This window comes from Hippoglossus stenolepis, chromosome 21 (assembly GCF_022539355.2).
Source record: "Hippoglossus stenolepis isolate QCI-W04-F060 chromosome 21, HSTE1.2, whole genome shotgun sequence".
In the NCBI taxonomy this organism is placed as follows: domain Eukaryota; kingdom Metazoa; phylum Chordata; class Actinopteri; order Pleuronectiformes; family Pleuronectidae; genus Hippoglossus; species Hippoglossus stenolepis.
This window is the reverse complement of record NC_061503.1, coordinates 7,891,758-8,008,534: the sequence shown is the minus strand read 5'-3', so window position 1 is coordinate 8,008,534 and position 116,777 is coordinate 7,891,758. Positions and strand designations below refer to the sequence as shown.

General features: G+C 43.0%; 6 protein-coding genes across 11 annotated transcripts; 4 read left to right on the top strand and 2 right to left on the bottom strand.

Annotated features, from left to right (window-relative positions):
- The first annotated feature begins 7,261 nt into the window (after positions 1-7,261).
- Positions 7,262-57,566, top strand: fam20cb (FAM20C golgi associated secretory pathway kinase b). Its single transcript, XM_035146409.2, has 11 exons — positions 7,262-8,664; positions 8,902-9,077; positions 12,755-12,833; positions 49,350-49,442; positions 52,913-53,028; positions 54,016-54,196; positions 54,802-54,911; positions 55,091-55,172; positions 55,638-55,697; positions 55,861-56,011; positions 57,260-57,566. Exons 1-11 carry the CDS (start codon positions 8,156-8,158, stop codon positions 57,374-57,376), a joined length of 1,674 nt encoding a protein of 557 aa, XP_035002300.1. The 5' UTR covers positions 7,262-8,155; the 3' UTR covers positions 57,377-57,566.
- A 6,806-nt stretch (positions 57,567-64,372) lies between these two features.
- On the top strand, positions 64,373-67,095 carry foxl3 (forkhead box L3). Its single transcript, XM_035146244.2, has 3 exons — positions 64,373-64,545; positions 65,767-65,935; positions 66,195-67,095. Exons 1-3 carry the CDS (start codon positions 64,439-64,441, stop codon positions 66,666-66,668), a joined length of 750 nt encoding a protein of 249 aa, XP_035002135.1. The 5' UTR covers positions 64,373-64,438; the 3' UTR covers positions 66,669-67,095.
- Positions 67,096-71,674: 4,579 nt separating this feature from the next.
- Positions 71,675-85,559, bottom strand: tom1l2 (target of myb1 like 2 membrane trafficking protein). Of its 6 annotated transcripts, XM_035145589.2 has the most exons (16): positions 85,435-85,559; positions 84,901-84,985; positions 84,116-84,194; positions 83,631-83,780; positions 82,415-82,549; positions 82,142-82,288; positions 81,826-81,942; positions 81,532-81,665; positions 81,311-81,362; positions 79,707-79,715; positions 78,849-79,017; positions 77,498-77,624; positions 77,036-77,114; positions 75,851-75,910; positions 74,202-74,247; positions 71,675-74,093 (listed from the first exon to the last, which is right to left on the bottom strand). In XM_035145589.2, exons 1-16 carry the CDS (start codon positions 85,484-85,486, stop codon positions 73,945-73,947), a joined length of 1,590 nt encoding a protein of 529 aa, XP_035001480.1. In that variant the 5' UTR covers positions 85,487-85,559; the 3' UTR covers positions 71,675-73,944. The 6 variants fall into 6 exon arrangements, 5 of the variants coding, with proteins under 5 accessions (XP_035001480.1, XP_035001479.1, XP_035001481.1 ...); XM_035145588.2 differs by lacking the exon at positions 79,707-79,715 and having other exon boundaries at positions 78,849-79,053; XM_035145590.2 differs by lacking the exon at positions 79,707-79,715.
- A 334-nt stretch (positions 85,560-85,893) lies between these two features.
- Positions 85,894-90,358, bottom strand: atpaf2 (ATP synthase mitochondrial F1 complex assembly factor 2). Its single transcript, XM_035145864.2, has 8 exons — positions 90,053-90,358; positions 89,914-89,958; positions 89,633-89,781; positions 88,571-88,668; positions 88,180-88,260; positions 87,939-88,051; positions 87,534-87,649; positions 85,894-86,895 (listed from the first exon to the last, which is right to left on the bottom strand). Exons 1-8 carry the CDS (start codon positions 90,150-90,152, stop codon positions 86,758-86,760), a joined length of 840 nt encoding a protein of 279 aa, XP_035001755.1. The 5' UTR covers positions 90,153-90,358; the 3' UTR covers positions 85,894-86,757.
- A 91-nt stretch (positions 90,359-90,449) lies between these two features.
- LOC118100583 (glucose-induced degradation protein 4 homolog) lies at positions 90,450-95,754 on the top strand. The gene is made up of 6 exons (XM_035145863.2): positions 90,450-90,998; positions 91,454-91,513; positions 92,697-92,804; positions 92,892-92,993; positions 93,090-93,220; positions 94,253-95,754. The coding sequence occupies exons 1-6, from the start codon at positions 90,609-90,611 to the stop codon at positions 94,314-94,316; spliced, it is 855 nt and encodes a 284-aa protein (XP_035001754.1). The 5' UTR covers positions 90,450-90,608; the 3' UTR covers positions 94,317-95,754.
- An 11,322-nt stretch (positions 95,755-107,076) lies between these two features.
- Positions 107,077-110,314, top strand: LOC118100730 (NADPH oxidase organizer 1). The gene is made up of 8 exons (XM_035146089.2): positions 107,077-107,180; positions 107,286-107,366; positions 107,462-107,534; positions 107,829-108,012; positions 108,121-108,323; positions 108,423-108,539; positions 108,812-108,929; positions 109,137-110,314. Exons 1-8 carry the CDS (start codon positions 107,106-107,108, stop codon positions 109,795-109,797), a joined length of 1,512 nt encoding a protein of 503 aa, XP_035001980.1. The 5' UTR covers positions 107,077-107,105; the 3' UTR covers positions 109,798-110,314.
- Positions 110,315-116,777: the final 6,463 nt, after the last annotated feature.

Genomic DNA, 116,777 nt, shown 5'->3' with positions numbered 1-116,777 from the left:
TGACCCTGGGGACTCTGTATCTCCACTTAGTAGAGTGCTGATTCAAGGAGGAACATGTGTCCTCTCTTTCCTTTCCTTCCCTGTAGATATTCTGTTGCCAGTTTAAGCGCACACAACCTCCTTCTCGTTCGGTTAATTCTTTATGGTCATTCAGTCATTTCGTTCCCTTTGGGGTTAGATAAGTAGATAAGTAATGGTTTGGTCTGCAGGACTGGAAAGCCAACTCTGAGCAACTGTTTTCCACCATTTGACTGTTTGTGTATTGTTTTCAGCTACGCTAGCAGCACGGCTCCGGGGATCGCAGTTGACTTTGGTCAGTCCACGGTCCACCAATTTGGTCCAGACTGAAAAATCTCAAAAACTATCCAATGGATTGCCGTGTTTTTATTTTCTTGGGACATTTGTGGTTCCCAGAAAATGAATCACACAGACTTTGTTGATACCCTTTTCTTTTACCCTAATGCCACCAACAATGTTTTTTCCCTGCTTGACAGATTGGCGCAAACATTTTCATTAAGATAGTCATGGTTCCAAGATGCTGAACCATATATTATAGCCATACCCGGATTTTTCCTAATTTGTGACTTTTTTTGTGGAATGTCTCAACAACTATTGAACGGAGTTCTATATTTCCATGGAATTTGATACAGATATCCATGGTCCCCAGAGGATAAACCCTGATGACTTTGGTGGCACCATGAGTTGATGGCTCCGCTAGAAACGTCTGAATCGATTGCTATTAAATCTGATAAAAATGTTCTCATCCCGCTGAAGAGGAATTCTCATAAATCCCTTAACTTTTCATCTGGTGCCATCTTTGGTGTAATTTTGGATATTCACTGGCAACCTGTCGTGGGTGAACCCCGCCTCTCGCCCAATGTCAGCTGGGATTGGTTACCTGTGACCTTCAAAAGGATAAGCAGTATAGAAAAGGGATGGATTAACTTTGGTTTTCATAAAATCATCAAACTAGCATAAAATATGGATGATGGATATTTTTAATAATCAACCCACTGTGATTTTTCCTAATGAGAAAAAAACCCCAGCCCATTTAATTCACAGTTTGTCACATTTTGTAGATAAACTAATAATAACTTAGAACCACTAATCTGTTAAGAGATGAAAAGATGTTTTTTTTTAAGCCTCCAGGCATTATCACACACAACAATGAACTCTGTGTGAATATTGCGTTTTATCTAAATGAGATGGCAATTATTTTTATAAACAACTTCCATCCCTCTGCAAGTGGAAACAAAGTGCAGATCACAAAGAAAACATGCATCTCTCTCACGCACCCCGAAAATGCAATCAAATAGAATGTCAGCGTTGCTTTGTGCCGGCACCCTCAAGTGATAATTGTGCAAACAAAAATCGCATCATTCATTCAAATATTATAGGAAAATAGATGAGAAGGGACGAACAAAGGGGGATGACAAAAGAATGCAAACAGTATTAAGAACAACAAAAGCAGAACAGCTTTGTGTGCGAGCGATTCAGTGGGAAGTCTGGGGATTCGAAAATGCCACTTGGTCTCCCGCAACTGTGGAATATTTTTACACAAGTGATTTTCACGGCAGTATAAATATGTTGGGCTCCCTGAACTGAGCAACCGTCGATGGGTGGCGAGGAGGGGCTGAAAGAGGAGGAGGAGGAGGAGGGTCAAGGAGATGGAGGAGCAGTGAGTGCGGCGTGAGGCTTATTGGGGCCAACAGAGGGCATTGTTATCTGTAATATCCATTCAAATGTGCCGTATCAGATGCAGCGAGTGTGGCGCTGCTCAGGGATGGAAATTAGTCTTGTTCCCCACTCGGCCCTGGTCACGCCAAGGGCAAATTCAGACAAACGAATTTACTCAGACAATACATATGGAGCGCTGACAATACAGAGGGATGTATGAACTGCGGAGAGAGCGGGGGGATGTGAAGCAGAGAGGTCCACGCCTCAGTTCAACTTCCGACCTGCTCTAGCTCTTTCCTTTTTCTTGAAATGCTAAACAACTGTCAGCATTTTATTTCTGTGCAGCTTCAGGGTGACTTTCACATTTTAACATGGTACATTTCTAAAGCCGTTTAGGCTTTGCCCACTGCTGCCATGGTTACAACTGATGCTAAAATCATAGCTGAATCTCACATGATAATGATTGTTGATCTGTGTATTGTTATTGTCGTATATTTTCCTCCTACTTCTAATGGAGCTTGATGCAGTCCTACTTGAGACTGGAAGTTAGAGAGAAGTTGCTGTCAGACGTGAACTCCAGATATTCTCCTGAAATGATCAAGAGGGGCTGTCTGCACGCAAACGTCTGAGTCAGTTGTTTTGGACATTCTCTGTATTTTCTGATAATTATCAGACGTCACCCCTTCCCGAACGCTGAGATTTTTCTGCTGTTGTAAACGCGCCTCACCAAAACACTCTCCTTTTGCATTCTTTGTATGTGAAGCTCAAAGTTCAATGACCTTTTCAAAAGAGTTCACAAGCTTGCACTGAGCTGTCATATCTTCTTGATTCTTCGAAAAGTGAAAAAGCTCAGCCGGTAAAAAAAAGCAAGCAAACCTGTTTGGCCTTTCCTGGTATTAAAAAATGATAGGTACAAGAAGAGATAATGGTGTTTTGTTGTAGAAACATAAGGGAATGACTGTCCGACACTTATTCTCATCACAGAGTAGAGTGTGCTATGATGTAAAATATCATGTAACAAAAATGAAATTTGTCTTTTGTTGTTTTCATTCCAACTCAAATCACATGTGGCTCTGAGACTTTGAACAGTTGCCGACCTCACCTGTCACAGTGTGAGTGCAGATAGGAACACGGATATGGTGCTATCTTACTATCGCCCTGTGATATCTCACCGGGAGACACAGTGAAGTGTAGAGGACATAAATCTTATGTATTTATGACCTGTGCTGGTGCCCTGCCCCCCTCCATCTTCTGATCTTGTCTGTGCAAGGTGCTTTGAACGCTGTTGTCAGGTGGGATATCGGCGGATGGTGTTTCTCAATCAGTCGGTTATGTCACTCTTTTGAAAAAAAAAAACATGGTCATGGAGGATATGCACGCTGCAGACAAAGGGCGAAATTTGACACAGGAAATCCCTGAGACGGATCCTTTTTGTCTGTGGCCCCTTTTGTTTTCTCATGCTGTGCGTTGTCATGATGGCCCTTGTTTTTCCTGCCCAGTAACAGAATGAGATTATTAATTTGGAGTCGCAAATTGTCATCTCACAACAGTCCGCTTCTGTTAGTACATCTGAAATGCTGATGTCATTTGACAGCAAGAGAGAGAGAGAGAGAGAGAGAGAGAGAGAGAGAGAGAGAGAAAGGAGAGAGAGAGAGAGAGAGAGAGAGAGAGAGAGAGAGAAACAATCGAGCAGCCCGAGAAATTCCTCCTGAAAGGCTCAGCTACAATTGCACAAGACAGGCCTTGTGAGGAGCCATTGACCCATCGACTGCTGTGATCCATGTCTGACTGACATCAATACACATTCATCTCTGCTTGTTTCACCTCAGGCTAGTAGGCCACAGGGTACGGTGGCTGGCATGAGATCTGGACAGGCAACAAGCATCACTTTGTCTTCCACACTCGCACTATCACTGACATCTAACACCAGAGGAGGCAACCCCATGGACATTTTGCTTTGTTGGGAATTAGTCACTGTTAAAAGGCCCCCGAAATGTCAATGGTCAGTGTATCTTCTGTGGGTAAACCCTCCATTACGCAGTGATTCAGAGGGGAAAAGGTTGTGGGTGGGGCGGGTACTTCCTCCAGTAGAAATACAACAATCCTTTCTTGTATGTGTGACACACAAAAGACCAAGTTTGACACCTGATGCTTCTTTCTGGAATGAGCCGCTCACTTCCCGCTCACTGTACCGACACACACTTGTTAGAGCCTGAGATTAGCCAAGATCTCCACATTCTCAACTGATGTTTTGTTCCAGTTGGTTAATCTGCCGGTGAAAAAGGTTTATTTTACAGATACGGTATTAACTCTTGAATGTTGAATGAGCATCTTTAAATGTAGAAATAAACTTGTTTGTCTCAGTTCGTGCTGTGATGTGATGCTCTGCTCGTATTTCCATTTAAAGGACAGGCTGGGCTGTTTCTGCTGCCCTCTCTCTCTCCCCCCTCTCCTCCGCCACAAGCGCAATGCATGATGGTAGATACTGCTCGGTTAGTGACCATCGATTGTGCACTATTTTTTCATAATACTTTACGGGAAACAATGAGTGCACTATATAGGGTATAATGTATATATGTGTCTCAATGTGACAGCACCTAAACTAACTAACCTTAATATTTAATACATGATTACCAGTCATGATAAACAGAGCACTGACCCACTTGACATGTGAATTAAGAAGTGTGGTTTCCCAAGCACTGGCAATACAACAAGAAAACCGAAGCAAAGTAAAAAAAAGACAGTTATTGAAAAAATTGAATTTGAATCAAACTGGAAGGCATACGCATGCTGGTTGCAAGAAGAACATTTGAGGGACAGAATCCACAAACTAGAAGCTGATCTGGACGACCACAACCACAGCCAGCACCATCATCATCATCTGCCCAAAAGGCGCAGCCAGATTCACCTCAGCTCCATCCGAAGCTTAGCAGCATGAAAGGAGAGGCATGAGGGATCAAGCAGGAAAGCAGACCCCCACTGTTCGTCACCTCTGATGCTACAGCAGCAAGACCACCAGGAACATGGCACCATCTTCAGGCAGGATACAGCTACACTTATCCTAGCTGCTGAACATCTTCCATATATCCTTATCAGTGGAGAATTCCAAACATTGCTCTCAACTCTGATAACAACACCCTCACACAAGAAGCTAAGCACAAATTGAACAAATTGGTTTAAATTTTGTGAAGAACCAGGGCTGATATGAATAAAAGCTTTTCCTACTGTGTTGATAAAATTGAGAGCAATGGTAAAAACAAAACACAAGTGGTTTTAAAGCCTCTCATACTGCACTTGTCAGAAAGCTCGACATCAGAAAAGACAACATCCCACAGTAACTTAGTGTGAAGATGAAATTGTGTTGTTGAAACCCTGTCCTCTTCTACCGCAGCTTTCGGCAAGGCTGTCTTAACCGGAGAGCTGTAGAGAAGAGGATTCGCACTTTGGAATCAGGTGACTATTGTGGTAAAAGACCTTAGGAGAAAGAACTGAAGAGCATGCAGGTGGGAAGGATCATTTCAGATACTGTTAACCATAGAAACGGCAGTGTAGCAACTACGTGGATTCATGCCAACAATCACAATGGGTTCCCAGACCATTAAACGTCATCTCACCAGAGAGGCACCAATGACTAAGCGTTCAACACACAATTAGAGACACTGAACTTCCACCTGAGGGCGGGAGAGAGGTGACCTCATTGTGAGAATGGCAGAAGACGATTTGAGGAGACATCCACGGCACCCCCTCAGACACCAGGTAGCACACGGAGAGAAACCTGCTCTGCTCCTGCTTGCTGTCATCATTATCCTAACTCTTCTATTGTATATGAGACATATCTTGCAACACCCTAAACATCAGCAACACCCCTGGGCCCAAAACCAGAACAACAAGAGAACTATTTTATGCTCAGCCTGAAGCCCTGACCTAAAGACGACACCCAGCTGTGCTGTCAGTGGTGAGGAAAGAGACCAGTGTGAGCTGTTGTGTTTGTACACAGCTCCCCCGTGGAGTTGGCACCGCGCTGCCCCGCGAGGTCAAGCCCACTGACTGTCTCGGGAGAACTGAGGGGCCCGTCATGACAGCAAATCTCACAAGGCAAACTGGGACTGTTTATTTCACCATGCACATATATAAGCCCCATGAGCAATCGTTTCGCCGCCCCAAGAAGGAATCTGCCACATCATCTACAAACTGCACACTCCGGAAATTCCAGATGACATGACTGGTTAACCTGCTTTCTCCCGCCTAATGATCTGCTGCACAAAGACAAAAGCTAGGAGTCTCCAACTCCCAAGGGACGGGGTGTGTGGAGCCTGTTGACAGCATGTGGGTGGAAATTGGCCAGTCTGTGCAACAGCCAGAGAAAAACACCTGCCCACCAGAGGAATGGTCCCCACTGTGGTGTGAGGAAATCAACGTTTGAGTTGATTATTTTTGTTTAACTGTAATCAGGTGAAATTGTGATGGTTTTTCATTAAAACAATACTTCTAATGACAGTGATAATAATAATGTGTGATGATGATATATTATTTTCCTGAGTATGCTAGCTTTTGATAAGTTTTACCTATGTTTTAATTACGCTACTACGTAGTAAAGGAGTATAATATATAGTAATGAAAGGTTTTTATGAGCATTGAATGTGTACTGGGGATTTCTAGATCCTATGTATCCGGCTGTATCACAGGGACCAGACTTTCCACTACTTTATGCAGATATCAAGTTCCTATAAAACATCAGTCAATGTCCAAAGATAGGACAAGATGACCTGGAAGACACGTCTCACTGTGAAGAGGGCATGCAACTCAGCATTTGGTACCATGTGATCCAAACCAGCAGGTATAAAACACCTGATATGTCCTGTTCCTTGTGCTCATTTGTGCATCTCGACCGGCGTTGACTGGAAACTGCCCCCACTGTAAACACAGACAGGATGACAATCACTCATGCATGTCCTATATGCTATGAAACATAAGAAGTTTATTCCCTGTATCTGCTGCCTATTAACATCCACTAAGAAGCGTGGCTGCAGGCATGATGCTGTGCCAATTAGCAGTCAAAAAGAAGCCTCCCTCCCCTGGCTGCATGTTGGAGATGGCTGTGTTTGGCTTTCATGGTAATCTGTGTGCTTGCATGAGCTCCATATAGGTTAGAGGTCAGCTGGAGAGCAGCATGAAAGGTCAGCTTATTTCCCTGCTACACGAAGAGCTCGGTGCTGAAAGGCGCTTTGTGGTTTTCATTTCATGCAGCCCTTTAAACATTATTGAAGATGTAATTGCTGCTGAGTGGCAGCGGCGCAGGATGGAACTGGATCCTCAGACTGATGAGCGCTCTAATAGGCCTGTCTAATGTATCATCGATGGATCGACTGTCGTCCCGGAGGAGACGTTTCAGAGGGATTCCAGCAGATGAAGGAAAGAAAAAAACCCACCACACGGCGTTGATGCTGCGTGTGAGCCAGACTGAAAAATGTTGGCCGGTGAAAAGACGCCCTCTTCTTGCGCGGCCGGGATGTGCAGGGGAGGATTTCAGTCCGAGATGAGCACAGACGAGCGGTTATGCGCTTCACATGGTCGCAGTGTCTCTCTCTCTCCCTCTCCCCCCCTCAGCCAATGTGCGCACGGTGACGCTGCGCAAAGGCAGGATCTAGTCCCGACTGCGCCGTCGTATTTAACACACCCACCCAGATCCACACATGCTACAAGAGGTGCTGTTCTCTCACACCGCTGCACTCCTGGAGGCTACCTGGCCCCGCGGGGAGGATTCCTGTCTCCTGTTACCCGATGTGCGCTTTCTCATCCCGCTGGCTCGCGTCGGGTGATTAGCTGCGGCCAGATGTGACAGAATTACGCATCCCGCCGAGGATCGCCGAGGTGGATGAGAGCGCACACGTCGGCTACTTTGCGGGGACTTTCCCTAAAAAACAGTTTATTGCGAAGAGCTGCACTCCCCGTACATTTCTATCCCACGTCCCAGCTGGTGCGCTGCTGCTGCCGCCGCGCTCCCCCTCTCGGGATCGGGGCTGGACGGTGAGACCTCTGCGCGCAGTCGGACCTCCCGGACACACGCGTTTAATGGATCCATTTCCTCAGCTGGTTTCGGACCGTACTCACTTGTTCTGCACAATATCCGGTGGTCGACGGGAGCGGCTGTTTGAGAAGAATGTGGTTTGCGCCAATCCAGCGCTGGTGTGAACCCACTCGACCTGCTCTACCTGGACACTCGCGGGTGGTTTTTGCGCTCCTGAACCAGCGCCCGGACACGCGCGCGCACTGAGCACAACTCGGATGTTGAAGATCCAAAGGCTGAACACTGAATCCTCCACTCAAGACGGCAAGTGAAGATGGCTCCTACGTGTTTAATGTATATTTCATTAGATTGGCGTCCAGTCTAATCAACATCATCAGCGATGTAGTCAGCCTGTTCATCTGCGTGCTGATCATTTGCAGTAAGTACTCACATCTGCTCAAACGGGAGACCATGAAGATGATCCTCCTGCGCAAATTCCGGGTTCTGATCCTCATGGTGTTCCTCATCGCATGCTCCATGCACATAATGATAGACTTGCTACCAAAGCTGGAGAGGCACGGCAACAGCGGCTGCTCCTGCTCCCACACGCCGAGCGAGGAGCCCCAGAGCTGGGGGAAGCAGCAGGGCTGGCCCAACAAGCACACCCTGCGGATCCTCCAGGACTTCAGCAACGAGCCCAGCTCCAACGTGTCCTCCCACTCCCTGGAGAAGATCCCGGTCACGGGCGACAAAACGCAGGCTCTCCGGCGGCTGGAGCTCCACGGGCTGCGCGGTGACAGGAAGAGACAGTTCATCCAGGACGCGGCCAAGAACATGCCGGTGAAGGGTTCAAGGTTGCTGGCTCTCTATGAGCACCCCTTATATAAAAGAGCCCTGCCGCCTCTGACAGACGAGGACACGCTGTTCAACGTCAACACGGACATCAGATTTGACCCCAAAGCAGCAGAGGATCAGGCATGGTAAAAAACCTGAAGCATTTCCCAGCCAGCCTCTCACCCACGATTAAACATTTTATAATTTGTCTAAAAAGCCAAACATCACATGAGAGGGCTTACAGCTCTGCCCAATCACATTAGTCTGTGTTTATGTGCTGACAACACCTGTCACTCTTTACACAAAAACCTGAAAATCCTCTCTTTCTTTTTCTCTCCCCCCCCCCCATTCTTTCTTATCTCACTCCTCCTCTTCTCATCCAGGAATACTGAAGGCAACGTAGATGAGTTTAGCCCCACAGGGGAGCTGACAGCAGAGTCCTACCCTAACTGGCTCCGCTTCCACATTGGGATTAATCGATACGAGCTGTACTCCAGACACAACCCGGTCATCGATGCCCTCCTGAAGGACCTGGTCACCCAGAGAATCACCAGTGTGGGTGAGTCATGAGCAAAAGAACAAAAACAACAGATGGGGTGACTCAATGGCAGCAGCAGCAGCCGCCAACAGGAGAGTTTGGGTGCACAGATGGAGGGTCAAACTTACACACGTCTTTTGGTCACACTCAAATCAAACCTAACCCCAAGGTGTGTTGAGCTTTAAAGATGATCGTAGATACTTTGCAATGACACTCGGACAGATCACTTGCCTGCAGACGCACGCAGACATTAGTTTTGCTCACGGATTGAACCTGGGCCATATTGGCTGTACAGTCATTAGGGGACAGAAGAGAGGTCAAAGTACGAGAAAGGACGTCAACAAAGTTGCCAGATTTGACTTGATGCCAAGTTGCCCAATCGGATCTCAGAGTAGAACAATCTTAAATATTTCTATAGAAAAAAAGACTTTCAACTTCATGTTTTTAAACGTCTCAAGTGGGTCACAAATATCTGTTTTTAGACTTCAATAAACAGACTTTATTAGGTTTGTTCGGTGGTGCTAAAAAAGGCATTTAGTCCTTCACACCCTCCATGTTACAGCGTGAGGCTGAATAGAAGTAACCAAAACCACGGTTACAGGAATAAAATAGTGTCTTAAATGTAAAATGGTCATCATTTGCGAGAGCAGGCATGAGACTTTTAAAAGGTTTCTGTTACACAGCAACGATTTAGTAATCGAATGACTATGTAAAAAGGAATTGAAGCTATTTAACTAAGTGCCCTGTTAGCCTCAGTGGTAATACCTGGAGAGGAGAAGGAGCCTGCTCATTCGAATAAGACGCAGCCCAGGTCGGTGGAAAACAGTCCAATTTGGCAGCACTGAGCGTCAGTTTAAGAGTAAGCCAAAGAGGAATATTTGCACGTAACATGCAGGAACACAGTCTACGAGTCCAGAGGGACAGGAAAGCCTGCTCAGTGATGGACAAGTGTGTTCCTCTCCGCCACAGACACAGATGATATAAACACTCGCCTAACCACAACACGCAAGAATGCACGAAGATGGAAGTCAGCTGCAGGCTATCGTACGACAGCGCTGACTCTGATCAGCCTGCACACTCCTGCCGAACGAGTCTGCAGGAATAAGAGGTGCCGCTGCAGAATGCATCAAGCTGTAGATAACACCTTGTTCTCAATGCAAATCACACAGCTACTGTACATTGGGGTTTGATTCATATCAAATTCGGGGACTTTTATTTGAATTGACAAGCGCACAGCAAATCTAGCTTTCGACAGAAAACGCCACAAAGCCTTTGCTGCAAGTGCAGGTGGATACCTGACGACGGCAATAATCCACCCTGGGGCGTTTATATGGAATCTATTTCTGCTTTTTTTTCTCTCTCTGGGGAGATTGTCTTCCTTTTTGGCTCCGTCCAGCTCCCACATTCCAAGAGTGCTTGTCGACTCAAGGTCTCGCATCTGGCACTCTCTGTAAAAAGTGATTGCAGATTTCAGATTTATCTGCCAATGACAAAACTGTTACTGGCCCGTAGCAAAGATTAAATACTTATCGGGGGGAGCAGGATTAACTGTTTGTAGAACTACCTGGGCTGCCTTGGTCACTTCGACAAAGACTTTCTCCCTTTCTTTTTCTGTCCTTTCTGCTCAAGAAGTTCTCTGTTTTTCCCAGATTTGCTCCCTCGTCTGTCGGCCTCAGTGGGTAGAGGAAGCAGCTCTGCAGCGTCTCTAGCCAGCTAAATACATGGTGGCTCAGTAATTACAGAGCCTTAACACAGGCCTGGGGCAGAATACCAATAGAAGCCAACAGCAGTCAGTTATTATCTAAACTTAAGGATAGGACTGCTTGGATGTATTTTGTACTAAAACCTCTTTTGACCAATGTTCATCAATGGAGACATAGTGTGCAGCAGCCGCGGCAACAGATATGATAGGCACGTAAGATTTGAACAAATGTTTTGCTTACTGTGAGTGGAGGTTAAAATGATACATTAATTTTCATGATCTTTGAACTGCCGCTCCACATGCATGAGTTCCTATCGAGTAAATTTAAATGACCCTTTTATTTGAAACGTCTCTAAACCTCCCCGTGAACACAGTCCCCAGCAGGTGAGGGCAGGCGGACATTGATCCTTTCCTCTTGTAATTTTTTTCTCTGTAAACATTTGGCTTGTCCCCGTGATTCCCATATGTAGAAAATAAATGAGAGAATTGATCGAGAGGGTCGTTCTTTGGCAAAAGGCCACCGAAACGCCGTTTCCAATCGATCAGTTGAAGAAATAACAGGCGCAGATTGTTTTAGCTCTGTGTAGTCCTCGCCCCGGCACCGAGCCCATGCAGTCCCGCGAGTGCCTTTAGACGGCATTAGTATGTTCAAAAAGGGACGCAACATGAAGGACAGAGGGATGATTAGAAACACAAAAAGACAGAGAGCGAGAGAGAGCGAGAGAGAGCGAGAGAGAGCGAGACATCGGCGCCCCAGAGAATTCACACAGAGAGAGTAAACAGCGGAGGAACAGAGAGCGACGGTCGAGCACTCGCTGTCCTTCACCCTCTCTGTTTCCCTTCCCATCAAACAAACACCGTGACATCAGTACTCGGTCTTTTCAGACTGCAAGCACACACAAATACAGACATATGGACAAACACGCATCTATGCACACACACACACAAGCTCACATTCACAACAGTGCGCTTCATTTAACTGGGCAAAGGGAAATCGATTGTCTAGGCATCAGGTGTGCCTTGACATGTCAGTGTCAGTCAATATTTCATTCAACGAAACTATGGAAGCCTGCGAGCAGATTAGTGTTAGCCGGCTCACGGTGTTTGTTTTGCTTTGATTCCAGCTTAAGTGGGTATTTTTCTAGAAATAGATGGAGCCACGCTAATAATGAATCATTAAGTCGTAATGAAAGGAATCGATGGGGGGTCGCTGCATACCCTGCGTGCGCATTGTTTATACTATGAACACACATTCTATATTTGCCCTGCCACACTTTCATAATGATACTTTTTTTTTAACACTAACCTTGCATTTTGAGCCGTTGATTCATTTCAGAGCTGCTGTACATTGGTCTTTGTTGCTCACTCGCTCTCTCACACACAAACACATTGACATTACAGTCAGACTGACCAGTAGCAGCACTGGGAGAAATCGCGCACCCGCATCGGTGGCCCGTCTCGGCTTGCTGGTTAGAATCAACACACAACTTCAGAACACATTCACATTGGGTTTAGAGAATTTGTGAAGGTTACATTTTTATTGTTTTCTGATATTGTATAGCTATTCATTTCCGTGTCATTTCTGTGTATCTTGTTAATTTGTTTTAGAGTGAAGTTGCGTTAGATTTTTTGTGTTGGACAGAGCTACAGTTCCAGATTAACTAAACTCCAAACCTGAGCGGGCAAACAAATCACTGGTAGAAAAAAGGGACGGCCGCTGCTTGTTTTATTTATTAATTTATTGATATAATTCAGGAAGTGTTTTTTAATTACTGAGATAAAATGTCGTATGATTGTTATGAATGTCAAAGGTCAGATTGGCTAACCAGCTACTAGGTAATACCTAGCGTCCAAACCTTTGTGAAACTAAAACTCATCTCCAGTGGAACCATTTTTATCAGTCACTGTTAGTTTACGAGCTATGTGAAGTTTTGCACTAACAGTAAATGCATTGTATATATTGTTAATAACAGCCTTATCTGTTTGACTCCGACAGCGATGAAGTCTGGAGGCACTCAGCTGAAGCTCATCATGACCTTCCAGAACTACGGCCAGGCTCTGTTCAAACCTATGAAGTAAGTTATTTTGCTCTTCAGCAAAAAATGCATTTTATGCTTCACATGTGTTAAGTGATAGTTTCCTCGAGCAGCGTTTTCCTCGGGTTAAACTGCCCTCACTTCTCGCCTGCTCCACCAGGCAGGGTGCCTGTGTCGGGTTCGCCCTCTTTAAACAAAAGGCAATCTCTTTTGCATCGCGTTAAACCTTGTGTGCCATTTCAGCATAAAACTCCAACCATGCAGCCTTCGACTGACTTCCTTTCTCGCATCCCACCAACTACTCATTCTCCTCACAACATCAATCTCATTTCCTCATTCTCCTCTCTGGCTATATCAAATTGCTTTCATTTCAGCACAATCATGATATCAGACTGACGGCCTGACACCGTTCTGCTGTGTCAGAGCCAAACGTTAAACAGGCATTTCACCTCGCGGTGCTTTCAGGTGACACATCACATCCTTCAGTCGCCCCGTTGGAGGTCGCCGGCCCTCGGGCTCCGGCGACTTTCCTTTTATGACTGATTCATCTGATCAATTTTCAGTGTTTTGAGGTTAAAACTTCTTGTCAGCTAAATGTCACAGCCTTGTAGTCAGCACCTGATTTGGCTGATCCTACAGCCTGTGATGCTCTTAACACAAATCACAATGAGTTTGTGGTTCTGAATTGAACTTTCATTGGATGGATTACCTCCAAATGTTGTTGCTACAGGCATCTAGCTCTTTATAATTGTGATATAAGAACATCCAACCAGTGAACTAAAGCATATCATGAATGTCTCACATAAAGAGGTGAAGAGCGGTGAAAACAACACGTTCCTGTTCTACCTAAGCCTACCCCTGCACACCTTGTAATACATATTGGCTTAACTGGTAGAGGAGATAAGTCCCCCCAGTGGTAAAAATACCCCAGTAGATACTGTGAAATATTTGATTAATTCACTTGTTCTTTATCCACGCTGTCATATTTAGAAGATAAGACATCCCAAGAGGAGTGCTCTTTGCTTCTAATCCCTTCTCGATTGGTGGATTTAAATGTCACCCGTCCTTTGTTATGGTGATTGTAATTTAATTGTGGGTTAATGGTTTTCTACACAGGCTGTTGTCTGGCCCCTGCATGTAGGCATGGAGAGCGGGGTTAAGCCTGTGGATGATAGGTAGTGAGGTTTTCAGTGGGAGGAAAGGCTATTTAGAGACTGGTGTAATTACCGCTTCAATCGTACCACACTAAGTCAGGCCAGACGCAACAAGCCTGAAATCATGCTGACAGGCCGAGGAAGAGGAGAGATGAGAACGAGGTGAGAGGAGGGTTAAAGATTGGAAAGAAGGGAGGTCTGCAGTGCGAGGGAGGAGGGAGGAGAGGTGAGAGGCCAAGGACCGGAGGAGATGGCGAGGGGGAAGGAAGAGAGACAGACGAGGAGACTCAGGCGGAGAGTGTTGTCAATACACGCACAGAGTCAAAATCCACAGATTATCTCGGTGCACTGCCTCGAATTTGAACCCAGACGGAAATGCGAAATGACATTTTCTGAGAAAAGCATGGGGTGATGGGTTTGGATGTAAATCTGTTGCTTGACAGTTGTGGTTGTCAGAGCCGCCGTGATGTTTGATAATCCCAAAAAACAGCAAGAGCGAGTGGGGGGGCTTTCTCATTCCCTGTTGCTTGAATGCACTTGACTTTAACAAAGTAGGGCAACCCATGCTGCTGTGTGTGTGTGTGTGTGTGTGTGTGTGTGTGTGTGTGTGTGTGTGTGTGTGTGTGTGTGTGTGTGTGTGTGTGTGTGTGTGTGTGTGTGTGTGTGTGTGTGTGTGTGTGTGTGTGTGTGTGTGTGTGTGTGTGTGCTCATTTGGACTCTTATCAAGGTCTTGACAGATTTGCACATTCATTGTCATTCCAGCTATATACATCATTGCAGAGATCACACACACCTGTACGCATGCACCCGCGCACGCACACACACACACACACGCACACATGCACACACGCACACACGCACACACACACACACACACACACACACACGCACACACACACACACGCGCACACACTTAACACCCAACATCATCCCCTCGTTGCCAAATCTGCTGGTGTGTTTCTGCATGGTGCATCAAAGAGACAGAGGCTGAGAGATCAAAGACTTCTCCGGCTGTGCTCTTCTGCTCGGCTCCTCTCAACTCTAATGCAAATGTGTGCCAGGCAATCAGGCAGCGAGGGGGAGGCAGGCAGGGAGGCATGCATGCGGTGTCTGGCTAACCATCGACCCTCCAACCTTCCATATCTGTGGAAACCTGGACTCTCGCTCCTCCGCTCTACCTGGTTATCGGCCCCGCTGTCTCTTTCACGTTCTTAGTACTCTCCATCATTCAACCTCGCTCTCTGCAACTCTGTCTGTTTGTTTTTCTCTCGCGCAAGGTCTTTACTGAACAGCACAGATGAAGAAATCCATTAACAGGCTTGCCCTATCGATTCTTCAGGTATTCTCTCTTCTTTCTTTTCCTCTACCTCTCAGAGAGAGAGAGAAGAAGAGAGAGTGATACTCAGATACTACAGTCAGTGATGTTGTTTAGTGATGGCGTGGTTCCTCTTTATGTGTCTGCAAAGCCTCACACACCTTAGCATGATGTATAGGAGATTTAATCAGCTTCTGCTCTATTGAGACACCACAAAATGGCTCACAATACCTGTCCACTATGATGTAACATAGATGAATCAGCCCATTGAACTGCTGTCTGCGGTTCACTTTTCCAGACATGGAATAAACACAGTCTTAACAGGTCTAATCTAACTCAAGGCCTGTTGGGCAACGTTTCTGAAGACTACAGTCCTTGTGAGATCAGAGAGACTTACTGGGATGGACCCAAAAATCCCAGTTGAGTCCCAGCCCTGTGTTGCATAAGCAGACAGTTGAAAAACATTATATCCTGAATAATACCCAGTTTGATGACTAAGCACAATTATCATCTTCGTCATCCTCTGCATCCTGTTATGCTTATGGCCGGGACTGAATTGCAGCATTTCCATAATTTATTCTTTTATTCCCATTAACAAACGCTTTGCACTGTCAAGTTTGGGGCATTTTCTAAACATGTGTGTGTGTTAAAAACATGGTCTTCAAATATACGCCTGTGGAAGTCAAGGTACAGGGGCTCAGCTTGTGAAGATGCGGCTTTCTGTTCTGAATCAGCGTGTAATGAAATGACCACGTCATCTGCGTGCATTTGGATATGAACAGGCAGAAGATAGATTATCTCTTTAAACACTGAACTAGAATTAGTGCCTCATGATTATTTGTATGCATGTCTCCACCAATCAGTTAAGTCGCAGTTTAAATCCATGTCTGTCCAAGCTCATATTATATCTGTAGTGAAGCCTTAAAAGGAAGGAAAGTTCTTAAGTCACATGCACCCAAATGGGATTCATGAGGTCACAGGGACCTTGACCTTGGACCACCAAAATCGAATCAGTTCATCTGTCAGGCCAAGAGAATGTTTGTGCCAAACATTAAGATATTACCTCAAGAGAATGGGACAAATGGACGTATGAACGGGCAACTTAAACGCGTGATGCTTCCGGCCACAGCTCTCGCCGACTCTGAGGCATAAAACAGGAATAAGTAGTCAAGAAATACTTGTGTTGTTCTTGTAAATGTTGTTCAGTGTGAGCCGAGTAGTGCCCCTAGTTGTTCCTGTCTGGTTATGTTTGAGATAGAGATAAGGCAGAATCCAGTGTTGCCTGAAAGGTGAAACTCTAAAGCCTTGTGTGCTGCTAATGAAGCTTAACACTACTGCCAGTGCACAATGTTTGATCTTGGATTGACTGAAAGTCCCCCTCAGTTTTAACTCACATTGGCTAACTGGATGCTATGTAGCAAAAAAGGGTCACAACTGTGGCCATCACCAATTAAAAAAGAAGCACTACAAGGTGGAGTGGTAGCCCATAGCAGCGCTCTGTAGCCCTGAAGAAAGAAAGTGTTCCCTTTGAAAAGGTACAGTCCCTCTGGGAGGACCACTCCAGCAACAAGACATTTTGTACCTTCAAAAGCTTACCCTCAAGTTCAAATAATACCACATATATATATATATATAGTGCACCTATTGCTGTCAGAAATGTCCATGTTCCTTTTAGTGCAAATAAAGAGGTGCACATATAAAAACTTAAGGACAACTAGGGACCTTTGTTACAATCACCTGCAGATATAAAGCCGCTGTACGGTATGTTTGAGTCCCAGCTGTAGTATTGTACTTGCTGAGCACTTTGAACCTGAGTGTCTTGGTTGTGAAAACAATCTTTTATTTTTTCCGTCCGTCTTTGTCTCTTCCTGCCGTTATGGCTTTGTGCTGCTCTGAGCTGGAGAAGCATGATTGTAACATTTGCAGTGAAATTAGTCTCCGAGCACACAAAGCCCATTAGCTGACGAGCGCGGATGATCGACGAAGGGAAGGCGCGATGATTGATATAATGATGGTCTTCCGTTTCTTCTTGCTTCTGCTTAATTGTATCGCTTGTCAATCAGACGACTCTTGGTTCAGTCACATGGGAGCGTTTCGCAAATTAGATATCTGCTCTTTCCGCTGCCCCTCCCCTCCGAGCGATCCATATCGGTGCCGCGTCGGGTCCCTGAGTAATTTTTGATTGACACATCGGGGAGACAAGAGACGGGAGGCACATAATGTCACATCGTTTGTGTCAATACCATATTGACGGGAGCGCAAATAACAGCCTGGAGAAAATGTCTGTATTAAATGTGAAATATGAGTGGGAAATTGGCTGCATATAAGTGTTGATGCCGTTTCATTAAGCGGCTTCAGCTGTGGGAGGTGAAAGAATAAGATTGAGGGAGCTTTGTGTGAAGCCAGGGTGGGCATGTCTTAACAAAAAGCCTTATTATCCTTGTCTAAATTTGCCTTTGAACGAGGCAAACAATAAACACTGGGAGACTGATGAGAAAAGGACAATCCAGCCCTTGTTCCTGTATGTTGCCAGGCAAAATGGACGTCAAAAATACTAACCTCTCTGTGGACGGGGCCTCTGTTTTCCCCGTCATTCTTTATATATATATTTTGCTGGGTTGGTATGTCGGTTGTCAGCTTGTCTGCATTCTGTGCTTGTTTACTGTGTGATGTTGTATTCACAAGGTCTTCTGTGCCTGTGCTGCGACTTTGAGTCAGAAAATAAAGGGATGAACCGCCTCAGGACAAGTCATTCAGAGCGCAGATGATGAGTGTGTCTCTGTTTGGAAAATACAGGACATTCACAACAGCACAGTGGCAGAGCTGAGGGCCACGGCACCACGTTAACCCTCACGCTGCCGGCCCACGTACCTGGAAATAATGCAACACACATCAGCGGCCGCAGTGAACCGTGGCATAAAGCATTATAACACTATCACGTGGACATGTGCAGTTCGTATAGTAATTACAATCTATACTGTACACGCTTGCGGCATTAAAGTAGGTAGCACATCAGTGAAATCCACAGTCAATGCATTTGCATGGATTACATGCTTTTAATTCAAGGAAAGTTCACATCTAATATAAGCTGTTTTTATGCGTGCTCACATTACACCCCTATGTGCACAAATTAACGTAATATTCAGAATGTATTGAAAAAGAACTGGGACACGTCAACTCTCGGCAATCCTCCAACTATCACAGTCCAGTTTCTCTTAATCAAAAGGCGTGTTTACGTTGACTGCATAATACAACGCAGCGTGCACGTGCTCCGCTTCTTAAACCCAGGAACTGTGAATAATAGCCGAATATTATTATCGCTTGTAAAAAGCATTTACTGACCTCAGGAAACGTCTCTGTTCGGTTCTTTTCTGCACCACCACCTGGCTCCTGCTCGCTGGAAAAACCAGTTGAATAATTAATCTAAAATTACAGCCACTGTGAGACGTGTGATTTAGCAGCGTAGCTCTCTGCTTAATGTTCTGGCTGTTTCCCCTGCGCTATAATTGTTTCACCGGGGTATTATTGTCTGCCCTACAGTTTGTGCCGACGCAGAAATTAAAGTGTTTACGGCATATTTGTGTTCAAGTGCTCAGTTTAAAAGAACTGCTCACACAAGCGCATGAGTGCAAGCGGGTACATGCACACACACATCAGTCATCACATGTAGTAAAGATGAGATTTGCAATAGCTGAACATATATTTCCGTGTGCAGCAGAGTGAAACATATAATCAAATGGAGCCCTCAGGCCTGGTAATCTGACCCCCTTACTGTCTTCTCTGCAGAGACTGTGACACACTGCTGGTGCACCAGGGATCATGTAGAGCACATCTGCACTGTTTTCACCCAATACAGCGTGTGCTGGCCTGGCTGTTCCCAGCATGTACAGAGAGAGATGAAGATTTAAAAAAAAAAGTGGTGAAATCCACCCACATGCTACCGAACCTCCATCATATAATACTATCAGCACTTTTGACTGAGGCTGGATACCAAGCTAAGAACACCTCTATTCATCGCGGATAAATAGGTGAAAAGAAGAGAGGTGTGCACTTGCAGAGCACTGTTGCTAGGGGATGCTGAAATGACAGCCGTGTCAGGGAAACCTTGGAGAAGTAGACAGATTTAAATTGGGCTGGACTCACATTATGGAACATTGTTAAACCTGCACATTTTGATTCTCTCGAGATGATCTATATTGGAAAAGGTTGTCCGCTACCAAAAAGGTCAGGGCCCTGAACGTGGACTTATACAGTTCCTATGAAAAGCGTTTGCATTTGCATTGAACTGCTAGTTCACAGCAATGGTTATTGTATTTCCATAAACAGATTATGCATGTGAATACGCAGACTCAGGAGGCGGGGGACAAGGGCTTCCTGGTTTGCGTTTCTAGTTCGACCAATCACGTCTGAGCAAGCGTTGGTTGTCTGCACGTAAACAGTCCATGTGGAGAGCACGGTGGAAACACATTGACCGAAATGCATCAGCTTTTCAGTTTAACTGCGTTCATATGCAGATAGCTGTTAATAGAAATTCGCCAAAAATGTCGTCTGGACCTAAAACTCCTATAAAAAGTATGACTGTTTCTTGTGCGGCAAACTCAAGTCTTTTCCCAGATAATCCACTAAGCCCCAAAATATTGGCCATTGCCCCCAGAGGCTAATTCAGATGATTGCTGATGGGCTCGTACATCGCTACATAACAAAACTCTTATAGATGAAAAACATAATTCTCTCAATCCATGGTTTTACAGGACAAAAATATCTCCCGTTAGCTTCCTGTATTTTTCTTACTGCAGATGGACTATTTAGTAATTGAAAATAAAGGCTAAACTGACTCACCCTGATTATAATCTCTTAATATGGGGTCTGAAGTTGTCGTGGTAATGGACAGCAAGCAGTGCAGACCTATGGCGCACTATGCTATAGGAAAAACATGCTATGAGCACTTAGTGACAGAAGCTTATGCAACTAATCTATGGTCCAGTGGGAATAGAAAAGAAAACAAAGCTCCACATAAGGAAGGAGCTCACTGTAATAATCTGTTAATGTATTGTTGGCGTTCTGCCATCCCCAGTAATCAGCCATCATGATTTATGTAGAATGTAGATATTAGTAAGCCAGTGATGTTTTCCCCAGGAATGTATTCTAACGCTCGGTGCCATTTTTAATCAGTGTAGTTGATTAGCATAATCATTAAGTTTGACATGTCTGTAAGATGCCGGCATCGACTTCTCTCCTTTCTACTTCCTTGAGACTTTTTTCTGCTTTTAAAAAAAAAAACCTCCACATCAGCATCCATTCATCTCAGGACTTCCCAGCGCTGCACTGCTGTCGCTGCAAGTGAGATCTCAGCGTGCATGTGTGTGCGAGTGTGCGAGCAACCTCTCACGACTTTCGACACGCGGCACTCCAAACTGTCACGGCATTCATACTGCAGTTGCCTAGGAGACAGAAAGTGGTGATATTTTTTGTTTTTGCATGCTGATCTATGTGTATTTGTGTGTGTGTGTGTGTGTGTGAGTGTGTACGTGTGTTTGTGCTCATGTGCCCGTGCATATGATACTGCTCGCTCGGGCCTTTCCAGGAGCAGAAATGTCTTGACGATACTATCAGTCAACTGCCCCCTTCAGGTAAATGTTATCAGCTCTAATGTTGTGTTGGAGGAACGATAACACAGTGTTGCAGCCAGCAGAAATGACAGAGCCAGAATCCAATCTGCATATCAAAGCCTCGGCTAAATTCCTCTGCCATCTGTGTGTGTGTGTGTGTGTGTGTGTGCACGCTTGTGTGTATGCGCCCGAGCCAATGCCAGAGCTTCACACACACTTGCACACACATGCGTGCAATTCAGATGCGTGCAGTCTCACAGGCAAGTCGTTCCCGGGTCGTCATAGATAGACTCCTTCATTGTTTCTCAGAAATAATAAAAAAAAGAAGCTTAATTACTCGCCCGTCAACATTTCAGAAAAACCTGATCCAGCTCCGTGTTTCTTTGGGAACGTGGGCTTTGATACCATCTGTCATCTTGTCTCTTTGCCTCGGAGGAGCCGTCAGTCAAAGGCACGCTCTAGTCTCTGCCTGGACACAGTGCACCTCGACAGATGATGTGACAATCACCGCAGACATTGAATCATCGGGGCTGCCGTCCTCATTGAGGAGAGACGAGGCGCGGAGGGTGTTTCATAACTGGAAATGAGCCTTTTATGTCTTCTCAGCGTCAATGAACAAAGGGAAAGTGGGACGGTGTCACGTGTCCCCGTGTTTATTATCACCCACTCCAGTTAAGTGGAATCACCAGCTGCTTTACATGCAAAATATCCACGAGGCCCAAAATGAGCATTACGGGAAATATATGAAGCTTTTCACACATTTCGCTGCGTGATCACACCGCGCGCCGTCTTTTTTTTGGCAGCTTCATTACATTCTTACTTGTCGGTCATTCACTCTCACGATGCATAACACAAACAAACCAGGTCTTGTGAACAAAACTCACACTGACTCACAATGCTCCGGTTTGCTGGACGGCGTTTTGGAAACCTGTCATCTTACGAGGTTAGACATTTTTGGCAGCAGGGCGAATCTAAATAAATCCAACCGCAGCCCCTTTAACATTTGGCCAAAAAGCATGGACCCATTTACTTGCTGAGCTGTTTATACCAGTTTAGGAGCATGTGAAGAAATAACAGAGCCCCGACGGCTGTTTGTTTTGCTCAGCTGCCGGCTATCAGATGTCAACATCCGTCTTCGTGTACCATTCAAACCTCGCGTTTTCTGGGTTGCTCCCTGCAGCTGGCCTACATTTTCACTTTTCACTTCTTAAAAACAGCCCAGCACTTCTCTTGGAAGAAACATTTTCACTGGTCTACGTCTGGTTATTTGAGTCTTAAAGTTCAGGCCAAAAATATTGCTCCAAACAGGTTCGGGGTGAAGGTCCCACTATTTTCAATAATCCGGAGCTGTTTTCAGACATGAACTCAACAGAAAATATACAGAGATTTGAGTCCAAACACATATGAACAACGCAGCAGGAGATGGGTCAGGGTCAGACACGGGGACAGGGACATTTCCAGTACTTTCAGGACGCCAGGGTAGATTGTGTATTTGTTGTTGTTGTAGGTTTTTCTCTTTTACTGAAGATTGACACCAACATCAGCCTTTATCGTCAAAACTTGTCAAGCCTTGTTGTCTTTCTAAGTTGACATCCTTGCCAGCGTCTTCTACTGGTATGGCACCGCTTTTTCATCTTGAAATATTTGTTATTCCTCCAGTTTTGCATCCGTCATTTGTTTGAAACTTCATCAACACGCTGCTTTATTCTCTCGTGGGCTCTCGCTAACATTTTCCTGACATTTTGCTCAGGGGCCTGTGTGAAAAGCTCCGGAAAATTTGCATTCTCATATGCAGTCGCTCTAGAAAATTTCAGGAAAATGTCGAGAGTTCAGTGGGACAATGTGATTTGATTTAGCAGTGAAGCAGGAGTGCACTGCATGGTGCAAACATATACCTTCAAGAAGTCAGTGCTTTTTCAAGTAAGAGCGAAGTCCTGGGGAAACAGCTGTGCTCTGTGGTTCATGTAAAAGACACTGAATTTGTTTCGCTGCCACGAAGAGACGCCGCTTTAGTTTTACTGAAGTATCAAGTGCTTTTATAGTTCGGTGGAGCTTCGGGTCTGGTCTGCAGAGCTGAAGTTTCCTCCCGTGATCATCCTCCTTTCTTTCTGTCTTTACCTTCACTCGCCATTAAAGCTCCCGCTCTCTTCTCAACTGTCCCCACGGCAGAAAGTGATCCCTTTTATAAGCTGCAGTTAGTGTCAGGGAAAACACCTTGGGGGGATCATTAGACTGTAATGAAGCAGGAGGTAAAACACCATGTTCACCCGTCCCTCTCCAACATTCCTGATTGTCAGGTTTAATTATAGCACTGCGAGGTCTTTGGGCGTTTCTTTACTGCATTTATCTCATTTCTTCAACTCACCCTCCACCTCTCCCTTTCCAACAGACGGACACTTGGTCTAATTAGGCTCCCTCTTCCCCCCCAAAGAGTCGGCCCGCTCAGGGAGGCATTCCGGAACGTGGCATTATGAGGGCATGTTGTGATATGTAATTAGCAAACAGCAGAGAGGCGACTGGGGTTACGGAGGGAAAGAGGTTGTGTGAACCACAGCTGTCAGCACTCTGGTTATGGTATAGATGCGGATTAAACAGCATCTGTTCCACACTGGACGAATGCTTCATGAGCTTGATTAAAGTAGAAAGCTCTGCTCTTACAATCCCCCGAGCCTGACCAGTGACGTCCTCCTCGCTGGAAAAAGAGGATGTTGGATAGTCAAAACAACTGAGGCAACCAACCTCAGATGGGGAGATTAAAAAGCCACCCATAACGGCCAAGTCTCAACATGAACTGCTGCCTCACATGAGTGGAAAAAGGTTGGGATGTGCTGCACCAGAGTGAGGCTCTGCACTCAAACAGCACCGGTTGTCTTAGAAATTCACATAATTTTTAAACGATGACAGCATGTAATTTGTTTCACTGGGGTTGTGCTGCTTAAGTGGCACAATAATATACTCAGACTGCGTTGGCTATTTCTTATTGCAGCATTTTAATGTGCTCTATTGGCACGGAATGCAAATGTACTCACTGCTGAAACAAAAACATTAAGTAACAGATTATAATTGACTTAAAGAGCAACTGTTATGCGGTGTGACAGAAATGACATCAAACACAGCGATGCTGTGTTTTATTCTCACTGTAACAAAATAGATTACTCAAGAGTGTAAAATAAACATATTCTTTCATTGTGAATCACTTATTTTTTTGACATTGTCGCAATTAAGATATTTTTCATGTGTGCAAACACTTATTAAAGTTGTTTCCACTGATGTTTGGCCACTGGGGGGCAGCACGACAATCTGTAAACTGCAGGCTGTATATAAAGATGGACGACATGACAGCTCCCCAAAAGTGAAGCCTGAAGCTTCTCGAGCACCCCCTGCTGGCAGACCGCAGTATAGGTCCCACCTCATCCATGTTAGTGGATGGGACGTGGGCCGTGCTAAAAAGTATGCGTCAAATCTCTGTACTACTTTTAAGTTTGGTTTACTTGCAACTGGTCGAGCGCATGTATCGTTGGGACCACGCTACCACAGCTCCATCACCTGATCGCTACTGCAGAGACTCTGGCTCCAAATGAGAAAGTTAGCAGCGTCTTTTTTTGGTCCCCATACCAACACATGAGACAAATATGTTAGATAATAATTATGGGTTTGTAACAGCAAGCGAGACCTTTCTAATCATTATTTATGAAATTATTAGTAAAATATCTAAATAGATTAGTGCAGCTTTGAATGTTGCGCAATGAATCATCTAGGACAATACAGTATAATATAGATTTCCTCATTATTTTTACAAAGATATTGTCACATAAACTTGCAAAACACTCAACATCAACATCAGAGCCAGTTGCAGCTTTAAAAAAAAACTTACAAAGTGACACCAATATTATTTGAATGCTTTTTGTGTGTGTGTTTGGCCGTCATATAGCATCTCCCCAGCCCCACAGATTATTAATGTCAGTGGAGTGTGGATAAAGAAAGGATAAAGAAACGACCATACGGTTGGGCTCACCAAGGGATTATGATTTGTTGTTGTTTGCACAAAAAAAAAAAAAAGAGAGAGGGAGGAGAAGTGACTTCAGCATTGTTGGGCCCAGCAAGGAGAAAGCAGCTTGGCAAAATGGCACGGATTAGTGTGCTGGGAGAGCGCACTTCCCTCCCAACTGCGATGCTGTCCCTGTGTGTTCAGTTAAGTCAGCATGGGGTGGGTGGGGGAGCAGGGGAGGGAGGAGAGCGGGGAGCATTTGGGCTGTTTGTCCAGCGCTTATTCAAATATGAGCTTTGGAGTCTCAGTTCTTGTCCAAGCACGAGCTATCTCCAGAGCGGGGGGGTGTGGCTGCCTCGTCATTCAGGGTAATGATCCGCTGAAGTCGTAGCCCCGAGTGCGGTACACCTTTATTTCCCCACGTCCTCCCCCTAATTCCACGCTCACGAACAGCTCAAGCACGCGGCGCGCTTAAACATGCAGCACGCACCACCCTGAATATAAGAGTGCACCTCATAATTTATCAGACAGACTGAAGAGGGGCTTTCACATCTGTCGTACCATTTAAGGAGACATTAAAAGCAGTTTGTCTGAGCTCTCGGCCAATATACCCCCCCCCCTTCATTCTGCAGAGCAGAAATGGAGGAGCTGCAGTTAAGTGCAACAGACTTCTGAATAAAAACACATATTAAATATTACACAGATCTTTTTTCGCCCCATGTTTTTCTCTTTTTTAACTTCCTTAATTAAATCTGCACAAGTCTTTCATGGGGGTACAGGGTTAGTTACTGCCGCTCGCTGCATTCAAACAGTTTTTTTTTCGCACAGCAGAAGAGACACTGGAATGTTACAGTTGGATTTGCTGCTTCGTTCTCTTGATGGAAAACAGCAACTTGTCGATGGCCGGTTCGCCGCTGCACTTTTCTCCCTCTTTACTTGCAGTTTCTTGGCAAAGACATTTTACTGCATGTCACTGATGCTGACAGCCATCAATATACAAAGGACAAAAAACGTCCTTTGTATACTGCCCTCGCAGGATTGTAATTAACATTCAATCCAAATGAAATTACCAACCCCAGCTTATAGGACTTGGCAAAACAGCGAAGTCAATAATAATCGCAACATAATTTTTATCAATATCAATTTTAAAAATGGCCCAATAATGCGATATAAAGCTCATGCATTGTGTGAGCACAGGGAGGAGGTATAACACATAATTGACTTGTAATATGTTTTGCTGTTTTTTGTCATTCTCAGCTCTTAAAGAAGAGTTTAAAACCACAACCTTCACTGGCAAGAATCGGTCTTTAAACTTAAATTAATGATTCATGTGACATTCACGTGAAATTTTTGCTATAATTTTTCACCCAGCCCTACTTGAAACACTACTTACATGCCCGTGTGTACACTGCAACAGGCATTTGATCAGTGTGATTACTCCTCCTGACCTTGCTGATAGTGAATAGATCCCTCACTAATAGAATTTCCATGTTCACAGGCTAATTAGCGCTTTCATATCTTTGGTAGGATAAATCTGCGAGTATGAGCCCATATAAAGTATCCCACATCAGTTCCTTTTATCAGCACCTTTTATCTCTCCTTTCTTCTCCCCCCTCATTCTTCATCTTCCTCCCTTCTGTTTTATTTCCCCGCTCACCTCTCTTGTAACCCTCCGTTGGCCATTTCCTGTTTCCCTCTGTCCCTTTTCTCTACCCTCCGTCACTCCTTTTCACCATCACCCCGTCTTACCCCCAGCCACACATCTCAATCTCTTGGTCTTGTGAGAATAGAAAGCGAGAGGAGGGCGCAGCACTCACTCGCTCCTTACAAGACCCTCATCTTCTCATTTTCTCCGGATATGATATGAGGAATTCAGCCGAGAGATGCAGGCTCGCTGTGCAACACACTGTCCCTCCCCTCCTCTCCTCTCCTCTTCTCTCCTCTCCTCTCCTGTGAGTTTCTTTCTTCCCTCACATCCCTGGAAAATCTGAATCTGACATTTATTGTTCCTCTTCTCGCAAAACTTGTTTTTCCCTGCTCATAAAGCCTCCCAGACAGGCCACATAAAAGCTTAACAAGGTCAGTTTTGTATTGTACTTTCCAGCGGCGTCCATCCATTTGGCCTCCACCTATATTTGTGAGGTTATAATGGTGGTGCAATAAAAAAAGAGGATGGCTCCTCTGAGGTTGGAGGGGAAAGATACACCCTTTACCTTCATTTACTGCTCTTATGTAACAAAAGTGACTCATGCTGTTACTGATATCTGATCACGTGTGCTGGTGAATGTTTTGCTTTTAAATTTTTCCTGGCCACCTCAATGTTTGTTCCTCTTTCCCTCCTTCTGCCGCTATCCACCCATCGGCCTCTTTTTCACTGTGTTTCCAGCGTGGAGCTTTACCTCACTCCCGCTGCACCCTTGCCATGCTAGTCCCATGGCTACAGGGTTTCCATGTGTGTATTTATAGTGTATTTATAGGCGCACGGCCTTATTTTCTATCTGCTTATCAACAGCCACCATGTACCCCACCCACCAATTTACCAGACACTGCCCTGGGATTTCAGGACGCCACAGGCCGTGGCTGCAGTCGCTCACAGCTCACCAGACCTTGATGTTTGTCCTCCCCTGTCTCTCATCTGCTGCTTTTTATAAAAGTCTCCTGAAATCACTTGATTCCTGTTTTTTTGGTCTTTTCACCACACGTTTTTTTTAAAATAATTTTCTCTGTCTTTTACCCTCTCTCTCCGCTAACCCACTTGTTTGACTCTCATCAGTCAGTCGTCTCACATAAGCAGTTTTTAGACATGAACTCCTTTTCCTTCCACATGTTTGTCAAAAACTCTTGAATCTCGGTGTCTCTCCAATTTGATATCTTCAGCAGCATCTATGTGTGGGACACCTCCTTTTCATTCAGAGATATTTGTATTCTCTGTCTTTTTACATTCGTTTTACATCAGTCACGTGTACGAAATGTAATTTACACGCCCCCCTCACGCACAGTGAATTCTCCAGATATTATCCTGCTGTATGGGCAGGTAAACTCCAGAGAAAATCCAGAGCAACTGACTCGGACATTTGCGTTCTCCCATACAGATCCCTCTGTTCAGTGCGTGTGTGAAAGCAGCTGTAGAGCGAGTGCTCATCCGCTGCCACTCAGTGGTTTCCTCCAGCAGCACCAGTAGAAAAACCTGCTGTAACACTCCTCGCCTTTGCTCTTTGTCACGTGTGTATTACTTTAGCTGTGAGCTGTGAACTGTAATCCGCGGAGATTTGAGTGTCATGAATCATCCACGCTGGCCGGTCACTCACCACGTTGCCAAATCACATCCGGGCCCATTTTACGTCTGTGTTCCTTCATTTGCAACAACGTGTGAGTCTAGACTGAAGTCACACAGAAGCGCACAAGTTGGGTCCTGTTCCAGTGGCATGCAACTGCCTTCTAAGTCAGGCGGCAAACAGCGTAATTATACTAATTGTCTCAGCAATAAATTTCAATCCAGACATGAAAGAATTTGGGGGGGGGTTACATTGCTAATTGCTCTCATAGTTTCGCAGCCCATGTTCAGAGACAAGACACAGGCTTAATGCGCAGTGGTGAAGGGTAATTTTAAGTTAGAGCCGATTAAAGTAGCTCTCAAGTTGAGGCCCAGTTAAATGAAATTGCGCACAGCAGCCACAGGATTGAAAAAAAAGGCACCTTGGTTGTTTTGTAGTGAGCCGTGTGACGCAGAGACAGAGACAGACAGAGAGCGACAGGGTGGGCGGACGGATGAGGCGCTGCCTGGCAGAATGGGACACTTCCACTGGATTTAATGGGGTGTTATACGCATGTATGAATGGTTTATCTTCTCACGTCTAATTCAGCGCCGCTCCGTTCTCATTGTCAGACGTTGTGAATGAGGCGAGGCACTACAGGTGAATATGAGGGGGGAACAAGCGCTTTCGTCCTAATGACATTTTATAAGTTCAACATCCCCACTTGTTTGACATATTATACTTCCTCTAATCAGGTTAGTGAATATATCATAAAAAATGCATGACTTTGTATTTGTGGATGTTTTATTTTAGCAACAATACAACAGTTTCTGTAAGAATAGGAATTGTTCATTTGGGAAATATAATCACCAGGTCTCTAGACACGAATATCTATATCAGAACCGCGCAGACAGACAGGATATGTCGGGAAAGACAGGAGGGGAAGTACATGAGTCGAGCCACATGGGCATTTACGCCTACGCTCGTGCGCCCAACACCCAGGCCACCCAACTCTTCCCCGACTCTGTCATAAATCTCAAGATACAGCCACAATACAATTAGCTTAGCTGAGCATAAAGATGCTTAGGGCCTGCTTCGGTTTAGAGGTAAGACAAAACAAAATATCTCTGAGGATTACAGGCAATCCAAGATGTTTTTGATGGCTGATTTTGTTTAGTTTTTCTTGATACAGAGCAGATAATATTATATATTAATGAATTTCCACCACACTGGATGGGGGATGGGGACTGATCCTACAGCATAGGAAGACCTCTAGACTATCGGTAAAGATGGACGACATGATGGCTCGTCAAAAGTAAAGCGAAAGCATCTTGATCGCCATCTAGTGGCTGGTTGCAGTAAAGGTCAGAAATTCCACCTCCTCCATGTTAGAAGATGGGACAAGGGCCAAACCCCAAACTTGAAAAGTTGAAAAAAAAGAAATCTCGATAATTTTTGTTTTGTCATTTGTTAGTTCTTAACACACTGATGTTTGTTCAAGTGTTTATTTTTGCGGGTAAGTTTGGTTTTAGTTAGTAATTTGATGCGATAAAATCGAGGGGGAAACATCATGATTGACAGCTGAGACTGACTCACGATTGGCCGAGCATGTGTATCTGCAGGCACTCGCTACCGTAGCTTCATTCTCAAAAGCTACTGCACTTTCTCCAAATGTGCGAGATGTCAGCATTCATATCAGATCAATAAATTGTTGAGTTTATAGGACCACTTCCTTTTTTATTTCATATTTCTACTATAAGAACTAGACAATCATGTGCAGGATGGTTCGGCCTTGGTGTATGTGCGTTATAGAGTTTTACCTGTGGTGCTGTACATTTACCAGCCATCCGTGATAGAAACGTGTCGAGAGAAGATTTAATTATTTAGCAGCCGCACATTACAACCTCTGTGGTTCTTAACTCAGGCTCCCACATTAAAAACCAGTCAGCCATGATCTGAGATGGCCCGATCTGCTGCATTAATCATTTCCAACTCCAGCTTATGCTGATTCAAAGATAGCAACTTTTTTGTCTCCAAATTATCTCTCTTTACAAATCAGTACTCTCACCCTCACCAGCATCTTTGCGATTTTTTTTTTTAACTCTCTTTCAAGTCCAAAGCCACAGGAAATGAGGAAAATCCATTAGCTTGGTGGTTTTAGCCCCCTCCACTCTGTACTTTAGCTTGGTCCTGCCCCGTGGGCCTGCATGACAAGGGCAGAGGAAATGGCCGGGCATTAATGGCAGCTTTGATTACTCTCCTGTCACTAATGTAGCCAACATGAAACACAAGAAGAGGAGAGGGATGACTTCAGCCTCAATCAGAGGCAATCTGATGGCATCTACATGCAGCCAGGCCATACTTACTGTGCCATTTGGAGCACACACACACACACACACAAAGGCTCCGGGGAGTTACAATATTCAGTCACTGCATACCTCCAAGCACACAACTCTCATCCGTATGTCTGGATAATGATTAGTTGCTGGGGAGATTACACAATCTTTGCTCTCATCTCTGTCCTTGATCTGCCGTCTAAGTCAGAGGGCTCGCTGTGCTGCTGTTGGCTGGAGGCGGTTAGTGTTGTCTGCTGTTGGGAGCAGTAGAGATGTATAGTGTGAAACTCCATATGTACGTAAAGCCACACGTAGGTGTGACAGCCAGTGGTACAACTTGCTTTAAAAGCTGGAGAAACTGGAGGTGGAGTAAAATGAATGCTCACATTGTGTTGAGTCTGGACAGCAGTTTGTTTTTGTGAAAGTGTGTGCCCAGTTTTGAATGAGTTTCCATGGTGCACCTTTGTGCATATGAATTAAATGGACGAGACAAGACATGTTTCTGCCGAATTCATGTGTCTGCTGTCTCCATAATAAAATCTTTGACTGTGCCTTAAGAGAGAGGATGGTAAAAAGTAAAAAGTGAGTTTTCTAAGGCCAGCTCATAAGGCTATGTGAACCAAACTAGCAACTTTACAAATTTCACAATTTTAATTTGGACTGGACAAAACAGGATACTGTTTGTTACCATGAGCTCTAGAATATCGCAGTGGACATTTTTCACAATTTTCCTACATTTAATGTGTTGTTCACAGGGAAATTGGTGAAAATGTGAAGGTAAGTCCTGGCTCTGCCCCTTTGTCCAAATCAGTGCAACATTTAATGGATTCCTTCTTGGCACACGTCCCATCCTTACACTAAAAACACTTTTTGCGTAATCCTGCTGTCAAACAAATAAACCAACCAATATACCAACAAATGAACGGGGCAAAAACATAACCTCCTTGACTCAGATAATTGTTCACAATTACCATGTCACGCACTAATGTAAACTATTAACATTTTAAAAATGTCTTTGATTATTGTTATTTCTCAGTTTCGGTTCGGGATGTAATTTATCAGCTCGACAGCTGTGGTGCAGCAGCTCTGCCCACCGATGCTAATCTCAGCCAATGAGATTAGCTCTGCCTTTATCAAGGCTCTGGCTCCTTGAAACGTTTGGATAATTACATTTCCAATTTGCCATATGCACGTCCCCAAGCACAGTGGTTTGTCATAAAAACCCTGATCATGTGCCGAACTGTTATCCTCCCAGTTCAGAGCAGGAGTCTGCGCTCAGTGGAGTTGTCTGTGAACTTGAGTCATAAAAGAGCAGCGTGGTAGTCTACTGTGTGATACTATTAAATTCAAACTAAATTTAAATTCAAATGGCTTCGCTCCGTCCATTTTGTAGATAAAATATGATGAAATTTGATGTGAAAAAAATACCTGTCGTATCAGTCACACATAGTGGCTTCAGTATGGAAGAACACACTGTCCTCTCCCTAATGGAGATGCTGGGATTTGCCTTCTTTGCCCACACATGCGGGAAATCCTCCCAGCACGCGGGGTTGATGAATGGAAAGTCAAGAGCAAAACACAAAGCTGTCTTCTAAACAGCAGCAAGCTCGCACTTTGCAGGGAGGAAACTGGACTCAGCACACCTGCTGCGACCAGACTCCTTCCTGTTGAGTGTAATCGCTTAACCAGCCGTCATTTTGTGAGGAAGTGTGTTTGTGAATTCTTATTTTACACTCAAATGATACGATAACATACGAGCAATTGCTTTGCACGTAGGGCCATATTTTAATTTGACTGCTTGGAATTGAAGCACATTTAAGAAAGGAATGTTCCTCAAGCAATAAACGCTCTGTAAATGCATTTTAAATCATTTTAATAACTTAATGACTGAGTTAATAAAGGGAGACAGGACACCAGTGCATTATAAACTATTAAAGCAAACCAGTGTTTCCTGACTGCTCAGCCTCAGACGTTCTTCTGGTGGAACACACACACTCTTTACCCACATCAAAGAGACCTGTGTGTGTGTGTGTGTGTGTGTGTGTGTGTGTGTGTGTGTGTGTGTGTGTGTGTGTGTGTGTGTGTGTGTGTGTGTGTGTGTGTGTGTGTGTGTGTGTGTGTGTGTGTGTGTGTGTGTGTGTGTGTGTCAGAATGCTGGTAGCTTTTGTGTGTGTGTGAATGATTTGAAACTCCACTTTTCCACCTGCTCACTCAGCGTCAAACTGGAAATAGACTCAGTTCACATCTCCCTCCGTCTCTTTCTTTCTCACTCTCGCCTGCTCCCTAATCACAGATGTGGATGCGACTCCCGTGGTTGCTCTTACCCCCCCGTGCCTGGCAGTTCATTTAGTGTCAGCCCTATTGACTGGGAGGCTGCACAATGCCTACAACATATGTCCTCGCGACTGCCGCGCTCCTCTGCAAGTGAATCGGCTCTCAACAGAAACATTGCTGCCATTCTCTGCTCCCTTTCATTCCCTGCTCATAATTCTATTAGCGCATCCTATTCAGGAATGGCCCGATAAGTCCGCGACACAATGAGCGGCGCGATGGAGAGGCTCTTGTGGGGTTTGGACGGCGCTGGCCTGTGTGGTGTTCCACAGAGCCCTGTCTTTGTTCTCGCCAGTGCAGCTTCTAGTGGCGGCTGCTGCTGGTACAGTAAGCTGCGGTCTATCAGCTCTGAGAGCGGCTTGATGAGCTTAGGAAAGGCCCGTGTCTTTTCCGGGGCTTTCATGCGCCGTGTTTGATGCCGCAAATGGCCCGACGTGGCATCTTCTGTTTGTTTTTGTCACTAAAATGCATTTGCAGACACATAATTGAGCAAACCTAGTGACACATGTGCAAATGCAATAGGACACGCACACTCGGCGACACACTTAATCACACTGACTCGTCTCTGCCGCCTCGGGGGGAATATGCGTGTTGGTGCTTTTGTGCGTGTTTGTGTGTGTGAGTGGGCCTCTCAAAGGAAGATTAATATGGCCCATGTCTGTCTGCACTGTGTGGTTGTGCCATTAAGCTGTGTCTAACAGAGAGAGATAATCTGGGCTGGACAGTATCTGGCATCAAGATTTTCTGACCTGGTCATCATTACTGCCCAGCCTTCACTCCTCTCCCCTCCTGAGGTTCCCGTGGTTTATGTGAGCGAGGCCTGGTCACTTTGTATGAACAGCAAAGAGACCAAAACAAAGATGCAGTGAAGGTTTGAAGGATGAATCGAATCTTAGAGGGAAAGGAGAAGGCAGATTTCCAGCAGGCTCAGTACAAAGAACTCAGGATACTACTCATGTTACTACAAAACAAACTGCATCATCGCACCCGTCTTGTTGCAGAGTATGAAGAAAGTGTATTTTTAAGAACCCACTTTTCCCCCCGTCATCCCTCATGAGTCCTGTTTGTGTTTTTACTCCTCCCTGGTCTGCTCCTCCTCCTCTCCATGAATTCCTCTCATTCCTCCTCTCCCGCTCTCACCTCTCTCCCCTCTCCCCTCTGCATCTGGTCCATCAGGATGTAAGATGGGCCTTCTCTGTAATACCGTCTAATAAATCCACTGCACGCTACGAGAGCAAAAGGGGCGGATGAAGGGATTGAGGGGAGAAAAGAAGGGAAACTGTGACAAGGCGGTGGGCGGGCATGAATAATGAAAAAAGCGCGCAGGACTCACGCTGTCCCGTCAGGCCCGGCAACACCCGGGCATCCTCCTGTGCTGTTTTGGTAACAGGCAGACGGAGGCTGCGAGGGAGAGGGAGATAGAGGCGGAGAAGAATGGGCCCGAGAGGTGAGCGGATGGAAGTGCGCTACGTGCTCTGAGAGCTGAGGGCAGAAGCTGAGGAGAGCGGAGCAGCTGATAATGAGCAGTAATTGTTGTTCAGTCGGGGGAAAAAAAAGTCCCCTTGGTTGGAGGTTGATTTTAATGTTCTCGTGTATTTACATTGGAGAGTTTCTCCCGTTTCTCCTGTTCACCCCTGTGTTTGCCTTTAACACTTTATATTACATTTTACCTGAACACAACACACGTCTATTTTAACTAGTTGTTATATTCATTGTAGATATCTGGCAAAAATTGTTTCAAAAGATCCTCACATCGTCCCCTGAATATATACGGTTTATTTAAATTTTAGAGAAAGAAAATCAACAAAGTCTGATGATTATGAATCAACAAATGTTTGTCCTCTTTGCTGGGGAAGTCAAGTGGTTCATTTGTTTTGGCCATTTAATAATTTCAGAATCATTTCTTATTTATTTTGTATCATATTTTCACCCATGCAATTCAAACCAAACTGTGGTAGATAAGGACACTTCGTCCTTTGCTGTAATGTGAAAGACATGAAAATTAAACATGCAGATAGGGATGATGGAGATGCTTCCGTTTTGACTGTTGCCATGGTAATTGATATCAGTATTTGAATACTGCGTTCTTAATGGGCTGTTTTGCTTGGCCTGTGGTAATGCTGGTTGCAACTTTCTTTTCTGAAACTGCACAACTGCAGTATTTGATCTGAAGCAAGTAAACACCCGCTGCAGGACTCAGTCCACAGAACCATGAAGCTGCTCCGCCGCTGCTGCACAAAGAGCTGTTCATGTTTATTCAAAGTTCAGTGAATATTCAGTACACAGAATCCCGAATCCATGATGTTCAATTCACATATGACCACACGACAGGCTTACAAGTTTCAACAACGCTAGCAAGATGTCATAAAAGTCAAGTGTCCGGAGTGTATTTGAGAAGAGGAAGCCCTAAAATCTGAGTGCCAGTTATGCCAAAGGAAACTGGTTAGTCACAAAACTTCGGTGAGTTCAGCAAATTACCTGAAAACCGTAAGTAACAGCGTTGTCCACTCCCCTCCCTACGATTTAAAGTCCCTCCGATTTTATTTGATCGCTCAAAAGTGGACATAACTTGAAATGAAAATGAAGCGGGATGGAGCTGTTGAGGACTTGGCCTCCACTTCCCGCTTTGTCAGATCCGGGGAGGAAGGTCAGAAGAGAAATGAATATATTAGACCTCAGCCACATTAGTAATAGGGCAACTTTTTTTTAATAAAGGTCTTTCGCTGACTGAGATCCAAATATACACCTCTGACCCATGATATTGGGTACATTGGAATAGGTGGGGTCATCCTGTCACTCAAAGTCAAATTTCATTGAATAAAGTTGTGTACATGTCCCTGATATCAAGATGAGTCGTATAAAAATTGCATTTGCTTCATAAAAAAAGAAAAGAGATGGATTTTAGTTTAAAATATACAAATATACATGTAGTAAAACAGCATTTAAACGTTAGACATCGTCTTAGATATAACATTTACACACAGTTTGTCTGATTGCAGCCAAACTGCCCGAAATGAACTTTTTTGCATAATACCCAGCTAATGAGGGATTATGATCTTGTGAAGGTTTGAATATTCATTTGCATTTTAATCGCGGGCTGCGTGGACTGAATGAGAAAACATGCAAATGCATGAAGCCTTGTTACCTGACCAACAAGGCACCCAGTGAGGACCTGACACATCTGCACTGTAAATACAGAGCTGCAGAAGCAGGCTTCCCTCCGCACACTTGACTGCCCTGGGGAACGAGAGAGCAAAAGAGAAGGTGAAACAGACAAAAAGCAAGAGAACGAGCGGCCATGGCGGTGCTGTAAAAGAACGGCCCTGGATGTAGTTACACGAAGGCCGGGGCCGTAAGCTTTTGTGGCTGCACACTGGAGAGGAAAGCTCAGTGTAGGTGAATGAGCTCACAGACGATGGAGAAAATTGCAGTTGAGTGTTGAGCAAGAAAAGGCCAATTACACACGCTGAGAAACTTACGAGACAAATTCCTCCCCTCTTAGGATTACACTTCCAGCGGCAATGGGAATCCTTCTTTAATTATTCATCCCAAAAATGCTCAGCTATGTCATAATACATATATTTGAAAGGAATCATTTAGAAGAACACTTTCATCAGATATCAAGCATCGAAGATCATACACATCTTGTAGTCGGTCATATTTTACATTCTGCATATAAGGATTGGAGATGTTTTTTTTGCAGTTGACCAGACTATGGCCTGCGTGTATTTTTTGATGAATGGGTTATTGCCTTCCACAACTAACCTTTAACCCCAAGGCGTCCACCTGCATCTCATTATAGCCAACAATAGCAATCGTTTTTCTAACCCCACCACAGTTCCATGGAGGAGCTGCTCAATTCCAATTATACTGCAGTGATTGCAATGGCGTCACAAAGGCCTACAAAGGCTGCTCAGTGGCGCACGACCGCAGACACACACACACACTGGAGAGAAAGAGTGGCTGGCTATTGTTGATGCAAGGAGAATTCCGAGAGGCTACATCAATCTTGTCATCAAAAATCAACATGCTTGTTAGTCTGTGTCTCCGTGTTTGTGTGTGTAAGCTCGGTTGGTCCTGAGTGTGCGTCCGGGTTGTGTGTGTGTGTGTGTGTGTTCAGAAATGAGATTCACCTTTTGGTCTGAGCGAGGTTTTACTGGACTGTGGGTCGATAGATCAATGTTGAGTGGAAGGCACACACTCAGCAGAGCCAGAATAGCTCTGAAAAGGCCACGGCAATCAGTCTCCGCCGAGCCTGTCCCCTAATCATCCAGTCGAGATTCTCATTCTGAATGGAGGCTATTTTTATGAAATGACACTTGAAGTGATTCCAATGAAGTCGAATATGCGGCAATTGCAGATATGGATAATTGAATATGATGATGCATTTGGTGTCTGTCTTAAATGTCTGATTGTTTATTGTGGAGTGTGGGACATGTATGTTACCGCAGCAGGTCGGACTCAAAGTCAGTCGAACAGCAATCAGAGGCAGAGGGCAGCAGATATAATCTCAGTGCTTGACTTGAACCCAAAGAGGCAGAGCCAAAACCACAGATCACGGGCTGCCAAGGCCGACTGGCAAATAAATAACTCTGATCACAAACGGCTAGCAGTCGTCGAGCCAGTGGGGCTTCATGATAATATTGTAGCTATCGTTCTCTCCCCCATTCTGCCTCAGAGCAAATGTTTGTTCGACCAAAGCAAAGCATTACTGACTGCATTTCTTCATCTGCATTTGTTATCATCGCAGCTTTAATTCTAGTGGTTTCATTTATAGATGTTTTGATTGTGTTTTGTTGTCACAATTTGTAAAAAAAAAACAATGAATCACATCGTTAATGAAACACTGATGAAACATTATCCTTAACATCCGCTGTTAGCATTGTTATTATAAACATGTCAGCACTTAGCTCATACAGCGGTGTGCTTGCATTGCTGCTAGCATTGTTTTGATAAACAGAAGGGCTCACTGCATTTCAAACTACTTTTAAACTAAGGAGTAACTGTTTACTAAATAGAAAATGCTAGCTATTATATAAGCACCTCCACGGCAAAACCATAGATGTATATAGAAAAAAGAATAAACATCTCCATCGCCACCTGGTGGCTCGCTGCAGTATAAGGTCAGTAATGCCAACACCTTCATAGTGGATGGGACATGGAACAAAAAAAACATATAGTACGCGTCAAATAAAGATTGTATGCTCTTTCATGTAGTTCTTATCACATTGAATTGTTTTTCAGGTAAGTTTGGTTTTAATTAGTTATTTAATGCCACAAAATGGGGTTGACACATCATGTTTGACAGCTTAGCCTGACTCGCGATTGCTTGAGTGTGTAAATCAGCAGGACCTTGCTACTGTGGCTCCATCAACCTATGGCCACTGTGCAGACTCTGGCACCAAATCCCCAATATGGCATTGTTTGTATCAGGTTTATTTTGGCTTCATTTCTGCATAGTGGTGACATGTGTCGTCCATCTCTACAGTCTATGGGCAAAACCTCCACAATCAAACCAAAGCATGAAGTTGTGTTGCATACATGTAATGCGATTATTTGGTCAATACGTGGCCCTGCGTGCAACACTGTGAGGCAGCTCGTGTGAGCCGACCGACGGTGGCACCGCTTCACCGATGTCGTCCGTTTGAAAGCTGAAGGAATTCTGCAGATTAAGCATCATCTTTTATGTTGTGTGGTAAAATTCATCATCTCCTCTTCCCACTCAGCGGGACGCACACGTGTGTAATCCACCTCTTCTTTAGAAATGGAGATTAGAAAACAGTTTGTCCTCTTATATGGAAATTCAACTACACATGTTTACGCTTCTGTTAGCCTTCGAGATTTAGGTTCAATCTTCGGCATGTTTTTATCGTGACTTCATGTTTTATTTCCTGGTGTGGTGCGTGGAAATTGGATTTCCCCTCCTCGTGGGAAAACTCGGAAATATTTGAATTGCTAAGCAGAGAGGTTTTCATCTATCCATCTATTTGCATGAATTGCATTTATGTATTTCTTTCATCCTCTCCTTAAACCTTTCTTCCATTGATTCTTGCCGCTTCACACTCGACTCTGTAGGCTCCATCCATCCGGCCATCTATCCTTGCCTCATTCTGTCCATCCTTTCCAGTCCAAGACGGAAGAAATGGCATTAGGCGTTTTGCAGTGCTTAATTGCATTCCCAAACTCAGCTTTTAATCAAAGGCAATTTAATTAACTTGGAGCCCTCCCTGAATTCTTGCTGGCTTTGATGCCTTTGGAACTAAACAAGAAATGATTGGATATTTCCAAGACATATTTCCCAGCACTGGAAGGATGACTCACTGCTTGTTTTCTGGTCTATTCAAATCACAAGAAACATATTGGGGGGGGGAAAAATGGAATTCAAGCCTTGAATGTCTTTTTTTGAGCGGGAGATCCAAATGGAGACAGAGATGAAGAGAGGGAGCGACAGACAGAGTTAGAAGGGCAGTTTTTTTTTCTAATAAAGAAAGACTTATTGGGACAGTGAGGAAGATAGAGGTGCTGAGATGTGGGGTGGTATCAGAACATGTACTGTTGGAAAGAGGCAGAGGCTGTTCTGAGATAAGGGGATCGAACTGGCTGTCAGAGGCGGCAGTATATCTGTCTCAGATTATGTTGAGATGATGGCTTCATCTTTATGGCCTGTTTATCTGCACAGGATATTTACAGGATGACATGACAACAGCTCAGGCAAGAGGAGAGGAAGAGGAGGCCGGATGGAGCATTGTAGCTGCTGGGATGTAACTGTGCACTCTGCCTCCACGCGTGTGTGTGTGTACTGTATTTACACACTCCTGCCTCTCCGGGATTAATACAAAGGAAATGACAATGCAAATCCTTGCTGACTTAAACTAATTGTCCACACATTTCACCTTTCGGTCCCTTGTCTCTTGCCATCATCTCAAACCCTCTCAGTGATAATCTAGAACGTCCCTCTTCCAGCGTCTCCCTCCTCCTTCTCCTGTAACAGCTAACACTCGTCATGGTGTCTTGCCACACGCTCTAATAGCCGTGTTTTGCTCAGTGATTTTCATTTAGGACTTTTCTTTGCTTAAGCACAGGCCTCTTTGAAGTGGCTCCAGATAGAGTAAATAAAATAGTCTGCTGTGTTCCGAAGGCATTGGCTATTTATTCAGGATGTTCTGCATTTACATGGTGCTGGCCCTGAGGAAACAGAGGCTGAACTTAAAACAGGATGAAGTAAAAAAAATGCATAATTCATTATATTGACATTGTTTTTATTCATACACATTGTGATGTATGTGAATCATGGTTGTGTTTATGAATTGGTCTTGGAGGGAAGCAGCGTTTAACATGAATGCACATGTAGTTTTTCATGTAGATTAGAATCAGGCTGTTAAATGGGTTTTGCAGTGTGTGTGTGTGTGTGTGTGTGTGTGTGTGTGTGTGTGTGTGTGTGTGTGTGTGTGTGTGTGTGTGTCCATGTGTGTGTGTGTGTGTGTGTGTGTGTGTGTGTGTGTGTGTGTGTGTGTGTGTCCATGTGTGTGCATGTGTTTTACTCTACTTTCCAGCTCATACTTTCACTTGCCATTGTGTATCTATGTCTCCTTGTGTGTTGACTATGTATGCAGCTTTGTGGCTTTCTCCTTTTTATTCTGTGTTCATCATGATGTCTCTCTCTCTGTGTGTGTGTGTGTGTGTGTGTGTGTGTGTGTGTGTGTGTGTGTGTGTGTGTGTGTGTGTGCATCAGTGTGTCAGAGAGAGAGAGAGAGAGAGAGAAAGAGAGAGAGAGGGAGCTTTGCTGGAAGGAAACAGCTGTCTCTCTGTATGTCAGGCCTGGGATCTGAAGAGGTAGGGGACTAAAAGGAGGAGGAGGACGAGCACTGCAGGGCCTGGGGAACAATGACAGCCATCACACTTAGAAACTGCAACTCACACAACCCAAGCCACATGCAGAGGGACGACACACACACACACACACACACACACACACACACACACACACACACCTGGATCGCAGTGTGAAGGTTACTTTGACAGCCCCTGGGTGTTTGTGGTGAGCTAGTTAAAAATCCTGAGTGAAATTTTTTACTACTTGACTCATTATGCCTGCACACACATACAGTTTGACCTGATGGGCTTTTGAAAGCCGATGCTGTTATTTTTTGATTTGGACTCTGTTTTATGTTTGTCTGTTTTTGTTTTAAAATCTTCAGGCTTTTCTTTGGTTTTCTAATTGTCGGTGCAGAAAGAACAAGCTCTTCAACTAACGCAGTCCAGAGACTGTTTATAAAGATGGACGACATGACAGCCCCCCTCAACTGAAGGCAAAGTGTCTCCCCCATGTTAGTGGATGGGTTATGGACCAAACCAAAAAGACAAAATACACGATGAATAAAAAGTTCTCAAAGATGGTTTCTGCCATTTTAGGTAGCCCGTATCACACTGATGCAGGATTTCTCATTAAATATGTAGCTATAGCGGCCCACCATATTCTAATTTAGTTTTTACTGTCCATGCAGACAGTTAGACCTCATGGTTGCAGTTTTGCTCGTACCCACAAGTGGCATTTCTCTCTCTTACACAAGATCTTGTCTTTCACTCTTTAGTCTTTGTACCTGTTACTCGGAATCCCGTTTACATGAGAGCAATTTTTGTGTATGTGCAGCCCTGGTACCACCATAGATTGAATTTAAACGATGCTGAAATATGTCCAAGTGCTCATTTTTTCCACCAAGTTTGTTTTAAATAGATATTTGATATAAAAATGGATTGAAATGATATGATTGGCAGCTGAGACTGACTCACGATTGGTCGAGTTCATGTATCGGCGGGACCTTGCTATGGCTCCATCCCTTGATCGCTACTACGCAGACTCTGGGTCTAAATATTTTGGCTTCATTTATGGATAGTGGGAGGAAGTGGGGACGCATCATCCATATTTATATACAGTCTATAACTGAGCCTTCGAATTGCTAAAGAAAACAATTTATATTTACATTTATATGACAGGTTTTCATGTTGTCTTTTAATTTGTTTGTGGTCGGGGAGAAACCTCCTTAATAGGCTAATTCTCCCCTGTAATAAAAAAAATATTCTCCTGTATATCCTTTCACACACAGACACACACACACACAAACACACACACACATTCAAAATGTCATCTCCGTGTACACCTGCTTATACAGTTACAAAATACCCTCTCACGCTTTGCCATTTGCGTGCCAGATCCTCATCGCGGGCATGAGATGACAGCGGAGCGTTACGGCAGCGAACGACCAGTAAACGCTAACACGCATTGTCAGATGCAAACGTGCAGGTACGCTCGCTCTCATATGCTTGTGAACGGCTTTTTTTCCCTCGATTTATTAAATGTCATTGCTCAAAAGGTCAACCTTCACACACGTTATGCTTGAGATAAAACAATGCGCCGCCTCCGCTCATCCCCAGTCTCCCTGTGGTGGTGATGGGGATGTTTTTCTTTCCTATTTGACCCCTAGGTGGGAATCGCTATCTTACGCTCTCATGCATTTAAGGCTCACCTGCTTCTCCGCAGCTCAGCAGCCCCCTCTTGAGGTTTGCGGTAAATGGTCAGTATTTATATAGCACTTTTCTAGTCTTGATGGCCACTCAAAGCGTTTTACAGTACAGTTGTTAGTTTTTTCATACACACACATTCATACCTGTATGAAGCACTTTTTTCTATGAGGGGCAATTTGCGGTTTAGTATCTTGCCCAAGGACACTTCAGCGTGCAGATGGGGAAGACCGGGATCAAACCGCCGACCTTCTAGTTGGAGGACGTTTAAAAATCTCTTTCAAGCTGTTCTCTGTGCGTGTGTGTACGCGTGCATGTACAGTACAATTTGATACTATGGGTTTGTGTATCTGTGTGTGTGTGTGTGTGAGCGTACACGCGCTTTGCCGTGCCCATGGGTTTGACAGATGATGTGTGACAAGTGTGTGGAGTCAGCCCTTTGGTGGGAACCCGCTGGGGCTGGAAGATGCCCTTGTCCTTTTATATTTTACAGCATATCTTTTTTACTCCTCCGCTCTGCTTCCCCCCCCCGCCCGCTCCGTGGCCTACGACCATAGTTATAGGCTCGCGGTGATCGATTGGCAGTTTGACTTTGAAACTACATAAAACATCCTCTCCCTCGCTACGCCCAGATGCTCCGTGGCACGGTGACACCCGGGTTATTAACTATCACGTCGGATAAGCTAGTCCCTCTTATTATAAAGTCAAAGGCAACAACATTTTGACGATGTTTCGTTTCCATAATTCAAAAGAAACAGAATTGTGGAGCGGGGTACAAGAGCCGCGAGCGGGCGCCATTCAAGCGTGAGCAGGTTGGACAGTGAAAAACATGCGAAGCGAGAGTAAATCAAACCCACACTGTACTCCGGATTCATTTGTGTGGAAGGAATTCACAGTTAAATGCTTTGTGCATAATGTGGTGCCGTCTTCATAATGAATGACTTGTAGTCACTGAGATGCAACATTGCTGTCTTACAAAAGGGAAACAAGGATTTGTGGTGTGAGCTCCCAGAAATGCTGGAAGGATTTTCTATATCTTAGGCAGGATGAGGCAGGAGGACAGATTTTAGATACGGAGATGCAAAGTGAAGAGACATCTTGCTCATGTTTACAATTTTGTTAAATATACATGTGCCACAGCTAACAAATTGACACTAAGCCATATACATTCTTTTGTTAGTAGCTGTAATTATGGAGAGAAGAGAGAGGTAAAGGTGTACATGCAGTTCACTCATTAATAGGAGTGCTTCTCATTCTGTTAATACAATATTCTTTTCTGTGACTTGGCAGAGAGCCTATTAAAATCTGTGAAAACAAAAGTTTGGGCTTGAAGACTAAATTATAAAAAATGAAGTCACAAAACTGGGGCAAGGAGTTTGCAGGCATTTACCAGGCAGTGGAACTCTAATAAAATATGCTAACAAACTGCATTATGGGGGAAGTAGGACCCAGCATGTTTGAAGGTTTAAAAGCAACTTAAAGTCGTAACATTTTGGTCTCTGCGGCTTCAATTTGGAGCTCTCTTCTTAAAATCTCACCCATGCATGTCTCTCAACTATGTGAAAAAAAAGCAGCTCTCCTTTCACTGTGAAATGTCAGAATTTACCCAGAAATCCCGCAAGTGTATCAGCAAACTGCACGCTGCAAACATTTACATGTTTCACTATCCTGGCCGGTCTGTGATGATTTTTATGCCGAAGGGACGAGAGATGTAACGCTGTTTAGCTTTCACTGTGCTGAACTCTTGCTGCTGCGTGGGAGTGTGCGTTTCCGTTGCAGCCGATCAATGAATGCAAGAAAGTGACCAGAATTTTTTTTGAACAAACATAAATCTGAAAAGTGTTTTTCTTATTTTTGCAGCTCGAGGCAAAAAAAAACGATTTTCCGATCTGATGTCAATACCAGGGCAAAAGGAAATGCCTCTTATATTATTTCCCCTCCTGTCTCCCTCCCTCTCTCCTGCTGCTGATGCAGAGGTCAGCTGTGTGCTGTTTGCTCAGGTAGATTTTCCAGATGCACCGCTCTAATTCACCTTTATATTCTCACACTGCTGTGTGTTTGCTGCTCTAGACCTCTGCTGCCCCGGTGGCTGCTGGGGCCCCTTTGGAGCAGGGAGCAGAGCCAAGAAACTGTCTGGCCACCCAGTGTAAACTATCTGTTTACAGCGGGGGCCAGGGTCACTGTGGGCGCGCTCGGCCCAGCACATCTCACCTGTAGCCGATGATAAAGGATCTGATGTCGGTGCAGACAGACGGACCGCGGTGGCGCCACCGAAGCTCCTTCAAAAATATACAGTTTCTCCCCGTGCTCACAGAACAACTTTTGTCAGTTCTACTGTGCCTCGCGGATGAGCGGAGGCAACGTGTGCTCCTCCTGGCAGCTCGCCAAGCGGGATCTCTATTCAGCATAAATCCGCTGTGGATTTGTAAATATTTTAAAAGTTAAGCTCGACCAGGCAGTCCAAAGCGAAAGGAGGGAGTTAGCTCTTGAGCAACCAACGTCTCTGCCCTCCTCTCTGTTTCCTCTGAGCTTAGTGCACGCTGTCTACTCAAACATTCAGAGGCCGCGTGGTTGTGCATTTATGTATGTTTCCTCTGCCTCTCGCCGATGGAGCAGCTTCCTCGCGAAACAACGGGCCTCCAATGGTTTCCTTCATCAGAACCTGCTCAGATTTGCCTGGACACAGGTGCTGCTGTTGGAGGCCTCGGACACACTGTTACGTAACGTCTGTGACAGCTGCATGTTTGTTAGTTCAAAGAACAGCTAATAGACATTGACCGTAGTTTGCCCCTGGTTATTCTCCCTGTTTAACAGCAGCACCTTTGTCACATTGATCTCCCTTCCTCTCCCCCCTCACTTCCCTTTCTTCTACTTGTCCTCCGTCCCGGACAGGACGTGGGAGGGGGGGCATCATGCCATGCTCTAAATAACTTTATTGACATTTCAATTGGATGTGGATCATTGTAATTATCCAGGCTTCCTGCTTCCTGGCTGGCATTCATTGAGAGGAGAGCATCGGTGCAGCCACGTCTCGAGCAGGCCCACACGCACAGGAACTTCTCTCTCAAACCACTAATATCATCATTGACTGTTCCTTAAAGACACAAAACATGAACACCGAACACATTTCACTGAGACGTGTTTTTGGGATCATATCGGAGCTTTGGGATCGAAACGCGGACAAAGCAGCGTATTGTGCTGTTTTCCCCATATGGCGACAGCAATGTAGCAGGACTATGTGAAGTATGCTTGTGGAGTTCTATAAGGCTGAATGACCGTGAATCACTGCACCAGTGTTTGGTCGTACTTATCCTTCAAGGAACCTCCATGACTACGCTCCTGTACGGTCAGTGTGGTCATGAAATACTGAAATACTGTTAGACTCCAATATCAGACAATTTGTCTCAGTTTTATCCTCCTGAGAAAAGCTTTTCTTTATTTTAATATAAAATATTATCTCAGAAAGTGCTGGAATCCAGATGTCAAAGGATGGGTTTCATAAGAACATCCTAAATCTTGATGTAATAATAGAACTTACAGTTTTTGCTTGATGGCGTTTATCTTTTACATCATCCAGCAGGTTTTAACACAATTATTTATAGATTTATGCATATAGTGAAGCACTATAATCTTAAGGTATAATTTGACATTTTGTGAAACACACTTATTCACTATCTTGCTGGGAGTTAAATTAGAAGATTAATACCACTCTCAGTCTTAGTCTCAGTCTAAACATGAAGCTATAGCTGGCAGGCAACTAGCGTAGCTTAGCATAAAGACTGGAGACAGAGGGAAACTGTTAGCATTGCTCTGCCCGAAGGTAACAAGATCTGAAATCTGTAACAAGCACGCTCAGTGATTAAGACACCATCACTTAACATGACTTCTCCATTGGTGATCTGAATTTTCCGTGAACTTCACTTAAATCCTTTCACCTCACACTCACCTTACTTCTAAAAGTTGAACCCAAACTTTTACGGCTTTACTGATACATCAGTGATTCATCCATCCAAGACTAATTCTTCCGACATTTGGCGGGAAATAAATTCAGGCCCTGACTTTGCGCAAATGTCCCCATCAATAAAACAGTTGTAGTCACTTCATATTCCGCACTCAATGATATTGTCCCGTTGGTGTAAATAGACACCGCTCTCCGCTTTCAAAGTCAGCGTCATTTTTCCTTGAAGTGGAGCGAGACCTGCGTCCCTGAAGCAAGGCTACATCCAGGAGAGGAGACGCGATACAATCAACAGACAGCGCTCGGCCTTTACTGGCAGAGAGCCCGTCACGGCCGCTCAGGAGTGAGGGATGAGCCGGGGCCAGGGGGAGAGAGCGGGGAAAAGGGAAACATAAAAGGAGGACTAGGTTACCCTCACGTACAGTTTGTGTTAAATTTTGATGTTGATCATAGTTGTCGGCAGAGAAAATTGGAGCTAAGAACCTTTCTAATGAGCTGATGGCGTATCTAGGATTTTTCTAAATCAGGGTCCCCAATTTACACAGTGGGTCCAATTACATGTCCAACGTCCATGCACACTCCCCTGATTCATTAAGGGGAACATTTAAGTCATTCCTTGTTTACTGTGAGCTCTATAGATTTGAGGAAAGCAACATATATTTTAATTCAGTTTTCAAGCACATTCTGTATTTCATACATTAGAATTGTTAGTAAGTGACTATTTTATACAAAAAACACACTACTGACAGGACAGGGGCACTTCAGGGGCCAATCAGACTTCAGCATGGGCCCAGTGCCCCCCTGGCCCCGCCCCTGGGCCCACCCCTGTTATTCAAAACTATTTGAATCCAACATTTATCACCCTTATCATACTTTTCTGCTTACTTTAGTCCAACGGGTCTCCCCATTTGTACAGTAAGCGGCTGTCTGTCACGCAGCGAGATTCAGCGAAAGACACAATGCGAGTGATAAAGAGAGGAGGAAATTGAGGAGTTTTCAGCGGATGAGTGTGTTTCTGGGCTCCGTGTTGGGTTAGTTAATGACTGGTGCAAATGTCAGCCACACAGCTGTGGAGGCGCAATCAGCCAGCCAGCTGAGGAAGGGATCGGAGGATGGAAAGGAGCGAGAGAGAGAGAGAGAAAGAGAAAAGGAGTGAGGCAGACAGATATAAAGTATTAAGGCCGTGGATGCACAGAAGAAAAGCAGAGAAAACAGTTCTGCATGAGGGAAGAGGGAGAAGCAGAGGAGGTGAGATAGAGGACTTTGAGTGAAATAAACAGCGAGAGGCATCCGGAGGGAATAGAGAGAGAGAGAGAGGAGGAGAGACGGAGAAGTTGCCAAGATAGTTTCCATTCTTCTCATCCTCCCTCGCTGTAACAGAAATGGCAGAGGCTGCGGTCCAAATCATTACACACTGCCTTCCTGGAAAGTATTTACTGTTGTCAATAAAAAAAAAAAGCAAAGAAGCCAGTGTGGATAAAAGGAAGAATGACTACAAATATGCAGCTCCTCTGTAGAAAGATTGCGAGCTGATGATGGACCGCGCTGCTCCCCTTGTCCCCCTTCAAAGACATTTACATATTTGAAATACCCAGCACCTATTCAGGGAGTCTTTTCACCTCCACTTCTTTTGACTTCGCCTTTCTCTTTTTTTTTTTTACCCCAGCCGCCCTGTCTGCACTGCACCGTCCTGGCCCGTGTTCCACCAGCTCTGGAATTTAAGCCTTTAAGAGCCTCTTTTCCCTCCAGTAAGAGCTTTAAGGCAGAATGTGTGAGAAAAGCAGTTTTTTGGGGGGGGGTGGGATCAGAGCCGGACAGAAATAGGTACAGATCGAGAACAGGAGTGGACGCTTCAGGAGGAAGTCTTTGACCTTGACTCGTCCCCTCTCTGTCTTTGTTGTCCCACAAAACAACTCAGTCGAGGGCTTTTTTCCCTGCGAGGCAAGGACACTTCACTTTATCGTGCCTTGGTTATTGCTCACAAATGCTGTTGGCAGTATCAGGTTCACAGGTGTAGAGCCGGGCTGCTGTTTGAGTGACACTCAAAATGTGAAGATGTCACATTGTGCCAATGTCAATGTGTATTTTGTGAGCTGTTTATATTCTAGTTTACTACTTCGGGCTTGTTTTATTGTGTTTATTGTATTTTTTACACTCGTAGGAGTTTGAACTGTCTCTGTCATGTGCCTTGTCTGCTCTGTTATCTGTTTCTAATTTCTACATAAGTGGACAATACAGATTTTCTATTCTATATACAGGAATAATTAGAATTCCTTCACCAAGGACCAACAGTCCCTTAAATTTAATCAAATGTCATCAAATGGATGATTTGTTTTCGTCAAGATCAACAATGTAATCCCTGGGAAACTGGAAACGGTTGAAAAACACTGTATCTCGCAACATTTCTTACATCGGCTCTCTTATCCTGACGTGCACCAAAATGTAATGGCTTCTGTACTGACACATGCCGCAATCGTTCTGTCAAGTTTGGTGGTAATCCGTCCAGTGGTTTCAGTGTAATCCTGCTTACAAACAAACAAACATACAGACGGACAGGGGGTGAGAACATAACCTCTTTGGCGGAGGTAATGAATTCTTGTTAGTGTGGGATCTGCTGCTCTATGCGTTGCTGGAAATTAAGACCCACATACCTCAAATTAAATCAGTTTTATTATAAAATTATTGGTCAATTAATGGTTGATTCAAAGAAAATAAAGCCACCATTGATATTGATGTCATATTTAAAGCAAAACTGACAAAAACATCTCTTAAACTGTGATTTATTCCCTCTGGTTTTACTTTATTTCTTGAATATATTTGGCTTTTGGACTGCTAGTCTGAAAACTACATGTAAATTGAAGACATCACCTCGGGGTTTCTGCTGTTTTCTGATGTTCTAAAGCTTTATCAATCAATTGAGGATATAATTGGAACATCAATCTATAAGGAGGATAAAGGGTGGTAGCTGCTCTATGTTCGCATGTCGCGCTGTGAGGTTAACACTGTTCCTTTAGCATATTGCTGACTGTCGGCTTTGCGCTGCAGTTATATCAAACCTCTAAGCCTTTTTTTCCTTTTGTTGCTCACGCAGGCAGACCCGGGAGCAGGAGACGCCGCCAGACTTCTTCTACTTCTCTGACTTTGAGAGGCACAACGCTGAGGTCGCTGCCTTCCATCTGGACAAGTAGGTGAAAATAAGCCTGTTCAGTGTGTGTGAGTGTGAGTGTGTGTGTGTGTGTGTAGTATAATTTTAAGGAACTAATGATGATAGTTTGGCACACGAAGCTAAATTAAGGTTAACTAAACGAAAACAGCAATTTCAGTTAAATAGTTAAATAAAGTAGAATAATTTTACATTATTGAACTAATCATTAATGTAATAAATTAAATAATCAAATTACAAATAATAAATAATGAGATGTAATAATCAAATAATTCTTCTTCCCTCCGTCCTGGAGGGCCGGCATCCTGCAGGTTTCTGTTCCTCCCTGATTGCAAACGTGCTTCTTTCTGTGTCAGCTCATTAACCTCCCAGGAGGAGCACAGGCCCTGGAGAGCTCAGCAGAGCTGCAGGGCCAGAGCTCGGTACCTGTGTGCGACAGTAAAGCTTTATGATATGTGTCCCCTCCTGTGTAGTAACACTGATACAGTATGTGTGTGCACGCCCAACTGAGAGCAGACCCATTTCTCCTCTTTGCCGTCAGAGCGCTTGAGATTTTCCGCGCCCTTACTTGTAGATGCTCGTCTCCTCTCCGCCGCGGCCATCCCTCAGAAGCTCGTCTCTCTTTCAAACGCAGCGAGCGCTGTGAGCCGGGCCCGTACAGTAGAGGCTGCGAGCTCCGAGAGACCATGAGTCATAGAGAATAAATGCCTCCCTCCCGCAGCTAGCATCTGACTGAACAATGACTGCAGCCTCCTTGCTTTGCTAACCGCCACACTCTCTGACTTCACTGCCTTTGCAAGGCTAACCCTTTATGGCCGGGCCTGCCCGCCTGCCGGAGAGACTTTAATGGAAAGAGAAAAAGCTCATGAGGCTCCCTGATCGACGACAGAAAGCAATGAGTCTCAGCAGCGGCGTCGCTGTTAAAGTCAAGGTGACGCCACCGTGGCTCCGTGTAATTGTGAGCAGAGGGATTGTGTTGTAGTGAATGCTGGTGACACAAGATGATACTGAGGTCACACACGCACACGCACACGCGCACACGCACACACACACACACACACACACACACAAAGGGCCAACAGAGGATAGGGATGTTGAATCTGCTTTCGCTTCAGGCAAAATGACACAGTTCACCAGCAATTGCATTAGCAGCAGCTTTCTATACACCAGTCTGCTACACATCTGGTCCTCCTCTGTACACACACACACACATGCAAACGCGCTCACACACTCCAGGCATATGTGTGGGTTAAGGCGAAGAGGAGGAAACCAAAGGCATGAAAGGCCCTGTGCCCATTCTAAATATAAGCCAGGCAGGGTTTGCCAAAAGCAGCGCTTTATTTTTTTTCCCCTTATTTTGTCTGTTCTAAATTAGAGCCTGGCTACAGAGCTGCTGGTGCAGAGGCTGAGGCTACACTGCCTCCCAGGGGGCCCACAGACACACACAGGCTCTTTTAAAAGCAGCACCACTCGCACAGACGTGTGCACAAATACCCACAGACACACACTGTCTTTTATTGTATAGGCTGCACAGCTTTAGGCTTCATTAATTAAATGATTAGATTGAAATGGGAAGTGCACTTGGCTGCATTAGGTAGCCAGCAAATGTGCAGACAATACAAGGCACAATATCACCTTAAAATAGTAAATCATATCGCTCCAAATCCATGACACCCACTGGGGTCTTATACACTTTTCAGCAGGGTTGGATGCTCAGTCTTAGCCGGCCTCTCTGTCCCACTCTGAATGTAACACAAGTTTCTAACGGCCAGTGTGGGAATAAGGTTTATGAAAGAATCTGAGGGGAGCCGTCTTCCTTTTTACAGCAGCAGGCCCAGCAGGCCCGACGCTGCTCTACAGCGCTCCATCCTGCGTCCTTCTATCTGTTTGACAGCGAGGAAGAAAGACACATGACTCTGTGCGTCTGTCTCACTTCACCCGTCGCCACCATACTCGATGGCATCATTTGTACCACGGGCTCTCGATTAATGGCCGACCCCTTTTTCGCCATTTCTCCCTTTCTCCACCTTGTTTTCCCCACGTCTTGCTCGCTCAGTTCTCACTCCCCTGCCTCCATCTTTAATCTCAGCCTCTCCTCCTGTGTCTCTCTGCCCTCGGGCCGTGGCCATTAGGTGTTGTCAGGGGCATCAATTTTTAAAGAGGCCGAGCTGAAGTTGTAGCTGCATGGGATTGACGACAGGGGGCTACACATGCATAAAATAGGCATGTGGCACGCACACGGGATGACAGCCACGCTATCTTTCATTAAACAAGCCGACTTTTCTTCACCTCTTTTCCCTCCCTCCATCTCCATGCCCATAAATATTCAAATAATGCAAACACAATATCACAATATGCTCCAGAAGTAGAACATAGATGTAAATTCCCAACATGGGCAAACTTTATACCATGAAGGACCATAAAGCAGGAACCTATGTGTGGAAGTTAAAATATGTGTCTGGTGTAAAATCACAGCCGAATACAAACCACCGGGAGCTTATACCACCATGTCATGGAGTTGACATTACTTGTGTCACAGTGCCCCCTGTTGTCAGTGACAGGGACTTTCCATCTCTGGGGAAATTTTGTTTTTTCCCACATTAACAAATGGATTGTCCTTGTAGTTGTTGTTCAGTACTTTAAAAAACTATTTTTAATTTAAAGAAAATACATCAAGCAAAGCAAGTTTCATGGTTAGAGCCGATAATTAAAAAACACAGATGCATCATTATCCTGATATTTTGACATCTACTGTGATTATGTTACTAATGTGTAGATGTGTCATTTTGAGGCAAACCTCACTGTCTTCTGGAAATGTTGGCAACATTTCATCATTAAAAGAATGTCTAGTCAGCTATTGGAAAAATCCTGTTTGATTTGTACTCATGGGAGTTACTTTGATACTGATCAAAAATTTAAAACAAAAGGTTTTTACTGCAAATTCTGGAAGTTTAAGCTCTTTTTTTTTATTTATATACATGAATTCCATTTTGTTTGGTGTAGTTTTATTTATTTAGCTCCAAATCACAGCATACATCATCTCAAAGCACCTTACAATATTACAAAGAGAAACCCAGCGCCCACAATGATATAAACTCCTTTTAAACCGCAGACAGATCCAGACTGAGAGTAGGAGGCAGTCTGCCCTGTTAGACAGAGGAGAGACCAGAGTGTCAGCACAGGTTGTTATAGTGGTGTGATATACTGTATATATGGATGAGGAGAACAGAGAAGTTCTCTGTGTGTCGTGGGAGTTCCTCGAGCCGCCGCGGTCTATATTTGTTTGTGATAACAGAGATATTGATCGCCTGTGAAGGTGTAGGTCACACTGAACAAAAAGATGTGTTAATCATTTCTGATTGGTTCATATTTAGCTGAGACTCCACAGAGGGGGTTAGTGCTTCTCCTGCACTCCCCTGGAAGTTTGAAAAAACCTCTGCTCTGCACCGAAGGCAGAAGGTAACCCCTCAGTGTTTGTCTCCGTCCTGCAGGATCCTGGACTTCCGCCGCGTGCCCCCTGTGGCCGGCAGGCTGGTGAACATGACGAAGGAGATCAGAGACGTCACGCGAGACAAGAAACTCTGGAGGACCTTCTTCATCTCACCAGGTAATGATGGCTTTCAGAGACAAACCCAGAAGAAAATAAACTTGAACCCGATTTTTCGTACACCCACCAATTCAAATCAGTTCTACACCTTTTAATTTTGTGCAACACAAACAGTGGGGAACACTCAGTGCTAGGGGCATTTGCAAAACAGTATAAATATAACAAATATATGTTTAATTTGCTTTCATAGTTAAATTACAGCTCAATATTTATTTTATTTGCAGTCAGCGCTGGTTTTCCAATTGGTTAAATACTATAATATGCTGCCTGTGCTTGTTAGATAGTTAGAGAGCACAATAGTCTTTGACTGTGTTTATATTCTTACTTATGGTTATGCCTGTGTAGTATGTTTGAAGTACCTTTTCAAAGTTTTTCATTTTGTATTTGAGGAGGAAAACATTTTGAAACCAAGCACCTGGACGACAGAGTTTTGTTGAAGCACGCATCAGCTCTATGTTCCTGTACTCTATAGGCATTTTCAAGAAACAGATGGAGCCACACTCCACACTATGATGATCTTAAGCAATAATAAAATGATCTCAGCTCAGTCCCCCGTTTCTTGCAGACACTACAGTCCAGCAAGAATAATGGTTTCCTGCTCATTATGTCGAGCAGAGCTTCTTCAGTTCCCGGGATATCCATTTGCATGGGATTAGTATTATCAGGGGTCTTTAGCCTGCACCAGAGTGCTACAGTTAATTAGGGATGCAACTTTTTACCTTGCATATCATACAGAGGGGGAATTCTCAGAGGATTCAAATTACAGACAATTTCAGCAATTAATACAAGTCCCTGAATGTCCCCAGGTGGTTTGAATCGTGTTCAAAGAGGGTGTTCGGTATAAATTCCTTCGAGGACAGAAAGAGAGTAGTCCCATTTTGATTGTTTAACTCTCAGTAGAATAATAGATTTGATTCAAAGGATGTCACTCTGTAGTGGGTCAACAAAGCAGCGACAAACAACGTGTGTTTCCTCTTCGATTCTCAGCCAACAACGTGTGTTTCTACGGAGAGTGTTCGTACTACTGCTCCACCGAGCACGCTCTGTGCGGGAAACCGGACCAGATCGAGGGATCCCTGGCGGCCTTCCTCCCGGACCTGGCCCTCGCCAAACGCAAGACCTGGAGGAACCCGTGGAGACGCTCCTACCACAAACGCAAGAAGGCAGAGTAAGAGATCCGTCCTGCGCTTTTAGACAGAGCTGCGTTTACTGACACTCAATAGAAGCAGGCGCAGTGGAGGCCTGTGGCACCGGAGGGTATTTATTACACTCACTGACGATTACCGGCGGCAATAACTCAAGATTGATTGATTGAAGAGAGCAGAGCAAGAGATCTGTGTGTCAATATCCAGGGGCTGAAAGGGCTAAAAAATAAAAAAGAACAAATAAAGAGATAAAGGAATTAATAATAAATAAAGAAAATAAATACATAAGTAAATAATTGTATAAATACCTAAATAAATAAAAACACGTAGAAATATATAGATTTATCATCACAGAGCTGTATTTATTTTGTGTGTATTCAATTATTTATTTCAGCCTTTATTTATTTAAGTATTTATTATTTATTTGGTTATTTATATTTTATTGAGTCGTTTATTCGTTTTTTTATTTATTTAAATTTTGGCAATTTTTTTCCCTGCATATTAAAAAGCTGACTGACATCAAAATACAGTAACACAGACTGTGCACATCTGTTCATGCAAGAAAGCACTTGGAATTCTAGTAAATGTAAAATGTTGACACTCAGTGTTTGTTTGTTTGTTTCTTCAGGTGGGAGGTGGACCCAGATTACTGCGAGGAGGTCAAACAGACGCCACCGTACGACAGCGGGACGAGGCTGCTGGACATCATGGACATGACCATCTTTGACTTCCTCATGGGTGAGTCAGCACGTCTCATGTGGTTTAACTACAGATCCAAACTGTGAATTTCCTCTAGTGCTGAATAATTTATATATATGCAGTATATGTATATACAGTATATGCAGTATGTAACATATAAGTAGCCACATTACACACACATTAACACACTTTGTTGTTTTACCTATATTCTAATACAGGAAACATGGACCGCCACCATTATGAGACATTTGAAAAGTTTGGAAATGAGACTTTCATCATCCATCTGGACAACGGCCGAGGGTACGTCCCCCAAACTGTCATGTGATTTGTCTTTAAGAGCTCTGCAGCTTTCCTGCTTCTACTTCTACGTTTAGCTTTAGTGTATTTTCACATCCATATTAATAACAGAAAAGAAGAGAATTACAAACACGTGCACGACACGAAGATGATGTCCAATATCTAATCGAGCAAAGGATTTCCTGAATAAATGCATGTGATCTCTGTGTGCACTGATGCTAACTTTATAACAGAAGAAACTCACTAACCTTAATGTGTTGGGTGAGTTATGGATGCATCACTTTAATCGATTAAATATCTAACTGATATTGTACTTCATATGCATATACAGTACATATATCTACAATATGTCAGGGGGTAATACTGAGCATTTTGAAATGAAGGTTCTATTATTCCTTTGCATAGACAGAAAAAAATCATTAGTGTGATTTTATACGTTACATAAAATTAATCTGTTTGTCATTCCAGCTTTGGGAAGCACTCCCACGATGAGATTTCCATCCTGGTGCCGTTGACCCAGTGCTGCAGGTGAGGCCCTCTGAGGGAGTGTGGCAGCGTACAGGAGACATAAAGAAAGCTCCATGTGAAGCTTTTACCCCCAGAGTAAAATAAAAGCAGGATTCGCATTTGTGATATGTTGTATGCACATGATCAGTTTTGCAGAGCCTATAAAGCCGCTCTCTTTCTGCAGGGTCAGGAAGTCGACCCACTTGCGTCTGCAGCTACTGGCTAAGGAAGAATACAAGCTGTCCACGCTCATGGCAGAATCCCTGGTGAGGGACCGGCTCAGTCCCATCCTCATCCTGCCGCATCTGGAGGCCATGGACCGACGAATACGCCAGGTCAGTGCGTCATACTCATTCTGTAATGTGCCTGTATAATGTTTTTTTTATTTTTATTTTGATCAATAAATTAGAGCTGAAATAACGAGTCTACTGATTAATTGATTTACTTTTTTTTTTAAGAACTACAAAAAAAAGAGTCTCTAAAGAAGACCTCTGGGAAATTGTTTTGACATGTTTCACATATTTCTTATATTTTAAGACCAAACAATCAATCAGTTAATCAGGAAATCAAGAAAAGGGTTGGCAGACGAACTAGATTGGCGCTCAGAAGAGCTCATACCTCCACCAAGGCCCAACAGTTCATGAATCATCCCCTGGGAAATCAGGGAAAATGTCAAAAAAAGTTAAAGAAAGTGATTAAAAATCTAGATCTGCACCAAAATGTTATGACTTCTTCCTTTAACAATACCGTATCATTCCCCCAAGTTTTGTGGAAATCCCTCCTTTCCTTTTTCTGTAATCTTGCTGACAAACAACAGACGGGTGAAAATTCCAGACGTAATGATTGTTAGTTGAACTTTAAAGGAATTGTTCAACATACTAGGGAATATGCTTAGCCTTTTTTTAACTTAGCTTAGCACAAACACTGCAAACAGGGGGAAACAGCTAGCCAGAAGTGACAGAATTCACCCACCCAAACCCTCGAAAAAACAACAAACTGACTCTTTTACAACAAACTTAACAAACATGACATAATGTGTTAATTAATGAGGTTTAAAGGTGCCGGTATGTGACTCTTTTCCCACTGTGGCTGTCCACAGCGGAAAAAGAGTGCAGCCTGATGTTAAAGGGAAGCTGTTCTGCTAAGACCGAATGTAAAAAAAGAAAATGGAAATCTCGTCCAGTGAAGGCAATATTGCAAAAATGTTTTTTTTTGTTGTTTGCACCTTGTTTATACGTTATTTATTTCTTTGTATTGATGTATCATGATTATCCTTTGGGTGTTCATAGACTATTTAAATAGACTCATAGACTATTCCGCTGTGGCTGTCCACAGCAGAAAAAGAGTCACATACCGGCACCTTTAAACCTCATTAATAGAGCTAGTTCAGCTATGTAGCTGAACTAGCTCTATGCACTCTGAACTTAACGGCTGCTTACTGTGCAGGCAAGAGCGTGGCATAAATCGTCTCATTGAATTTCGCCACTCAGTGTGTCTTTTAAAGAGGCCGTTAAGTGCCAGGAGCCTGTTTGACCTCTGATGGGGACAAAACAATAAAAAAAAGACTTGTCTCGTGTCACCAGGTGCTGAATGTGCTGTCAGAGTGCATCGAGAAGGAGGGCTACAGCTACGTGATGGAGGACGACCTCCAGGGGGACAGGGGGAAAGACCACGTTCACGCCGGCCCGCGGCGGAGGTAGCTGTCCGGGGGGTGGGGGGCCCTGGATGGAACTGAACACTTGGAGATAGGAGGCTGGACGGAGCAGATCCAGCCTTTGTTTTTAAACTGAACTGGCTTCCTGTTACACAGATGAGCTCCATCTGTGCTGAATTCCTCAGAGGGCTCGGTTTGTGCTGAACTGACAGAGGAAGCCCACCTGCCTGAGATTTTTAAAAAAAACACGCTGCGTGGAAGTAGAGGCCTGCTGGAAAGGACTGGACTTTGACGAACCAAGCTCGAGACGCAGGCGAGGAACGCAGCGGAGAATCTGGGCTCCGCGCGGAACAGAAACCATTCCACATCACCCAGACTCCTTAAAGTGTCCAACCCTGACTGTAGTGTAGGAGAGCATCACCGCACCACGGCAGACCCCAGCACCCACTGGCCCACCGCAGCATTACCAAACCAGTCTCGCAAGAGACGCCTTCTCTCTGTCTTGTCCGGGACCCTTTGTTTGAATTCAGTGAATTCTGAGGGACTTGTGGAGAACCTCCTGACCCTCCCCCTCAACACAAGCTGAGTCACGTGTTTCTAAGTATCGTTGGTATTTCGAGTGTTTCAGTTCACAGAGGAGGAGGAGGAGGTCAACTTCCTGTTGTCTTAATTATCGAAATGACGTTTTGATTTTTCGCTGCAGAATGTTTTATTGCGTTGCGTTGCTTTTTTTTTTTATATATTCTATTTCTGCTGAGCTGTTTCAGCTCCTACCATTGGTATTGGAGAAGGAAATATTTGATTGGAGTGCAGGTTTACTCCTGGATTTGATTAATTTTGCCCATAAATGTCCTTGAGAGAGTATTTATTAAAATCCATATTTATTGTTTGAGGTTTTCTGTCAATAAGAGCTGTTGAATTGACATCAGAGAGGTGTACTTCTTCATTTGTCCAATAGAGGGCAAACTGAGCATGTGCAAAAGTAGCGACCAGGTCTGTGCCTGTCAGTAAAATGACCCCTCTCCATATTTCAACCCGTTTCCAAATATCAAACCTGATTTCAAATTGTTGTCTAGTCACCATGAGAAAGATTCAGAAGAGCGAGTCTGTGCCTCTGTTTACAACATTTAATCCAAACTACTGTTCTTTTCTGTTTCTATTTCTTTCCACTCAACTGACAGGAGGTGACGTTTCTGGTACCACGAGCCAAATGTGACCCTAAAAGTTTTTATATTTTTGTTTTCTTTGTAATATATTTGATGTCCAGATGTTGCTGTTGTGGAGAGATTATTTTTCAGGATGTAAATTTCATTCATCGCCAACAGCAGACGGGCGAACTGTTGGCGTCAGTGATTCAGTCGCCGGCTGAAAGTTAATATATACAGTAGGAAAAATCTAGTGCCTGTGCAATGATAGAAATACTTGAATGTCTGGTTTCACAGTGGAAAGGTTTGAGCTTCTCCCAGGTACGAGATAAGACCCTGAGGTCTACATGTGTGTGTGTGTGTGTGTGTGTGTGTGTGTGTGTGTGTGTGTGTGTGTGTGTGTGTGTGTGTGTGTGTGTGTGTGTGTGTGTGTGTGTGTGTGCTGACTTCATCTGTCTCCATGAGGGTTTTATTCTACAGTCTAAGTTTCCATCGTCCTGTGTCAGGTGAGCGTAGATGGACGTGTGTGTGGGGGGTCCATGGAGAACCTTTAGATGATCTGCTTTTTCTTTTCATCACACTCATCGTTTCTGTGGATTTTATTGTTCATTTCTTTGCATCATGGTTAAAAGTGCAATAAAACAAAAATGAGCAGAATAACATAGTGTCTCATGTTTTCTTCAGCAGGAGAATTACATGAGTGTGTGTAGGTGTGTTTTAAGGTTATTTAAGAGATGATAACGGCCATTGATTTCAACATCTTACAACCTGCAGCCAATGTGATATTTGAGATTTATTTCAATCTGTAATTGTCTGTAAACTTATCCAGTTAAGTTCTTATTTGACCCTGTTTGACCTCGTCTGGTGACCTGAGCCTCCTCCTTCATTCAACTGTTCAACTGCTCCTCCAGTCTCATGGAATCCAGTCTGATACAAGCTCCCAGTGATCACAGCTCACACACTTTCAGGGATTTACATGAATATATAGAAAATAATAATAGCTTGAATTTATAAAGCCCCTCTCAAGAGACCCAAGGACGCTCTACATATGTCCACGAGGAAAAAAAAGAAGAAAAAAGAAAAAGGTAATTGGCACAAAACAGGATAGAGATAAACAGCACTAATGGCAAAATGGTCAAAAAGTATATCTGACATTGAAATTCGAGGATCTGGCCCTGATCCAGATCCACACCAGAATTTCCTTCACTGACTCACATCCTTCCACCAAGTTTTATCCTAATCTTTCCAGCAGTTATTGTGTAACTAACAAAGAAAAAAGGTAATAATATCTAAGTTTAAATTAATCATAACAAGAATATTCATCATAATTATTTCCTTCATGGCACCTTTCTGAACACCCGAGGAAACCTATTAATACACCGAATGTAAACAGGAATTATTTAGGTTGAACCACAGGATCAAATTGCAGAGGGTTGACAGAACAGGACGAGGTTCTATTTGGTAAACTGGTGTTTTGATCAATGTTCTCATTTCAAAATGTTGCATATTTCCTTTAACAGTCTTTGTTTTACCAGTCTTATGTTTATGTATCTTTTTTGAGGAGTCATTAGATGTAAAGCATCAGGTCATATTGTTAATTAAAGATTTTATATATTTTTTTATACTTGTGTGAAAAAATGTAAAGATATGTTATATAAACATTTTTAAATTATATTAAAAAATAACTTAGCCTAGAATAATAATGTGCTGTCTGATTTACATGTTATGAATATGCAAATATTTGACTTAAAAACTTTAAACAGCCGAGCACAAGATTTCTCTTTATCAATTTCAGTCTCAGTGTGAGTTCACTGGACACTCACACAAGTTCCCTCATCAGACTTCTGAACCTCGACTCATCCCCGAAACCCCAAAATCATTGACACAGGTTTAAAACAGACACAGAAAAATGTTCCACGCTCAAAAGGTAAATGTGAAAAACTCTTTATAGTGTCAGAAATTAAACATTAAACACAGAATTTAAGTGAAGCAACAATGAGCAAAACACATTTTTTTGAGCGGAGGTGGACTTTAATCTGACCCACGATCAAATATCTAATGACTGGATTCCGGAAACAAAAGTTTTAGCTTTTCCAAAGAAAAACGGACGAGAACTAATGTCACCCAACCATCTGAGGGAAATTATTCAAATTCAAACAGGATTTATTTAGCCAGCTTGGAATAGATACACAACCAACTACAACGTGCTATCAGCTCTGACCAAGATAAACACAACAGACCCATTAAGGCAGAATTGTTGGTATATACTCAGGTGATCCGAGGCCTGTTCAGGACGTCTGGTCTGTGGCGCTCCGGTGTAATCTGACAGTGAACGGTGGCCCACAGTGAGGATGGCTGCACAGTGCAGTGCAAACGGCCCTCAGCCCCTGCAGCTCTGTGCACGAGCATATTTACAGCTCCCAACGCACTGTTGTGTTTTGATAACCTTTCCTCGCAGAACAGCCCCCAGAAAAGCTACTTGGTTGGTTTACGTAAACACACGTACACACACACGGCAGGCTATGAATGGAGGAAGCAATGTGTGAGACAACCATCAGAGGGACAGAGAGTGACCAGAGGAGAACCGAGGGCTGTAATCAGTGAGGCCGGCCGCAGACAGGACGCCAGAGGAAGCCTCGTCATGGGAGCGAGACAAGAGGCTCTTATCAGATCTGAGTTCAAACCAGCCTGATACTGTGACCTCCTCCTCTCCTCCTCTCCTCCTCTCCTCCTCTCCTCCTCTCCTCTGCACTACTGCTCTGTGTTGATCCCTCTCACTCTTTCATATAAGAATATGTCCTTCTTGGAACGGGACAGGACAGAGAACTTGTTTAAGTCTGTCCTCTTGATCTGTGGCTAGGTGTTTCAGTGATGTTGAACTCAGAGGTGGAATTATTCAGGTCCTTTAATTCTAATAAAAGTAGGAATTCCATGTTGGAAAAATGCTTCATTACAAGTAAATATCTTGTATTGGAAACACGTATTATCAGCAAGATATAGAACATAGAACATGTTATCAAATGTAATGAAATTTAAAGCGAAATTTCTGTATAGCAGAGAACAAACTTCGTACAATTCAGTATCACACACATTATTAATTTCAGAAAACAGTTGAATAACAGGCTGCTGTAAAGCAAAGGAACATGTTACAAACAGGAAAAAGAGAGTAGAAACTACATATCCTCCCTTTTTTCACAAGTCATAAAACATTTTTTTATTTTTTTATTTAATTGAATTGAATTTATTTGTGTAACACCAAAACACAACATACATAACCTCAAGGCCTTCTAAATAGTGAGGCTGAGACCTTATAAAATGTGGGGTTTAAAAAAAGTATTTTATATATAAAAAAGAAAAGGTTGACACTGGTGTTTGACATTGCAGTTATAGAGCTTTGACCCATTAGGCCTCCAGGACGTCTCCAATTGGTAAAAATACTGGATCCTACACTTCCCATAATGCAACATGATATCATCATTCCCTAGATCCTTCCTGTTTTCAAAATGCACTTGTCTTACAAACTTTAAAGGTTGAAAAATGTGACATATATATATAAATATATATATATATAATGATGAAAGAAGGACACAGAGAGCAGTGATGCCAGACAAGTTCTTGTACTTCATGATGTGGTGCAGTTTTAATGAAGCCACTTAAACTCTGAGCCTGCACCTAAAATTGAGCACAGCATTGACCTTTTAGCTGCTTCATTACCCCATCAGAAACAAACAGAGCGCCGCTTTAATGTCTCCATGTCGCACCAGTGTTCAGCCTCTGTTCACGTCTCCCCTTCTGCACCGGCGGGGCCACACACAGAGGCCCGGCAGACCCCGGGCTGTTTCCCCGGCCTCCGTCGCCCCACAGGAGGCCTCCGATTGCCCTGTTAAGAGCCCTTCAAAATACACATCCCCCTGTTTTATAGACACGGAAACAATTTATGGCTATTATAGAGCATTATAGATAGCATCTCCAAAACTTCCCGTTGTTGACTAAACGTCTGCCAGAGTGGATACACACACACCCCAAAGAGTTAACAGGGAGAAAAAGACAACAAAGATGCAAAGGATCTTGTTTGTTGGTTTGGGCTGAGCTGTTTTAAGTACAGTTGGAGAGATTAGGCTATAAAAAGAAGCAGAATAACACATGAAGGCGGCCTGCGGGCACGGCGAGACCACCCAGAATCCCGCTGGAGGAGGAGGAGGAGGAGGAGGAGGAGCTACTGTGAAAGCAGACTAGTTGAGTCCAGGTCGCTCTGCTAAATGTATCATTGAATACATCACTGAGGCTATAGATTGAAATATTTAGTTATTTTTCAGGGAAATTGTGTCCATGCTGTTGAACTGTATTCTGGGAAATGTAGTTTTTGGTATAAGAGCTAGATTACATAGATTACACAGACACAGGAAGAGCATGCTAACTCCACACAGAAAGACCCCAGCAGGGATTTGAACCAACAGTGCAAACCACCTTACCACTGCGCCGCCCAACTATTCTTTTATTTATTTATTTATTTTGCATACACTACTTAACATGAATGCTACCATTTGATGCATTTTACCACACAAGGCTAATTATCACATTATCACCTGCAGTCCACTGGCAAGTCACAATTAACACACACAGTGACATAATAGCAAACAAAACAAAACCTCACACGCACACACCCACACACTTCCATCATGAATTAGTGTCACATCAGGCGATACTGGATCTGAGAATGGTCTGAAAATATCCTTCATTCGTCTGTAAACACAGACTGATGTTAGAAATCTAAATCAGAACAGCTCCTGCTCAGCCTGAACACACCAACAGTTTGATCCAGCCCACAGTCATTCTGATGCACTGAGGCCACATGTTCTGCACGTGAGCACTTCCTGTCTGCGAGACTTCACATTTTTACTCCGCACTTTGGAGAGAAAGAAGGATTTTACTGAGTGTAACAGCTGAGGGTGTGGCTGAATAACGCTTTTTATTTTGCTTTGACCGTTCAGCACTAAAGAGAAACCTACAATGTTTCAGGGAATATTCCAGACATTCATTCAGAAGGATTTCTTTCCTTTTCTGCAACGTATTTAAAAAATAGATTCATTTACACTAGTTGCCCATAACAATGAATATAAATGTCAAATTTCTACTCATCATTTTTAAAGCAATAAATGGCCTCGCTCCTAAATACATCAAGGGCATATTAACCCCTCTGTGGGTCACTGGGTCTTTCCTGTTAAAGTCCTGAGACTGTGGAATCATACATATTGACATCAGACAGGCAACCTCCTTAGTGTCTTTCAAATATCTTCTTAAAACATATTTTTTTATTGTAAAGCTTTTATAAATGTTTGATATATAGATATACTGTTTTTATTATGTGTGTAACTTCATTTGATTCTGTTTTATGAGCTGATTTTCTTTCTCTTGTTTTGATTTGTGTTCTCTTAATTGTTTATGTGTATTATTATTATTATTATGATTATTTTATTACAATTTATCAGTACCAAGTGCAGGATCTGGCCTTAAAAGAGAGCAATTTCATGGTGTAAAATTGTAGGAAAAGGTTTTAAGTTCTTTTTTCCAACACTTAAAATATGTAGAAAGTAGATTCCTTTTAAAGATTAGATTTTAATTCAAAACTGTCCAGCATTTTTGGTGCTAAAAGGAGTAGACTAGGCACTGAAATAAAAAAAATCTTGACCAAAAATATGAAATTCATGTGGATGGCAAAAATACAAGCTCAAGAGTTCACGGAGCTCGGGGGTCCTGAGACCTGCAGCTGGGACGAGGAGGGGAGAGGGGGCTGGAGGGGCAGCCGTCATTAGCTCTGTGTGTGAGTGTGTGTGTGTGAGTGTGTGTGTGTGTGTGTGTGTCAGCTGAGCAGAGCAGCAGGAGAGAGGTGTTGCTGCTGGGCTCAGGCCGGGACAGTCAGAGGAGCCACAGCAGCCGAGTTCACACGTCCTCACAGTGGAGAAATGTTTGACAACGCTCACTACCCCTTCAACTGCTTCAACTACGATGGGGACGGATACCCTTCGTCCAGCACTGACGAGGACAAGAAGATGTGCAGACCTGCGTACAGGTACGGAGGATTTCACTTCTCCTTTCTTTCTTCTGTAACGTTTGCTGAGCCTCTACTTTACCTTCACTTTACTTCACTTCACTTTACCCACTAGTGCAGATAAACACATTTAATAGGCCCTGTGTATCAGTAGTTTAATCATGAGCGTAACATACTTTTTATCTTTTAATTTGGTAAAGGAGAACATAGAGATTTTGGGTGTCAGCTTATGTCAGTTTTACCAGATCACGTTTCCCCTTTTCCACCCACTACAATTCATGATATAATTTCAGTATTTTGTATTTTATTTCTTAAAACAATAACCAAAGCTTTGAGTCTTATATTGGCAGTCATCCCTCTTCAATAATTATTTTACCATACAGTAAATAATGAATAATTTCACTTTCTTTTGCTGTTTGTTTTTCATTTTGTTTTAATTATAATTTAATTTGTTATAATTGTAGATTTTTGTAACAATAAATACATGTTATACAGCAGCTTACTTTACTGTGACTATAGACACATCAATCAAGCTAAAGTTAAATTCAAAATAATTTTCAAAATATTTCATCCTCATTAATTTTGCCCCAGTGTTTTGGCTCTGTTTGATACATAGAAAAAACTCATCGTTGTTTTGTCACTTACTTCATGAATTATCCTAATTTTATACAAATTGCTACTGAACACAATTTGAGCTGATGACATTTTCAAAAATCTGTTATAGAAAATCCTGCATTACTTCTACTTGCTGTTCTCAGACACACGGTTACAGTCAATGGATTTACACTCGCTCTCTGTTTGTGCCTGGTGTTGACAGCAGATTTTACACAGCATCTTTTAATCCTTGTAATGAAATTAAATCTGTTTAAATTACTGTTATTTTACAACAGCTTGTTCATAGGGTCTGGTGTTCTGGAACGTATAATGATATCAAACATTTCTTTGTAAATCACTTGATTTAAAAATATTAAAATTGACAAATTTGTCCAACAACTTGTATATATGTAGATTTAAAAGCCTATTAAATATTTATATATTAATGCATACCATATGTAACATATGTAACATAAAACATTTCTTCATAATAAGTGGTGGCCTTCAAATTGTGTCATCTTTAGAAAATTGAGAAATTTGTTATTTGTGTTTTTCAAAAAACTGTGTTTTGGTCAAGAAAAATTATTCATGAAAAAAACAAGGGTTCAGATCCTGTAGCTGATGACCTTGTTCATGTCTGTGTCACAGCTACATCGCTCTGATCGCCATGGCGATCCAGCAGAGCCCCGAGCAGCGTGTCACTCTGTCGGGAATCTACGAGTTCATCATGAAGAGGTTTCCGTACTATCGCTCCAACCAGAGAGCCTGGCAGAACTCCATCAGACACAACCTGTCTCTCAACAGCTGCTTCATCAAGGTGAGGACTCCTGGGGCACCCTGGGAAATCAGATCTGTTTAACATGATGTTCAAGTGTTTTAATGGCTAATGAAAGAAATGTGGCCAAAAGACCTTTTATACCTCATGAATTAATATTAATTAATTTTAAGTTTATTTCATCTTTTTATCTGTTCATCACCAGAGATGTAATAAAATAGTTTTATAATGTTCTTTTTTCCTTTAGACAGTAATAATAATGTTTTCTTCATTAATACGTTTTTGTTTTTTATTTCTCCAGGTTCCTCGGACAGAGGGCAATGAGAAGGGGAAGGGAAACTACTGGACTTTTGCCACTGGCTGTGAATCCATGCTCGACCTCTTTGAAAATGGAAACTTTCGGCGTCGCCGGCGCAGGAGGAACATGAAAATCGGCCTCCGTGATTCTGGAGAAACCCCTTTCCACCCTCTGGAAAGCCACAACAATCGACACGTACCCGCAGCCCGGCACCCAGAATCTGACTCCACCCTCTGCCCTTTGAACCCTGACAGGCCGAGGCCGGGTCCACAGCAGAACCCCCTCGTCCCAAACCCCACCCAGCAGGGGAAGCCAGAGTCGGAGATCAAGTTTAGCATTGACTACATCCTGTCCACTCCAGATCCACCCCTACCTGGGTTCAGATCCTCCCACGGCCCCGTGCACATAGGGCCCACAGGGCCGCCATTACATGTTCTGGAGTCCCAGCAAATGAACCTGCACTTCTGGACTCTGTGAGAACATGAGAGGAAAGCAACAAAGAGACTAAACTGACGACTTGTCCAAAACTGGGAGGTTTAAGGACGTCCAAAGACAAGAGAGATTCCACGAGAGGAATTTTACAGACTATAAAATATACATGAGGAACAAATAAAGAGGTACAGTACGGTGGGATCAAGTCATCATGCTGTCAGAGTTCAAATGTGAACAATACAGTGGAGTGTTCATGTTGTTATTAAACTGTTAGTGCAGTGTCCAGTGCTGACGTAGACTATAGGTTTACGGTAATCTATATATATATAAATGTATATATATGTAAATACACAGGAGCTGTGAGGATGATGTGTTTAAAATATTTGTGAAGCTAACTCCATATGTTTTATTGGATTTATTGATTTATCTTCAGGTCACATGAACTTCTTCATAAACAAAGAGTTTATGTTCATGTCCGTGTCGTCACATCATTGTCCCCTGTTCATTTGGTCTTTAGAATTTAAACTGTTCTGATAATAATGATTTTATCAGGAAAAAAAAAAGACAAAAATCTGCTTTGTTGCTGCTTAAAACTTTATTCAACTGAAACTAAAACATAACTAGAATGCCAAGAAAGTCAGTAACTCAATTCAATTCAATATATTTGTTTAGCGCCTAATCAACAAATATGACATGTTTAAGTCAACACCTTAAAAGTAAAGCCCAACAGTCTCCTTAGAGTCAATCAAGCTGCACCAAATTTCACATACTGATCTGTGAAATCAGTGAAAAAGTAAAAAAAGAAAAATTTGATAAATACCAAGAGATCTTATCTTACAATGTTGAAGAAAATTATAAAAAAATCCTGGATTCACTCTCTAATCTGGATCCAAACCAAAATGTCTTCCCTGACCCACACCTCATCTTTTTCACCAAGGTTTGTAGAAGTGTTTTTTTCATAATCCTGCTCAAAAACAAACAAAACAAACAAACAAACAAACTGGCCGAGGTAAATATAGACCATCAGAACTAAATCCACTTCCACACAACAATATATAAACATATTACACATCACACAGGTCAGAGCCTTTGTTGACGGTGTTACCTGTGTTTTCTACCACTAGTATTTTCTTTAAAAAAGGCCTATTCCAACTGAATTCAATTATTCCAATCCCCCCCCCTCCCCCACCTCCCACATTTTGCAAATTCTTTTCATTGACCTTTCAAATTCCTGATTGACTGACACTTAAATTTCTAATCCCGTCAGGCCTCATTACAACGAACTGTATTCACACACTTAGAGAGAAGCCGAACCGAACGGAGGCCTGTAACGTTTCCTGCTGCCTGTGCGAGGGGGGGAGATCAATCATGGCGTGCGCCCGAGCTGCTGAAGGGACATTTTTCAATTTAACCTTTATATTATGTCTTGACTACATCAGAGGAGTTTCAACACACTTAACATGAGTGGCATTTAATATAGCACAACACTTGCAAGGTGAGGCCGAAATGTGACCTTATTTAAATACAGAGGCCCCCGCCAAGCAGCCTCAACAGCAGCAGCCCCTCCCCCAACAAACACACACACACACACACACACACACACACGAACCCCAGACGCAATTATAATTAAACACACCTTATGCCTCCTTTGCAAATGCCCCTCATCGATCTGTGGGTTTTTAACATTCATATGTGAACTGCCCCCCAGCAAACGTCTGTGGCAGCACAAGCGTTTATGGATCAGTAAGTTTCCATTAACAAAGTTGTTGATGTTGAATAGCCGGGCCGCCGCCGCCGCCATGATGCCGTGGATATATTTGGGTAAATTAACTTAGCATAAAGTGCTCTGAGGCTGCGGGGTCTTTTGAGGCAGCTAAAGAGAAAGCAAGGCAGCAAGTGAGGCCCCCCCCCCAAAAAGTCAATGCACATATTATGCTGTCAGAGAATGTGTGAAAGTGTAGCTACTGGCGCAGTTTACCAATGAACGTCCTCCATTAAATTACCATATCCTCATCCGGTTAGTTTCATTCCAGCTAATCCCCCCTACCATCTTCTCCCACTTGTTTATAATTACACACAATATCATTTCCCATTTATCGGAGTGTGGAGTCGTGTTTTTTTGTTTGAGACTTCATTACGCTCGCCGGGTAAAATGAGCAGCTCAGGGCGAGAAACAGCGGAAGTGCAGGTGGAGGAAATTGGGAAAGCGTTGATCTGCAACGTTAATATAAAATAAATCATAAACACAAACAGGTGATTTAATCTTCGCTGCTTGTTTTTGGCGGGCGGCTGAGGCTGTGGTGAGGATTATGGGATGGAGATAAATATTAGCGTGTTGTTTTTTTTGGTTCTAATGAGAATGTATCTGTGTAATTCGGCTGTTTGCTCGGGCCCGAGGTCGGAGGAGGTGAATAATCTCAACGTTATCACTACGAGCGACCGGCTAATGAAGATCGGTGAAATAGCCCCGGGCCTCTGACGTACATGCATCTCTGCCCTTTGCCATTTCTGTGGCGCGAGCTGCAGGTGAAGCCTGAGCGCACTTTAACGCTGGAATATGCTTTTGTTTTTTTTAAATGGCTTCCAGTGCATATATATGTGTGTGTGTGTGTCAGTAATGAGAAAATCAACACAGCATGTCAATCAATGCAAGTTGGAAGATGTTGACTGTTGGAGGGACGTCCCTCGCAGGAACACAGAGGCAGTGGAGGTGACGAGAAGAGAGAGAACAAAGGGGGAAATGGGCAGTTTAATAAAAGGGGAAAAGGGGGTTTGACATTCAAAAGGTAAAATAAAACTCAGAGATCTGCCAGAGAGATGTTTAAATTTGTCACATCTCATTTCGTAAACATGCCACCTTCAGTAAAGTTTTAGAAAAGAGGTTGAGCCGTGATTTGACCCTTTACTCATATTGTTTAATGCCCCCTGCACCGGAAACCTACAGAGAACTTTTGCAAAGGCACAAATATATACGATTACACATGACAGGAATAGTATACAATGCATTGTAATCTATTACTTCATAATTACTATAGGGTTCGATCGACACCTTTCTGGTGAGTCCCAGCATCATATACTTATATACTGACAACAGTATTTGTCTGTATTTGTTTCAAAAATGTAAAAGTATTTTCCATAAACAGCCGGGTACTGTCGTTTTTTAGATACAAAGATGTAAATGGTGTGTAATACTCTCAGTTGTGGATTATTACACATTTAATTTGAATAGACATTTGATGCATTACAATCTCAGTATCAGGACAATGGTCAAAATTTATATTGTGCTTTTTTTTCTAGTCTTGACTCAAATTCATCCATCACACACACGTTCACTCAGTGCATCTATAGGGATCAAACCGCCCACCCTCTGGTTAGTGGACGACCCGCTCTACCTCCTGAGCCACAGCCGTATGTGGTCTCCACAGAGAATGAACTACAGTGACTGTGTTCAGACTAATAAAGGAATTATGTCACAAAGTGTAATAGATATTTAATAACAGTGGAGCTCTATGAAACAGAATAAACCTTATAATAAAAAAAAGATGTTCTGTTTAATGTCACAGAAAAACAAGTCCAAGCAGATTAAAATACACAAGTGAGATTTTGTTTTAATATTGAATCACTTCAGTAATGAAGCTGAACATCATCCATCATGGTACAGGCCTGTTTTCAAATCCAGATGTTGTTGCAGATTCAGCTTCAGAGGTCAACATCACACAGCATCTCAACAACCGAACACACACAAACACAGTAAGTTATAGAATAATGAATCACACTTTTCGATGCTGTCGATGGTGGAGTTGGTGTTGAGGCCAAGGTCTGTGTTGCAGAGCAGATCCATTGCACTGACTCAGCTTGAAATGCAATGCAACTACAATGCACCACAGCCCAGAGCAGCATGTCCACGCACGCTGGATACACTTCGTCCAGGAGGGTTGTTGTGTTTCCTACAGTATTTCTGGGGTTCAAGTTGCTGAATGATGCTTTTTCCACACACGCTGACCTCTGACACGTGTCGTCAGGCTCTGTAATCCAACCAGCAGGGTGCGCTAACTGACTGCTTCTGGACAGGGGGACACACACACACACACACTGACAAAGACACACACCAGGGTGGTGGATAAAGCCTGAGGAAATGTGGATCCTCCAATTTTCTCCCCTCTAGTGATTATTAATCCGACCCTGATCCAACAGCTCCTCTGTAACAGACGTTATAATGCGACAGTTAATGTGATGCTCATCAGAATTTAAGTCTCATTTGTATTTGAAGAGGAAAACAGTCATAGAAATCCTTTTGATCTTATGTGTAACTGTATCATCAGCATCATTGTTTAAACATATAACAGTAGTTGTTGTTGCACATTGTCACACGAACACTAACATTACCCAGTCTCGTGCCAACAAGCAGCAGATGGTGCTTCTGCCACAGGCAAAAAAATATATAGTTTTTTCTGATTTAGCACCATATTGGAATATTTTCTTCTAACAATGCAGCATACATCATATTAACAAAGACCACGTTTCTATACAGCCACAACTTGTTAGTTTGTATCTCAATTCTCCTCGGTGATCAAACTGAAAACATAAAAGCATTTCATTTACCTCTTATAGAGAAATCCACCAGCTCTTTTGTGCAATACGACTTTCAAGAAATAATCGAGCTACGGACTCATGCTGCATCAAAACAGGGATCCTGTGTACTGGTGGGTTCCAGTCTACTGTCCGACAGACACACCCCTCTTTCTTTTTGACCGGGAAAACGCTCCAGTGACTGAGGCAGAATGTGAGGGGCCATGTTGTGGGATGAGGCGATTCCTGACGACCAATGGGGAAGCCACTGGTGTGGGGCCCACAGGCCTCAAGAGAGAGGTGGTAGCAGGGGGGCTACAGTAAATGAAAAGGGTTTACTATAGGACAGCCTCAGCTATTACCATCTGAAGGGGGACCCAGTAAGAAGGGTGGTATGACTGGAGCGGTGGCCGGGCATCGTGGGGGAGAGAACAGCAGTCTCTTGAAAATAAGACGAGAGAAATGAAGACAAAACACGAGACTGCGGATCACACACTGCTAATGTTTTATTAGAGTTCATGCATAAGTCCAACAACACAAAGAGAAATGACAGATGAGGCAACGGAGGAAAGTTGCAGTCACACAGCACAGCCGCCCCTTTTCAAGCATCTTGTTATATTATCCAGTGACAAACAAAGAAACACACTGTTCCTCTGTAATTCAGGGTTGAGATGACTCTCAGCTACCGCTACGCTGAGATTCAGTTACAAATCACAGACTGAGCTCAAACTGAAATAACCGCAGGGCGCTTTTTCGAACAGGACAGTGACGACATGTATTTGAGATAAAAACGTTTCTGCTGACACCCACATGTTTAACACTAAAATACGAGAAGGGAAGCTTCCCTTTGAAAATGTGCAACGTTGATGCTTCGTCGAAAGTGTCCAGAGTAGGCGGGAACACGTCTGCTTTGTCGTGTGCTACTCGTCGATTTAAAAAACATGTATCCTTCATGAGATAAAATGAGAAGAACCGGTGTGATGCTCTCGCGGCGTTTACGTTTACTGCGTTGACACAATCAACCCACCCACAAAACCAATGAACATGACAAAGATACATTAGCCAGCAGCAATGTATAAAACGGAAACCAGGACTCCATAAAACCAAAAGAAAAAACACTAAAAGATCATTTCAGATCATTCCCAGTTTTCCTTTTCGACAATGAATCGATTTAAAATACTGATCTGAAAAATAAGCAGTGCTGGACATAATATTTCTACACCTCCGCTGATGTATTTCTCATTACTTGCATCTGGTTAAGCGTTTTGCTGATTCACAGCGCAGGTTGAAAGGTAACACAGCCGTCAGAGTGCATGCTTGTTTTCAGCTTGTTACGATTGTGTAACATGATGCATTTACTATTGTCAAAGGAGTAAAATGTCTCATTTGTGGGCGCTGCGTCTGCGGTGAGCTCATTTCTGAAAACAAATGTCACGTTGAAAGGTCAGGCCTTTTGAGATGCTGGCGAGATGAAACAAAGGAGAAATTCACAAAGAAAAATATATGTGCAAACAGCTTTTGTAGTGTGACACTGACTTCTCATGACATCCCTTACACATATAAAGCTGTGGATTCTGGGTAAAAGTGCGCGGACACGCTTGTTATCCAGAAATTTCCTTCCACATCCACAAGTTTGGTCCCTTACATACAGCATCATCTCCTCAGGCACCAGCAACGCAGACTGGGAACCCGTTTTAAAACATTCAACGACACAAAAATATCTTTGTATCCATCTTCAGCATACGGATGTTTACATCAAGAAGAACTGTCCAGCAGACGGAAACAACAGCAGCTTCACACTCGTAAAATCTCAGCAAAATAATCTCAATAAATCTGTTTTCCCGCCGACGCGTCGTCAAACCTTTGCGGTTACATTTGTAAAAGGTGAAATCTACAACAAGCTTTAAAAGGAAAACAACACATTTGTCAGTTTGTTTGCGCAATGATACTGATCACAAAACTAAAGTCCCTTCTTCATCTTTCTGATTTAGAGTTTTTAAATTATACTATTCCCTTTTTTTGTGCCCAGTGAGGCACATCCCTATTGTCAGAGCAGCTGCGAACATAAACCCTTTTCAAAAATCTACATTAAATCCACGTCTCTTTCATACATATTGTAGCTTAAATATACACACAACTAATAAACTTGACATTTGTCATTTACAGATTTACAATCCAACTTAGACGGACTTGCAAAGGTACTGATACAAACACCAAAACAATATCTGTATATGGAGGCTCGGTGCTTCTGCCTTTAAAGAGCAATTCTGCAAAAACAACCGTAATGCTTCTGTTGGGGTCTTTTAATCCGTAAAAACTGAAATGATCAAGGTTGGTTGGTCTTAATTCATGCTTTGAAGGCTTGGTAAGGAAATGGGTCTCCTACTTATGGCCATGACTCTTTTTTTTAATTTTTTTTTAGAAAACTCTACATGTCATCATCAGGATTAGCCGCGACATGAAGCTCTGCAGTCCACAGCAGGCGGAGGGAGATTCTTCGCGCATAAAGATGGAGGAATAAGCAGGCGGCCTCATTGCCTCTGACATCATTTGGGTGAGATCCAAAATTAACTGAGAGCAAGAATAATTCCTTTTTTCGTTTTTTTTTTTTACAAGGACAGCACAGATCTGTGTAGTGTAACTGAAGTGTATATCAGGTGGATGTGTTTTAACGTCAGGTCAGTCTGTCCTCGGGTGATGCTGCTCAGCTGGTCGGGGGAGGGGGGGCAATCGAGGGTCAGAGGTTGAAGGTCTACATGGCAAACAAAGCGTCCTCTGGCCGGTCTGCCTTCTTGCGGCTGGGGGTTCCCTGCCCGGCGCCCGGGTCACCACTGGGGGGCGACGGTAGGCTGGGCGTCACCTCTGCAGCTTTGGCTCTTTCCTCGAGGAACTTGTCGAACTCTTGAGGATAGAATATGAACAAAAGGAATAAAACAAGAGGAAGTAAGTTAGTGAGTGGAACCCCCCCCCCCCCAGGAAACGGAGAAAAGGAGATATGTGTTGACTGACCTTCACTTGTCACACCTTCCTCGCCTTCCTCACCTTCATCTCCTATCTGTTGGGGGGGGGGGGACATAGTTACACTCTGTCAAACTTATTTCACAGCAAAGCACCAAAAACCAAGAGGAACTCTCATCCTGTGCATGTGACTCAAAACCACTAAATTCAACAAACACACACACAGCTCAGGATATAGTTTTAATCATGACACTCACCAGTTTTTATTACAATACAAGGAGCCACTTACCTGCTGTACCACTTTGTATTGATGCCCAATTAAATAACAAAAAATGAATACCCAAACAAATAAACCAGTTATCTCCCAAACAAAAAAGTTGCATTTCACCAATTAGTAATGCAACACAGTAAAATGAGCATGAAGTCATGTGATCATTTATTGTGAACCAGGGGCAGTTAATCACACATCCTGTCTTTAACTGCGTCACATTACAAATCTGTAATAAATCTCTAATTTGGTACAATTTAGGATAAAGCTAATAAACTAAACACCTCTAACAGTAGAAGGAACTTTATTCTTGATTGTCAGAGATGAAAGCAGACGGATAGTAAGACAACCTGATTAGACAGGTACATCTTTAACTAAATAAAATCGCGGAAAAGTTAAAAAAACAAATCGTAATCAAATTCAAAAAGCGAAAACTTTCATATGCTCAAGATTCATTACACATGAAGTGAAAATTTTCAACTTTTCTTGTTTTAATTTAGGTGATTATGGCTTTAAATATTTCCCAAGATTAATCAAAAACAGGACATATACAGAAATGTCCAACTTCTGAAAAGTATGTTATGTTAGGCACTCAGCACTTGTCGGAGGTCGGAGCTCCTCTAGCACGGATTACTGCTCTCCTCATTCCAAGTAAGATGCTTCTGACGTGGTCTCTGGTTCAGGATTGGTTTAATCATAGTTATGCAACAGTTGTAGTCAATCACCTGAAGACTGTCTGTGCGTGGTGGCTCTTGATGCACTGACTCCAGCCTCAGTCCACTCCACGTGAAGCTCCCCCAAGTTCTTGACACTGACAATCTTCTAAAGGCTGCAGTCATCCCTGTTCCTCGTGCAGCTGTTCCTACCACATATTTCCCTTCCAGTCAACTGTCCCTGAATATGCTTTGATACAGCACTCTGCAAACAGCCAGCTCTTTTAGCAATGACGTTCTTTACTGAACTAGAATAAGAGATATGCAGTATTTATTCTGTGTTAATAGTAATTTCCTCAAACTCTAAATTAAATATTCGGAATATTTTGAGATGTGTTTTGTTTGAGTTGTAGGCTGTATTTATCAAAATAAAAAAAATGCTTGAAACATTTTACTTTACATGTAATGAGTCTAGGATATTAGATTATCAGTTACTTAAATACCTGAGGAAAACTATTGACATTTTACACAATATTCTTTTAGATGCACCTGCAGACACTTTTCTGTTCCAAGACCTTATGCTCATTTCACAACATTTATACATGACAAGGTTAGTTTGCCCCCACAACAAACTGTTAGTGACTTAAAGGTGATAAGGATGTTAAATGAATGTAATTAAAGCAACTTTAGAAAAAGGATAAGTGGATGCAACAACGTAAAAAAGGAAAGAGAGAAAACTGCAGGCAGAAATAAAAAAAAAAAAATCAGGATGGGCTCACCACGTCTGTACACAGCCACTCCTCTATGTCATCCATGACAGAGGACTGGCCGCCGACACCCTACACAGCAGCAGCGAGGCCGCCACAAGTGAGAACAGAAAAAACAAAAAAACCACCCCAAACACAACAGAACAAATGACTTAAATGAAGTGTTAACTCAAATACAACTTAAGGAAGTAAAGTATTGTCTGAGGAAACAAAACAACAAAGAAACGGGTAATCAATATTTGTGAAGGGTGTGGCACATCACGCACACATAGGAGCAGGTTGGATAAAAGAAAACAACCCACTAAAAACAAGTGTCCTGTTGGGTATTGGAGCACACACACATAGTCCGATATGTTTCCTTCCATACTTGATTGCTCAGTTTCACTATGCGTGAAAACAGCTTCATGACGAGCTCACAAACAACTGACAAGACAAAATGTGGCAGTCCTGTTAGTAATGCTGCTGAAACTACGTATAAAGATGGACGACACATTTTGAAACGCTTTCGACCAATCGGGAGTCAGTCTCAGCTGTTTATCCCGACGCTTCACCGTGTTTTTATGGCATCAAACAACAAACAAAACAAAAAACACTGTGATAACAACTACCTAAAACAAGAGAATCCATGTTTGAGAAAAAATCTATTTGACTTGTTTGTTTGGTCCATGTCCCCATGCACTAGTGCTTGGATACCCCAACCAAGACCATCAGGACTCAGACCAAAGTTTTGAAATGATGATTGGGTTCGAGGTTGGTCACTTTACTGGGTTATCTACAGGATTTTTTTCACTCCACGTGCCTGTAATCGTGCCCGTTTGTTTCGGCTAATTTTCTCTCTGGCTCGGTCGGGTCCGGACAGCAAATTGCCGTGCGCGCCACACTCTAGCATCCACAACCATGGGGGCGATGGGGTTTTAATACCTATACTGCAGCCATCCACCAGATGATTTTACTTTGAAGAGGCTGTCATGTCGTCCGTCTCTATATACAGCCTATGGTTCTACAACTTGGGATGTTTAGCTGCATCCTGCTTCTAGAGGCAGCAGTTAAAGCACGTGAGAAGACATCTGCAACGTGATGGTATAGCTCGTCAGGCCGTCATACACCACACATTCACAAACACACTTCAGATGTTGGCTGAGTGGTTATGAAAATACAGAGTGACTGTTTAAGACCAGACTGGACTTATAGACTCACCCCTCCTGCAGTCGGCTGTAGGACGTCCAGAGTGGGAGGAAGGCTGCTAGGGGGGGCGTGGCTGTCTTCTGCTGTGGTACTGAGACGAGACAGACAGAGGACTTTGTAGTAGTGTTTGGAACTTGCTTTGCCACTTTAAACAATCAATTGAGTCATTGATCAAAAGAAAACTGATCTGAAACCGACTTTCTGATAATCTATTAAATGTTGAAGCCATTTTTATGCAAAGAGTTAATGATTCCAGCTTCTTCTCCAGTGTGAGAAAGTAGTTGAAACTGATGGACACTGTTTTCTACTGTACATCAAATGATTAATCAAGGTAAAAATCTGAATGTTGATTTGCAATAAAAAAACAATTATTAATCTAAGCTTTCAAAAATAACAGTGGGGTTTCAGAGGCCGATACTTAATTTACACTTTGCATCTAAAGCAGCACAAACTGTAAATTTTCTGTGTACTTACGTCTTGCGTGGTTCCGACATAGCTCCAGTCCTGGTTTGAGCGAACACATCAAAGTCGTCCTGAGCAGGAGGAGGCTTACAGCTGGTCAGAGAGCTCAGGGTACTGCTCACACTGTCTGCACCCATGTCTGGAGGGGAGAAAACACACTGGATTGTCATGTAACCCCTGCAGCGTGAAACACAAAGTACAAATTGTACATAACTTTTAATATAAATCCCACAGAGGCTTTGTAACTGTATCAAAACAAGAGTCAGGGAGACAGTTAGCGAGGCTCTGTCCAAAGATCAAAACACACGCCTACCAACAAGACCTAATTACCAGGCTGTATCTTGTGTGTTTAATCTATACACAAAGCATAATGACAAGTTGTGGATTTGTGGAGGCTTAAGAGCAGGGACCTGTCTGGAGTTCTGAACTTTGGTAACGCTTCTCTCTGCTCCAGTCATTTTTCTAAAGCCTCTTTTGCACTGGCTAAAAAACCACTAACTCCCACTAACATCTGGCTTTGAACTGCAATAGGAATGGACACAATCTGCATTCACCGCCAGGTCAAATGACTCCGCAGACGAAGAAATGCGTATTTAATCAGCTTTGGCTCTGATTGGCAGTGATGGAAACACAACACCCGGGTGAATGCGCTAATTTCCTCATCCTATGCTATATTTTGGCAGTCTAGATGCTCTGCTGTCTTGGCATGATGTTATAATGTTCGTTGAACTTTGGGGGGTTGGTGTGTAAATAGCTGTGAATGTTTGTGTAGTTATTGTTTTTCACATATTCATATTGTGCAAGATGCAACACTGTCAAGACAGCGAGGTGACATCAAACATGACCGGGGGAAAAAAACAGAGGAAAAGGAGTCAATTGACTTCTTAGAGGAGATTAGGTGTGTTTAAAAATCGACATATACCTGCTAATTTTGGTGTTAAAGAGGTACAAGGTGAGCTAGCTCTATAGTTAAGGCACAGACAGTCAAACAACTTGTCTGACTATCGACAAGAAATAAAAACATGTCTGTGCTTCCAAAAAGGTGGAACAGTTCCTTTAATCCAGTTATGTAAGTGAAATTAACCAACCTTCTAAACCATCTTGTCTGACAGTCTCCATTCAATTATAGCATAAGGGGACAGACCTTCATTATTATATTACTAACTTGCCATCGGGCTAATTTCATAAAGCCGCTCATCTTGGTGTGATTCAACCAAACAACCACCATTTACCTACTACTGTTATTAAAAGCTATAAAACCGCCCACTCGAGATCATCACAATATGCTGAATGAGAAGGAGAGCATCGTTTCTGGAGTCTCAAACTGAACATTTGCCTAATGGCTGAGGTAGGATGTGCATACCGAGACCAGCCAGGCGGGAGGCCAAGGTGGCTGGCGAGGACGGCCTTACTGCAGGGGCAGTGATGGTGGCAGGCAGGCTGGTGGGGGCTGTGCTGGGCATGTTGCTGACCACCGCCGGGGAGCCTGGGCCGAGGTCAATCAGGTTATCCTCTGTGGCCTCACTGAGGACCTGGTGAAGGAGGAGTGATGAGACACACTTACGGCTCTTGTGTCATGTAGAAGCAGAGAGAAGGATTTAGTGTTAACGAAAGGCGGGATTATACAGTACATTGTGGTCTATATGAAATAAATGATGGCATAGTGCATAAGAAGTACACACGTGTTGGTTAGCTACAGGAGAGCATGAAAATGTCTGCGATTAAAGGCAACAGGAAATTAAATTACTTTCTGAAAAACTGTTTCTTAAGGGGCTCCAAGATACTGTTTTACATACAAATACCACATGTTTGGTATTTGCTTAGAAGAAATTCTCCTTTTATTTCTGATTTGTTGTCAGTTATTAGAGATGCACCGAAAGCACTGGTCATCTTTTTAAAAAACTAATATCCCCTTAAGAAGGTAGAAATCCAGCAGGGAGGGAGGGGGGGGGACTAAATCTTTGGGTTCTGGAGGTTATTCTCTACCAAGATCAGTCTGCAAATCTCCAACCCAGATCATTTGAGATAATGCAAACACAACATGACAGTGACACTGTCAGTCTACCTCCAGGTTCATCATATCATTGGCTATAGGGGCTGCAGAATCAAAACATGCCATATGGGGTGAAAGATACTACGCTGGGCCCATATTATTTAACTATGTTTCAACGGTAGCTGTTGGGTGACACTGGTCATTTAGGGACAATATTTTCATACTTGCCTGTCTCAGCTAGCCACAGACACAGAAGAACAGAAAAGAACAGAAAGGAAGAGACAGTGAATACCATTGACATGTGCAGGGACACAATGTAATGGCATAACTATGGGCGATATACTGTGCCAGATTAATGGGAAACCCAAGAGCCTCCAAGAGCACAGTCTTGCTTCATGCTTTTCATTTTATTTCTGGTAGACCCTGTTGAGACCTGGCATCAACATCCATCCTGATAGATCTGATCACAAGTGGTCAGCTCTAAGTTCAGGTCTGAACGCACCCAAATGCACCATCTATGTGTCCTGAGATCCGATCACTCACATCACAGGAGGTGGTCTGGGACGCATGTGGCCACATCATTTTCGCTGTGTGACTGCAAATGCATCCTGGGCCACATATGATTGACGCGCCGACTCAGCTGACATCCCAATCTGACCCAATACAATTTCACAATGAATGAAGTCTTTTTTTACGCTTCTCAGTGTCCATACGTTGATTTGTCTGTGGCCACAAACCCGATATCAACACAGATCGCCACATAATGACTGATACTTTGCTTAAATGTGTCAAATCTTAGCAAATAGTAGAGCTGCATTGAGTCATTCAATCCCTCTTGACTCCACTCGCTCTTTCTGTTCATCTCTGGCTTGCAGCGACAAACACACACACACACACACGCACGTATGAGATCCAATCACAAGTTGTCACAGGAGGCACATTCAGGACGCAATTTAAAACCAGGTGTGAACAGACGGACTTGGCGCAGACCACTTGTGATCTCTCAGGACGGATGTTAATACCAAGTCTAAACAGGGCCTAGCTGAAAAGATTTGAATCAGTGTTATCAAGTATTAAAGCGGTAATCAGGTAAAACCACATGAAATTGAGGGAAGGTATGAAGCAAAGAAAGATGCTGCTGTTAATAGCTGCAAGCATGTGACTCATGGAAGCAAGAAGTAAAACCTAGCTGCTGATAAAAGTTGTTCTCAATCTAGATTTAGATTTTGTATGGTTTGTTGACAGATCAGTTTGAAACCTCGGAAGACAGAAATGGACGCCCATAAAGCTTCAGAAAACAGAGAGGGGGCAACTGTTTAAAGGTTATGAATAACTCTCAGCTTCAAACAGTGCTTTCACATGTAAAGCCTTCTTTATTTTTGGAGAATAGCACCCAGCCATCTCCAAAGCTGTGACTAGACTGGACGCTGAAGTGCATTGACACAGTGAATGTTTCCCCCTGCTGGACAGGACTCGAATACAACAGGCCTGATTTGAATGTCTTACAAAAAGTAACATTAATGTCGCAACGGAAAACATTTTGGAACGTGGCACATTCGAAATATAATAATAAAAGTAAATGCATGTATGCCTTTGCTTGGGTTTCCATGTATGCCTTTGCTTGGGTTTCCATTTAATTAGGTACATTGTGTAAATTGCTGATGGTTAACCACAGACATTGTAAAGCCTTAGCAATAATGTAACATGCATGGACACACTACTAACAGTGAAAGGTGTGGGCATGAAAGAAAAGAAAATAACATACAGAACATACAGACAGGTAATCCAGGAATTTGAAGAGTAAAACAAACATTGGGCGTTTCCCCACTCACCCCGTTGTTGACACTCTGAGCAGAAGACCTCCCAGACCTAAACCTCTCATACCTGAGGCAAAGACAAGACGACATGAAAGAGAAGAATGAGAAATTCTTCAGTTTATCTGACCAAATAAGAGCAAACATGCAGTGCTGTCAGGAAAAAGAACAGTTTGGGTGTGTGTAATTTTGGCCTCCTGCCCCTGCCGTTGTATGTGTGCTCATCAGCTTTTCTGAACCTTTCGTAGCGTAAGAAAATGTTGTTGAGGTCGTCGTTGACGTGCAGCAGCTCCTCAGTCACAGATTCGTTGGAAACACAGGAGATGAGCTCCATTATTCTCTGCTGCATGGATCTGCAAGTCCTGTTCAGCTCCTGAGAACGTACAAACACACAGACGCATGATGGTCTCAGGTTATGGTTTTCTTACAGTTTGTACTAGTCTGTTCAAACAAAAAATATCCAGCTTTTATATTTGCTCATTTATACACTTCAGGATATAGACACAGACAGACACACATAAGTGGTTCCTTGCCTGTAGTAACTCATAGTCTGAAGCATCCTCCTGTCCTGGGACCATCTCGGTCAACATCTCTGACATCACCTTAGTGTTTCCACGAACGATGTCCAACTCGCTGCGCAGCTGGCAAATCTGGAGGACACACAGACACATTTATCCATCTGTCTGTCTGACCAGTGGGTGGAAAACTGAATTAGGCTGATTTTAACTCACTAAAATGTATAATTGCATTGGGGAGGAAGAAGTGTGGGAAATCAGAGTAGTTGAAATAAGTAGCCAAAAAGTAGAGGATGAATGGTTCAAATAGCAATAGCTTCTAATAACTCTGCACCTGTTCAGATGTAGGATTGATGGATCCAGAGGGGAGAATGTTGGGGACCTGAGGCTCAGTGTAGGCTGGCGGGACAGCTTGCGGTGTGGGCTGAGGGGGGGCGCTGTACTTCTGTAAGGTGGAGTCCCCCTCTGGAGCAGTTGCAGACTAGAAACAACAGAGAGAGAGTTAATATAAATAACAGAGTGTGAGAGGTTAATTAGAAGGATTATCTTACGATACTTAGACTTCGCATATGAGCGGAGGTAAGCTGCTTAATGAAATGCCTCCTACCCGCAGAGGTGTGTGTATAGGCGACAGAGTCTCCAGGTCTGACATGGGGAACTCGATGCCTTTCCTTTTTAGCTCCTCGTAGACTTGAACCACCCCTGTGAGGTCTGGACTGCTCCTGAATGCATCCGCCCATGCCTGAAGAAGGCAAAGAAAAGAGTTAAAAGAAAAGAGATGGAAAAAAAAACAGGGATACAGGGAGGACCTTTATAGCTAACAAAGCAAAGGGATGTCAGAATAGTAAATCAGGCCTATTCTCTGATCATTTTTGTTCGTCTGCCTTGAATGCCGTCAGTCAGCCAACCACAAAGCACTTGGCAGCTCTTTCAGCAGTGGAGAGGCTAACGCTACACTGGAACACAATAATAGCTCAAGCACAAGCCACACTTCTAAAAAACTTAGTTCAAATGGACTTTGAGGCTACTTTAAACTGCACAGCCCATTTGATCTAAATAAAAATCTCTACAGAAGCTTCCTTCTTTTGATTGAAAGCAAAATAAAAACCGTGCAAAAGTAATACTCTAACTGTGGCTTGAGGCTTTGTTTTCGAATATTTTAACTGTGAACCTTTGCTCACTTTTATAAACACATTAACGCAGGAGAGATGAGACAGTGAGGGAGCTGCACAACACAACCACAGTCGTCTAACTGGACGATACGCATCTTGCTAAAGGATGCATCAACTCTGCATGCGTGTCTGTGTGTGCGCATGTGTGTTGCTCAAAAAATGTTCCCACACAATTGTCCCAGATGACCCTTGTGACATAAACTTGTCTAATGATGAGACAAACAACAACTACAGTCTCTCTCCCCTCTCCCACAGGTACTGTTAGCTCCCCTGCTGGATCAAGGCTGCAGCTGTAGACACATGGTTCCCATGGTGGAAATATGAGCAGTCCACATGAGCCTCGCAAGGTAACATGAGCTGTGGCAGGTAACTGGATGCTGCTCCTGGCTGAAGCCCTGGAGACATTGTACTTTACCTGAGGCTCATCCTGAGGATGATAAGCAACCTACGGAACTTCTTCATAGGTACATTAGTAATAAACAGTAATGCTAAAAAAACAAAAACATGTCAGTTCTCACTCACTGACTCAAGTTTCCCCCGCAGCAATTAAAAAAGAAAAATAGACTAGATATCCATGAGATGAATAATGTACTAAGATCAATGACATGCACAGGCTGTGCAGGCATGACTCAATATTGCTTGATATCTTACCTGAATCAGGGCGAGTACTTTATCTTGAACGATTGTCGGTGGGTTGTTTTTAGGGGAGATGATTTTAACAAGCACACCATCAACAAAGTCCCTGCTGGTGATTAGAGCATGAAAACGATGGCCGCAGTTCTTCACACACGTCTCCAGCACCTGGTGGATGCAGAAAACAGAATGATTTAAGAGCATGCTAATGTCAGGCAAACCGTTGCCCATACACCATTACAGACATGCAAATAGTTTGACAACCCAGGCCGAGTGGAGAGGATCCAGTGGATTGCAAAACCTCAATGCAAATTGTGAGTTAAATCAAGCTGCCCTGAGTGATTTGCACTACACAATATCACATTGTGTGAGAGGGATGACAAACTGTCACACACTACGCCTGATTGTGATAATAGGAGAATAAGACAAAATGAATAATATTTTTAATACTTTAGAATTAGTAAATAGGTGTACGAGTCTTCCTCTTGCCACTTTACACTCACCGTTAAAGTCAACATCACTTCTCTATAGTTCCTGTTGCCATTCAGCCTCTTCTTCACTGCTCTAATGGCATCTTTTGGCCTGTACACACACACACAACCAAATGTAAAGACACACATTAAACACACAAGTATAGAATAGCATATTATGCACAGAGCATTTTAATGGGCCGATGAGACATATGAAGCAGAACAAAATAAATGACTGAGGCGATAATGGCCAAAGACTTCCTGAATGGCAGTCTAATCACCACGTTGAGGCACACGTCAATGATTCTTTCCTTTTCCTCATCTCTGGATCGCCACTGTGACCACTCTTCTGGCCGACACAAATGATTAACACTTTTATTCTTTTACTGCTCCTAACAGATGACATCAGCGCCCGAGTAAACGGGCGTATGACAGCCCTCGCATTCCTCTGCGACAATAAAGAAGTAGAGTCAGGAATCTTTTTATAGACTGCTGCTGGGGTGCAGTACATTGCAGCAGTCTGGACCCACCAAAGCCTGTTTACAAGCTGCTAACCAAACATGAGCTGGACTTCACACAGCAGCTCGAAACACACAGTACAAGGTTACCGGGGCAGGGAGATAAGCAGGGAGCTCTTGCATTCATCCACCTCACACAGCCAGAGCCAGAGCAGAGGACTGGAGTGACACTGACATGTGGAGGATGCAGCAGCAATGCATTGTGTGTGATCAGAGCAGGAACAAGGAAGAGAACCTGTTCATGAGTTAATCAATAACATGCAGGGATCAGGTATCCTCTGGTTTTCTCTGGTTACTCACCCATCCTCTGTTTCATTGATGATGTCGCATATTTCCATGTTGAGGGTCCAGTCTTCATTTTGCAAGGAGCCATCAGTGGCTCTCTCTGCAACACACACACGCACACACACACACGACAGCGGTTGAGAAGACAACCTGTGAAGACGTTTCAGCAAAAGCAAAGCAGCCCAATTACATGACGATGACCGGTGGCTAGGCAGCTGTTAGCTAACTTAGTAATTAGCTAACCTTTAAGATGTAGCAGGTCACTGTGCTGGCTGATGTTTTCAGCGCTAAACTAAGAAGTGACGGCGTCAGAAAACGGAGCATTACAGCGACAACGGCTCAATGACAGCAGGTAACGACGTAACTACTGGTTAGCTTCGGCGGCTAACGGTGGCTCTCCAGCTGTATACAACTCATTCAGGGACGTTAGCATGCTCAAGCTAGCAATGACCGTAAGCGGCTATTTAGCCCCAAAAACAGCCGCGTCTCTGGGACACACGCACGTCGAGCTGCACGCACAGTCGTCCCTTAAACGTGTAGGTACATTACCGATGCAGTGCCCCACCGGGGTACTGTAAGGATTTCCCAGAAGGAACTCCATCTTGCTCGACAACAAACAAGTCAGTCCATGGGCTGATGTGAGGAGAGCGATACATGAGGAAAAGACTGGAAAACCCCGCCCACCGAGCAGCCGGATTGGCCGGGAAATCCTGACCTTTAGCGTGATTGGACAGATGGAGCATCCATCACGGGAGCAGGGCGATTGTAAATAAAAGGCACCAAAGGTTGCGTCCATAAAAGTGAAGCGGTTATTATATGGCTCAAGAGCTTATTCTGATATAGAGATAATGCGGACATAGACCATGCACTTTTAGTTTTTTTATTGTGATGAGACATCTGTTCAAATGGTTAGTCTTTTCTAAGTTTTAATACCCATTAAACTCTAGGAACATATATTGCTTCGAAGTGGTGGAAAGGAATCGGCCAAACATGAGTCAGACAATGTCGTTCTTTTATACACTAGGATTTATTTTAACTGTAAAAGCTACAGAGCTTTGAGATTTGCACATGAAAAGTTACTACAGGATGAGGATGGAGTCCAATTTTTTCCAGCACTGTGCAGATGAGAACGATGACCAGGATTTTTCAATACGGCGTTAGTCTCTCAACTTGTTATCACACTGAAAATGTGTTTGATGTGCTGTGAACAAAAACATGAATCCTGGAGTGAAATGTATACGTCATGTCCTCTACCCATACGTCTTCTCTCACCTGAATCTTCTGAACCTATTCTTCCTTTTGTAAATGCATCTGACCCGGACAATCTCCAGCTGCTTTCCTCATATGTGAAAAGCAAAACTTGAGTTCACGTCTTTACAAATAGTAGTCTGAATGCAGTATGTTTAACTTATTGCAAGAGGATTTCACTTCATCTACACACACACCACAGTTTGACCCGACATCCTCATATGCACCTTTGAGCATTCAAATGTAGCAAAGAGCAAATAAAGCAGCAGTGGAATTAACATTCCACCACCAAACAGACAACAGCAGTAGTTACCAGTGGCCAAAATGTCACGGATGACTGAGAACCGCCTGGAAACTCTGAGAGGGGTGTCACTCTTGGCAGCTGCCACAAATAAACATGGCAAAAAAGACAGCCAGTATGATGTGCTGGAGTGAGATGACTCTGTTACAGATCACAGACAGAACGGCTGTCACTGCTAAACAGAACAAAGAGGATGCATGGTGTCTGTCTGCATGGATGTAGAATCATGAATCACGGATAAACGTTTGAACTCTGGGTGATCTCGGATTGAGGGCAGATTTGCTGTGTGCCCCTTAGAGTTTTTGTATTTGCGCTCATCCTTCTCAGTCCTGCATGAGTTTTCTCTTGACAGTTGAACTTTCAGATGAGAGGTGAACAAAAAGAACTCCTGCAGCGGTCCGTGCCCTCAGCTCATACGTGTCGTAGTCATGCGCCCACTCGACGTTTCCCCAACTCTGAATCTGTGTGGGAGAAAGAAAAAGGAGGATAAATAGAAATATAGAATGGCATAAACTATCCAAAATACTTTTAAGATCCATACATTATTTCCCAAGAAAGTGACCAAAATGTGGGAAAAATGCCCTATCTTGAAATGTTATGGAACGTGATAAAAATGTCTGTATCCACTGCACCAAAATGTAACAACTTCTTCCGTGGCCCCTGCCTCATTCCTCTACTGAGTTTGGTAAACTTTGTGTAAAAAAAACAATCCTTGGTGAAAATGTACCCTCTATGGGGAAGGAACAACCAATGACTGTCAGCAGAAGGGTCTGTCTTATTCTTTCTCAGCTGCAACCCTGAAGCTGCTACATGCAATACAAGATTACAAAATCATGACCACTAGCAAGGTCAGCCTCTACACTGCATTGTACGTCTAATGCTACAGGTCCTGATTTCATGAGAATCACTATGAAAACACAAGAGGGTGCTGTTTCTCTCAAGACCATATGAAGAATTAATTTTTCTGGCAGTGACAGATCTAGGACACAATGACACTGAATAAAATAGCCCAAAAGCAAGTTTCTATTTGTGAGAAGAAGTAATATAAAGTAATATTAACTACAAGGTTGTTGGAAAAGATCTGGGAGAACAAACCCACCTGGTATTCCTCCTCCAGTCTGGAGAGCAGCACCGCCTGCTCCACACTCAGATGTCTGTCAATCATTGCCAGCGACAGCACAACAGACTTCAGCTGTGTGATCACATACTCAAGTCCTGCACAGGAAAAAACATATTACTGCACAGCTCGGCCCTGCTGCTCTTACATGCTATTAAAGTACTATACAAACTATCAATAACTATTACAAATATAACTCTCCTGTCCATTTTGGTTGTACAATTTACATTTACAACACAACCAAGAATAAAAACTCTTTCATACATAGGATCTTGTCATATTAGAGTATGTATTACAATATTTTACACAACACATACCATTAGAAAATCAGAAGAACACCTAATTGCTGTATCTGCTTATCTTGGATCAGTTTAATAAATATTTCACCTGTCAGAGACCAAAAGTTGTAAGATTTCAGGTGTTGCCGGAACGTGTCTTTGGTCTGCTCTGGGATGTCAGGACCCAAAATATTGGACGAGGAGCCGATAGTGACGTTGTATCTGCAAGACAGTTGTGGGAAAATATACAATTAGGAACGAGCTGGTAGAGTACCTTGATTTAACAGTGCTTTACTGGGAAGATTTATTGTCAGTGTTTTTACAATGATAAAAACGAATGCTGCCATTACCTGTTTTCAATCCAATGCAGCACCGGGTCCCACTCATTCCTCTGTAGCTCAACCAAAGCATTAGGCTCATCTACTCTGTAACTACACAGCAGCACATATGCAACATTAACATTTGAAGTCACAACTCACTGATAACAAATATGTAAATGTATTTCACAAGCAAAGTTGAAACCTCTACACTACGTTTTTACTTGGTTATATTGAGCTTTTATTAAGAGTGTTGTTAAAATTAGCTCTGATTGTATATGAATATAAAGAGGAGCAAATATATAATTTGATACAATAAACCTATGGCTTAAATACGGTTGATATAAATAATGGTTATAATTATTATTATCATTATAAAGAAAAACAAAAAAAATCCAACTGAATAAGTGATTGAGTAGTATACCAGACAGTGTCAGTATCCAGAAACTTCAGAGCAGCACTGATCATGGCGTCCTTATTTCGCTCGGTGGGATTGTCCTGAGCTGTGTTGCACAGCGTAGTCTGCAGGAAGAGTAAACAGTTTACCTTTACTAGTGGCGTGAAAAACTAAAAACATGGCAAGAGCTTCAGAGTAAAAAAATATTACTGGCAATATCAATGGCTGTCGGGATCTTATAGCAAAATGTTTCTGTCTCACCCAAATCCTCAAAACCTTCCGAAATGATGTGCCATTACGATCATGTGAACTGACGTATGGTCTACTATGGTAACTCAAAATGGGTTAAAAGTTCATATTTATTTTTGAGAGAGAAATTTGATATATTTTAAACCATATATGTGTAATTGAAAATACATTACAACACAATTTTTAAAGTGGCATATTCAGGGGATTGAAATGTATGAGTGTGTACAAATTGGTGTGACTTGATTGAATTTAAGAGGACTGCTGGGTCTTGGTAGAACTTTGTACTACACTGAGTACTATTCTATTTATCTGTTACAAGATAGTCATGTGTGGCATCTGCTGTGGGAAATGTAATGGTTTTCTTCCCTTGAAGGTCAACAAGCCTTGTATAATATTTCCTAAAATTTCCTCTGACATTAGTAGATGCAGTCTTCATGTAAAACTGGGGCCGGGACCTCTGGTAGACAAATTTTGCTTTAAAAGGTTCAGTGTGAAGAATTAAGTGGTGAATTTGCATGTGGCAGCTGAACACCCCTCACCTCACCCCCCCCTTCCAAACATGAAAGAGAACCTGTGGCAGCCTTCAGTTGTCATAAAAACTCAAAAGGCGTTTAGTTTCTCCAGTTTGGACTACTGTAAAAAACATGGCTGCCGCTGTATTATTATTATAAATATATAAATATAAAGGGCCCATTCTAGGGTAAAGAAAACAACTAAACGTACAAGTTAGATGAAACACACTAGTGAAAACATCACTAGGATTATTTTATATTACATTTTTTCCCTTTAACACCCTGAACCCTTAAACCCCATTTCAATCCCCGGGGTCAAAGGTCGTACCAGGTGCATAGAGTAGAACTTGAGCGTGTCCCTTTGAGCATCCCACTCGGTTGCCACGGCGATGGCCAGGGCTTCATTGGGCACTGTGAACAACTTCCCTCCAGGGGTTTTCAGTTTCCTTCTGTCCAGGTTGATCTCAAATACACCACCTGCGTGACACAAGCACGAAGAAGGAACAACTTTAGTGGGCCTTCTTTCATTGTAGCCTTTGTCATGACTTTGAAAATACAACTGACACACACACAACTTTAACAACAATAAGAATAAAATCTGACACTTACCTTCACCTTGGGATATGCTGACATCTTGATAAAATTTCTTCCTCTCTGGTTACATCAGAGGAGAGATCATCAGTCAACAGAGTTAAGCTGCGAACGAACAAACAAACAGGCGTCTCGGGCTGCTGTGCATTCCTCTTACCTGATGCTGCAGTGGAGTACAGAGGGAGCTGACTTCCCGGGCACACTTTACCGAGAGGCTTCCTAACGTGGCTCTGGAGTCTGACCAGGCTCCTCAACATGGTGGCAGCTCGGTGAAGGTGTGAGGATTCTTCAGAAGAAACCAGCGGAGAAGGGAGCAAACAAGCTAGGCTACCTCTGTGTGACTGCAGTTCGTTAGTTATCCACACGTAACATTGTTAGACTACAGTGGTTTTCCGTGTTAGCATTAGCACTTGTTTATTCTGTACTTGTTAATGGTGCTAAGTCGCTATTTCCCTACCACATATTTCTTCCTTAGCTTTCACACACCAGCTCCTACGTTCAAAACCATGCGTCTGACCTTCTGCGCTAGCTTGACAGGTGGAGTGAAACACTGTTAATAGTCGGGAAGTGTAGTTTTTGGCTGCATCTACGCGGTATCACACGTCGAGCAAAAAAACTACACTCGCGTACTCCCATGGAGCCTTCCGCAAATCTCACCAATGAGCGTTGAGAATCTTTGCGTAGTGAACTCAATTGGCCAATGAGAGGGGCGGATGCTGCTTCTACGTCGGCGCGTCGAAGTCCCCTCACTTTTTTTTGGGAGCCTGGTGCCTGGTGAACTAAACTCCGGAGGAATAAGTCGGGGTCTGAGTGTTGGTGGGCTTCACCGCTCCTCCTCCCCGCCGACAGAGCCCATCGCCCGGACGGCCAGTGACCCGCGGTCGGCGCCCCCAGCCAACGAAGCGGGAGCCATGCCCGTCCCCGCCGCATACCTCGGCGAATCCCCCGCCGCGGCCTTCGCATCCTCGGCCTCGCTTGTCCCGCCGCCGCCGATAAACACGCGGCAGCCCGGCGTCGTCACCTCGCTGCTGTACAGCGGCTCCAGGTTCCGGGGCCACCAGAAGAGCAAAGGGAACTCGTACGACGTGGAGGTCGTGTTACAGGTGCGGCTGCCGGGGGGGGTGTGGGGGTCGGACATTTTCATGATGCGGGCGAGCTGTCAGGGCGATGTGGCGATCTGTCAAACGGGCGCTGTGGTGACTGACAGCTCCGAAATCAATGGGGCCTGTCGTCGATCAACCCGCCAAGCTAACTGGGACTGTAGCTACAACCAGCAGCCCCGTTTAACCATTAATGCACATTTAATTCACTGATATTATACGTATTTGATTCATTGTTGTTATAAGTAAACACCTCCCTGTTGAGGTTTGATGTGTCTTTGCTGCACCACGTAGCAGGACTCATACAAACATGCATGTTTATGGTTGTTATGAGGATATAAATAGCAAGTGATTATTCCTCTATCGTAGTACAACATCACATAATCCTGCTTCTTGGCTGAACGTCACGGTACAGATGTGTAGTAACACGCTGTTGTTTGTTGTGTTTCCTTTCTAAGCATGTCACCATGGAGGATTCCTACCTGTGTGGCTACCTGAAGATAAAGGGACTGACTGAGGTGAGAGGAGTCATTCTCTGTATTATCAAGCCACAAACATGAATATTTAAAAGCTGGTTCTGGCCACTGGCTCGTGGTGCCCACCCCCCACCCCCCTTTTTTCCCAGCAGACTGGTACAATCTAGCTCCACTCGGTCCTGCTCCGTATTGTGTGGTTTGCATTGTACCGAGAGGATGTCACGTTGGACTCCACAGCAGATCCGAGCACGTTGAAGCTGCCTCACCACCTTGGTGTCTGCTGGTCAACTTGACAGCATCTTTTAATAGTACATGCACAGTCAATGATGACTGTCTCTGCAGGGATGGGGTCAAACTAGGATGATTGGTATGTTCGAATGGGACAGCAGCTCTTCTTACCTGATTCAAATCTTTCTACTTTCACCATTCAATCAATCAATCCATTATCAATACTGCTTATTTTGTAAGTGTCGCAGGGTGGTGGTGGGGGGCTGGAACCAATCCCAGCCGGGGGAAACCATGAACAGGTCACCAGCGTATGACAGGACTAACACAGAGACAAATAACCACACTCAGATTCACAACTATGTTCAAGTTTATGTTTTTTTCCCCCACATCTTTATTTAAGACTGTGGTCTTTCAGTTTGAGAGCAGGGCTTACTGATTTCACTTGTGATTTTTGTTATGCTTTCACTCTAAACTCTGCGCTTGCATTTAAATAGGACCCTACTTCCTCTGCTCGTGCTCAAACTTTGCGCTTGGACAGATTTCCACGTGTGAAACATCTGCTCTCAGATTTCTCCTTTGCTCTTGTATTCCTTTGTGCAACAAGTCTGTCAAAACTCTCCAACCATTAGAACGCCGGGTGGCGTGTTTACAAATCAAATTGACTCACCCTTGTGAGTGTGTTGGCTTCACTTGTTTGAGAGTCCCTTACGAGCTAGTGCAGCCACAATGAGGACGGGACAACTTCATTTTTTTGAGTGCGAGTGCAGGGTGAATGTGAATGTGAATTTTTAATCAATAAGTCCTTCTCTCAAACTGGAAGACCACTCTCTTGAATACAGATAAGAACGAAAAAAGAACACAATTTAAAGTTTCCAATTAACCTAACCTCAATCTTTGAACTGTGTTTTTTCATCTCACTGTGACGCCACCATGCAAAACATAACTATAAATTAGTGTCACTAAAATGGTTTATGTACGGTTGTGTTTACGCTCATAGGAATACCCGACTCTGACCACGTTCTTTGCCGGAGAAATCATCAGCAGGAAACGGCCATTTCTCACCAGGAAATGGGATGCAGATGAAGATGTGGATCGTAAGCATTGGGTAAGGCCAAAACTTAATCCATAATCTCTGCAGGGCTCCACACATGCTGTTTTATTGTGCCATAATCAATATTCATTTTGTGTGAAGGGCAAGTTCCAGGCCTTCTACCAGTATGCAAAGACATTCAACTCAGACGATTTTAACTATGAGGATCTAAAGAACTCGGACTATATTTTCATGAGGTGGAAGGTAAGGTGCTGCCTAAATTAGAGCTCGACCACATGTTCAAGTAAGTGACCCCTGACCCGCAGCTGCTGCTGTTCCTCACCCTGTGCGTCCCCTCAGGAGCAGTTCCTGGTCCCAGACCATACAATCAAAGACATCAGCGGCGCTTCCTTTGCTGGATTCTACTACATCTGCTTCCAGAAATCCACAGCAACGATCGAGGGCTACTACTACCACAGGAGCTCTGAATGGTAACACAGCACAACACTGGTCACTGTGAGGTCAAGTTGATTTTAGTGAAGGAAAACATTTCTGGATCAAATTCCAGATGTAGACGGACGAGGTTTGCAGCAGCTTCTGTCGGGGTGCACTGGGAGCTGCTGCTGGGATTAACCAATAATCTGACTATTGACCTTATTCAGAATAAGTCATTATTACCATTATGATGTGTACATTAGTTAGTAGTAGAATGTTCCTTTCCAATTCCTGTTTACATGTTACGGACAAAACATTGTCTGATCAAGACTCGCATCAACATTATTTCCTACTACTTGTGTTCACTTGAACCCAGGGCATGTGTGGGTAACTGCTGTACATGTTTATGTCGCAAAATGCTGTGAAAACTCCAATAGGATGTTACACAGTGATTGAGATGTATACACGTCTACATAACGCGACTAAGGTCAGAACACTCCACATGCCTTCATTTGATTATTGCTTATTCTGACATGGCAGTGTCTTATTCCTTAATATAAGAATATAAAAGTGTGAACACGTCTAATGTGGCGTGCTTCCGAACTACTTTATATAACTTTATGTGAATGAAGCCACAATGTGTTGCTTTTGATTGATGTGCTCCTCCTGCCTGGTTATGAGCAAACAGCGGCTAGCGTGTTCTCCATCTTTAGTGTTTTCACTTCAATTAGATGTTTCTTTAGTTTTTTTTCAATTCCCTCTTTGCATAATAGTTTAGCATGTTTTGCTGGTTTTATGCTTTTATAAGAAGAAGAAGAAGCAAGATGTCTTGTTTGCATTTGTCTTAACTTTGATCAAATTACAGACTACAAGCATCTTTTCTCTGTGAATCACTCACGTTTGTGAAGACAGTTTGAATCCAGTGTGGGAGTCTGCTCCAAACACTACCAATTAAAGCCATTTACCTGTAATGGGTGTATAACTGAATGTTAGCACTAGATTCCTCCCCCATGGAGGATGTTTTCATCAGCATGTTAAATAGTCGGCCCTTAACTTTTCCTAACATATACCGTGTTGTTGCACTGCAGGTACCAGTCTCTAAACCTCACCCATGTTCCAGAGCACAGTGCAGCCATCTATGAGTTCCGGTGACCCCGGCCGCCATCGTGGATCTTAATTTTTTTTATTTTTTTTTATTATTGGACGGACAAAGACTTGCAGCTAAAGCAGAGTTCTGCAGATGCTACTGAGGTGGAAAAGGAGAACAACCAAGGTTGAGAACGTGAGCTTTTGGCGAAGTGCTCGTGTGTTCTCACTCAACGGATGGACAGCTGACTGATCAGTGGACGGGACAAATGAATGTATGCACAGATGAGACGAGAAGGAAGAGCCAGTTCTGCTCCCTGGCTGGAGCTTGTGATGTCGGAACCAGCAGCAGAGACTGGGTGTGGGTCATATCAAATACCCATTTTATCATGTGTTTTAATGTCTGGTTTTAAAAAGACGCTTTGCAAAGCATCTCGAGACACTTTATAAGCTGAGCTGGGAATGTCCCCCTCTTGTTGTTGCAACTAGAAATGTTTCCCAGCTTTCATCCAGCAGATGCAGAATGAGCAACGTAAACACATTCGACGACAGCAGGACAAGGATTCCTCTGAGGAGTCCGCTTTTATATACACAATCCCTCAAGAAGTACAATCATGTCAATTTTGCTTTTCACGATTAGAGCTCTTCCCGTTTGAGGATCGGAGCTTTAATTGACCCATAAGCTACAGTATAATAACAGTATTCTTTTTTTTAACGCTAAGCTGGTATTAGTTTGCCTGCCAAGAGTATGGCCGCAGCGTGGCACCTTTTTTTTAAAGGCTGAAGTGTGAGTGATACACAAAACAAGCTTTTCCCCTGTGTTTCGTCAAACTTTCTTGCGAGATTATTATCACGTGATTGCTGTGGATTTGAATCTATTGAGAATTTGCACAAAGATGGAGTACGCGTTACTAACGCTCGCAGTCGGAATTCTACATTCGCACTCCTCAGTACACAAGCTCCGAGCGTCACGGCGGCAGGTCAAACTTTTTGACAGTTTTTTAAGTGTTTGGAGCCAAAACAACTACATAGAAGTATTCAGAAAGAAAGTATTTTATTTTGCCCTGCGCTCTGCATTAAACACAGAGCGTATTACTCCCTATGTGTCATTTTAAATTAAGACCCCCCCCCCCCGCTATCCCTACATTTACACGTCTCCTCGACTATGCAACACTGTCAACATAGCACTCTCCAAACATCAAACCTTCAGATTTCAGAGACAAAAAAGTTTATTCTATTGTTAAAGAGTATATGAAAAATTACAAAAAAAAGAATCTATCTTCATTAAAAGAGGTATTTTTGTTAAATTGCCTATGAAATCACTGTCCTCCCCGATCATGATCCCCTTCCATGTGATGGTGCCATCTTTTTAAACGTTTATCAGAGTTGTATTATAACAGGTCAGAAGTGTGTTTGAGAACAAGCCTGGATTTGATTGATGTGTGACTGTAAAGAATCGATTGCAGATTTGAAAAACAAAAAAAACAATTGGTTTCAAAAACTTTCCCCTGTGTCTTGAATGTCTGACTGACACATTACATACCAAACACATGTCGCATGAATTATTACAAAATGTTCACATTGTCTTTGTGTACAGCTGAGTGGATTTTTTTCAGAATGAGGAGTCAACAGAGGAGCGTTATTGTGGCGTTAGACGGGAACACAGTGGGCGCTGCGATACAGAAGTGCTGGTATTGAGAAAACCCCCTCAAGCTGAATCGGGGAAAGAAATGTATTCCATCCATTTATTCATTATCCATACAGCTTATCCTTTTGGGGATCGAGGGTGGAGCTGAAGCATATCCCAGCTGACATTAAGCGGGAGGTGGGGTACACTGTGGACAGGTCGCCAGTCCATCACAGGGCAGACATACAGCGACAAACGACCATTCACACCCACAATCAATACAGAGTCTCATATCTACCAATCTGCATGTCTTTGGACTGTGGGAGGAAGCTGGAATCTCAGGAGAAAACCCCCCCACACGCACTCTGGAAGTACTTCACACAGAAAGACCAAGGTGGGATTGGAATTGAGAATGTTTTTTGCTGTGGGGCAACAGTGCCAACCACCACGCTACAGAATATATATAGTGGTCAATGTACTAACACACAATGGTGCAGGTCAAATTGTCATGAAACACAAAGTACAGCTGTGCAGCAGTTACAGGGAACGTCACTAGTTTTGCAGAAATTTAGGGGGGAAAGGTTTGGATAAAATATATATATATATACATGCATAATATAAACATTTACCCAATGATTATATTAGCTTGAAAACTAGAATTACAAAAGTGAATACATTTTGTCCTGAGGGTGGCGTGAGTGTGTGCTGCACACTTCCCGGCGATCCATCCAACAGTTGCTGAGGCATTTCACTCCAGACCACAACTGTCGACCTCACGGTGGCGCCAGAGGGGGAAGTCAGGAGATCACCAGAGCCATTGTGCGCAGATCCACCCAGCAGCAGACGAGGAGATACTGTGCACACGTGTCACTTCAGTGGCACTGGAGGAAAAGTCAGGCGGATTATCAAAGCTGTCAGGATTCATCCTCCCGGCACCATGGATATCTGCGCTAAATTGAATGGCTGCATGTGTGTAATAGCTGCCGAGTATTTGACTGTGTCATTTTCGATCTCTGCTGTTAAAATGAAAGAAAGAAGGAAAAAGGGGGATAATCAAAGTCACGTCAAGCTAGAATAACAAGAGAGACAAAAAGTGTGTGGTTATTGTGCGTATTTTGTGTAAAGACTGTCTGTGTCACCCGCAGGCCTGAAATGTTGCACTTCTCATTACTGGAATTTCAGTTCTAGGTGTGTACACCAGCTTTCTGAAATAACTGTCACCAAACAGAAACATGACAGGACGTGTGAAGCGTCAGAAGAGTGGCCGCTTTATCACCCTATTGCATGCCCATGTATTGATATCAGAGAAAGAATAAATATCCATTCTCTGATATATTTTAGAGGAATATTTGTTACTGTACAGCAAAGATCACCCCCCCTAAAAATCCGGATCATTATCTGGATCCGCACCAAATTTCACCTGCTCATAGATATCAGCACTCTACATATGGTTGTTTCTTTTCATTAAGATCTCTGCATTATTATCAGGGCTTACGGACACTTGGATGACACCACAGGAGCAGCATGGGGGCATTCAATGTTTTTTTTCTGTTGTTTTTTTTTTAAGTTTAAAGAAGGAGTTACCATTTACTTCAATTGTACTGGATTTGGCTGATTACCCCTGTTTACCCCTGAACGTTCAAAAGTGTTTTGTGGACTCAAACACTTCACCCACATCACCATCAGCATAGTGGTGTGTAGATAATGAGTGGATTTTCATTTTTGGGTGAACTATCCCTTTAAGAAAAGGGTTTTTATCTTCTGTATAAATCCAGACATGTCAGACTAAACTGGGCTTGGTTTTATGTTTTTGAACTTGACTTAACTTTTAAAGGCTTGTTCAGAGGAGTGGTGACATCTGGGAATATTCAAAGCTGACCTTGTTAGCAGGAAAAGGTTACAATACAAATATTTGCAGTGTTACTGTCCGCAGCCAGTTATAATGCACCAAACCGAAGATGTGGTGAACTATCCCTTTATCCCTTTATGTCATTCATACATCATCTCATGCATCATCTCTTGGCACCATGGCACTGATTGGAAGTCAGAACTGAAGCATGTCATCTAAAGGGTTGGATAGCTAACATAGTGTACCTGTGATAAATCAGCCAGTGCATCAGCCAAAAACGTGCACAGTTACAGTAATTAACCAAATCACATAACACGTGCACGTGCTTTATTTCCTCAGTCAAGATCATAATACGTTCTTTGTATTCTTAACAAGTGTAAACAAACCAGTTTTTTTTATCGTGTTCCTTCAAGGAAGGATGCTGATGCTTTCTTGTCAGATATGTCACCATCAATTTACATTGATAAGGAAAAAGTCCTGAAATGCAATGACCAATGTTTTTATGATAAGCAGACAGACAGTCACTCGGTCCATTATAAGTCAATGGTTAATAGCTTTAACTACTGGAGTTTTGCAGGTGAAACTGTGCAAAGTTACCAATGTTGCCACATTTTTTGAATATACTGAACCTTTAAAACATTTAACACTTAACACCTAAGGTGGAATAACTATCAGGAAAGCAGGAGGAGCAAAACGCAAAGGATGGTCCAACAAAAACAAATTCCACAAAAAGAAAAGAAATGAAAAGAAACACAGGGGAACAGGGAAACGCTGGAAGCCACGTGTGATAGAGACAAGCGGAAAACAAAATGACAAGGGAACAAGACGGTCTGACTAAGACAAAGGGAAGCACTTATAGGAAGGCAGAGCTAATTGAACACTGGTGAAACACATTAGAAACAGGTGCAGACATTCACGAGAGCTGGGGAACAGGACAAAGGCAGGAAGTAAATCTGGAGACACACAAAGAGCATAATTCAGTTTAATAGAGCTCATGAGCTCATGACAATAACAAACAATACATTGTTTCAACCCTTTTACTGCAGATTAGAATGAGAAGCGAGGCTATATACTACACGTGCATTAACAAGTTATCACATTCAGTATACTAACATTTAAACTGACCCCTGACACGTCAGCTTTCTTGTTTATTTAGTGAAGTATCTCCACATCTTTTTACCAGATAACCAGACTTCAGATCATACATTCAAGACATGGCTGCTTGAAATAAATAAATAAATAAGGGGTTTAACCACTCAAAGACGATGTTTGGCAGAATAATAACGACTCTTAAAGTAGAAGATTTGCACAAACTGAAGATCAACGAGGTCATAAAAAAAAAAAATCCAAAATATTTATATGACGTCCCTTGAAACCTTGCATCACTTCAGTATTTTTGGCAGTGGCTGCTTCATTTGGTGTGACTTACGTTTCACAAAGGGAGTACCAGTAAGGAAAGCAAATGACTTGAACGTAAGGTGCACGTGTCTGTGTTTTTTGTGTATCTACTGACCACACCCTTATTTCCCGACACTGGCCATAGATATACAATCTGCTTTGTTAACCACTTCGCAGCTTCCGTCTTCTTGTGACAACAAATGTTCACAGAAACTTCACAGAAGCTCCACCTCCTTTTGTGCATGATTAGATGACTGGATAAACCTTTGGTCACGTCTTCAAGGAGGACAGAGCCAAAGAAAAGCTCACTGCTAAAAATAAATCAATCTTTAATGGCAACGAGTCCCAGTTTATGCACTATTTTGCAAGTATAATGGGAAAAAGTTACATCTGCAGCTTCCTTGTAGTGCAGTTTTTAAAGTATATATGAAATCTAACCTAATATCATCAGTATTTTTTGTTTGTTTGTTTGAAAGCAAGATTATGCAACAAAACATCACCACGAAACTTGGTGGAAGGATGCATGGGTCAGGGAAAGAATCTGTTGATCTGGATAATGTGGATGTGGTTTCATATTGGGCCTTGGCGGAGGTTTGCCGCCTACTGAGTACTATTCTAATTTATTTATTTAGCCACATTTTGAACCAAAAAAAAATCCTTGATCCACCTGCTGATCTGGATCCATTCCAAAATATAGTTGTTTTTGTGAAATCTTGTTGACAAACAAACAAACATACGGACAAGGGTGAAAAAATAACCTCATTGGCGGAGGAAGTCTAGAATCTTCCAGAGGGTTTTAAGTACCACTACTAACAAGCAAGTCATTAAGACCCATTTACATTTCTGCACATTTTCTTTTGCAGCGCCTCCTGAAGAATTAGACGGTGTTTGTCAGGGGCTGTAAACTGTGCTTGATGTCACGTCCTCGTGTGTTTGGCCGGTGGTTAGTGTTTTTTCCCCCCTCTCAGTTGTCCTAATCCACCAATCTCAGCTTCTCCTTATGTAAGAGCTGTGGTTTGATATGCTAATAAAATATTTCAAACACTTGTATTTGAATGCCTTTCTTCGTCATGACAGATAACATAACAGGGAAGATATTTTGCATTCATTTCCTTGTCCTGGATTGGAGATTTCTGGTATGTGCTGTGGCAGGGAGAGGCAAATGAAAGCTACGGGATGAGCAACACCTATTCTGCTAAATGACGTTTCAATTCAAAGCCGCCTAAACAAAGAGGCGATTGTGAGTCAGGCCAATTCATACCAAATGATGCTGTGTGGTGCTACGTGACAAATCCTGGTGCCTTTTCTTCTCCACTGACAGCCATTGTCAGTTAATCCGATACAAGTCGATCCTTTGCATAGATACATTCTGAACTGATCCTCACAAAAATCTATAAGCCTATACATCATCTCCATGAGATCTTTGTGTTGGGGCCCGGAGGAATGTGCACGTACAAATGGCAGAGGAAAGTTATGACAGAAGCCAGCGGATTCATGAAAAGTAAAAATATGCAGTTACAATTGGATAAATGTTCTGGATATTGAATTTTCACAGGCTTGATCGATCAATATCAAGGCCAATAACGAAGTGCAACAATTGCTGGAACCATTTCCTGTGTGTCCGTATGAGAAAATAACTTTTAACATCAGTTAATGAACTACATGTGCCCAGTGAGCCGCATCCACAGACAGCCTAAAATAAGATGACACACCAACAACTGCAAATCAGCAAATGCACACACCACCATGGAAAGGTATCACCCACATGCTCAATTAAGTCCTCCACGTAAAACAGGAAAACATGGAGAAGCATCATGAAATAATTAGTCTGAGGAACGTCCTTCAGAGAGTAAAACCCTTGGTGACTAATTGCCGGTCCAGGGAAACCCAGACTGCACTCACAATCTAGCTAAAGCAAGGAATCATCTTTAAAGTGCATCAAAATAGATCAAAATTAGAAAGGATTACATATATGAAAACTCAAATATCAACAGAAAATTCAGTAGCCTAACTTGCAATCATTCATGCAATTTAAAACAGTTAACTTCAATAAGGGATCATATGATCAGTTCCATCGCACCATATAGAGTAATTTAATCATTCCAACATCACACTGAACCAAATTGCTTAAATAACCTGAGCCAATAATAATAAATTCAAGATAAAATGATCAACAAATGATAATAAATGAGTACACTTCCAAATGCAAAACCACAATAAGTCAAACAGCATCGTAAAGAAATCACACAGATTTATTATTATTTATTTCTCACACAAGCTCTATCTAACGACAGAAACAGACATTTGGCAATTTAACCCAAATCCAGGCATTCTGTCGATCTTCATTCGGCTGAAATGTAACAACGCTGCGACGAACCTCGCTGTCAGAGGAGTCATCATCTGTGTCAGAGAAATAGGAGCCTGCTAGACAAGATTATGGAACACATCGCATTGGGAGGTTATCTGAGTCCAACGGTACGTCTTGTACCTGCCGCATTAACGGTCCGCTTGTAACTGCCGCATTTAATCGAGGCAGAAACAAAGGAACAGATGATTATCAGGACCTTGGATTCTATATGAACGGGCCACTCAAGCATATTGTTGTGCCATAATGCATCAAACGTGATACCATAAAATGGTGTGCCTTTCGGCATTCAATAAATTTGGTTATCAAGATAAAAATATTAAATATTAATATTTTATTATTAATATTAAATAATAACTTTAATTGATTAAAGTTACCTCGGGGCACCACCCTTCAAAGGAAGTGAAAAGATAGCCAATTTATTGATTAAGTCTCATAAAGGTTCTAACTACAAATTTGGAACTCTGATTAACAATTAAATTAATAACTATAACCAAAATTACCATATAGATAGTTAGCTAAGTTGAAAGATATGGGGTTCTTGACAGTGTAGAGGTTGGCGAAATTCACTTATGCAACATTAATGGAAAAACATTTGTGAAAGAAAAACATTTATTATGAATATAATAAAGTATAAAAACACAAATTACTAACGGTCTAATTGCTAAACAAAGATAGGTATGTGTGTATACATGTGTGTGTGTCTGTGTGAGTCAGCGTGCTTTCAAGATGGTGGCTGGCCAAAGAGATAACACCCTTCCCCCACCTATTGGAATGTTTACGACCTGTAGAGATAATGAGGTGAAGAGTAATGCGTGTGTCTGTGTGTGTGCCAAATTAGAGAAAGTTACTAGATTGGATGCAACGAAAGACTGTGAAGAGCATAACAGACTAACATTACTTTCTCAATAACTTGTACCCAAAATATCACAACAAATCAAACTTATAAACCTCACACAGAATCGAATAAACAGTCTTGCTTAGCCTAGTATAATTATTAAGCCCAGATGTGTTACCAGTCCGTGGAAAGGGGAAAACGGAAGTTGCTGTGCAGTTCGCAGTTTTGTGTCGTCTTGCTGGTTCCTGTTGAGTTCAGTTCAGTTGCTGGCTGAAGTTTGCAAGCAGGACATCGAGTCGCTGCTAGGACGTTGGTAGAGCTTGGAGGGCGAGGAGGTTTCCTTGGTGAGCAGCCTCAGCCTTCTCCAGATAATCTTTTGGCACAGAACGAGAGAAACAGGCAGTGATACATTGCAATTCCATGGATGCAATTATGTGTCTTAATTGTGAAAATGTATTTTTCTGCCAATCAGGACACTGAAGTTTGATCACCGTTGGTACATGAGGGAAAAAATCCATTGAGACGTGTTTGTACTAGCGGCGGATCACAATCTCATTTCTATGCCTGCATTAGCATCCCACACAGTCTGGAATCTAACCCTAACCCTAACCCTCTCAATGCCATCTTTGCATTTCGTGAGCCAGCACTCTGGCATTTCAGCACCAGTCCCATCACCATGTGAGAAATTATGCTCGACATTTGACCATTCACCTTTATTAGCATATCTGCATCCACGGAGAGAACCTTATAAGCTTCTGATTTCCAACCGTTCATAAAAGGCTTTTGGTTTTATCCACGGTGTCAGGGGGCTCTATCTGCCATTTCAGTTCATTCGCCAGGTGTCCATGGTTTCAGCAAAGCTTCATTCCCTCTCATTATATTCTGTTTGCTCCACTCGTTCACCTTTTATTGCTTTAACTGTCATCTCCCTCCTCTGCTCAGCATCATCACTCTTTTTCTTCTCTTTCTCAGCCGTCGTCATGGTGAGTATGTGTGCGCCGGAGACAACCCCCCTTTTTTTCCCCGTTTCTCAGTCATCAGCATCTGGCCCTTGGTCCAGTGCAGCAGCATATTCCACTAGAGACCACATACTATCAGGGCGTTTTACAGCTCTTTTAGTATCTTGGCCTGAGTTTACTTTTGGAAGGAGTCGACAGGGAACCATTCTTATTTAACTTACTCAGCTGAGCGAGTTTTTACCTGCCCTTCCATGACACTTGGCAGAGGCTTGCTTCTCTGTTCAGTCTGAATATTTGGCTTTATTCGCTTTGGATCTTTTTTACATGAATGCATTTCCAAGGTAAGGGAAGTGTGTTTACATGTTTGCGGCTGTTTTATCCATTTGGGAGCACATTCACACATATATTGATAGTCCCAATTTGAATTTACTCTCCCTGTTTTCACTATTTCAGCCATCATTTTGAACTTTCTAGGGGCGAATGATCCAGCCACCGGCCGTTCACCCTCAGTCCATTCATTCAGCTCACAGGTGAAAGGGAATTTCACAGTACTCTCCTGCTTGTTTTGCAGTAGCTTCGGATGGGATTAAAGGAGCATTTCTTTTAGCTTTCAGTCTTCCTAATTATTTGTTTCACAACTGCCTTTTATTTCCTTTTAGTTTTCTCAGAGCTCTGTAAATCAGTGCCGTAACAGCTCACACACAGTTAAAAGGCAAAAGGTCAGGACTGTCCAGTTTTGTTTATGTACTGAGAAGATGTCAGCACCTGAGTCTGAAGCCACGTGAGGTTTTCCCCCGTTTCAGATTTTTTTGTCCATCTGTCAAGGAAGAGGCACGTGAATTCAGTCAATACACAATATCGTTACTTGGAGCACAGGTAGCAGCAGGAGACTGGATGACGCCAAACAACGAATCTACAGCATTCCTACAGAGGTCTCCATACCCCCTCAGGTCACTTCATGAGGTATAAGACAACACACAAAAAACCTCAAGGGTATTTGGAATATACACGTGTTGCACAATTTTTCCCACCCCAACGATTGCTCTGATGATATCTTGTTTAGCCTCTTATTTTTATTTTTTGTATCTTCATAGGTGTTGTATGTATTAAAACAAGATGGCAGATATTAAGCAGCTCATAAAGAATCCTTAGAGACGCTGAAAAAACAAAATCCACATACCTGCGCATTTCAAGCCAAGCAACACCCTGAGGCAGAAGCTTGTTCAGCCTGATGACAAACTCTCAGATACTGACAAAACAATGTGGTTTTTGCTATCCAGTGCAACAGGAATTGCTCAGACCTATACATTGAAGAAACAAAACGCAAACACATGGCCCAACATCGAAGAGCCAGTTTTTCAGGTCAGGATTTTACCAGTCATGCTTCCACTTTAAAGGCAAGAGAGACTCTTTTGATGATGGCAATGGCCAGAGAAGATAGATGGACTGAAAGAGGAGTGAAAGAAGAAGAGGAGGTGGTTTAAGACTCCAACCATCAGCCACCTAATTCTCTCCTGGGTTCTCTCCCTAGACAACTCAATACACACTCAACTCTGGTGACCCTAATGACCCACAAAATCACAGGGTTACACCTATCGACAGCCCCTCACACCTTGACCGTAGGCAAGATCACGGGTAGCACTACGGTCAGGACGGAATTATCTGGCAGTCTTGACCAGCTCCTTTTGATGAGCTGGAGATTAAAGCCAGGTTTGCCCCGACATTCCCCAAATGTGAAGCCAAATCGTCTTTATTGTCCCCCGTTCCTATGCGTCCTATACATTTTTCTCAAAGATCAGTCATTTGAGGTGCTTACCACGTGTTCAAGTAAGTCTGTAGTAATGGACAATGCCATGAACAAATGGATGAAGTGGAGATGTGTTGTCCATCGTTACACACATTTGTGTGAGCTAGTAATTGTGTGACTGAGTCCATGAAAGACTTTCAGTGTTTTGCTCCTCCAGACAGAGAAGCAGATCTCATGCACGTGCACACGAGTCTCTTCCTTGACAGATGAACACAAATTCTGAAAAGGGGGAAAACCTCACGTGGCTCCAGACTCAGGTGCTGACATCTTCTCAGGACATAAACAAAACTGGACAGTCCTGACCTTTTACACCGTAACACTGTGTGTGTTTGTGTGTATAATATCTTGGCACCACTTCAGACGAGGACCCTGCATCCACATCCATCTGATGAGTGGCTGGGATAACCCCCTCTGACTCTGGCCCTCTCATGCAGTCCTCACTTTGAAGACACACCTGCTCGCTCCCACAACATGCACATATTTATTTAGTCATTCACAACAGACACACACGTACACACACGTACACACACACACACACACAGCTCTCCACACCAGTTGCTGATAAGGAATATTGCTGCCAGATGACAAGTGTAAAGTGATTGCACGTGCAAAAAAAGTTTTGCTTCTGGGAGTTATGGAGGCAGCACATACCAGAAGGTTATAACAGGAGAGGAGCAGCTGATATTGTAATAAATTCTTGAGAGAATCAAAACATGATTGCTTGCTTCAAAGAAAAAACTTCTATAACTTGTTTTAGACTGGTACATCAAATCAAAATTTTAAAACATTTACCCGTATTATACCACGTTGGATGATTCTAACATTCTGGGAACTTGAAGACCGATACCTCGCTCGTGTCTGTATGCTACAGCTGATTCGCTTAGCTTAGCTGCAATGAAAAGTGTAATTGGTGTGTAATTACTGGTTGCTGTGGAATGACTAACGTTTGCCAATGCACATGCACATGCTGCAACTTCCGCTAAACCCCACCTTTCCCTCTTTGTACTATCCGTTTCCTGTCCTTGACGATTTTTCCCGACTCTTTGTACGTGTGCGTGCTTACCTGTTTGTCCGCAAGTGGCAACTCACCTGCATACCTACCTCTTTACGCCGGATGTTCATAATCACACTTTAATGACGCGATAGCTCATAATGTCCCAATGAAATGACAAGCATATGTCAGATAGTGAATCCCTTGGCTACACTTCCACGGGGTCCGTAAAAAGTTGACGGAATCGTCCATTAAAATTGTCATCAATATATGATGTTGACATAATGAAAATATTTTTAACACGTCTTGTTTCTTTTCAAGACATTATCCCCCGCCAACGAGGTTATGTTTCACCCTTGTTGGTTATTGGTTTGTTATTTTTGTAAGCAAGATTACACATAAACAAAATTTCCACAAAACAACAAAGCGTGGGTCAGGGACGAACCCAGTGAATTTTGGTAAAGTGGGGACTGTTCAGCCTTGGTGAAAGTATGTAATCTACTGAGTGCTGATCTATAAAGTAGGAAAACATAGGCTAGGTCAAATCATTCCAAGCCTGTCCGGCCTGAACCAACTCAACCATAACACCAGCCGAGACCAGCTAAAGTAAGCAGCATATAAAAAGCTGGTCCATGCTGTTTTTGTTCCGGCAGTGAGGACATACTGTCTTGTATAATTTTTTAAAAAACAGTGCCCTAGGCATTACCAAACATCTTTTTGATTTGCACGTTTGCACATGTTTAATTACACTAGGCTATTCATCTGGGACTTTTTCCAGTTTTACTGCATTCCCTCCTGCAGTCTGTGATGAACACTGTGTGTATTCAATAAAACCACCCGCAGTCACAGCACAGTTACTGGTGTAGGACACACCCTTTTGGATGCTGCAGCCCTCAGGTGTTTTAGGGCCGCCTCCTTCAGCCCGCCCCCTCTCTGTGGAGCCTATATTAACCGCAGGTTGACAGGACTAAGAGACATCTCTTCCTTCCATCCTGCAAGCTGAGAAAAGAAGACTCTCACGATGACTGAGGATCAGCGCTTTGTAATCAGCGCCCGCATCATTGGAGCCGTCCACAGGGACACACCAAAACTCAAGGTGAGTTTTTTACAATAACAATATTAATAATTTATTTTATTTCAGCTGATAATTTGATAATGTATCTGTTACAATACAAAACAACTTTTTCTTTTAACTCCACAGATGTTCATGATATGTCTGCTGTGGTCTGATGGGGCTGAGGTGATAATCTACAGATCTTTCCAGGATTTCAAGAACTTTCATGTAAGAATAATCAATAAGTCAGAAGTAGTACATGTTTTGTAGTATATACTATAAGTGTATTATATGAATATGTATTTATCTTTTATTACAAACAGAGGCAGCTGAAAAAGAGATTTCCTCACATGAACCCTTTTCGGAAAAACGACAGAGTGATCCCCAAATTTCAAGGTAAGATTATTATTATTATTATTAAAAAATGTTTTTATTACAAATATCTGCTGAGGCCTTATCATCTCCTTCATCACCTCACGGATCTAAATCTGCAATGATTTGTCCTCATAACATCCTGATGTGATGTGCCCATCTTTATTTTTGCTTCGAGAAAAAGTATGCGAGGATTTAGAAAAGGCCTAGAAATAATATTTAGTTATTAATAAGAGAATGCTTATATATACGGTTCTGATGCTCATCTCTCTGACAGCAAATGCAATTATTTTGAACAATTTCTTCTCCTTTCTACAGGAAAGGCCAGGAAGAGCAGCCTGCAGCAGAAAGGTTCCAGGCGATCTATCCAGCGCATGAAGTTTTTGGAGAGCTACTGCGAGAAACTGCTCAAGTGCGACCAGACGGTGACTCAGAGCTCAGAGGTCACGCAGTTCTTCACGCCCAAAGACCACGACCTGCAGCCTGACTTCACCAAGAACAGGTAGCTTGTGTTGCAGTGCAGCTTTCAAGTTCAGTTCGGTTGCATTTCAGGATCTCCTCCGATTACCAGATAGCAAATTGTTCTAAAGGTGACTCCTCTCTCACACAGCGTCATGATCATGCTGTCTGATGATCTGCCTGATGAATCCGGTAGTGGAGTTTCCACTCGCCAGCCTGCAGGCATTGTCAGCCAGCCGTTGGTCACCCAGACGCACCGCTGCGTGGCCGCCTACGAGACGAAGGACACCAACAATCGTCCATTTAAGGTCGCTGTGGACGAGAAGCTGGATGTACTGATCAAAGACCCTGCAGGTGAGTGCTTGAACTGAGAATGCATTTTATTGAAGCACCTTATTATCCGGTATCAAACATTCCTCTCTAAACTGTGAGCTTCTGCTTTTCTCTCTCCAGGCTGGTGGATGGTGGAAAACGAGGAGAAGCGCCTGGCCTGGTTTCCTGCTCCCTATCTGGAGCTATGGGATGCAGAGGATGATGATGATGTCGACGACGCCAGATTCCAGCTGGGAGGTGAGATATTTTAGTGTGTAAATCACACATACTGTACATAGCGTACGCAACTGCTCATCAGCCTAATTTACACCTTTACATACTTGACATTCCCATGAGAACTAGTTGTTACAAAGAGCACAAGGTGAACTTTTTAACCATTGAAAGTCACTCGTGTGTCTTCTCTTCCACCAAACATCTGTGCTTTGTCTTTTAAAAAAGACTATTTGTGTGTTTGTCCTCATTCATTAAAGACTGTGGCAGATTTTCTCTAACTCATTTTTGACTTTTAGGTTCCCTGTATTGTGCGGTGAGGAATTACTCCACTAAGAAGGAGGATGAGGTGTCTGTGCCCATTGGCTCCGTGGTGGAGGTGCTGAGGAAGTCTGACAACGGCTGGTGGCTCATCAGGTACCCCTGCGTTCTTGTCTGTCATTGCACTGCAAACAATTCACCGTGACACACATTGAAGGAAAATGATAAAACATCTCAATGTCTTTATATTTTCAATCAATTCACTCCCAGGTTAAAAATGAAATTGTTGTTTCGTCTGCAGACCGCTACATTCTGATTAAGGGTTCATAATAAATTCTCTTTTCCTTGCAATCCTCTGTCCAGATTCAATGGCAAGGCAGGTTACATCCCCTCCATGTACCTGAGGCCATACAACAACCCACGTACTGGCCTCTTCAACTTGCAGAGGAAGATGCATAGCTCTACTCTCAACCTGGCATCCAGCAGTGCACCTCAGGCCTCTTATTCACCCGGCACCAACCCAGAATGGGATTCTGCAGGTCAGTACAGAGGGCAGACCCCCGCGCCTGGGCGGTTCCACAAGTCCCAATCTCTGGACGTCCTGTCTGAGACCTTGTCACAGCCACAGACGGAGAGGGACGCTCTGACCTCAGACGGGCGCGTGCGCAAAACGAGCATCGCCAGCACCGAGTCCAGCCTGTCCGGCTTCTCCTCGAGCAGCGGATCCAGCCACTCGGACAGCTCCACTAGCCCCACCGCAGCCTCACGCCAGCCTAGGAACGTCGGGGACAGTGGGCACAGTAGCCCTGAGCTCAGCCTGTCCGATGGCCGCAGCTTCAGCATTAGCTCCGAGGGCTCTCGATCGATCGGATCCGACGGCAGCGAGGGAGCTCCGAGGGTCCCGCCCAGACCCAAGACTGATGAGATCCTGACCCGCTGCACCACCATGACCCGCAAAGCAGCCCTGGCCTCCCAGAGCCAGCTTCGAATTCAGCCACAGGCCAATCAAAGCCACCGTCGCTGACAGTTTACAAAACAAAGACTGATGTATCTATGTATTTCCTGTTTATTGAAACATTTTTGATTTTATTAGAGATATATGCACTTTGAAGAGACAGATTCCAACAAACAATGATCAAATTGAGCATGTTGTTGAATATTTGACTAATGTATTTGACTAATGTAGCTTCAATGAAGCACTGTAAGGAGCAAGTAAAAACGAATTGTTATATAGTATTACAATATTTCCTCTAGCTTTAAGCTTGAATAAAACAATAATCAAGCAATGTGATGAAGTTGAAGAGATTACATATTTACACACTATATTGTTTACCTTTTTTCTCTTTACCAACAGTAAAACAGAAAATATATTGTATACCTTCTCTTTGAGGTATCATTCCTAGCAATACCTTAACTTTTTAACTAAACATTAAAAGTTTATATACTGCTTACGAATACTTTCTGCTGATGGACAATTGTGAACATACTGCGTTTGACAAGTGAAGTTCTTTTGATCAACTTCCATATGTGCCGGGTGTGGTGAAGGAGCTGTGCAGTATGTGCTGCATTACAGCTTGTAAGAATTCACAGTTCATCCTCACAACATGTATGTCTAACACTAACAGCTCAATAAAGTCTAATTTGCATAAAAATGTATTCAAGAGTATTTTTTGAATGTAGAATCCCTGCTGGATGCTGACTTTCAGTTATTACATGCATCCATTATCTATACAGCTCATCCTTTGACGATCGACAACCAACAGCCATTCAGACTCACATCCTTTGAGCAATATAAAGTCTCCGTTCAACCTAAACTGCATGTGTTTGGACTGTGGGAGGAAGCCGGGGTAGATATTCAGAGGAAACCCAAGCAAACATGCAAACTCCAAAACACTGTTGCAGTGAGGTGACACTGCAGCTGTGGATCAGGATAGATACATGAATACATTGCATTTACCATTCACCACAAATCACTGCACCACTCTGCTGCCAGTTCAGTTTTTTCCGACATACCTATAAGATGGTGGACAGTCAGAGAGACAGTAGCACCATTATGTTTCTAAGAGGGTCTAAATTTAAAATGTAACAGGTCCTTGTGGTAACAAGTGACTTTTCATCTCTGGTCACATTCGGGCGTTTTGCGATTTGGTAACAAAATTATTATTCAGGTGTGTGCGTGTGTGCATGTGCATGTGCATGTGCAAACGTTAGTCATTCCACAGCAACCAGTAATTACACACCAATTACACTTTTCATTGCAGCTAAGCTAAGCTAATCAGCTGTAGCATACAGACATGAGCGAGGTATCAGTCTTCAAGTTCCCAGAATGTTAGAATCATCCAACATGGTATAATACGGGTAAATGTTTTAAAATTTTTGATTTGATGTACCAGTCTAAAACAAGTTATAGAATTTTTTCTTTTAAGTCAAATATAAACTGATTCACCCTCGTGTAATAGTTTGTCTTTGCGGGAGAACATGTCAGATGGGGAACAGGCAGGGGCTGATGCTGTATCAAAGACAACACAATATTGTGAGCAGCCATATTAGAGTTGGATGGCAAAACATGAAATAAATTAAAAGCATAAGAGGGGCGATGCGTGCCTTGTTATGATGTATATTCTACAATCAGGACGTTTTTATACCATTTTATCATGATGCCATTCATACCGTATGATGAAGAATCATTGGTTACTCAAAATAAACTGTAGATTGTGTCTCTGATTAATTAAGTGAATGCATTGCTATAATATTTTATGCTGTTTTCTGACTTCATAGCGACGCCATGATGATGTCAAATGATCATAAACTATTTTTCAATATATATAAGCTTTGGGTCGTGCATATCTATAGCCCTATAGGAAGCATAGATACCTGGAAAAATGCATATTTGAATTATCAGTGACGGCATTTTCTTACTTCTTCATTCTTAATCCTTTGAGATGCACTCCCAAGTAATATTCCAACCAAGTGTGATGAATATCTCTCCGTCTGTAGCGGAGTTATTTTGTCTATGTTCACACACTCACACACACACACACACACAAAAGTGAAAAAAATAGCCTGTGTGTCGGTAATAATAGGGTTGAAAAACAACTTGTTAGAGGAGCTGTCATTCACAAGCAATGATACTTGATCTTCACTGACAGGAGGTAATTCTATCCTGTGAAAATACTTTGATGTAAGAGAGTATGTTCCTGTCATCATAATATGTGTTTACGATTCACGGAGAGGGAAATGTGACAGCAGCATGATGTAAGTGCAAGGTGTGTCTCTTTAACACTTACACGCACACGCACACACACACACACACACACACACACACACACACACACACAGCTGTGTTCCACGACTATGAGGAAGTTACATTGATTTTATATTTCAAATTTATTATATTATAATTATCATGACAGTAAATGACGATACAGGGACTTGCTTTTTTTTACCATGGTAAAGAATCCCCTATAATTTGTATCGGGGATTTAGGCCCCCACAACAAGAGTAAAACCTACACCACACTGAGTCATTTGAAAAAGAAAGAAATCCCAGTTTTGCAAATTACAGATACTGCAGTATTACCATTTCCTGGTCTTTTCATGTAACACATAAACACATAAAAGTGATAGAGGTTCACAGTGTAATGAGTGATGTGTGTGTACTCCAGTTATTCCAATTCTGGCCAATTCCAGAAAGTCCCAGCTTACCTTAAGTATCACACACAGGAGCGCACGTACACACATAAAAACACCCACACAAACCCACTTACACAAACAAACCGGGTTGTAAATAGTGTGGCGTTTCCCCTAACATTATCCTTTCCCATCAGCAGCACCGTTCTGACCAATGATTCACCTCAGAGTTCCTTGTTGTGTCTATAAAAGCAATAACTCCTTTCTTTGAGGTGATGACCATCCCTTCTCAAGTAAATACTGACTTACTGATATTCTTAAATGTGTCATATCTCTTTTTTCAATTCATTGCACATTAACTTTGAAGACAAATGAGGGTTTAGAGTGACAGGCAGTTTGCATGCCAGTTATCAGCCGAGTGAAAAGCGGGGAAAGCTCAAAGTACTTTGAGCAGAAGCTGAATCACACAGTTCTGCTCTGAGGGAGGAGAAGCAGCAAAAACCTCCACTTAACTGTTTATCAGTTATTACCCACATGTCACGAACCCTGACAAATAAGTTAAAGCAAAATCCACTTCTCTGAAACTGACTCAGACACCAAATGTGAGTAAACAAGGCACAACTTGTAAGCTCTCAGAAAATGATGAAGTTGTGAATCAATTGGACTCTGCTTGTGAACATGATTAACAAGACCAAATGTGAAGGCAGCAAAAGATGAAGCAAACAGCCCAGCAGCTAAAACAGGTGGATTTGTCAAATGATGTCTAATGTTTGACTCACAGCTTCCACAACTGTTTCCACACACTAGTTGTGTCCCATTTCAGGGGCTGCAACCTTCGGGGGCTGCATTTGAAGACCGATTGCATCACAACTGCGCAACTGGACTGTCCCATTTCGAAAGGCTCCTTCAAATTTGCCTTGCACTCACAAGCAAGGAAGGATCCAACGGGTGGATCCTTCTCTGGCCAACCTATCCCACGATCCATTGTGCACCACTGACAAAGCTAAGGAGCCAGCTATCGAGGTGGCTGAGCTGCAGCAAGTGCAAAGTAGCTCATGCAATGGTAAAAGCCGGTGATGCAAATAGGAAATGCTTTGCAGACCAGATCATCTCATTTGCGTTCAGCCTTCGCGGTGAGAACGTGGATGTTTTTTTATTGACCAGATCAAGCCTCTTGCCTCTGCTTTTGGCGCTGTCAACAGGGATTATGTTTGACTAATAGGAGATTAAGAGCTTAAAGTTTGAGAAGAATCATCGGGTGTTTTCACACCTGAAAGTCCGAAACCAGGTCCAACCCAAGATTAGTTTTGTTTTCACAGTAAGGGACCGGACTGAAAATGACATATGCACGTCCTGATTCATTCATTCTTGACATGAATTGGTTTCTAGATGGGTGTGGGTTTGACATTGGTGTGTTACCAATTCGCTGGGTAGTAGTGTTTTTGTTTGAATGGAGAAAATGAATGAACCAGTTAATTTAGTTAATTTCATTGCCAATTAATGTCATTATGGTATTACAACCAGGATCACCAACTCGCCAACTTTTCCGCCTTAGGTCTTTCACTACCACCCAGTTGCCGGGCTGCAGGTCATGAAGTGGTCCAGTCGCCGGGGGAAGGGCGTGCGTCTTTAACCCCATCTGTGTACGTGCAGCCAACATCTCCTCCAAAGTGCACGCTCATCTGCTGTGGCTCTAAGTTGGAGTTCCTGCAGGTCAGCCGTGGGGGTGGTTGGGTCGACCTGTAAGAGGATGTGTGAAGCAGATAGAGGCTGGCGAACAGTTGCTCTTGCTGTTGCATCTGCTCCGGCATTACCTTGTGATACTGGGTCATTATTAGAAGTGTGAGCATCACATTTACATACTGCAACCTGTTCGGGGAGGAGGACAGCATCAAGCATCTGAGACACTAGAGTATGATGTGCAATTGGTTTGCCTGATGATGTAAGGAATTCTCTGTGTTTCCAAATCATGCCAAAATCATGTACTACACCAAATGCACATCTACTGTCAGTGTAGATATTCACCCTTTTCCCCTTAGCCAATTTGCATGCTTCAATGAGAGCAGTGAGCTCTCCTGCTTGTGCAGACAGAGAAGCAGGGTGAGGTCGTGCAATCAATGTATCATGTGCTGTTACCACAGAGAAACCAACTTGATTTTCTCCCGTGTCTGAATTGCGAGACGCTGATCCATCCACAAACAGTTCAAAGTCTGGATTCTGCAAAGGTGTTTCCTGTAAGTCTGGTCTGGGGAAACAAACTTCGGTTATTGTTACTACACAGTTGTGTTGTTCACCATCTCCTTCTGTTGGAAGAAGAGTAGCTGGGTTTAGAACATTACAGCTTTTCACAGTGATGTTATGCATTTCCAACAGAATAACCACAGGTTCCATGTTTTGAATTAAACCCACATCATGATGACCTCTGAGCCCTTGAAATGTTGTTTGTATAATGTAAATACACATGTGCATATTGGGCATCTGTATTTGTGTCTGGTACCAGTTAAACAGCCCTGAATCTGTGAACAACAGATATAAATCATTTTCTAAACACTTTCAAAAATGGATTATACTGAACCACAGGATCTGATATCTTTTCCCAAACGTCAGCATTGACACATTTTTTTATCCACGGTCCCAAAGCTTGCCATTCATCATTTTTGTGTTTTGACAGCAAGACATGTGAGTGTGAACCAGGAACATCAAAAAAGGAAAGCATCCTCTGAACATCTGTGAAGGAACTGAGAGGGTGACTTATTTTCTGGCTTGAGTAAAATTACAGAAACAGCACATCTATGTTCATTCCAGAACATGCAACTTAGCGTTAAATTCTCTTTCACACAACTTTCTTCACAACTTTCTCTAAACCATCTTTTTTCAAAACATGCATCTTTCCCTTTGTGTATGAGTGCAGTGCAGTGTAAATCTTCTGGATGCATTCTGTTCTTAGTGTGAATGAATGTGCCTTATCCACTAGATCAGTGTTGATTGATGTGACAACAGATGAACAGAGCTTCCATTCATACGCATATAACAGTGAAGCAGCATTACACTTAATGCACGTGTAAATCTGTGGTGGATCCAGATCAGCCGTTCGGACCACTATGACTCCTGATGGGGTGGAAACGATAAAAAATATCCAAAAGACACATTACATCTCTTCCCATCAAATTAATTGGACAACATGAGGATAGCAAAAATGAACACTTGAATTTTTCAGTGATGCCTCATATTATATTATATTATAATATCACCTCATATTAAGGGAGTCGTGAATTTTTCAACCATGGTGTTTCCTAAATCGAGGGAAGAGAGGAGTTGTGGGTCTGGAACTTTATCAGGTGGAAAAGGTTGTGGAGCCTGGGCTCCTGCCTGCGGAACATTCGCTTCTGGTGGAGCTTGGTGTTGTTCTGGTTGTCGTCTTCTCGGCGGGGAAGAGTCGAGGTCGGAAACCTGCATTTTGAGACACTGAGACACTTGTGAGGAGTTATCTGTCCCTGTCAGTGTTTGTTTTCTGTCCCTTTGATGCAATTATTCTAACCACATTCCACATACCTTCCTATCTGCCTGAAATGTAAGATTTTACTTTTCTGGCCTGACTTACTTTTTTCTTTCTCCTTTAGCTTCAGTCTCAGCTGTTTTAGCCTGTCTTATACTAAAACTTCCCCCAGTTGGAAACCCACATTCTTTCATTCACACTTGTATCAGACTTAGTGCTGTGTCACCATAGTTCCTCCACATAAAGTTCATATTAGGATTACTCCGATCAGTTCCATTATCCAAATCATCAAATTTTTCATTTACCTATGTAAAGACATTTTTTTATTTTAAGTATTAGTTACCTTAAGTCTTCAATCAATCTCCAAAACGCTATCGTAAGGAGCAAATAGGAAACTCAGTAATATAAACATCCTCAAAATAATGTAATACCCCCTATATAATATAACCAATAGTAATTTCCTTTTACTTACTTGGTCTTTGGTAATTTCTCAATTTTATCTCTTTTTTAAATTTTTTAAATTTTTTAAATTTTTTATTTAATACACATTCAAATATCCTGCCTTTATCTGAACATGAATCATAGTGCCTTGAAGAAGTTCTCTACAGTTCTCTGCACTTTTGGAGTCTTGTTTCAACAATGCAAATACAACTCAGTATTATGTCCTTTTCTGTGGTTGTGCTCTTAACAAACTCTTTAAGGTACCTCGTCAGTCTACCTTCCAGGTTTCTTCTAAACCTTGGTTACAAATTTACGGGGCTTTCAACCGTCTGGAGGATCTAATCCCCTTAGACCAACTTCTCCCTAACACTATGTTTGCTGGTAAAAAATAAAAATAAAAATACACTTGAAATCTCAGATCCTCACCAGATAGATCGC

Coding starts and splice junctions, on each gene's coding strand:
- LOC118100730 (XM_035146089.2), top strand. CDS start 107,106: ATGACTGAGGATCAGCGCTTTGTAATCAGCGCCCGCATCATTGGAGCC. Junction 108,324..108,422: donor ACTGATCAAAGACCCTGCAG/GTGAGTGCTTGA, acceptor TTCTCTCTCCAG/GCTGGTGGATGGTGGAAAAC. Junction 108,930..109,136: donor AACGGCTGGTGGCTCATCAG/GTACCCCTGCGT, acceptor TCCTCTGTCCAG/ATTCAATGGCAAGGCAGGTT.
- fam20cb (XM_035146409.2), top strand. CDS start 8,156: ATGAAGATGATCCTCCTGCGCAAATTCCGGGTTCTGATCCTCATGGTG. Junction 9,078..12,754: donor CCAGAGAATCACCAGTGTGG/GTGAGTCATGAG, acceptor TGACTCCGACAG/CGATGAAGTCTGGAGGCACT. Junction 54,912..55,090: donor CATCTTTGACTTCCTCATGG/GTGAGTCAGCAC, acceptor ATTCTAATACAG/GAAACATGGACCGCCACCAT.
- atpaf2 (XM_035145864.2), bottom strand. CDS start 90,152: ATGTTGAGGAGCCTGGTCAGACTCCAGAGCCACGTTAGGAAGCCTCTC. Junction 89,959..90,052: donor GTACTCCACTGCAGCATCAG/GTAAGAGGAATG, acceptor TGATGTAACCAG/AGAGGAAGAAATTTTATCAA. Junction 87,650..87,938: donor CAACTTTTGGTCTCTGACAG/GTGAAATATTTA, acceptor TTTCCTGTGCAG/GACTTGAGTATGTGATCACA.
- tom1l2 (XM_035145588.2), bottom strand. CDS start 85,486: ATGGAGTTCCTTCTGGGAAATCCTTACAGTACCCCGGTGGGGCACTGC. Junction 81,943..82,141: donor TCAATCCTACATCTGAACAG/GTGCAGAGTTAT, acceptor TGTGTCCTCCAG/ATTTGCCAGCTGCGCAGCGA. Junction 75,911..77,035: donor TACAGCCGACTGCAGGAGGG/GTGAGTCTATAA, acceptor GCTGCTGTGTAG/GGTGTCGGCGGCCAGTCCTC.
- foxl3 (XM_035146244.2), top strand. CDS start 64,439: ATGTTTGACAACGCTCACTACCCCTTCAACTGCTTCAACTACGATGGG. Junction 64,546..65,766: donor ATGTGCAGACCTGCGTACAG/GTACGGAGGATT, acceptor TCTGTGTCACAG/CTACATCGCTCTGATCGCCA. Junction 65,936..66,194: donor TCAACAGCTGCTTCATCAAG/GTGAGGACTCCT, acceptor TTATTTCTCCAG/GTTCCTCGGACAGAGGGCAA.
- LOC118100583 (XM_035145863.2), top strand. CDS start 90,609: ATGCTGCTTCTACGTCGGCGCGTCGAAGTCCCCTCACTTTTTTTTGGG. Junction 90,999..91,453: donor ACGTGGAGGTCGTGTTACAG/GTGCGGCTGCCG, acceptor TTCCTTTCTAAG/CATGTCACCATGGAGGATTC. Junction 91,514..92,696: donor AGATAAAGGGACTGACTGAG/GTGAGAGGAGTC, acceptor TTACGCTCATAG/GAATACCCGACTCTGACCAC.